Source organism: Serinus canaria, chromosome 3 (assembly GCF_022539315.1).
Source record: "Serinus canaria isolate serCan28SL12 chromosome 3, serCan2020, whole genome shotgun sequence".
NCBI classification, from domain to species: Eukaryota; Metazoa; Chordata; class Aves; order Passeriformes; family Fringillidae; genus Serinus; species Serinus canaria.
The window spans coordinates 103779657-103901552 of NC_066316.1; the positions used below are offsets into that span (position 1 = coordinate 103779657).

The window sequence follows — 121896 nt, forward strand, 5'->3', positions numbered from 1 at the left end:
TATGGCATTCAGGAGGCTGTTGCTGTGGTGTCTGAAATGCAGCTGTAAGAACACCACATCGAAATGTGTAAAACTCTTGAGAACTGATGGGCTTGTTGGCCCAGCCTTACCCATCCACTCCAGCTACTCTGCAGTTCTGGTGATGTTCAGGTCTGGGCTTGAGTCTCAGTGTGATGCAAAGCAGATGGAGCTCAGTGACAAGTCTGGCTCCCAGATAATCACACTGCTACAGAACAACCTTCTTAAAGAGCTGTTTCCTGTTTTGCTTAAAATCAGCAGCCAATCCAGATTAGGAGCTTTTACCATAAGCAACAGTATTTTGAACATACTGCAATATTTCTTGAACTTTTTAAAAATATCTTAAGAAGTTTTATTTATTCATCAGAATTTTATAGCTAATTTGTCACATAAATGCTGAGGGAGAAGCATCACAAGAAGTACTGGTGAAATATGTTCCAGCAGCTCCAGCAAGGGGCAGAACTGGCCTATATCTTGTTTCCTTACATGGATTTGAATCTGTATCAGGTCAACCTTCCCCTCCTCTCCTCAGAGCTCCAATGAACACAGAGTGCTGTAGTTGAGTCCATACATGCAAGGCTCAGAGCCTGGGCAGTACTGACAACCCAGCCCACCACTGGGCTCCTGCTGGCCAGGTTTGCCCTTCCAGCCCATCTCTGGAGCAGAGACTGCTGGAGTACCTTTCAGCCAACAGCTGAAAAGTGACTGATCTTAGACCTCAATAAAAGAAATTTACACTGTGTTGCACATGAAGATTCTGCAGATGAGTGCATGAGCTTCACTGGCATCAGCTGATGGATGGTAATTCACTGAGCTGCCACAACTCAGCTATGTGTCCTAGCACTGAGAGGTTGCACATATGTATATAAATACATAAATATAAATATAAATGCATAAATATGAATATAAATACATAAATATAAATATAAATACATAAATATAAATATAAATATAGATATAAATATATATATGATGCAAATATATGTGTGTGGAAGTGTGTATCACAAAGTCACTGAGAAGCTGAGGTTGGAAGGGATGTCTGGAGATGATCGAGTCCAAACCCCTGCTCAAGTCAAGGCCAGCTACAGCAGGTGATTCAGGGCCATCTCCTGTGAGGTTTAGAATGTCTCCTAAGGCTGAAGCTCCCCAGCTTCTCTGGGCATCCAGCTGTGGTGGCAAAGCATGAAGCCAGGGATTTAATGCAAGCTCCACGGCCTCTGCAACCCATTCCACCACTGTGGATGGCCAGGAAAATGTGCTGCCTCTCTGCTGTGCTCCAGTGAAAAGGGCAACTTTTGTGGTGCAAGTACACTGCTGAAGAAATCTGCACATATATGAAGATAAATGCAAGTTCTGACCTCCAAAGCTATCAAAGTATTTAGGAGTCTTTGTGCTTTTGAAATGCATCATGCCTAAAAGACCTTCATAGCTGTGGGCACTATTTGTAAGGCTCCAATCATTGTAGCCTAAATGTCCTATGTTCTTAAGAACATTTTGCCTTATAGTTGCCCAGGATATAGAAAAAGGGTTTTAAACTATTTGTCCCTGTCAGAGACACATCAGTGACAAGGACAGCAACTTGCTTCACCTGAACCCCAGACCTGGAACCTCAGTTTGCCTTCCCTTGGTTCATCCGTTCCAGTAGCACATTACAAATTGGCAGCTTTAGAGAAAGGGAAATTGGCACATGCACAGGGCTTCAAACTGCAAATATTAGAAATGGATTCAAGCTCTTGGATCTAAATAACCCTGGATCTCTATGCAAACTTTGCAGCTGATGCCTAAGAAGTGGGAAGGATTTGTAAATTGTGTCTCAGGAGACATCTCAGAGCTACTGATACTCTTAGTGGAGGATTGGAATTGCGCTGCTGATTTTGTCATCAGGTCATGACTAAATAAGAGATAAAAACTAAACTGTGCAAAGTTATGACTATTGCATGTGGGGGCTGAATGACTTGGCCAAAAGGCAAGTGTCCAAAGGAGCACTGAAACAGAGCAGCTGCTGTACTGCTGCCTTTCCTCCTCCTCCTCCTCCTCATTCACCTCCTCCTCCTCCTCTTGCTTCTCTGCAACAGTTGGAGCTTCTCCACTTCTCCCCAAATTCATGAAAAGCAGTGAGAGCACAGGAGGTACTGCGAGACACAATAACTCAGTTTTTCTGCCTTTTGACATGCAAAGGCCCTTCTCCAAGTTCTCTCACATGGATATGTATTTTGTATCCATCTGCAGGCTTTGTGTGCTGCATATAAATGGAATCATAGAATCAGAGAATAGTTTAGGTTGAAAGGGACCTTTTAACCCCTCTGCAATGAGCAGGGACTTGTTATTTTGTGGAAATACTGAGGGTAGGCCCTACACCTCTGGGCTGCCTTAGAGAGGATATACCCATGGATGTATCCACAGAGGCTGGATGAGTGACAGTCTGATTGTGCTGGACAAAGTGTAAATGTTCAGACAAGGTTTGGGAACAGCTGAGCTCTGAGGGTTAGGGATCTGGACTGCTCTGCAACAGCAACTTTCTGTCTAACAATTTTAGGGCTCCCACCACAGATTTCCTTTGCTTAATTAATTTTTGCACAACTGCTTCCCAGCAGCCCAGAAACCTTCCAGGACCTGCAGACCACACTTGAAAGCCCTGGTTTAATAAACAAAACACTACTAATAGTTGAGACAAGCAAGCATAGAAAAAGCAGAAATAAGCAAATTGGCTCTGCACAGTTATTAGTCAGAGCAATTACCCTAATTTCTTGTCTTCTGAACCATCCTCAGGCTGCAGTTCATAACACATAGTATGGAACCCCTTATTTTAATTTACATTTTTTTCCCCATGTTTTAATTTCTACCAATGTGTATGAGGCCAAGTCTCTCAGGAAGCCAAATGCTTCCACAGCAATCCAGGGAAAAGCACAGCAATTGGCACTTGTTTCCCTGAGCAGCTGTGCCTCATCTGATGTGCACAGGGCTGTGGTCAGTGTGGTCAATAAAAGAGCTCAGTGGAGGGTAGGAACTGTAAGGCTCAGCATCACTTCTGGTGGTCATTATTGCCAGACTTTCCTGTGAATTATTTAGGAAGAGAAGAAGCTGGCCTGGACGTCCTTGTGGGTCAGTGAGGCCAGTCTCTCAGGAGGCACCAGCCTCTGCTGTCACAAGCCACCCTGTCACACATATCCCCAGATGTGCAGCCATCACCTCCCAAGAGGTGATGAAACCAAGACTCACTCCTGCATCCAGTGCTCCTCCTGCTTCTCCCGTTGCATCTGAAGCACTCTCCTCCAGTGATTAGAACGACTTTTAATTTCAAGTCTAAAGTTTCCTGTGGCTGACTGATACTCATTTGTACTGGTGCCAACAGTGGCTTTAGCTTACATGGTTTTTTTCATCCTCTGGTGTGTATCTGCTTGATGTATTAATAGACAGCACAAGTTAATTGCTTCTTAGCTTTTGTTTTGTCAGACTAAACTGGCCAAATTCACTCCATTTTTTCTCACTGGACATGTTTGCTGTTCCCTCCAATATTTCTTTCTTGCATGCCATCCATTTGGGATGACTCTGGGCTAGAGGAGGCCATGATTAAACACTTTTTTTTTCCCATAAAACATTGTAAAAGAGCAAAAGGATGCTTTCAGAAGCCTCTCTCCTGATGCAAGCTGTGACTGTATTTGCTGTCGGGTGCACATTTCATGTTTGATCAGCACACTCTACAGTGAAACACTGTAATTTCTTAGGCCACATTTATGGCAAGCCAGTACAGTGAGCCAGGGCCTGATGGTGAGGCATGGCTCACATCCATGACTCTCTTAATCTCCAAACCAGAGTGACCTCATCCCTACAGCCCCTTGGAAGCTGTCCCTGGCCGCTGCTAATCCCCAAACCATGCCTGGGCATTGTCTAGCAGGGAATTGCTCAGCCCCATCAAACAGTGCCAGGAAGCACATAAACATTTATCCTCGCCATGATCACAGGGCAGTTCATAAACCTGCCCTGCCTCAGTTTAATTAATTAGTGTAGAGGGAGCCTCAGTGCATGCCAGGCACTTTGAACTCTTCTCTCCAGGTCTGCTGATGCAGCTCTCCAATGCAGTGTGTTTTTCCTTTCTGCTATTCCCAATTCACCCATGCCTCTCAAACGTGTATTGTCTGCAAATATCATTAGCTCTTTCTTATTTTTTGTTCCAGAAGAAAACTATCTAAAACTGGCTCCAAGTAATTTCACCCATTATGTCCCCCTGGTCCTATCTTTTTCCTTTCAGAAGAACCTGTTGTGTTTGTTCTTGGCTGTTTCCTGATAGACCTTCAGCTCAAATACCAGTCCCTGCTTCTTCCAACACAAACAATGATTTCCCATGTGGCTCTTTTATCAGAAGTGTTGCCGAAGTCCAGACAGATTAGATCTAAAGCATTTCCCTTGTCTAAAAAAGCCCATGGAGAACTTTGTTTGCTCTTTTTTTTTTTTTTTTTTATCAAGTCAGTCTGACTCAAGTGACCTTGGTAAACCCTGGATTTATTTTTATCATATTTTGTCTTTTACTACCATGCCTTCAGGTGTTCCTTCAAAATTAGTTTGCTTGTTATCCAAACATCCAAACATCCAGACAACCCTTTTCAGGGGGTTCAGCACTTTTTCTCTGAATTCATGTAAATTCAGTCCCTAAATACTCTGTGCCACTTAGATATCACAGCCTCAGGAGGTCCGAAATTCTCCCTGATGTCTGAGCACCTTCAAGAAATGGGGCTATTTTAAGATGATGGGCAGAAAGAAAACTCAGAGCTAGAGCTACCTCAGTGCAATGTGGGAACACCCAGCCTCACTTGTGCCAAGCTAAATATCCAGTCGTGGCAGAAAAAAATCACTTGCATAGTAATCCCCTTCATAATTAACAATTAGGCCAGTGCCCCCTTGTTTCTCCATGGGGGTTTTGCAGCTCTGTGCCTGCCCTGCTGACCAGTCTGTCAATGCTTCACTGCCCCAGTTCACTCACATCTGAGTTTGCAAAGACAGATGCACAAGGACCTGCAGGGCCAGCACTGACACTGCATAGCACAAGGCCCAGCTAGTTTGATGAACACAGTTTGGTCAGGACCTGTGGTCCCCTTTTAAGGGATTTAATTGCTATCCCTGGTGGCTGTGATAAGTGCTGCAAGTGCTCCTGCTGTATTTATTTCAAGTCTTTTTTACTCATGTTACACCTCTTTCCTGGCAAACCTGTCCCTCAATCAGTACCTTTCCACAGGCTCCTTTGTGTATGTAAATACATATAAAAATAAACTATATGAACATATGTGTATATCTATCTATGCATATGAATTCAATGTATTTCCATCTATCATTCCCTGCCTCTTCTTTTGCCCAGTCTAATGCACACACAGCAATAATGCAGGAGAGTCCCAGCAGCTGCAGACAAGCTCCTTCCCCAGTCTCCATCAGGCTCTGATCCAAAAGTCTGCTGGTCTTAATCTGGGACAAAGGAGCTCTTTCCCTATTTAGCTGGAGGGTAGCTATGGCAACATGGCACAAAGACATCTCAATAGCTGGCTAAGGCCAGACCAGCCCCCTGTCTAGCAGACAGACACTGCTTGCTGGCACTTTAATTCTGCTTTTTTTTTTTTTTTTTTTTTTTTTGACAAAGGGAATGTTTATTACCAAAAAACTGGGCCCCTAGCTCAGAATGTCCAGTAGCTGGAAGTGGAAGCAAGCACTGCAATTCCCTCGACAAATGGGACGTTTCAGGGGATGTCCATGAATAGGTCTTGTAGTGGGTAATGAAAGAAGCAGTGAAGAGGGAGGGGAGGAAATGAATGAGCAGAGTCTGCAGCAGCTAAAGAGAAGCTCGATGCAGGAGACGGGAAAGGGCGCTCTGATTTATGGCTTGTCTGTCTGGGAAAGTTGCACTGATAGAGCTTTTCCTTTTTTGTCTCAAATGTGCTGCCTGTGGCCACACACAAATTGTCTCGAGTCCTTTGGTCCCACCTTTCAATGGAAATGCTGTGTTCTTTTCCTGCAAGGGCTGTTTCCTCCTTTGTGTTGTAAAGACAAGGGTGCAGCCACAGCAAATCCCTGTCTGTACCCACCAGCCTGCAGGTGTGGCCATCACTGGCCTTGGGGCTTACCAGAGGCATGTTTGGGAAAGCTTTGAGAAAAAATGGCCTCTAAACACCTCACATTTAGCAGTGTACCTGGCTCCTTTTGGGGAGCACCAGCACAGCCACAAAGGAGCTGCACTTCCATGTCCCCACATAAAGCTCCACTCCAGCACTAATCTCCCATGACATTTTATCTTTTCTACTATTTCTAACTTCTACATTTTACCCTGGGAAAATCAGACACTGTTGCAGCCTCTAGGCAGTGGCAGCTGAGAGGTCCATAGAGCCCTCTCTGCTTTGGCCAGAGTGATCCCAAACACACCAGTTCTGAAGACGCAGGGCAAAGGGCAGTGCAGAAGCCTAAATTGGTAAGCATCTCCTTCTTTCTTCTTCTAGGCGTTGGCAGCATTCCTCCCTCCAAAATCCTGCTGTGTCCTGGGATACAAAGATGCCCAGGCATCCATGGGCCTGGCTGTGCAGAGAGGGGGCACAGCCATGATACGTGGGCCCTGTGGCCCTGATCTCACCCAGCATGTGCCTCAAGCAATCCCACACATTTATTAAGGAAAGCTTGGGGAATCTCCTGCTCCATCCTGCCCCACAGTGTTTCTGGCATAGGCAGGGCCAGCAGGTGCTGTCCCTTTGAGCACTCCCCCACCCAGGAAGGCTCATGTCAGCAGCCATCGGTGCTGGCTGATGGCTTCAGGGTTGTGGTGTCACTGCTGGCACACACAGGCACATTTATCACCAGTTAGTTTCCTTAAAAGCACCACGGAGGCCGCAGAGCCACCAGCCCCAGCACAAGGCCCTCTGTCTGGCATTCCTGTCTCTGTCACCTCCTGATGACAAGTAGCTGGAGAGTGGCACAGCAGCTGGTGCTCGGCAGTCACCGCTGCCAGTGGGACCTTCTGGCGCTCTGTGTGCTCCCAGCTCCACCTGCTCTCCTGTCACACGTGTTCATCTGAGCCCCGAGGGTGGCAGGGACTTGGCTGTGCTGCTGGATCAGCCTCACCTGCCTGAGCCCAGCCCAGCCAGAGGCTGGAGGCAGCAGGCAGGGAGTCCAGGAGCTGCCCCGTGGCCCTCTGTGCCCTGCCGAGGCAGGCAGCACCAGCTGGCAGCCAGCCTGTGCTGGGTATGTCCTGCACTGACACATCCAGGGTGTGCAGAATCCTCTCTGCTCACTTGCAGGACAGCTGGAGGCATTCAGAGGATGGCTGTCACCTCACAAGACCACCAGCTCAACTCAGCCTCGTGCAGGTGTGGAGGTGATCCATGGCTTGCTTCTGATCATGAGTGCAGGAGGCTTGGAAAAACCTGAACATGATGTTAGCAAACGGCTCATGTTTTATGTTTGCTGCTGAGGAAGGTAGCAGCAAGCTGTTTGCAAGGCAATGAATGATCAGTCATCACTCAAAAATATGCTAATTTATTAGACTGGGTAATTAATATTTCATCTATGCTCCTCTGTATTTCCATAAGTAACCTCCCTCCCACTATTGAGCCCAGCAGACTGTACTTACCTGAAGCGAGGAATTGATTAAACTCATTTAAAGGGGAGAGTTGGCTGCTGCCAAAAGTCTAACACTTTTTTGGTTCCTCTTGGCAAGCAGCACTGGTTTTGGGACCAGTGGGGATGCTTGTGTGTGCATCCATGAGAGAGCTGCTGGCACTTTGGGTACCCTCCTGCTTCTCACAGTTGCTGTGGTGCTCCCTAACCCTTTAATTACCAGTTCTCTGGGCCTGCCCTCTGCTCTGCCTCAATAACTCAGCACCATCTGCTCCTGTAGAGTCACACTCCAGCTTTCACCACAGTCTGCTTGAGCCATTTTGGAGTGCTAATGCCATTGAAAGCCCTCATTTGCTTTTCTGGATGAGGGTGCTGAGAATTCCAATGTACCCCAAAGCTGGGGTGAAGGGAGGTAGAGGAAAGGGAGGAGGACCCTCATGACCTGTGTGTCAGCATTGACGTGACCTCCTCTGGCTCCTCAGCTTGCTGCTCTGCCCCAGACATGTTACTGTGTGCCATACAGGTCAGGGTATTTTTTCCTGGGCAGCATCAATATACCTGTTATTATTTTTCTCTTTCTTCCTGTGGGACCAGGACCTACATTTTCTGAGACCTTTGCCCAGCAGCTTCAGCCAAATTTGATGCAGAGGCACTGAAGGTGCTGACTTCTGACAAATTCCATGACTCCAAACCAGCAGGAGAGAGAGAGAGCAACCCTCTGGAGAGGGAGAATCAATGGGTGTTTCAGGTTGCAGGCACAGCAGGAGGGAGGCTGGGGTCTGGGGCACAGGCACCCACAGTAGGGGTGTATGTATGTGTGCCTCTTGGCATCCAGCAGGGTCCTACAGCCATGCTCTGTCCAGTAGGGGACCTGTCATCACTCCAGGGTCTGGTCCCTGGGAAAGCCAGGAAGAACATCCACAAGGATTGTCCTAGGTGCCTGTGGGAATGGCAGAGAGACACTGAGATGCTGCTTTTTGGGTGGCGAGAGATGTTTTCCCCCACTCCTGGCAGATAGGAGTGTTTCCAGCAGCCTGGGACACCTCAGCTGAGCCTCCTGGGGCACCAGGGACAGCAGACACATTTTTTTAGCTTTATACATCAGACATCCAAGGAATGACATCAGTATGACTTTGTCCAGACAGGGTGGAGGCTGGATCCCACCCTCCACAGCCCTGCTGGTGAAGAAGCCCAGCACACATGGAAAGGGAAGCTGGAAGCTGCAGCTTGCTCCCAGTTTGGGCATGTTTTGCGCGCAGACCTTTTCCTTTCCGCTGGCCTGAAGCAGGGAAGACTGCTCTTATCTAAAGGTCAGCAAGGAGACAGCTGACAAATACCTCTGTCTTCAGCCTGTCACTGTGCACATCACACAGATGCTGAAATAATCTGCCTGGGGGTCTGCTGGGGGGGTGGTTGGAGGGTTTCTGATTAGTTCTAGAGAGAGATGCATTACCTTGTGCAAAATGCTGTGCTAAAGGCTGTGTTACAGCCTTTTCCTCTGCTGGTTAGATGAAAGGGGAGGGGAGAAGGAGGTCTGGAACTTGTAGTCCCAAATAACTTAATGGACATGATCTGTACTTTGAAGCAAGGTAATAAAAGACGTCTTTTTATGCTATTCATTTCAGGAGCCTTTACTCTTCAGCCAGGATTTTTCTGCCTGCTGGGAATGGTCTGATGGAAAAAGTTTTAAACTTTCAGAAATCCCATCTGAGACGTTTACTTTGTTCTTTACCTCTGAAGCTTATGTAGTATTTCTATGGCCTTATACATCAGACAGGACAATAAACATCAAGACACTCCAGGTCCCACAGGGACCAAATTGCCAACTCAAGCTCAGCTGATCTCTTATAAGTACCAGATGCTGCTCCAGAGCAGTTTAAACACCAGAGAGCTCTGGAAAACCATGGAGAACTTATCTCTCAGGCTCTGCCTAACTCCTGAAAGTGCTAAAACCCAGCAGGAATGACCAAATTGAGCATCCAACAACAGGCCTCGATGATGGTTTGTTCATCACTGCTGGCATTTGCTGCAACATCTGACTTTGAGTTCTGGAAGAGATTTAAGGAATTTACACATACATGTGAGAGCTGAGCCTTAAACTGGGGCTTGAAATGCTCCAAGAGACACTGAAATGAGGCATTGCCAAGAATTTTCTTTTAGGTATCAAAGATGGGAGTGAGATGATGAGGCAAAAGTCAGCTACAGCAGCAACCCCCAGCACCCTGAGACAGCCAGGGAGGGCAGGGTCACACGAGCAGGTTTGGCTGTAAGGTGGACTGAACCCAGCTAAACTGATGGATCCAGGCACTACAGGAAGAAGTTCTGGTTCTTCACAAAATTCCTGGTAAAATCCTGAGTTGCCCATGCAATGCAGGAACCTCCACAGACAGGCAGCAGCTGTGGAGATATCTGCAGAGCTGGAGGTCAAAGCTAGACTAGGTCTGAAACTCCAAGTCTGGTCTTGTACACATTTTGTCATGGTTCCCCCCTATTTCTCTAGGCAGTTGGAGGTTAATGCAGACCATCTTAGCTCTCTTCCAGACATATCACTCTAATGAGCAGTTCAATTTTTAATGAAGCCAAGAGACTGCTTTTCTAAAGACCTTCTGAAAATCAATAGTGCTCTTTACAGTGATACTACTTTACAATGGTAGGTCAATAAGGAAGGAAAATGCAAGGCCTCTGTGGGCAAGGCTGCCTTCTTACCTGAAATGATGAATTTTATGTGACAAAGTTCAGTTAGACATATGAATGATTGGAGGATGTATCACCATCACGTCACTTGTTCTTTAGAGTTTTTAAATCGGTTGTTGGCAACAATTATTTATTCAGAGGGGGTTTAGTATCTTAGAATTTTAGTACAAGATCATTAATTAATGCTTTCTTATAGCACTTCCTTTACCATTGGGGGGAGGGGTTATTATTATTATTAATTTATTCTTATTATTATTTTGCAAAAAGCAGTTGGCAAACAGGAACACTAAGGCATCCTCTAGGTAACCTGTTACTAAACCTGACCATCTGTATTCAGACTTGTCATGTCAGGATAAGTAATGATCTGGAAAAAAAAAGTGAAACTGTGTGCTAAATTCTCATTGGTAATAAATGTCTTTGTTGATTTGTTCAGAAATGCTTTGTTTGATTAAAAAGTCAACAACCAAATTAATCTGGATCCAATATAGGAATTCATATAAAATTCTTACTATATGTGTTTTCTTTGACTTCAGTGAGATTGAAAGAAATGCCTGAGGTTTTTCCTGAATTTGGAAATTTCCCAAGCTGAAGTGTATACTTGTGAGCTCAGACTCACACTGACCAAAGCACATTCACACTGCCAACCTTTGGACATCGCTGCTAGAAGTGATTTACTGGTGTTCCTTACACCTTTAATGGGGAGAGCTGGGAGCTGCTGAGCAAGGGTGCAGAAAGCCTGGATCTGCCTTGTAGCAACCAGCCTCCCTTCTCCAGCCCTTCCCAACACCCTGCAAACTTTGGGATTTTCTCCCCTGCTGCTATTGAACGGTCTTGGCAGCTGCTGGCGCCTTTGACTCATCTGTGTTTACTTGGTCTGCCCCCAGTGTGGGGAATATATGACCTTGGGAAAAAAATCTGCTGGACTTGTCTCCATCCCACCCCCACTTCCCTTTGCACCCTTGGGCGGATGTTGTCTGCACTTAATGCCTTGTCAATACCAAGAGGCTCGAGGCCTTCACAAGCTATTTTAAGGTTTATCTTACAGACTTCCTGATTTTCCTGCATTTCTCTAAATATCTTATCACCATTTTAGGTAAAAGTCTGTCCTTCTGAGCTTTGAAAACAATGGCCCAATAACTCTGTTATTACATTTTTTTTCAGTTTATATTTTTCCCTATATCATTTCTGCAAAGAAAGATCACTTCTCCTCTCCTAGTGACATTAATCATAAGTTTTCATATATTTTTGGTAAATCCTACTCTCCAGAGACACTGGGTCTTGTTTTTTGTCATTTTTCTTATTCTGTATTTTGTAACTTTGTTGAAGTTTTATTCCCCTTTCACCTTTCTCCAAAGTTTTAGGTGAGAAAACGTATCACACATTCATGGGTCACCCTGGAAACTGAAATGACAAGGCATTAGAAGTTGAATTGAAGGATAACATTGGATTTGGGTGCTTTGGATTTTAACGGAGTTCTGGCAGAGTGGGATCAATAGCCAGGAGCAAATCACTCAATAAATCCATCTAGTTCCAGCTTTCTTTGAAATGGGAAGAATTTTTGCCAGTCTCTTGTTGCAGCTCATTTCAAACATAACACCTTGGTCAATCTTTGTTGAAGGGCACTGGAGAGGTCTCAGATAAAAATGTAGCTGGCCCAGGTAAAACACTGTACAGGGCAGAGACAGTGAGATAGGAAATTCTCTGCTAGTACAGCTCATGGACACCAATGTGGCAGATGCACCACAAGTGTTCACAGGGGAAATAATATGAAGAATGAAAACAAAGTAAAATAAAACTTCTGCAATGCATTTGTTTTACATCACCAGGTCTTTCCTTGGTGACATTAACATGGGATTTCCTTACTTTAGCACAAAACCCAGTTTCAATACCAAAATAGCTGACAATTCAGCTGTTATCTGCATCCACACCGGACTTCAAAAAAGCAATGTTTTCTTTACAAAGAACCTTGTTGTTTTTTGGGGTTTTTTCACTGAGCTTCAGATGAGGTTCCTGGAGATGAAATACTCACAGTGGATGTGCAGCCATATCTGAGAAAGGGATTAAGCATTGCAAGCCTTCCCACAGCACCACGGTAGGGCATAAAGATAAAGGATTCTATATCCAGGAGATATCATATTTATCTTGCAGTGACAAGCAGGAGTGAGAACAATGCTCTTTATTTTATCCAGCATCAACCCCTTTTCATCTCCTTTGCAAAATGCTTTCAGTGGCCAACTGGGTTGTGTCCTGGAAAACCATATTAGAGGTTAATTAGTAATGGATTTTTAACAATAGTGGAGAAGATATGCACAGGAGAGAAAGATCAGGCAGTTCAATTGAATTATTATATTTCCATAGGTTTTAAGATTGACTACTTTATGCTTTTGATTAAATTATTATAATTTATGTGCTTTTCAAGTAGCAATCTTCTCTGAGAGATTATTTTCTCTTGACCCATCTCCATATAGAATTATTTCCATGGTAACAGTTTGAGTGATTTGCGAAACAAAATTATGAACTTCCATTACTATTGCGATAAAACCCTAAAATTTTAAAACCAAAATACAGCAGATTTTGGCTATATAAATGATAAAGAGTAGCATCTGAAGGAGTCACATTTATTTAAAGAGGAAATTGAAACTTGATCTTTCATAATCTCTTTGCAACAAAAATGTTATCTTCTAAACAGAGTTATAAATTGCTAGCATTACACTCAATAAATCTCATGTTTATCTGCATTTGAAAGTATCTTTGAAAGTATGGGGGTTAAAATACCCAATATTTCTCCTGAGTCAGCAGACTGATAAATCAATGCATAATAACTCTTATTTGGCACTTCCCTGGAAATTTCCTCAGTGCTGAAATGTTTAAATCAGTTAAAGGTTTTAAATGTAAGGCATAAATTAGAGAAATTAGATAAGTCATGAGAGGCAGATGACAATCACCCAAGGGTAAGGGAGAAATCAGCTGAAGTGCTCCTTGAAACATTAACAATCATCTTTGAGTGCAAAATGAGGGTGGAAGGGGAGATCCCAACAGGCCAGAGAAGAGCAAGCAACAGAAGGAAAGGGAGAAGGTTGTGGATGGAGAGAAGCCAGACCAGTCAGACTTCCTTTGGTACCAATCAGGATTCCGTGAATTATTTACAACTTTATAAGCACCAGCAGGATAAAATGGAAATAGAAGTAGATTTTTCAGGAGCAAGTCACATGAGTCCAGCCTGACTCCTTTCTTTGGCAGGATAACAGGTCCCAAAAACAGGGGAAAAGTAGCTGCTGTGTTGCATCATGACTTCAGAAATGCTTTTGTCCTGGCTGGATGATATTCTTATATACTATCTAACAGAATGTGAAAGAGATTAAATCACAGCCAGGTGGGTACTGAACTGCTTGGCAAATGGCACTGAAGAACAAGCTGTGAATAGTTTGATCTCTAAAAAAATTGCTGTGTTTTTTGTAAATTTTTTTCACTTTGAGTTCATGGTGGAGTAAAGGATGCACTTTCATTTGTTGAGGGGTGAAGAGTCTCAAGGGAAGTTTTCAAATCTACTTGAGGTATGCAGCAGGGCTCAGAGCAATCTGCAAGGTGGGGAAAAGCACAACCAGTGAAGGTGAATGAAATAAAATGTTGAATTTGGGAAGGGGGGTTCAAATGTGCAAATACCAAGGAGGCAGCAAAACAACATGGCCTCCAAAAAACCAACCAACCAACCAACCAACCAACCAACCAACCAACCAACCAACCAACCAACCAACCAACCAACCTACCAAGCAAAAAACAAATGCCACTCCAAACATTCCCAAGCACAGGTTTTTATTGGATAGAAGATGAAATGTGAAATACAAGGGAAAATGCACTAAATAAAAGGGGAAATGCATTCTGGGTTGTATTGGTATCACGAGCTGTGGTTTTGCTCTGCTCTTTGTTAATGAGTCTTGGGTTTACACACGAAATCCAGTTTAAGAAAGGTTGGCTGCTGTCCAGGATGGGCAGCTGTGACAGAGGTTTAAGAACTATGAGTCAGGAGGATTGGCAGACAAGTTCCTCTGGAGAAGAGAGGAGTGCAGGGAGAAGAGCATGCAGCAGTCTCTGAGTGTGGGATGGAGGACAGCAAGGGACTTTTTCTGTCTGGCTGGTAGCACTAGGTAAAACATATTTGATGGAACTGCCACAAACAATTTCTGTATGAGATACCAAGAAAATATTTTTAACTATAGAGTGCTGAAGCTGTGGATTGAGGGTCCTAGAGAGTTCCTGAACCTCCTGGGGATCATACAGACCAGGTTAGGCAAGTCTTCACCAAGGAGGGTCTAAATATGTTTGTTCGTCCCTTAAAAGAGGGCTAAGAGGAGGTAAGTGCTGTCACCTGTGTTGGATGGTGCCTGCATGGGAAGTCACCATGGGAAGATGCAGCTGGATGATGTTCTTCCCTTCTGTTTGAAAGTTTTCCTCATGCCTAATGGAAGCTTTCTTTTCCAACACTCAGATGTCAGCAGAAGAGATCTGGAAGCAGGAGAGGTACCAGGAGCATGTTTTAAATCCCAAGTTCACAGTCCTGGCCTGGTGAAATCCTCTTGATGCAAACTTCCTGACGACACTATCAAAGAGTGTAGTCTATCCCAAGGCACTTGCAGGATTTACCTGGAGTTTCATTAACAAAAACACCTCCTTCACCTAGGCAGGCTCTAAGCCTCTATTCTGATCCCATCAATAAACTACTATCAAGAATCCTGTATCACAATGCTGCAATTGCTTATTCTTAAGCATTTTTAACTGCACTGTGCCCCCTGGGCAGACTGCTGGGGTGAGCAGGCTTTCCTGCTGAAAAGTAATCAGGGCTTATGCCAAGGGCTCTGCTGGGAGCATGCACACTGGCTAATCCCTGATGTTAAGCAACAGAAAACAGAATTTCCTGCCCAGCCCACTTAATCCAGAAGATGAAATTCATTTTGGATGGTTTCTCTTTCTCAAATCATAATGGATAAAGGAAGAAGTGTCTTATCAGATTGTGTTGAACATCACTCTCTTCTACAATTTTTAGAAACAGATGTTGCCACATTCACAATGGATATTACCTTCTTTTTCTTCTTCTTCTTCTTCTTCTTCTTCTTCTTCTTCTTCTTCTAATATGTTCCTATGTTTCTTCCCTTTTTTTTGTAAATTTTCAGGCTTGTCTAGGGATTCTTTTTAAACTCTAATACTCTAATCTCTCTTAAAAGCTAGCATTGGAAATGCTCTTAAAAGTTGCTTGGAATGCACACAAGCTTTCACAAGAAAAAAAAAAAACTCATGCTTATGTCTTCTTGCTAATTTAGATCATGTTCTCTGTGCAAGGAGGCTTCAGCCAGGATAGCTAAAAATGAAGCAGGGAAGTTTATTCTAACCACTGCTAAACTTTCCTTTCTTGTGGTAATTGGAAATTAAATATTTCTGGGGGGCAAAAAAGTTGGCTGTGTGGAAGAAATAGACCAGATTGGTTTTAATAAGAAGATCTTGTGTTCATACATTATTTTGCACTTTTCAGGGTGCAGAAAATCCATTAATAGTTTAATTTGTATTTCCAGCAGATGCACTTTTCGTCCCATTAAATTTTGGTTTAAAATTTTTAGCTGAGTTCAACCAAAGCTCAATGGCTTTGAAAACACTAAAATAATTTTCTCCAGGGATAGTGCTGTCCTGGCTGCTGCCTGCTCTGGGTCAGCATGTCCTACTCCTTCCCACAGGGAGTCATTAGGGACAATGCTCTCTGCTAGCATCTTGGGGAACAGGACACCTCCCACTCCAGGCTGCTCAAACACATAACTTCTTACCCAGCTGTCTTCCTGGCTGAGGAGATTAGGTATGTTCAAAAGGCAGATTCTGGGAAGCAGTGGCTGCAGGTCTGGGACACACTGGCACTGGGATGTTTGCTGGGGGGTCCAGGCATTGCTCACAGACCAGAGGGGTCAGTGGGCTTTGGTGCCAGGGCCAGGCTTTTCCCATCTGGCAGGGCACTTGCCAGCCCAGCCTGCCACTGGGGGTTGATCATCTCATGAAAAGCCATTTTTCATTAAATAAAAAGAGCCTACTTCAGTTCAGGCTCATTTTTTGATTCTCAGCAATGGTTTTATCCTCATTTTATTTATGTCACAGCACAAAGCCTTGGATCTAGTCTTGATAAATGAACACTTTCACTGGTCAGAAGATCAAGTTCAAGGTGAAGCAGCCTCTCCTGAGCCTACAACTGAAGGACCAGAGAGAAAACCAGAGAGCACCTATGCCTCTAGATCCTTCCACAGTATTTTTAAAAGTCATCTGGCTGCCCAGGTATGAGGTACAACTGCAAATAAGCAGGCATGTGCCATTCCCTAATATCAGCCTCTGGGCCATCACTGGGACTTGCTCCTGCCCAGGGTGGCAAAGGCAGGTGAGAGCCTGGTGCTCTTCCTGTCCCAGCCATCCCCTGTGTCCCTGTCCCTGCAAGCACAGGTGCCTTGGGGAGGCTGTAAATCACAACTGCTCCCAGCACTGGCAGCAGCAACACCCCTGCATCTCTGCTCCAACCACATTGGGCAAGGCTTGTCCAGTTTCTACTGCCCTTTTGTTCTCTCTTACTTTTGTTCTCTCTTACAGGCTTGATCTGTTCAAGGGCCAAAGGATCTACAGGCCTTTCTCTCCCTTAGGCATTTTTAGGCTTTGAAGTTCAGTGGTGATCCTTACCTCCTCCTCATATCTGAGTTCTGTTCTGTTGAGATATGAGGGAGAGCCTGTCCTTCCTTCAACTTCAGTCATCACCTCCTCATTTTAGAGGATAACAGTCTCATAAACAACATAGACACTTATGTTTCAATTTCACAGGGAAGCTTAATTTTTGTGCTGCAACAGCTGAAGATTGAAAGCAGAAAAGGTCCACAATCAATTCATCAATTTGGAAGTGCCTTCACCTGTCTTCCCTTTGTTTGCAATACTTAGTTGGGCATATTAATAAGTGAATAGAAATCAAACTGGCTGGGCCATCAGTTCAATAAGAACAAAGTATTTCACTAAAAAGAGCTCAGTAAGATGTTCTCAAAGAGAACACTTTAAGATCAATTTAGAAGAAAAAGGGCAACAAACCACTATCCATGCCAATTGCAAACCAAAACCAATCAGAGTTTGCAGAGATACTGGTTTAATCACAAACTGAAAGGACTATTGTTCTGCAAATCTCGAGGCAGGACCTGTGTTGCTGTTATGGGATCCACTCCAGTGCCACCACCACAGGTCCCACTCCCGGCATGCTGTCTGTGAGCAAGGGGGGCACAGGGCTTCTTCTTGGCATGAAAAGTGTCACACCTTCCTTCTGTGCCTCCCTGAGCCCAGAAAGTAAAATACTCATCTTCACGGGCAATTTAGCAGGGTGAGAGGCAGCTCTGCCATCTGCATTCATTAGCACTCTGGTCAGTGCACCCCATTCTGGGGACAAGCAGCTTTCTGTGTGCTGCTTTTTGGGAGGATGCTGTGAGTTGTGAGGCCCTTTCCATAAATAGTCATGTCCAATTCAGCCCTGCCAGACCATTTCTGGTAAATGGGACACTGGGTTTCCCATATTCTGAGGGGGGAACTGGGGCATCACATGGGAAAATGCCAGGCACCCGTGTGTCTTTGTGCCACTTGTGTTGGTTTCAGCAGCATCTGTCTGGATTTAAATAAGAGCCTTTCAAGGCCAGAATTTAAATGGAGCATTTATGGCTGCTTTGTCCCAGCATAGTAAATGTTGGGAGCTGTAGGTCTGTTGCAGCAGCCTGGCTCAGCTGACAGGTTTTTTTTGTGCAGCCCAGATTTATGTGACCTTGTGTCCTGAGATCTTCTATCTGTGGCCAATGTTTGTGTGTCCCCTGGGACATGGAAAGGCAATACTGCAATGACTCTGCATCCAGTGGTGGCAGCTGGCTCCTGGAAAGCTCTGACAGTTCGAGTCTGGTCACTGATTTTGCTTTGATGCTGTACAAAACCACCTGTTGTGAGAGACACAGAGCTGCCTGAAGCACGTCCCTGTGCACTAATTAAATGGGTAGGCAAGGCTGTGCCCTCTTGGGACACATTTTATTTTTGCCTGAGATAACTAAAGATAAACTGCAAATTGCCTTACCAGAAAAGAGATCCCTGTTTTTGGCCTCTCCATCCTTGTCCCCATGGATCACAGGGGGACAGCACAACCTCCTACTAAGGTGACAGGGAAAGGGTCTCACCCCCCAGCCCTGACAAGGCCAATGTTTTCTCATTTCCCTCCTTCCAAAGTCAGCAGTTTGAAGATATCCATCACTCACAAGCCTAAAGCCTTGTCTCCCAGCCTTATAACCCCATGGGAGTCATGGGGAGGTTTTTCACCTGGAATAACCTCATACTGTTGAGGTTTAGAGCATTCCTGCATACAGATGCTGCAGGTGCAAGTTTTGTGGAGTAAGGAAAAAGGAACTAGAGAAAATAGGACTTTTCCCCAAGCAAAAGCTATGACTACTCTCCTGCAGAGGATGAATATCAGCTTGGTTTGTCAGCTCCTGAGCACAGACATGGCACTATGATGAACAATGCTGACAGCTACACACTTGTGCCAGGCATGCATGTGTGGCTGCTGTTGAGGCCTTGGATGCAGGGGGACATGGAGCAGTGTCAGCAGCCTAGTATCATGTGTCACCTCCAAAAGTAGTCTGGGTCCCACAACTGCTTATTCTATGAATTTAAGCCCAAAACTCAGTGCAAAGTGCACTTTAGTTGCATCAATGACATTTTCCTTATTCCACTTCCTAAAGATTTCACTTTTCCAAACTGGAAATTATATTTCCAGATATTAAAACATCTGTTGACATGCTTTCCCTTGGTGTAAATTACCTGTGAAATGAGGTTATTTAACTGGTGTAAGATAATGCTGGCTGTGTGCTTACATCTCAGGAGACAAGAAGTCTGCAACAGCAAGGATAACAGTGGTTTTTTCATCAGGTGTTGGCACTTCTGAAAATGGTTGGCAGTGTTTGCTCAGAAATTGGGAAGGGATCAAACGATCCAGAACTAATCCAATTTGCATGGATATTTTACCTTAAATGCCACCTTGAACAAAATTACAATTCTGCAGAAATTTTTAGGAAGGCAGATAAGACTGAGAAAATGAAGACAAACAGAAAACAATACATATCTTAAGAAGGTTGAATTATCCTCTGGAAGTTCTGGTCTCTCCCTCTACAGGGAGCTTGGCAGTACTCAGGTGGGTACTATGGCTGCACAATTTTTAGCACCCAGTGTGTCACTGCTGCTTTCTGAGCATGAATGGCAATGGCTCCTCACTCTCTTGAATCCAATGTCTGACGGTGCTGCACTGATATCAAGGCTGTCCCTTAGTTCTGTGCTGTTTGATGTTAAGAAGGCTTGGCTTAATAAATCCATATTGAAAGTTCAAACAGTTAAAGAAGAGGAAATGAGGCCCATTTGAAGGCAGGTAGCATATTTGAAAAGTCATGACAACAGCAGAAAACTTACAGGAGGCGAGAAGGAAACAAAACAGAGGAAAAAGCATGTTGAAGTAGAGGGTTAGTCAAGGTGAAGGCAGTCAAACTGCAGTCTGCCTGATTCAGCCCCTCTTAGAAAAGAAGGATTAGAGAAGAGTTAATCCTCTCCCTGCTTTTTGAGTTACAAAATAAGTTCTTATTTGCTTTCAGGTATTCCTGAGGAGAAGCAGAAGGGATGGAGCTTTACTGAACCACTCAGGGCTACCAGGCATAAGAGTGACTGCAGATGCATGTGTCTCCTGCATGTCTGCTGCACATTGCCTTCAGAGAGCTGATGCCTCAGTGTTGCAGGATGTTGTGTTTCAAAAACATCAGCTCAGCTATCTCTGATCATCCCCAGAGATGCTAAAAAATTAAACTTCAGTTTTAAAAGAAAGAATCTGCCTATGAGGAAGAGGGTTCAATGTACAAATTACTTTATATTATACTGCCAAAGTCTCTTTATCTGAGGAAAAATGAATGACCTCACAAACATCTGCAATTGCAGATCATGAAGTAAACATCTCAGGATATGATATCCTTAAAGGAAAAGTTTGGCAATTGCCCCATGGGAATGTCTGGTCATTTGGGCCCACAAAACCCCCATATAGTAAATTTTCTGGGGAAAAAAAGAGAAAAAAAATCTATTAAAAAATTATCTAGTTTTGCCTGCTTCTGCTGTGACTAATATCAAGCAGTCACCATTCCTCCTGCAGACAAAGAAAGGGTAAATGAATTAATTAAGAATTTAGAACAAAGGGGAATATATTTAGGACACATTCCCCATAAAATAATCCTGTTTGGCTGCTAAGAGAACCAGATGGGAGCTGGCACTTAACAACTGATCATCAACAACTTAATGCTAACACAGAACCACTCACTGCAGCTGTCCCAAATACTGCAAATCTCACTGCTGCCCTGCAAGCAGCTGCACATACATGGATGGCATTTTTTAATATAAAAGACATGTTCTTCATGGTTCTGCCTCAGGAAGGAGACAAACCCAGATTTGCATTCACTTGTGAGGGAACACAATACACCTTTAATTGCCTGCCCCAAGGGTATAAGTATTCACCTACCACAGCACACAATGCTTTAGTTGAACTTCTTCAACAAATGAAAATCCTGGAAGGAGTACAAATCTATCAATACACTGATGATGTGTTGACAGAAGGTGAAGAGGGAGATGCAGTAAAAACAACAGCACGGGATATATTAAATAAATTAAATGACAAGGGGATAGAAATGCTCCTACTAAAAGACAATGCCCTTCTAAAGAGGTAAAATTCCTAGGAACCTGGTGGGTTGCTGGTCAGGCTGCAATCCCAGATGGAACAATTACAAAATTGGAAGCCATAGCCACCCCTGCTACTAAAAAGGAACTTCAAAAGATTGTGGGTACTTTAGGATACTGGAGAAATGTTTCCAGATTTTTTCTAATAGAAAGACCACTTCACACATTAATGAGGAAAAAAGAGACCTGGGAGTGGCCTGATAGTCACAAACAGGCTTTGCAAACACTGATAGAAGAGTTAAAAACACATCAAGCACTAGGTCCTGTTCATTCCAGTGATTCTATAATAGTTAAATGGGGTTTTTCTGAATATGGGACTTACTGTAATATGTTCCAGAAAAGTCCACATGTACCCAAACAACCATTAAGGTTGAGTTCCACAGGAGTGAAGGATACTGATATGAGACACACTGATTGGGAAAAGGGATTATTATCTCTGATCTGAGCTCTTAACAAGTAGAAAAATTCAACAGCATCAACCTGTGAAGTCCAAGGACCTTTTAACCTGTCAGTCAGTATTAAGAAGGGCAGTGCTTCACCAGATGGGATTGCACAAAGACCAACAGTACACAGATGGTTTCCATTCTCAGGACCCAAGGATCAGATGGATATAACTGAAGGGACAACAAAACCTGCAAAGTTACACAGCTGTGACCCCAGATATGCTGGCTTTGCAACAGCCATATAAACCTAGTCCTGTACTTGATGCTCCTGCATTTACATCAGACTCTGAAGTTAAAGATGTCTGGTTTGTTGGTGTGCCAGCCAAACACATTGATGGTAAATGGAAGTACAGACAGGTTGCTTTTAACATTCAGATAGGAATAGAAGCAATAGAAGAAAGAATGGGAAGTGCACAGGTGGGAATGTAAAAAGCTGTATTGCTGGCAGTAAGAGAGAAAGCAAAGACAATATATGTTGAATCTTATGCAATCTGGGCTGGTGCCAGTGATTGTGTCACTGGAAAACAATATTTTGGCAGGCAAATGGAAAAGAGGTGTGGCAGAAGGAAGATTGGAAGTGATGTTTTTACAGGCTCAAACCCAACCAAACCACATAGAATGGATCAAAGCTCATGCCAAAGGTCAAGCCTTCCAGGACAACCTAAAGGTGTTCCAACCTGTCAAGGTCAAACTCCCCCAGCTGGGATTGTACCTGTGACTCTAATGGACACTTGAAGACCATTAGCCTGGGTGGCTACAGACTCTAATGGCCACCAACACAGAATCAGTTCATGGATAATTCCCACGTTCTGAACTAAGGAAATTAACCTATCCTATCCAGCACAGCTGCTGACATATATATTGTTTTATTTTACAGACCAATGGCTGCTTCTGGTCATCATCCTGATGGTAACACCTGGAACACTCCAGTGGATAATATCCTTCAAACAGCCTGGAGGCTGCTGAAGTGTGGACTTGCAAACACAACAGATCTCATGGGCCAGCAGGTACCTGCCTACAAGGGTCCCTCTACAACTTGGAGGTGATGTTGTCATGCAGCAGCACCTCTGGGGATGAACATTACCCTGGTTAAAAACTGTTGAAACACCCTGATCTACACCAACCTGTACAACTGAAAAAGGATAATTTAAAATCATTAATCACTCTTCATCACGATGTGGAAAAATACACTGTTGTCCTAGAGAGAGTGAAAAGGATACAGAATGTCACTGTATGATGACTTGTTTGGATGATCCCCAACCACAATGGGCATTCTGAATTTATTGTTACACCCTGTTATTATAATATTATTAATCAGAATCTGGTTTCTATAAGTAATAATTTTTTATATATTTTATATGTAAGAGTGTGGTACTTAATCCAACAAATGAGGATACTAATGATTCCAGAAGTACATAAATTAAAATAATAACAGTGTTTCTTGCCAGAATCAATAGCTAATTCTACAGTATGTTCCATTTAATATTATTAACTAAATTCTACCTGATTTTTATAACAACTTTGTATATAGAAGTATAAGGTATGATTATAATATAGCTAACTATTTCAAACGATCTACAGATAAAATAGTAAAAACTAGAAGACTGATGTAACTCAACATATTTAACAACACTTGGGTTTTGGGTATGCCCAACAAGTATTCTCTTTGAGGTTAAGAGAAAGAGGCCTGCCCATGAACATTGATATTGGTGAGTTATATCAGACTCTACTTAAAAGTAGTTTCTTATCGTCAGCATTAATATAATTGCTTTAATATGGTCCATCTATTATACTACACACTACAAGTACTTTTAGCTTTTATACTATGTTGTAAATAATCCCAGTTAAGATATTTTTTCTAATAATTTTTCATAATAAATAATTCATTTTATGTAAATGTATCTGATTGGACATCTTTCAGTTGTTGGGGGGCGGGGAGTTACTTAAGCTGTTGACAAAGGGAGAGGCTGAGATTGGCTCCAGTTGACCGCAGGCTCCTCTCTGAGAAGGGGTTAAGAAGGCAGGGGAGTCCTCTCTGCACCTTGTAGCTCAGCAGTGGTGTTGTGGTGAGAGCAGCACAGTCCCTCAAACTGGTTGCAGGTGGGTATCAAGATGGGCCTTTTGGGTGGCCTGGGCTCAGGGTTTTCCCATTCATACAACACCAAACATCACTTCTGGCTCACAGCTGACTCAGGGCTGCAATGTGGGCACAGTGTGAGGAGCCAGAGGATGGTTGTGCATTTGTTCAAATTGCAGTGGGGATCCTGCTGCTGAATAGCAGCTAGCATTTAAACTGCAGGTCTCAGTATTTCAGAAAGAGTTCATTGTTGTGCTTCTTCCTTTTCCTAATTTAGATGGCTGAAGGGTGCTAAAGAGCAGCTCATTTGTGTCTCTGCAGCTCACCAGCTCCAGCCTGCCCAGCATCCTCAGCTTTTGAGCTTCAGGCACTGGCATGGGTGCAAGATCTATCAATCACCACAGTGCTGCAGAGAACAATGGAGATCTCAGCACAGCAGGAGCTAAAGATGCCTGGAAAACAGTTGCTCCTTGTTCAAACATGCAGGCTGCATCCATGCAAGAAGTCAGACCAGCCAAGAGAGTTTTGAGCAAGGGAGAGGATTGGCATTAACCTTTATCTGATAGTGAGGCTTCCTGCTTTCTTATGAGCTCAAATTCGGCATTAATTAAATTGCTCACCTTTCTCCACAGAAATAAGTACACTGATATGATATACAGCATGGGATTTGAGTGCAAGCTGACAGGCCATGGTGGCTTGGGTGGAAGGTGGAGAGACCTGTGATGACAAACAGCCCAGCCTTTGCATGCAGGACAAAAATCTGGGTAACACTGGGGATTTTTTTCTCGGGAGCCACAATGGCCAAAATGATATGTAAAACCCCAGGTTCCATCCTGCCCTCAGTCCTCTTGGTTTCCACAGAAATATTCCAGTATTGGTGGGCACCAAGTAAGGTGGGAATTCACTGCTCTTCCTCCAGCCCTTTGTGAAGCTGGGTTGATAAGAAATTGCCTTCAACAGAGGCCATCACAATACCTCAATATGTGACTGTTCCACCACTGCGGGCTAAGAGTGCAGACACCACAACCTCCCTGGGCAAACTGTGCCAATGCTCAGTCAACCTCGCAGTAAAAAAGGGTTTCCTAATATTCAGAGGGAACCTTCTGTGTTTGTTTGTCCCCATTGCCTCTTGTCCTGTCACTGGAAACCACCAAAAAGAGCCTGGCTCTAACTTCTTTGCAGCTTCCCTTCAGGTATTTAAGTGTTTTGATAAAATTCCCTTTGAACTTTCTCTCCACACTGAAAAGTCCCAGCCCTTCCTCACAGGAAGGATTCTCCAACCCTCAATCTTTTTCAACAGCTTTTTCCAGAGTCTTTCTAGTATGTCTCTCTTGTATTGGGAAGCCCACACCTGGACCCAACACTCCAGCTGTGACCTCACAAGTGCTTGTGAGGAAGGAGATTGACCTACTGACAATTCTTTGTCTAAGGCAGCCCATGGTACCATTTGCCTTCTTTCTCACAAAGGCACACTCCTGGCTCGTGTTCAACTCGGTGCCCAGCAGGACCCCCAGATCCTTTCATAACAAGGTGCTTTCCAGTGGGGTGCCCCCAGCATATTCTGGGCTGTCCCTCCTCAGGTGCAGGACTTCACATTTGCCCTTGTTGAACCTCATGAGATTCCTGTTAGTCCATTTCTCCCCCCTGTTGAGGTCTCTGGATGGCAGTGTGGCCCTGTGGTATCAGCCTCTCCTCACAGTTCTGTATCATCTGCAGATTTGCTGAGTACGCACTTCCCCCTCATCCAGACCACCACTGAAGATGTCAAACAGGACTGGACCAGTATAGACCCCAAACTCCCAATCACTGGCATCCACCTAAACTGTGTCACCACCTTCTGGACCCAGCCATTCAGCTTTCAATCCCCCTGTCTGCTCAACTCACCCACACATCAAGAGCTTGTCTATGGGCATCTAACGTGAGACAGCATTGAAGTCCTTGGAGACATCCAGGTAGAAACTATCCGCTTCTCCTCCATGTCCAGGCCAGTCATTTCTTCACAGGAGTTTGTAAAGTTGGTCAAGCACGGATTCCCCTTAGTGAAACTGTGCTGACTGCTCCTAGAGGCTTTCTTGTCATTTATGTACCTGGAAATGGTTTCCAAGGATGAAGTTAGGCTCATCAGCTTGTAGTTCTTTGGGTTATCCATCTTGTCCTTCCTGAAGATAGGAGCAACATTTGCTTCCTCCAGCTTTGGGCGTTTACTCCTATTTTATGGGAAAATGTGTCAGTCCTTAAAAGATGTGGTGAAACAGCATAATCACTGAAAAGACTGCATGTGAGAGAGACTTTTCCTGGCCTGGCTGTGCTGGTAAATGCTTCAGAGATAAAGGGTGCCTTGGAAACCAGAGGATTATTTTTGATGCTAACCTGTGTTTCAGCTCCATCCATGGATTCACAAATAACCTCTGGCATGCCTCTGCTTGGGTCATCTCGTGGGCTATTACAAGTTTGTGAGCGTAAAGACAGGGAAAAAGAAGTTCAAGTCCCTGTGGGCATCTCTCCAAATGATTCACTCCTGGCATGACATGGAGCTTGCAGCACTCTCCATGACTGGTCTGTGCTCAAGAGTCCCAGCTCTGCAGTGAACTGTGTCAACCATTCCCTAAATGGCAGAGGAAACGCCTTAATACTCATCCATATGGTAAAGGAAATAAGAACATCAGCAAAAAAAAGATAATTAGGGAAAGATACCCAATAGAGATGCAAATTAACCTCCCTCCACAAAGCCCTTTATAAATCCTGGGATTTTGTGCATTTATTACTTCTATTAAATGTGACATATTTAAAGCTTCCCTTTGCCAAAAGTGCTCTTTCACTCTTTCTCTCTGACCTCACTTAGCTAGTTCATGAACAAAAAGGCAGATTAAAGGGGAGATAAATACAATTTATTAAACACTTAGGACCACTGGAAAAAATGCCATTTATAAAGCCTTCATGAAACATACAGCATTTTTAAACATTTTATTTTGCTGAAGGTTTTGAACTATGTTAATTATTAGTAACATTCCAAAATTCAATGTTTCTCCATCAACCATTCCCTTGCCTGCTAGGAGCTTAACCGGCTCCCTCCTCACCATCCCTGCTGTTTCTCTTGCTTCCTCTTTGCATCCAAGCTTGTAGCAACCACTTTTTGATCTAGGTGGAAAAAAAGCACTAAATATACCTTGGCTCTACGTTACAGCTCAACAAAAAAGGGCTTTTTGCTTTTTTTTTTTTTTTTAATTGGATGAGGTGTTTGCCTGGCAGGAAGGTCCCTGGCAGGCCAGCACATAGACAGTGCAGTGTTTTGGTATCCAACACCAACATGGAAGGTGAAGCTCTGGGTGGAGGTCGTTTGGGGCTGGGTCAGCCCACTGGGAAGCAAGTTTTGCAGAGTCGGAGTGGTGGGCTGAGTCCGTAGCAGCTGATTTCTGTCTGACTTCAGGGGTGGAAACTCTCCCCTTCTTCTGCCCCTCTGTGGCTTTTCCTCATTTCCAAAAGCTGTCATTTGCTGCTGCAGGGCACCTGGGATTTAGCAGGAACATCCTGTCCTTATTTGCAGCTGGAGCTGAGTGAGGATTTTGGTGGTGGAGATCTTTGGGGAGGCAGTGCCACCACACGGTGCACGTCCAGCTGGTGCACAGCAATCCCACCTGCCACCCTTGTGTCAAACAGCTCTAGTGGCTGCAGGCCAACATCCTCAGCAGGTGTGGAGTTACTGACACAGCTGAATGGCAGGAGACCTTGGTGGTCACTGGCCAGCACAAGGCTCCAGCACTTGGTGTTTCCATGGCAGGACACAGAGCTTGGCTGGATCCAGCACTGCTGTATGTAAGTGGAGACAACACTAAAATAGCCTGGGGCAATCATGGAAAGCATATTCTGCATGGAAGACAGTCAGACACATTTCCTCCCACGTGCAGTGGGAGTTGTCATGGCTGTCTGGACCAACATTTGAGCCTTCAGGAGATATGAGGCAATCTGGGGCAGCTGTATCCTCTTTCACTGTGAGCTACATGATGTCATACCCAGCCTCTGCTGCCAGAGCCTCACATCACACTTGGGCACTTGCTGCTGCTGAGGAGCTGTGTGATAACCTGCCAATCTGCAGTCATGTGTCAGAGCATCTTAATGGGTGCAAATTGGGAGCAACTCCATAAAAGTTAATTACACTGGTGGAAAACATGGGCAGTGAGCCTTCTGTGCACTTATCAGTGAGGCTGGGCCTATTAGTCATGATTTACTCAAAACTGAACAGAGAAAAACAAATGTCTGGCTGGCACTATTGAAGTAACTGCTTCAAGTTAACATTTATGGGAAATGGTCTGTGTAATGGGAAACAGCTCTTTCCTTCTGAGCTCATGTGCTGCTTAAGAGTTTACTTTTTTCTGCATGTCCTTGCCAGTCATCTTTTGTTATGTTGAGAACATATTGATTTTATTAACATCCTTTGGGAAGTTAAGGCTACTTTGGGAATTAATTTATTTCAAAAGCATCCTCCTTGAGACTGAATATGTGTAAAGAACTCATGTAGCATAGCAAGAAAAGAGGGAGTTCTGAGAACTGCCATGCTCGTCCCTCACGTTGTGACTTCCAGCAAAGCTGCAGTCCCCAAGCTTGGCTCAGACCTTTGGGGAAAGTCAGCCTGCACTGGCCCGGGATGCCAGCCATCAGAAGGACTTTTTCTGTGATGCTACAATGGTCCTTTTTGGTAGACCCCTTGGGATGGATTAGATTGAAATGACACTGAATGACTGGTATATACGTATCTTTTTTTTTTTAGGTTTATTTTAGAACAATTTGGTTGCAATGAAAAGGAGGTGTGTAGCCATTTTTGTTATTCTCTGTAGAAATATAACAATACAAAAGTATAAAAGCATCACTTAAGAAAATATATAAAGAAAAGTAAGACAGAGGAAAAAAAAATAAGAGTAGAGAGTACAGAGGAAAGCTATCATCACCCGTGGATCAGCAATGAGACTTGATTGTTGCAAAGTGATGGCTGCAGTCTTGATCCATCAAGGGGTGGATCTGCTTCTTATCAGCCTTTTCTCTTATTTGGCTCAAAAATCAGGGCGTTGCCAAACAAAGGTTGGTTTGTCATGGTCATCCTCCAGTGGTGGGAGTGAATCCCTCTGCACATGAACGAGCTTGTGCACATCAGAGGTTTCAGCACCACACACCCAACAGGTCTCCTTCTCCCCTCCAGATGAGGGTGCAAAGCTGGGCTCAGCAAAGCACACCCTGCTGCTTTTACAAATGGTCAATTATTTGAGTCATTAACCCTTAACATTTCAGTCTCTCACAGACACCAAGGTGGTTGGTGGCCCTGATGGTGTCCCCTGGTCTGGGGGCCAGCTCACACCATGGACCACTCCTACAGCAGTGAGATCCCCCTGTGCCAACTGGTGTCAGTGCTGGAGCTCCTGCAGGGAACCAGCTACCAGTTGTCAGTGCTTTTTAATGAACACCTGAGCATGTCCTGGGCCAGCAGAGAAAGGATGTGAGTAGGCTGTGGCAAGAAGAGGTTGGGCAGCACTGCTGGGGGCCAAGAGGGATAATTCCTGCCATGGCAGGAGGAGTGCCATGGAATGCTGTGTGTGACCTCCCACACCACGTCTCAGCCTCACAGCACTGTGTCAGGCTTTCCTAGACCAAGACTTAGATTTCACCATCCCAGGTGGGAGTTCTAGAGAATGTAGTGTTGGATTGATGTTCCCCAGGAGAAGGCAATTAGACCTGCTGAAGAATGTGGCCATGAAAAGGGGGCAGGAAGCAGGAGTCACAGCAGGGTTGTTGAAGGAGAACACGTTATTAGGTAGTGATTAGGCGGTGCCAGCACCACCTGGGGACACCAATTGCCATGGTCCCCAGGACACAGCAGCAGTGGCATTTGCTATCCCAGGGATGTGATGATGCACCCTAGCTGTTCAGTGCTCCCCAGCTCTGAGCTGATGTGTGGGCCCAGACCAGCCATGGAGCTGAGTGTTTTGTTAGCATCAGGAGAGAGCACGTTCATCTCAGCCTGACCTTTTGTCTTTTAAATCCCAGTGGTGGAGGAGTTACTCAGATTAGGAACTTAATTGGCCAATTGAAGCAAAGGTTTCTGCAAGGTTTCATTATCAACAGAAATTTTAGCTTATTGAAGCAATTTCTTGAGTCTTTTAACCTAACTCTAAACCCAGCAGTTTTACCCTGAAGAGCAGGGAAACATTTGGAAACCTATTAGACTCTCTCCTGTTAGCTATTCCTATGGGAAAATGGAAGTTGGCTGTAGGAGCAAATGAACAATAATAATACCCAGCAAGTCACCCCCTGCCATTGTTACTGCACAACAGTGCAGATCACACAAGTATTGTGTCTGTCTACATGAAACTCAGCACCTGGACTCTGGGGTTACCCCAGCTTCTGTAATGAGAAATATCTCAACACTCCCAAATACTTCAATTAAATGCCAATCCTTCCTACAGGACATGAAGGCAATGTCAAATAATCACTTGAGGTACAAAAGCCCCAGGGCAGTAATCCCTTTAAGATCAAAATATCCGTGGAATTTTTTTTTAAATCAGGCACACATTTCAGGTTCTCTTGATTCTTTTGCTCCCATTTGCTGAATTTATTTCACTGGGGTGTCAGAAGGGCGGTAGTCAAGTATCATGTGTGCTGAACTAGAGAGGGCAAGAAGCTCCTGCTGCCCACAGCCCAGCCCAGCACCACATGGCCTCTCAAGCAGCTGCTTATTGCTGGTCAGTGGAACAAACTGTGTTAAACACATGTCTGGGGAGAATGTGTCCAGGGCTGTGTTTTATGTTCCAGGTCAGCACTCAGGCTGCTGCTGGGGGAAATGTGCACACTTGTGCCTCCCTCTTAGCGGGTAGATGCTCTAAGTGTCCACCCCAACACTTCTATAGCCCTCCCAGGGTTAACATTTATGAAGCAATTTTTAAGATCAGGCACTTCCAGAGGCCATGTCAGCTCACCCTGGGTCAGATGAAGGTCAGCTGAAGCAGCCTGGAAACACCAGTTGTTTCATAGACTATAAAAGGGTTCTCAGCTGCCAGCTCTGGGATGGGATGCACCATCCTTGAGGTTTGGTTCCTTTGCCTAAGCACAGATGTCCAATATCTGCTTGGCCTGCAGCTGCTACCCCCAGGTCTGTCTTGTCCCCAGATCCAGGCAGATCACCAAGTGCCACAGCCCCTCCAGAGCAGGACACTGGTGGCCAAGTGTTGCAGAGGTTTTGCTCAGCATCCTCCTGCACTGGGCTATTGGAGGAGAGGTGATGTGCCCAGTGACCAGCTGCAGATGGGCACTGACAGGGGAGACCATGTTCGTGGCAAAATGTACAGAATTGCCCACGATATTTCAGTACTGGCAGTTTATACATTGGGCTTTTACTCTTTTTTTTTTCTTTTTTCTTCTCTTATCATACACACAAATTTCAGAAGATGTGGGTTTTGTCTGTTTCTGATTAATAAACCAAAAGGAACAACTCTGACATCCAAGTGATTTCTATGCTGATTTCCAAACCATTCTTTCAAGCTTTGAGACCATAAAGCCTTCTCACCCACAGTTTAAAAAATATATATATATATAAGTAGAAGAACTTCCTACAACTACTTCATATGAAGACTCATGAACTGTTTGAGTTGAAGCATTCTTATTATCTCCAGTGGAACCAAATAATGGGGCATGTGAAATGTTATCCTGAACAAATAAAAACCTGGCAAAGATAAAGGAACTGAAAACAGGAAAGAAAAACATAAAGGAAATGGCTAGATATATTTATCTGCATCAGGAATAATTTACCACTTAATATTAATAAGGATCATGTTCATATTGGTTTAGCCAGGTGCTAAATGGGATTATTGTCTCATTTGTGACATGCAGTCAATAGGGAAATAATAGCAGGAAGCATCCTGTGATTAGAAACAGCTCAGATCCCAGGAAAGTACGCTTCTACTCCTACTCCACCACCTCACTTCTCGCTCTGCCTGCCAGTCCCCCGTCCCTCCCACACACGGAACGCGGGGCGCTGACGGCGCCCGCCGCCACCAGTGACCCGGCAGGCTCGGGGTTCAGTCCCTGACCTTGCTTTCCCTTTCGGAGGAGTGCACAGTCACAGTGCCAGGCGGTGCCCGGTTAGTCAGCATTCCCTCACGCTGCAAGCATTCCCGCAGCCGTGGTTCCAAGGAGCGGGGCTGCCGCTGTCGCTGCGGGGCTTTGGGGCCGCAGCGGGAGCGCTGCCCCGGCTGGGCCGCTCCCCGCCCGCGCCGCGGGACGGCGGCTCCGCTCGGCTCCGCTCGGCTCCGCTCGGCTCCGCTCGGCTCCGCTCACGGGACAGCGGCTCCGCTCGGCTCCGCTCGGCTCCGCTCACGGGACAGCGGCTCCGCTCGGCTCCGCTCACGGGGCAGCGGCTCGGCTCGGCTCGGCTCGGCTCTCAAGGGCAGCCGCCCCTGCAACACTGCAAAGCTGCAGGGAGAGGGGCCTATTCCATATCCATAGCCAGTACCTGTTTGTCGGAATTCAGGACATCCCTCTGGCTGTCCTGGATTGCCAGCATCCCTGTCAGGGGGCTCAGAGACCCTGGCACAGAGCCCAAGACGCCTGTGACTTTGATGATGATCCATGGAGCAAGTTACCAACCTTATATGAGGATCTGCAAGCCATGAAAGTATAAGTAGAATAATAATTAGTTTGTCACCAGGTGAAAAAGTAGATTTTCGGGTTTTTAGAATGGGGGCTCAGATGGAGGAATCTGGGCCTGTCCAGCCTTTCTCCTTCTTCTTCTTGGCCTCCATCTTCTGCTGTGATGTTGGCACTTTTAGACTGGTTCAGAGTAGAAGCTCACTGTCTGACATAGGTGATAGGTATTGGAAAGTAATTGTAAATATTGTACATGCAGTTTTTAGTATAAAAAGATAACACCACCCCGAGGGCGGCCAGAGTTGCCTCAGACTGTCCTGCTGAGCGGGCCTGGGCAGGTCAGGAGAAAGAATTTTATAGCTAAGATACAATAAACAGCCTTGAGACCGAGAACTGAAGAGCTCTGACTCCTTCGATTGCTGGGCTGGGAAAAGAGACTTTTTAACGGGTCTCGGGGTCATTGTCAGCAGCGAGAGTCCTGAGACCTGTTCTTTTAAGAAACCACAAAGTGTGCAGTGATTCATCCTGGGGACAGCCACACAAGCAGCTTTCTGGTGTCTGTGCCTCTCTAGGCATCTCTGGGCTTTGCTGTCTCAAGCAGTTTATGAGTTCAGGGAAAAGTTTCACTAAGAAGTTTTGTCTTACGGTGTTCTGACACCAGTCCAGTAGAAGTTTCATTTGTCCTGGTTCTGGGCAGGCTGTGGTGACTGAACAGTGACTGGTTCAGTGACTTGAGACTGATGGGGAAAAGATAATTTAAAGTAATTTAAAGTTATTAAATTTATAAAGCTATAAATAAAGTAAATTTAAAGTAATTTAGAGTTTGGACCTGTTTTTCAGACATAATAAAGAAAACACTTAAGCTTTTCCTCTTCCATTTTTAAAGGTCAGTCATTTCCTTTATATATTTTATTGGGGAAAAATAGGAGGAAACCCAGATTCTCACACCCTTAGTGTTGGGAAAATTCTTTAGCAATCCTAACAAACATTGTTTTTCTCACAAATATTGTTACATATTTTTTAATGAAATAGAAAATCAACTGGAAAAGAAATTAAAACCTGTAATACCAAAAGAGACAGTTGTCCCTTCTTTCATCTGTCTCAATGGGACCAGTTCACTGTCTGTCCAGCAGACAAAACATATCCCCAGATTTCTAACAAAACAGAGAAAAGGCAGGCAATTTTTTTTTTTCAGAGGGTGAATATTTCAGGTCATCCTTAAGCACATCACAAAAATGTGAAAACAAATCAGAAAATCCCTTAACTCACAGGATTGTTTGGTTTATATTTTTAGTTTAGCCTTGAGTTTCATGGCCAGATATGAAACCAGACAAATCTTTTGCTGGCTCTGCTACAGAGTCCCTCTTTAACTGTGGGAAGGTTAAAGAGCCTCTCTGATTTTTCCATGTTCTCATATGTACTAGATATTTACATATTGTCAGACAGAGAGGAACACAGGGTCTATAAATGACTCCTGAGCCTTAAATCCCAGTCTCTACTGAAGTGTCGAAAATAACTGAGTTGTTTTCATGTTATTAAAATAGCCCCAGGAAAAGGAAGGGGCAGCAGGTCTCTGACAGTCACATGGATGAATACTCCAACCCCAGGGCAGGGGCACGGTGCTGTCACCCTTCCCCAGCACCTTTTGGAGTGTCACTGCCAAGGAGCAGAGTGTTCCCAGCCAGGTGAGGCAGCACTGGTACCTGCCATTTCCTGGGATCTCTTACTGGATTCTGATGCTGCCCTGTGTAACTCCCCGTGTGGATCTCTGCTAGAATTACATGGAATTCGTTATTCAGATATGGCTCTAGGGAAACTTCTCTTTTTTCCCACTAAATTCCACATTTTTTCCTTCTCTTCTTACCCTCTGGCTGAACAAAAGAAACTGCGTGATTTTCTCTTACAAAGCTGGAAAATCTGCAGGTCAAGTGGGAAAAAAAAAAAAAAAAGAAGAAAAGGAAAATAAAGAAATAGCAACAGAAATGAGGGGGGAAAAAAAACTGTGGTAAATAAAGACATTACAGATTTCACCTGCAGTAATTTATGGGAGGAGCCACTGCAGGTCAGTACCTGGGAGGGGAAGGCAGTGAACCTGCTAATTACTGCATTAATTGGAAATGGGTCAGCTCATGGCTGCTCTACAAAACCCAGTCGTCATGCACACACTTGGAAATATGGGCAAACTGGAGCTGGCACACGAGGAAATGCAGCACTATTCAGAACAGCCTTTGCTTGTCAGCCTTAGCTGAAGGCACACCTCAGGGTGGCAGGGAGCTGGCACACACAGCCCATCCAGCCTGTGTGGTGCCAGCTTGGAAATGGGAGAAAGCAACAGCATCTCATAGTGACCCCCAGTGACTGGTTTTTAAGCCAGGCTTGGGACTTGGAACTCCTCTCTTGGTGAATAAGAAGGAAATTTTTATTTCTTCTGACCTTCCCTGGTGCACTGCCTGCTCACCCAGGAGGGCAGACATGAAGGCCTTTTGCCCTTCTGAGCCGCAGGGACTTTCATTTCCCTTTCTCCAAAAAACCAAGAAACAAGGCAGTGCCAAAATCATGCATTATCTTCCCAGGTGAAACTGGAAAGAAACAGGATTCCTAGAAGAAAAACCAGAGACTTTACTGCAAGTAGGATATCTACTTGAGAGCAGGAGATGCAGGAGCTTGTTTTCTCTCCTGCCATCCCCACACAATACATTTTTTTCCTTTAGCTGAGCCAATGTTTGCTTAATGCAAAACTCACAAACAGCCTGGACAGCAGAGACAGATGAACAGAGACCAAGCTGTTACTGAAGGGGACCTGGCTGGGTATTGTGAGATCCACTCCAGCACCTGCAGACCATGGAACACCTGAACCTCCCTAAGATTTTGTCCCTCCCTCCCTTTGCTCCCTCAGTTCAATCCCTCAGTGCAGAGCTGGAAGGGAACTGGCTGTGTTCAGGGGGATTTGGGGCTCAAGTTATCACCAGGTGCAGAGTGGAAGAGCTGGTGGTGAGCCCCCACTGCCCACACCTGGGGGAGGTTATTTCTACTTTTGGGTGGGTCCTCTGGACCCAAGTGTCTGGTTTGCTGCCACGGCAGCTTTGTGATGAGAACCAGAGTAGGGTTAGGTGAGCCAGCCAGATGGGCTGTGAAAACGCTCCCTTGAGCTAAACTAAACCACGGATGAAGACAGCCTCAGATTTCTTCTCTCATTCCTCATGAAAAAGATGAATTTTCCACACACTCCTATGTAAATTAGTTTTGTTTGTTGGTTTGGGTTTGATTTTTTCTAGGTAGACATTGCAACTATAATTAGAGTGTAGTTCTGGACATAAAAAATTCCTTTTGGGGACTGTACACAAGATTAAATAAGCAAATTATAAAAAGTTGGGATGGGGAAGGCCTAAACAGGAAAACAAATCATAGTAGCCTGCAGATTTGATTGCTTAAGACAGGAGGGAAGCACTAGGTAGTTTTGGTTCTCAGCATCCTATGTAAATAAATAATTGGTTTTTTCACAGTAAGAACTTGTTAACATACCCAGACATTACCAAATTGACTGTTTCATTAAGCTCTTCTGGAGTACAATCAGTATCATTAAATCTTTATTGCAAAAAAAAAAAAAAAATCTGAGAAATTTGTGATTGTTAGGCAAAATCTTTGGGAAGACTTAAAAGGCAGTTAGATTACCAGAGAAATAAGAGAAGTGCTCTGTAAACACCCCAGGAATGTTATAATTTTGTTTTCTTTTACGTTCATTTGAAAAACTGTGGAGCTCCTCTCAGCACAGAATCACTAAACTAATTGCTGATTCCAGCCCTACAGCTGTGATATTTCAGGGGAATTGAATGGCTCTGGAGCTGTGTGTATAAATCAGGCAGATGCCTTCTTTCATTTTGCCCTGTCTCTCCTGTTTCTCAGTGGTGCCCTCCAAGCTTGTCAGTGGTGTCACATCCTATTCCTTTACCTCCTCTCTCCAGCATCAGCACGACCAGGCTTCCAGTGATCTGCACGAGGTTTTGACAGCTTAGATTGAGAGCATGACCCTCACAGCAGTCACAGGAAGCAACATTTTGATGACATCAGAAACAGTGCCTTTGGTAGAAAATAGCTAAATTGCATTCTGAGAGTATTTAATGAGTTCAAGGAGAGACTGGTTTGCATTTCTTTTACCAAACCCCAACAAAATGATAGGTTTTCATACATTGTTAGGATTTTTGGTGACTGGAGGACCACAAGGAAGATGTCACACTGACCATAATGCTTCCCCATGGCTTTAACAGCTCCACATCTCCAATTTAATATTGTGATTCCTTGGTACTTGATAATAAAAACAATATATCTGAGGGTAAGAAACCATGGTAGCTGTTAATGCAGCAGGGGGCAGTGGGCTGTGAGGTCTTTTTGTTTTTGCTGATGACTTCAGACTCTGAGGTTCCTGAGCCCCTCACTGAAAAAGATCATAACATCAGCTGCTCTGTTGAGGGGCTGTTCCACTGCCATTTGATGGTGTTGTGATGATGCCCATTTATTGCCAGGTTACTCTGGTAAACCTCTTGTATGTGACATCCTAAGCAAACTGCAGTGTATCCTAACCTTCCCATCCAGGGTGGCATCAGAGTCATAGAGCAGTTTGGGTGGAAGGGACCTTAAAGATCATCCAGTTCCAACCCCCCTGCCATGGGCAGGGATGCCTTCCACTAGACCAGGTTGCTCAGAGCTCGATCCAGCTTGGTCCTGAACACTTCCAGGGACATCCACAGCTTTGCTGGGGAACCTGTTCCAGTGTCTGGGCACCACTACAGTAAATAATATCTTCCTAATAACTAATCTAACCCTGCCTCTCTCTGCTTTGAAGCCCCTTCCCCTGTCCTATCAACTACAGTTCCTGAAGAAGATTCCCTCTCCATCTTCCCTGTAGTCCCTTTCAGGCATTGGAAGGCTGCTATGAGGCCTGAACACAACCTTCTCTTCTCTGGGCTGAACAACCCCAACTCTCTCAGCCTGTCTTCACACAGGAGGTGTTCCAGTGCCCTCACCAACTTCATGGCATCCTCTGGACTTGCTCCAACAGCTCCATGTCTTTTTTATATCAGGGGCACCAGAACTGTGTCATATTCCAGTTGGGGAATCCTCACTAGAGCAGAGGATCTGGATCTGGAAGGGCATTCAAGAATTGTTGGGATCTTCCTCTGATAACAACTGGACTTTTACTGCTCACTAAATGTCAAAAAACAACTTTTGAAAAAGTATAGATTGGAAACCAAAATTTTCACTGACTCCAGGACTTTCTCCTGAGTAAACAGGAGAACCTGCTTTGTTGTTGTAAGGCCAGTGGAGGGATCTTATGGAGGGTGCTGGGAAGCAGGGTGATAAAGCACTGCATATGTTCTGCCCCCTCAGTCATCAGATCCTCCCTGAGTGACTCATTCCATGTGAGTTTTGGGTTAGCCCAGAACAGTATTCCTTACAACAGCCAAAACCAAATCACTCTAGGGAAATATGGCAATGTTTGGCTGCTGAGTATTCTCCTTGTTTCCAGTAACTTGTAGCTGAAAGACTTTCCACGCTCTGAGTGGCATAACCATCAACTGATTTCCCTTCCATTAATCTAACTGGTTTCTCCTTGACCCCATTTAAATTTTAGGCATCTATAACATCTTGGTGTGACTAAAACTTAGTCCCCAAATATCTAGAACTAATCAATTCTTCAAGCAGCTTTATTGACTTCTGAACTCTCACAGCAGCACTTAATTTGACAATTAATTTAATTTACCACCTTGCAGTGCTAGTATCTTTACTCAAAGCAGTGCACAAAGATTTTCCCATCACTTGAATTCTTCATTAGGTTCAATGCATGACATGAAATAACAATATGCAGGATACTTTAAAAGAAAATCAGTGATATGGTGAGGGCTGAAAAAAATTGGATCAGGAGGGTTTAAAGATAAATTAATGAAGAAATGGGCACAATACAGAAAGCAAGTGAATTAATTTACTCCAGTTTTTGATGTTGAGATGAAAAGTAAGAATACAGATAAAAAATACAGATAAAACTTCACAGTAAAAGGCTTCTATCTTCTTGACCCACAGACATTTAAACTGTCACAAATGTGTGATCACTTCAATTGAGATGAAATGTGGTTGATGCATGCACACACAAAGATTCAAGACTCCTTGGTGAATTAGTGACAGTCACATTTTTAAGTGAAACATCAGTGCTTTCTGGTGGTACTCAGTATTAAATCTAACAACCTCAGGGATTGCTCATTTACAGTGGGTAATGCCCTTGAGCATGCTGGATTTTCATGACCTTAAATCAGAGGTTGACTTGTGTATTCTGCTGTACCCAGCTCAGCTTCTTTGCAGAAGCTCACATCTGGACAAAAATTAGCAGAAATATCGGTTTCAATTAATATTTTGTTTTACAACTCAACCCAAATTGTCACTGACAGAACTAGGCCTTAAGTGCTACATGGGAATTAGCTTTCCTAAAAATTCAGCAACTGAAGAGACCTGAGCAGATGACCCGCAACTCATCTGTGAAATACGCAGCTTGGGGAAATAATTTGTTTAACTGTGACCCAAATAATGAAGAAAACAGTGTTAGTTGTCAATTAGTGCTGTACCACAGAGCAAGCAGAATGTTATGCAAAACAAGAAGCTGCTTATAAGGCAATAGAGGTATCTATTATGAGTTCTAACTAACCTCCCCATCTTTGAAGGATTTAAATATAACTCTTGTCAAATCTTTTGATGAACTCTATTACTGATGTTGGAAGGTGATGACTGACAGCCAAGAACTACATTAGAGTCCATAATTGAATTTCAAGACTTGTCAAGAGCAGGCTAATCAAATAGCTGCTACTAGAAGTAAAATATTAAAGAAAGAAAAAAATTAAAGTTCTCTTCTGGCAGGATGCAAAGTATGTTGTATAGCTTCCCTATGTCATTTCTAATAGTATGTTCAATTTTTCTCAGCTACCTTTGTCTGACATTCTTCTCTTGTATAATAATGATTCATTATATATAATGTATTCAATGACTGTAACTCACCTCTTAGTGCCCAAAAATATGACTGCAGCTAGACATTTGCATTGTAAAACAAAAGCATAACACCAGGGTTTATGAAGGATCCTTTTATATTAGTTTCTTGACAGGAATGCTAGATTTTTTTTTCTGAAGTAAAATACTGACCTCAAAATAATCTTAAAAATCTAGCACAGGAAACAATTAACAGCTCTTCCTTCCCTGTGCTGAGGTAATTTGACAATTTTAGGGAGAGCTGGGGGGCAAAATATTCCTTGGCCATTTAAGGAGGGTGAAGAACTGCATTCACTGTCCTGATCATTAAATCCATGGCCCGCAGTTGGGAAGTTTTAGCAGTGTTCAGGCTATGTGATGGGTGGGCTGTGGTCCAAAAATACAGAAATGCAGGCAGTGTTCCCAAACAGTGCTGAGTAAAATGGAGATGATGCTCCCTGAGCCCTCAGTTAAATATAGTGGTTGTTCATGACAGCAGGGAGTGCAACAGGAAAGTTGCCCTGAATTAATTTTTCCTACCTGCTATTCCCTGCCTGTTCTTGGGCAAGGGATTTATTTTCTCCTCACTGCTTTTATTCACCTTTTTTATTCCTAATTGCACCAGGACACTGGGGGACAGACAGGACCAGGTAGTACCTTTGGTTCTGCCTTTAGCTGCTCTCAAAGGAAATATGAGCACAGCTACATTTTCAGTTTCATAGTTATTTACACTTTAACACCACACAGCACTCCTGAGCTAAATGGAATCGATTCTTTGCTGCTACTGTACAACTCAGAGAACACAGCAACAACAGTAACACCTGCAGGTTAGCAAAATATTTTATTATAGTAAAACATACCATACACAGAGGAGAACAAATGGTTATATTTTATCTGTCCCATCAAAGCAAAATACCTTTATAATATTTCCCACTGGCTTAAAAAAGAAATGCTAATAGAAATAATTTCATTATTAAAAATAGATAGTGTTTTCTATTTATTTTATTCTATATTAGAAAGGCAAATATTGAGATGATGATATGGCTTAAATATATTAAAATTTTCCCTCTGGGGAGCTAGTCTTCATCTCTAGCTAGACCACACATGGAATGAGTTCAGGAAACTGCATGACAGCAGGTATAAACCCACATTAGGTGTAAATTTAATATCTTCAACCAGAGTGCCTGAGTTTGACAAGAAGAGGGAGTCTTGGATACCTATTCTACAATGTTTTTCTTCTCTTGCATATTAAAATTTCTCCAGTATATTCTCTTCCCATTTTTTTTTTCCTCTAGATAATGCCAAGTTTGTCCTCCCTTATTTTAACCATCATATGGTAAAGAACAGACCTCCATCTTATCACACACACTCATTTTACTTAGTGGAATTAATCACCATGGCTGGTTCTTAAAAATTCTGGGAGAAGCGAAGGAACAGGAGAGAAAGAGTGACTCCAGAGAGCAATTCAGATTTCCTCCATTAACACACCTGCACTGAATGATCTGGAGAAGCTCTTCTTTCTCTCCACTAACTACAGTGGAAACCCAGGAAGACTTGGCTGGAAAAAATTAGCCCTTGTGAATCTGGAGTTCACAGGAGTCCTACAGCATCCAAACCTCCTAGGCACTGCACCCTCCATCTATGTCTGGAGAGTGTTCTTTGCCACCCCCAGTCATCTGATATTCTCCCTGGGAATCAGAGATGTATAGCATGGTCTTTGCAGGCCTAAAGTTCTCTTACAAATTGGTATTTGTGCAGCAATTAAGGCAGCAGATTGTCAGGGTTAGCTGGGATTTCAATGTTCCATGGAAAGACAGAGGAACTGTTAACTATATTTAGCAGTTCCTGTTAAAAATTACCAAAATACAAGTCAGGGAGGAAAAGGCTGCTACAAGAACACACAGGATAAAAGGAAAATGGCCTTTCCACTGAGCTGAAAAACACTATCTAAAAATTACAGGAACAGCATCCTATCATGCCTGAGACCATTTGTTGGACGTTACTCACAGTTGCCATGTGTACAACATCCTCACCATTTTCAATCAACTGGCCAAAACTGTACAATGTTGATACTAAAATAGCAGTAGACAACCTGTGGTGCTACATCCTTGTTCAGGTTCCCTGTGAAACCCTGAAAATCTAAGGCAACATTAGATCACAGCTCCACTGTTTTGCAAACCTCACAGGGAGGTTCTGCTACTCAAACCTGCTGCTCTCTGTATCCTGGTACACAAATGAGCACTGTGACAGCAGAAGAACCTGGTCAGTTCTTGCTGCTGTCACTGGAGCTCACTGGGAGGTGGGGACAAGAAGCCATCAGGACATTTTAAAAATACATCTGTTCAAAAAAGACTGGTATCCTGGTTGTTGATGGATTCATTTTCCTGGATATACTGGAGAATGTCCACTTCATTCATCGTCTGAATCCTGTTTTCCTTTTGCTTTGCCAGTGAAGGTGAATTAGTGCTCCTGGGGGCAACTGCTGGCTTCTGAGGCAGAGGTGGTTTTGGTGGGACCTTAGGTTTTGGTTTGGAGGTAACCTCTAAGAGTTTCTCAAAATCATCTTCAACTCTGGAATGAAAAGAAAACATCAGTAACATCCTGAGAATTTCTGAACTGCTTTTTGTTCTGTAAGAAAATGCAATCTTTCAAAACAAAACTTTCTGCAGGAAAGGATCTACTCTGATAAATTTCTCTCTCCATAGAAGTTTCCATAAGAACCATATTTTTTATAATGTGGTTGTGCAAGTAAATTTTACAGCATGTTTTCAAATGTCTAAATTAAAGGCAATTAGTGATTACTAAAACCACCAAACTTTATTTTAGTTTGGGAAAAAAAATGTATTTGTGACAGGATGCTTTGCTTCCCCATAAATTTTCATGGGAAAGTAAAAGTATCCACATTCAACTCTGTTTCCTCTTCATCCCCATCACCCAAAACTGAGATTGAGCATCCCCATGATCAATCATGAGAAACTGCAAACACTAATGGATTTAAAAATTCCATGTTCATATTTAGTTCTGGGACACTGAAGAATTTTTGCAATCTGTGACCACATACAACAACTCTTTTTGATGATAATTTGCTGCTGATTCCTACTGTAATAACCCAGAATACATCAAATAGTTCAGGGTATTTTCTATCTGCATTGTTTGACCCTATTAGATATGCAGCAGGCTGTGCATGCCCAACTCTATTCCCACATGAGCTGTTAGAAGATTTTAGGAGAGTCCTTATCATAGATTATCTGGTGACTCCAAGAACTGTGTGTCTTTGGAAAGCCAAATATGGAGTAAAGTAAAAGAAGGATTCTCTTCAGCAGCTCCACTCATTGGAACAGGATATGGTACTAAAGTCTAAGTTTTAGTTTCTTCTTCTCCATTACCCATAGGTAGGCATTCCTTATGGCATGAATAAATCATTTCAAGTCATGTATTTTTTGGTTCTTCCTCTCATTTGCCTTTTGTAGTTAGAATCATGGGACCAATAAATATCCTGATCTGGAAGGGACCCATCAGGATCATCAAGTCCAACTCCTGGACCTGCACAGGACATCCTAAGGGTCACCATGTGCCTGAGAGAGTTGTCCAAATGCTCCTTGAGCTCTATCAGGCTGGTGCTGTGTCCAGTGCCCTGGGGAGCTGTTCCAGTGCCCAGCCACCCTCTGGGTCAAAAACCTTTTCCTAATATCCAGTTTATAGCTTCCTCACTGCCAGGCAATGAGGCATCTTGGGGGGTTACCCAGATGCCTGTGAAACCCTTGGGATAATTTATGTTTCCTAAATGGGACAGTGATTCCTCCCTTTCTCTCTCTGTTCACTAGTTGCCTCAGGAGAGGTACTGTAAATGCCTCTACCACACAGCAGTACAACTGGTGGGGCTTTCTGCAGACAGTTTAAAGTAAAGCTCAGCTTTTCCATAATTTGGGAAGCAACTGATGAGTTGCCTAACTGTCCAGGATGACCAGGAACATGATCAAAGAACCAGCATCTCTGAGACACTTTATTCCTCCATCCCCAGTGAATAGTGTTTGAATGTCAAAACCATAGGTATTTCAAGAGCTACAGCCCCCTCAAGCTAAGGCTCCCACTACTAAGATACACTGCATGATTTCAGGTGTTTCTTTTTCGTGTTCACCTTCATTAAAACCTGAGAGGAACTTACAACACTACTGCCCAGGCTGAGACAAACTACACCCACCATAAACCAGCCATGAAGTCAATAAGGATTAGCCTTAATTTTCTGGTGTAGAGACAGTCAGAAATCTTTAAGGTGAAACCATTCCTCAAGTCAGACAGATCTTCTTGTGACTCCCAAAGGGAAACTTAAAAGAATCACTTTTAACGAAGGCTGCTCTTGTAAAACCAAGAGCATGAACACTGATATCTAAAACTAAACAGACCAGCTGATAGAGCCATTCACTGCCCCAGAGTTCTGCGCCTTGAACTCTACCTCTGGTATTACAAGCAACCAGCACCTCAAATTTCATCCTCTAAGTAACTCTGGAGATTATATTCTCTTTTATTTATATAAGATTTCTGATGTCTTTTATTTTCCATGATTCTTTGTGGGTGACATATCCTACTTAACTTACAAAACACACTCTCTGTATTTCTGAATTCCTCATCTACAAAGAAATTAATTTCATTTAACCCAGGCCTTTCTGTTTGTTGCAAACTCTGATATCCAAGAGGTATCACACCTGTGATCATATTGCCAAGACATGTTCTTGTTCTCTTTGCTCTGTAATAAACAAAACTTGTTAAGGCTGGTATTTCTGAAGCCTCCCTTCTTGGCATAAACAAATAGTGAATGAATCAGCATCCAAGTCATAAAGTTTTGGTCTTAAATAACAGAAAAGATAATAAGCAGAGGAACAAAGCACAATACATAGAGACCATATGGAGGAAGCAGGATTTTGAACTAGGCGCACTACCCAGAAAAAGCAGCAAGCTCACTAACCTGATGATAAAACTTCTGAGTTCTCTACTCCAGTTTCTGTGCTAATCACAGCAAAAAACCCACTCAGCACAAAAACATACCCCCAAAAGATCTAGTCCAGCAGGTTGTGGGGGTCTTTAGGGGTGGGGGTTCAGTGTTCTGCTTTTAAACCCAAGATTCTGCAGAAGAAAGTCTGGAAGCTGATGATGTAATTTCCTTTTTCTGTCCTGGATTTTTTCAAGACCTTGGTTAGACAGAAGTCTCTTAGAGAGAACACAGCAGATAATATGAGGTCTTTGTCTCAAAACCTGCTTTTCAGTACTGCAGTGCTAGGCAAGCTGTTTGATCCACTGCTGTTTGATCATGTGAGACACAACTGTCTTTGCAAAACTAAAGAGGTAAAATGCAAAGTGCCTCAGGCAGAGATAGAAACAAGGACTTCTATTTCTTGAAAGCAAATGAATTGTTACAGTGCATAACTGCCACCATATTTAACTCCAGGCCAGGAGGAGGAAGAAAAAAATCAAGCAATTATTCTGAAACAAGATTAAAGGAAGAACCTTCCCACCCCATCTTTTTTATAGACAATCAGACAGAGAGTCCATGTAATTAATCATTCTTTAATTAGTCTCTTTCTATTTCTGTAAAAGAAAAGCAGCACCACATTGTTTAAAATTCTTGCCATATTGTTGTGCTGATTCACTGACTCTATTGGTGGAAATTCTCTCAGAATTCCAAAAGAAAGCAATCAAAGCCTTTACTGAAGAAAGGCTGTCACAAAGCCCTTCATGACTGCTGGCATGTGGACTTCCAGACAGTAAATGAGTTCTGACTTGGAGACAGATGCAGCTGCCACAAGAACATCAACATTTTAGATGCCATTTCTCTGGACTTTGTCCCTTCTCTCTGGACCAGAATTTTGGGACAGGAATGACTGTCTGCACGTACAACATGATGGGGATAGTGACCTCTGCTTGCTGGGAATGCTTTAATGAGGAGAATCTGTAATGAAAGCAAGAGACAAAGACCCCCATAATTTGTTAAGAATACAAAAGGCTCATGCTTGAAGCTCAGTTGTGTAACTAACTGCAGTTCTTGCAGAACAGACTTCAATATTTTGCCATCTTATGTTCTTTATTTTGTCTGGTGTTCAAAGTACGAGAGATTCCTTGGTGAAGCCTTGGGAAGTGCTGTGACATCACATCTACAACTTGGGAAAAGACTTGTGCCCAAAAATAGGCAGGAGACTTCAAAGTATCTGATGCCCATCACACTGCTATGGTCAGGAGGGACAACGTGATGTCCAGCAAGACCCTGGGAAAAGATACAGGCTGGAGTTACTCCCAGGAATGCCAAGCACTGGGGGCTGTGAAGGAGATCTCTCTCCTCCTGCTTCAGCTTTCCCAGGCAATCCATTACAGGTAAATTCACAATGGTATTTTAAGCAGGGCCAGGAAATATGTCTGGACACTGGAATGTGACAGTCTGTATTGTTTAAATGCTACAAGAACCACTGGCATGGCTTTGGGCTGGGAGAGATTAGCCATCCTCCAAAAACCTCTTCAGCACAGCTTGAAGCTGGAGCAGGACAGTGACCATTCCTTGGAAGCAGCTGCACACAGTGCCCTTGTCCTGCAGCTGCAGAGTCCAACAGCAGGATGCAGGCAGCCTGTGCTGCTGCCTGGCTGAGTGCCAGAGAACAGGCTCACTAGTGCAGGTAAGTCCCACAAGAAGCCCTCTGAGGAAATCAGCCTGCTGGTTACATCACTCACCTTGTAAATGAGAAAAGTCAATTTTTCCAGCCTAAAAAAGTTTAAACCTCTCTCTCCTGCCTCTCTAGAAAGTTCCCCAATCACCACCCAAAGGCACAGCTGGGGCAGGGGAAAGCAGGCAGCTTTTGCCCCTTGAGCTGATGATGTCTGTCAAAAATGCAAACAACCTGGGGCAAGACGGTTTAAATCTGGTGGGTCTCAAGCCCAGCAAAAGCATCTCTTGCTGCACTAGGACCCCACATTGCCTCTGTACATTATTCTACACAACCTGTACATTTTCCTTGGGGTGGGGAAAGGATTAATGTTTCTGGTCTAGCAAAAAACTATTTGTTCTCTTGGCAAGTTTTCTTTATAGCTTTTCTAATGCTTGCAAGTAGCATCCTGATACATCACAGGAATGAAATAAATATATTCTCAAAAACCATCACAGAAGAATTTGTTTTTCTGTAACCTACTACAGCCAAATCAAGGACCTTTCCCCACAGTTCTGTCATAGCAAGCAAGAGAAACTGCCCTGGAGTGGTCAGGAAATTTCTGACTCAGTTATTGCAACCTTCTCTTCCACCTGTACATTGCCCAAATAATCTCCCCAAAGGATCTACATATAAACCCTCTGGAGTTTCTCAAAGCTTTTTTCCCAACTATAGTGTTGTTCTCATACTGTCAAGTCAGTGAGCATTGGTGCTGGAAATGCTGCTCCACGCGACTCCTGGATAGGTTGAAGATGTGTTAGTCTCTGAATTCAGCATCTGCTAATGCCTGCTGAAAGAAAAACACACAAACATTTTCTGCTTCAAGGGTGGCAGCGGTTCCTTGGCAAACCTGAAGCTGATGAACCTGCTCAATGGGCTGAACAGTGTCTGGGGTGCAGTTTCACAATCAGCCTCAGCTTTAAAAAGTATAGTGCTCCTGAAAGGGTTATCACTGTAATCCTAAGAAGGAACACACCAGATCTGCCATCACAGGGCAGTAAAACTGGGATCCTGCTGCTGACACTTTTTTTCAGCACTGGAAAAAGACAAATGTGCTCACAGCTGCTTCCTTCCATCTCAGCTTCCTATTCATTATCAAAGGTGAAGCTAATTAAATCTCTCCTGAAAGGCTGCTCAGACAGCTGTGATAATTATTTCAGGCTAGGATGTGTGATAATTTATGTAATTCTGTGGGCACACAGAGCTGCTGCAGCATTCACAGGATCAATTCCAGCATTGGTTTTCCACAAAAACCTGATCCATCACACCAGGCAGGCATGATTGAGATTAATGAGGCAGAAGAGTGCATGCCTGCAGGGCTATGATCTCACTGGCATCATGGAGACATGGTGGGACAGGTCTTGGGACTGGAGTGCTGGAATGGAAGGATACAGGCTCTTCAGGAAGGACAGGCAGGGGACATTAAGGACTGTCACCCTCTGTGCCAATGAGCAGCTGGAGTGCACAGAGCTCAGCCATGAGCCTCGGCTGAGGAGCCATCCAAGAACTCAAGGGTCAGGATCAAAGGGAAGGCAGGGACAGGGGACATTATTGTGGGGGTTTGCTACAGGCCACCAGACCAGGAAGAGTGAGTGGATAAGGTACTCCTCTGACAGAAGCAGCTTCACGTTTACAAACCTTGGTCCCCATAGAGGACTTCAACCACTCCATTATCTGCTGGAAGGACAGCCAGCAAGGCTTAAGCAATGTAGGAGGTCCCTCAAATGCATTGAGACCAATTTACTTCTCCAAGTAACAAAGGAGGCAACAAGGAGAAGTGTTAGGCTGGACCTCATTCTTACCAATGAGTAGGGGCTGGTGGGGAATGTAAAGCTCCAGGGCAGCTGGGCTGCAGAGACCATGAAATGGTGGAGTTTGAATATCTCATGGCAGTGAAATGGGTGCTCAGCAAACCCTGGATTTCAGGAGAGCAAACTTTGGCCTCTTCAGGGATCTGCTTTGTAGAGTCCCATGGGATAAAGCCCATGAAATCTCTCACTGCACTTAGAATGCAATTGGTTCTTCTCAATGCTCAGCACTTCTTAATGTCAAGTTGGTGACTCTATTTAAAACAGTAATTCTCATTTCATATGAGCAAGTATCCACAGAGAGCACAGTCTTCAGTTTGCAGTGAGAACGTTCATCAGATTCTCTTCTCCCTCATGTTGTGACAAGCCCAGCCCACGCACATTTTGCAGACTCATTTGTCTCCCTAACAGCCTCTGCCTCATGAGTTACAGCCACTGCTGAGGATTCACTGCTGTGCTGACACTGCTCTGGGCTACTGCTACTAAACCACTCAGGTACCATAAAGATCACAAAGGATTTGGTTTCTCCTGTGTTCTGCTCTGGACCTTATCTTCTTCTCATCCCCCTCTGGAAGAAGGTTCTGCCCTCTGCCTTAGGCAGCTCTCTTCTAACTCTGCCCATGATTCAGAGTGAGTCAGCCACTTCTCAGATCTACCACACACATGAGAGCAGACCCTGAGGTACATGTGAATGTTAACTGCACCAGTGGAGAGCTCACACATCTGCATTATTCATCTACTCCACTGGAGTGCAGTGTACATGTCCAGCTTTCTGGACCTACCACAGACCTGCTGGTGCATCATAGCTCAGGACAGCCCAAGATCTCAACAAAATGTGTCCACATGAACTTTTGGTATGATAGAACTGACTATATCCAAGAGACCAAGAGGTTTCCATTTCCATTTCTAGTAGCATATCCAGCTCTAGCCTGCTAAAGGAATGGGCTGTCACAGCTCCTACTCTGACCTCAGGGCTGCAGAGAGATTTCTTCAGTCCCTTTTGGGAAAGCAGAGTAATTGTCAACACATACAGGGCAAAGGCAAGACTTATTCTTAGACCTCAAAATAAGCTCAAGCTCCCATGCAGGGAGATAGCAGAGTGCAGCTTATGTTCTACATCTCACCACAAAGGGTCACTGCCTTGAAAACAGCCTGTGGTTCTGCCCTGCAGGAACATTCAGCACCAGTTTGTGGGAAGGGGAGGTGGGAGAGGATTCAAATGCTGCCTCTACATTCTGAGACCTGACTGTTCTGCTGAGGCTTCCAGCTGAACAGAAAACAAAGTGCATTTTGCCCTACCACTGGATTTCAGGTGGCTGCAGTGAACTTGCACAGAGGGGAGGTGAAGTGTTGCACTAGGTTAAAACAGTACTGCCACTCCTCCTCTCCTCTTGGACAACAGCTTCTCCTTTACCCTCAACTGTCTTGCACTGAGTTCACCAGCCCACTCTGATGTGCAGATAACACCATGAACTGGGTTTACCAGGGGGTTTCAGAGGGTGTTAGGCACCTGAACAGGTCAACAGATTCTGACCTATCTGCCTATACCTCATGCACGGAGTTGCCTCTGGATTCCCATAGCAACTTTCCCATTGGACCACTTGCATGATTTTCTGCTTCATTACAGGTAATCATTTCCACTTGGACCTGGATGACTGATCAACTATTGGAAGCACTGAGACAAATCAGGAATAAACAAAAACTACTGGAATTTAAAAGAAATTGATCTTTTCCCATGGGTTCCCATAACCATCTGTGTGTGCTGCTGCTGTTGATGATCCCAAACTGATCTGAAAGCATGGTCTGTTGGTCTCAGAGCACACTTCAGAGACCTTTCCCTGAACATATATAATCCAAAGACAGTAACACAACAGATGGAGAAGTTCTCTCTAGTGGATAAAAATGCAAGGACTGCAGGGTAACAGGCCCTTCTCCTCTAGTCATATGAACACTCTGGATGAAATGCTGTATGCTGAGATCCCTAGCAGACAAGAAAATATTGCAAGAACACGTGTGTTTGCTCTCAGTATACCACAGCATGAAATCAGGTCATGTCCTGCCTCATCAGCTTCTACAAACATCAGGTGGGCTGTCAGGGTCTAATGCAAGATGGCACCCAGACCAATTTAACCTTTGTTTAAAGTCAGCCAGGTATTACTGCTGAGATAGCCAGCACTTTCCCATGAGTAGAAAGCAATAGCTGCAGAATTACCTGCTTCAGGAGAGGTTTGAAACCACACACAGAGTCTCTCTCCTGGGTTTAGTACCTGCTGTGGAAATCATACATCCTAACAGGAGCTGGTTGACACAAATTAGCACTGGAAGCAGGCAGGCCTCATCATTCAGATGCCAGCTTGAGACCCAGAAGGAATGAATGTGACTCATTACTGCAGCACAGATTCCCTGTGTCTCTCCAAGCACTGGTTCCCTGCTCGATCTCTGGAGGATTATCAGTGCAGGCAAACCCGCCCTGGGAGGGAGGTGTCAGGGGTAAATCCATGGTGTGCTGATGTGTTCCAGTGCTACACTACCAAGGGAGAAGCAATATATTATACCCTCCTGCAACTCTGAGCTCCAGCCCTCCTTCCCACTAGATTAAAAATTAAACACAGGGCGATAAAGAATCCTTTATGGCTGTGGAGGTATGCACAGGATCCCTCCTGGAAACATGCATGGAAGTCTGTGAGCCATCAGCATGAAAATCATTCCTCCTGTGGCATGAGCCCCTGGTTTCAGGGCCCTGAAGCTGAACTGCTCTTTATCTCTGGGCTTTGTTCCCCACTTTTCACAGTGGAGGTCAGTTTCCCTGTGGATCATTTGCAGAAGGCAAAAGTGTCATGTTAGAAAACAAGAATAAGATAGCACACCTTGGGCGTTCAAGGCTCTTCCTTTGGAGTCACAGGACAATTCCTTGCACTCCACCTTTCTCAAAGGGTCTTCCTAATTTCCTTTTTAATGTGTTTGATGTCCAAGCTCCATGACACACATCTTACTTTTTACTTGTTGATACAAGTATTGATTCACAATTTGCATTGAGTATTTAAGCTTTGTCCCCAAATTAATCTCTTTCAAGATCTAAATAGATCAGAATAGATCAGACCACCTTCATCCCACATGACAGATTTGAGATGAGTACCTCAGCAGCTCCTCAGTGTCCTCCTCAGGATCCCTGCTCAGCACATACTTGCTGTGCTCACAGGCAGCTGGCAGCAGGAGTGAGTCACCCAGTCTCACCACCCCACCGAGGTCTGGGTCTTCAAATAACTTCAGATCTAGAAAGGGGAATCAGAAGCTGCTGTATTTAAATCACAATATGTAACACAAGGCCTGCACTACCTAGTAAATCTGGCTAGGTGGGTTGGAAAAACAGATTATGTAGACAATTCTTTTCTTCCAAAGACTTCCAGTCCACAAAGTGGACTCCAAGGTAGAGTCCACTTTGTGGAGTCCACTTTGGACTTCCAGTGGAAGGACTTCCACTGGACTTCCACTTCCAGTCCAAAGTGGACTCCACAAAGTGGACTCCAATACTCTGCACTCCAAGGACTTGATAAATCTGCTTTTTCCTTGCACTCAAAAGTAGGTCACATTACTCCTCTTAGTGTGGCATGAGTGACTGTGGGACAGCCAGCTCCCACAGACCTTAATATCCCAGTTCAAAATGTTTACAGAGAACAGCTATGAAAGCTACAGGTTTCACTCGTTCTTTCTGACTGATTCTAGATGATTCTGCTCAGCTGAAGATTTGCCTTAACATTTCCAAGACATTATTTAGCCTGTATACTATGCATCACTGCAATTCAAAGGCTCAGTTATACACATGCTTTAGATAAAACAATCCATGTATATACAAATATAGAACAGATTTACTCTCTTTAATCTTTCTTCTGGGACCAATTGATGAGAAATCTTTTTCTGGGCCAAAGAGTCCTTCATTTGGATCCACCTCCTCTTCAAAAATGGTTAATTTGGGCTTCTCTTCCTTGGCTGGAGGAGCAGGTGTCTTCTTTGCTTTTTTAGTTCTAAAACATAAGAGAAAAGAAAGTTAGCTGCAACTCTTCCTTTAACAAGCAAGATTTATGGCTAGAAAGTCTCATAAGCTGAAAATAGATGGTGGGAGGCTAGGAAAGGTTTAGGCAAAGGTACACAGGCATCTGTTAATTGCTGGCAGGAACGGGATACTGACCTGGAGGGACAGTTGGTCTGGCATTCTCTAGCTGGACCCATGCTGTGTATTCATAATATATGTCAAGGAGTCCAAGGGGAATGGGAAAAGCAGAGCTAACAATGCTGCACTGTGCAAACTACTACTCAGAAACATTTAAGCAGTTTTACTGCTCCCACACAGAAGCTTAAAATAAGAAAGATCAGTTCCATCAACACAGTTTGACACAGACAGAAAAGGATGGTTTGAAATACAAAGTGCAAGTTGGTCCATTGCACTGATGCCTGTGGACAGATTTTAAAAAAACCCTTTGGCTCCATTTCCTTGCCAGCTCCTGCTGCTGTTTATGATTGCTGCACACTCCTTTCACAAAGGTATTAGACACTCCCCTCATTTGCACATGGCTTAAACAAAGAGACTTGACTCCCTTTCCAAGAGCAAAGTGAAAAGCACCTGCCTCTTGCTCTCATACCCAGGACTCACATTCCATCAGCTGAAGCTACAAGGCAGCTCTCACAATAATTGAGCTTGAGTTATGAGGCAAACCAGATGGCACAGAAAAGAAAATTTAGAGGACAATAACCTTTGGGTGAAAAGTCCAATTCAAACTAGGCTGGAAGAGAAGCAGTTCCTAGGACAACATGCCCTTCCAAAGTAATTGCCATATTTCAGAGATCTTCACTCTCAGCAGCTCTGGCACTGCAATTTCTAAGGTAGCCCCTTTGAGTGCCCCTTCCAATAGAAGATCTGATCTTCTCTGCAGAGAGCAGGTCAGGTTTCAGCCTAGAGCAAACCCAATTATCAGCACTTAACATGCCATACTCATCAAAAACTAAGAACAAGGTCAAAAGATTACACACACATTCCAACTACATTAAAGAGTCTTGTAAAATCCTCTTCCAATTACAGCTGCACACGAAAGCAGAGTCCAGTTACTTCCAGATATTTTCACAAGTTTATTATCAACAAACTGGAACTCACAGATGGTATTACCTTGCTACCATGACTTTGTGGCAAATGCAGCCTAAGAGCAAGTGCCATGCAGAACCTAAATATTGCTTTATTTGGAAATATATACCCTATGTGATATTCTAAAGGGATCTGTAGGTGACAACAACTACTATTCATGACAAAATTTTAAAGCAGCAGGAACTTTAATGATTTTTTTTTTTTGCATGCATATTCATTATGGATATGCCTTGAGTAACTTCTGAATTTGAGCAACTTTTGAAAGCACAGCTCCAAGGAACTGCTTCAATCTGAAGCATTTGCAGAAGACCCTTCTTCCAAAACCTGTCAAAATCTAAAGTTATAATATGTACAGGCAGCTTTCACCCAGGATACCTTCACAAACTCAGATTCATTGCTTTATTAACTGTAGTAAGGGATCTATCACTCAAATGACCCTAAGTATTAAAGGTAAAGGTAAACCAAACAACAACAAAACTGGAAGAACAGCAGGACTGAGTCATTCAGAGCTGAAAACCCCATTAAAAAAGATTTAGCAAACACAAATAAAACTGGATCTACTATGGAAGAAGCTACCTTTATTTGCATAATTCACACCTCACAAAGTATTCTTTGAGAAGTGAATAACAATAGAGGTGAGGATTTGCCAACCTACAGAATGCCAAAAGTCTTTGACAAGACCTCTTGTCCATTCAGAGTTACAACAGCTCTCCTGATGCATAAGAGCCCATCATGGCACACGTAATTATATACAGGAACCGCCAGTACATTGCCAAGCAACAGGTCTCCACCCCAGTGAAGTTAGCAAGGAATTTACTGTCAGCTCAAGTTTTTGCAGTAAACAATACCAGAGTAGTGGGAAACACCAAAGAAAGGGAAGAGAATTATAAAGAGCATCATACAGAACAGCATGTAAAACAGAAATAATGGAACTGCGATGTCCTGGTAATGACCTGTTGTGTAGTCTGGCCACCAAACCAGCCCACTGACACAGGCTCACTTTCTTTTTGGCCAGGGGACTCCCCTGGCAGCTACAGGGCCCAGGGCCAGACCTGCTAGGCTTGACTGGTACTGGTAGGAACAGGAGGAAATTGTTTTTCTGCCTTCAAGTTGTTTCCCCTCACTGCCCTTCTAAGGAAGCCACTGTTGGACTGCCAAGTAATTCCAGCGTATCCATACAGGGACACTGTTGAGGTCAGTCCCTAAGTGGGAAACAGGATTCCCACGGTTCTGTATTTAGCTGTGCCAGTCCAGACTGCACTGCTGAGCAGAGGTTAATAGATGAGAAGGGGGTGTGGGAAGTTTAAGAGACTGTCTGAGGTTCTGCAGCTGGCCTGAGGCTGCATCTGCCTGCCCACCCATCCCCTCTCTGTATATTGGTGCTACCTCCCCATAAGCATGGCCCAGGGACTGTGCTGGAGCCAAGCTGATTGTGAAGCACCAGGCTGGCAGGCATGCAGAGGAGAGGCTGCAAGGACAGATAATTCGATGATCGTGATGTATCAGGGTGCAATCGACTTGTGCAGGAATGCAGAGTCTTTGGAGAAGACAAAAATGAAGGAACATTAAGTCTTCATTAGCACCTTCTTCATACATCATGCTCACAATCTTGGCAGCTGACATTTTGAAATACCAGCATCCAGCTGGCAGAAGATGACCCGTGTTATTGCTATTTCTTCATCTATGAAACAAGTGAACTTTTGGAGCATCACTCTAGTGACTTTTAAAACCTTAACAAAAACCAAACCAGCCCTAAAGATGACATAATCCTTTGTTCAGCAGAAACTATTTACCCAGTTGAGCCTACTGATGTCTTCACTGTGAGAATAACAAAAATAACACTCCTGTCTCCTGTTCTGGCTAAAAAAGAGCCTCCTAAGTGACTGTACATAAAGACTGGACTTCTAACTGACATGGACCAAAACTGGATGATCAAAAATTAGAGTATATGAATCCACCTAGTCATGCTGCTGGAACACTTGAAAGTGCAGCTGAGACTCCTGGCTCCCATATGATCCTCAAATCACCCATGAAAATGTCAACAAAACCCTGTATGCAGACTTTCAAACCTCACTCACTTTGTGAGCACAGTCCTCCTGTTACTGCTTACTGACACAATGTAGGTCACTCATCTGGCAGCCTCCAGGTCTCACTGCCACAGCAGCAATGCACAAGAGCTTTCTGGTCAGCTGTGGAAAACAGCAACAAGGATGACTAAGGCACTTCAAAGTCAGAAGATTTCCAGACCTGTGTGTGACAGGTATTTGTGAAACACTGGAACTACAGATCCAATGCTGGGTGACACTGGTTTAAATCACAGTGTCTACTGTCTCTTTACAGAGAGGAGTCCCTGCCCCATGCTCACTGCTGGGTAAAAACAGTGAGTGCTGTAATCAAGAGCAATGTAATCTCAGCACACAGGCAGAAGTCTTCAGGTGTTACTCTGAAAATATGACCATCTCTTTTTTACAGAAGTAAAATTATGCTTCAGAAAAGGAGTGCTACAGTAATATTAAAAAAAAAAAGACTTATTCAGAATATATATACTTGTATATTAGGTATCCATGGAATTTTACAAGGGAAGAGCTCACTTATATAAATGGACATCCCCACTCCCACAGATCTACGTTCAGGCTTGAACAAAAGAGCTACAGATAGAATAGCAGCAATATTTGCACATCTTCTTGAAAACCACATCTGGAAAACAAAGATCCTATACACTAGTTTGTGCAGAAAACAAAATGTCATCTGCTGCTTTCTTTTCACTCAACAGTGCTCGTTTTCCAGAGCTGCCTGATAATAACAGGCAGGACAAAAGGGGTCATTTTCAATTGCTCTGGCCAAGGGATGCCCAATAGAAATTCAAAGCCCATCAGCTCACACAGCCTCAATCCTAAGCATTCAGCTGCCACCACAAGTGCTGGCTGCAGGGATACTGTACCTCACACAGCAATCTTTTTCTTGTGGACATCATGCTAATTTACAGTATTTTAAATGGCTTTGGCATGTCCCAAAGTAAGATAATATATAATTGATGGAATAAATCTCCAGTTAGAAATCATTTGGAACGAGAGTATCCAGTTGCAAAGGTTGTCTGCTGCTGCTCTGAGATTAGTTCAGCCTTGGATTATTGTTCCAGCAGAGCAACAGATGGAAAGAAAGCCTGAAGGAACAGATTTTCAAGAGTTCAGCTCCCATCCAGGGACCTGCTTTTGTGGAGAGATTTTTCTGAAGGGCTCAGAACTGAAGAGTACCTGTTCTTCCTAAACAAAGTCCTCAAGTTTTCTGATTATATCCTTTTCCAATGTAATTTGAAAGCAGATGAGAAGACCACAGATGGACAACTTTTGTTTAGTACACAGCTCATTAGAAATAATCATACTAGAGAAACATTTCCTAAAATGTTTTCAACTAAATAACTAATAAAACACTCAAGCACTCATAAGCCTGGCAAGGGAACGAGGGTTAGAGACTAGATTGCAAAGAAGGAAAATTAACATAAAGGAAATTTCTTTATAATTTTCCTCTGATTTTCTGGACTAAGCCAGAGTGTAAGACTTGCTGAAACAAGTTAAGGAACAACAAAAGACAAGTTTCAAAACATAATCATGACTAAATTAAACCACAGTAGTCCAGAACAAGAGAAGCATAATAAAGTTGTCAATAATGATGTGAGAAAGTCAAAAATACTCATTAGTATTTTGAGTTTCATCTGCAAAGCAGCAAAATGGTACTTTCAGGGTTTCTGACAACAATGAAATTTTTCTTATCCTAATACTTATGCTAATGATGAACATTTTCAGATATGCAATACCAGATAACATGAACTAAGATGTTTTGGAAAAAATTGGCCAGGCATTTTCTGCACCCTGGATGTAACTACTCAACACAGTTTAGAACTCCATGGAAGTTACAGAGGGCTAAAAGTAAAGCTACTTTAGAAATCAGAAAAGTTGAAAAAGTAGAACATAAGCATGGGGCAGTGAGCATTGCCTTGATGCTCAGTAAAATTATAGAAAGGCAGATTATCAGATATAACCAGTTAGTAATTAAAAGAGCATTCATTACTAAAATCTGTCCAGAGTCATGCTAACTTCTTTCCATGAACCTACAGCCTTGATTAATAATGGTATCTTACCCAAGGTGTGACATAGCAATCCTGAAAGTTCCCACCATTTCTTTCTAAAGCAGGAGCAGGACAATGGAAGTTTCTCTCCTCTGGGTCCTGCAGACAATGATCTCACTGCACCATTGCAGGAACCTCTTCTCTGTGGAGATCCTGAGCCATCTCTGCATTACCTTGGACACTCAGATGCCACAAGCAACAGAGGATAAAACCACAACACTCTTTTGGTAGGACAAGGACACGAGAATATTATGTCTGTCTATGAATTAGTAAAAGAGCTACAAGGCAAAAATGATGATGGCAGCATCAGGGCTTGATGCATATCAGCTTTTATTATGCCCTTAATTCTCTTTCTCTATCTGTATGTCTGGCAGGACTTGATTTCAAATTGATAAAAGGAGAGAAGCATCGATTTTTGCTCTGCTTCCCCCTTCTGGTGCACCTTTTCTTTCTTTATGTCCAGCCTTTACAATTTCTGCCCAATTCCATCCTTTTTCCCCTTTTCATCCTTCCTCCTCATTTCCCCAATGTTTCTGGCCAGTATCAGACATTTTCTTGCTCCATCTCCAGAATCTGCAATGCTGCCTTACCCTCCAGACTGACAATAAGGCTTCCTTGTCATCTTGAACTCCCTTCTTCACATCATGTACCTCTTTAATCTCCAGACTTCTGTTCTGGTCTCTTCTTTTTCTGCTTTAACCCTAAAGATTATTATCATTGGTCAAATTACACTTTTGAAAAAGACCCCAGGCAGTAACTGAAGGAGAAACAGGAAACTTCCCTGGGAAAGTGGGAAAATGCAGATGAGAAAAGGTAAGGGACAAAAAAGAACAGAACTAAGCAGAGGTAACAGAAGGCAAAACAAGAGAAAGGGGAGAGGTTGAAGCTGATCACAAATGAAAACTAGCTGTAAGTGCTAGTCCCTAAAAATAAACATTTACTAGTCAGTTTTCAATAAAAGGCAAAATTCATGTCAAATCTTAAATAAATGCAAAATCTTTCTGAAGAAACAAAGTTTTATCAGGAAATAAAATGAGGGAGAACAGTTTGCACTTAAAAAATTCTGCAAGACATTATCCCTTGGTTTATTTCCTTTACAGTAAAATTCAAGCTGAAGGAGTTACTTTCAGGAACAGTTACATTTCAGGAGTTACTTCTCAGGAAACCTTCTTTCAACCCTATAAAAATTACGCTCTAAGAAAAAAAATCAATTCTTTTACATTAATTAATGATTGCTGCAGGTCTGTGGCTCCAAAACGAACAAATTCTTGAGTAAGTACTATGTTGCCTGTAAAGTGATGTCTATATGCAGTATACCTCAGCAATAAAATGTGCCACAAGAATTTAAATTTGACCACTATAATGAAATCAACCTCCCAACATCATCCCTTTATGAGACATTCTTCACAAACATCCTGAGAAGCTTCACAATCCAAGTCACTCAAGCTGAAACTGCGTGTGAAAAAAAAGTGCTAGTAAGCATGTTTTCTGCCACACTCTCAACAGATTTGGGAGCAAACACTTAAAAAGAAGGCCTCACAAGGAGGGAATAAAAGGTACTAAAAGTATGCAATGTCATGCTGAGAATTCTTACAAGTAGCAGCTATAAGTGACAAATGCAAATAGCAACCATTTGAGAAGTGATGTTTCTTCAACACTGAAATGGTGAAACCTACTCCCCTCCTGACAGGAGCACACTACTGTAGCTTCTTGTTAGATCTGTTTTTTGAAAAAGCAGAAAACATGTGAAGAGCTGATACCTCATTTTCAGATGTGCTGGGTACACACACCTCATGGAACAGTCGAGTCACAAAATGGTTTGGGTTGGAAGGGACATTAACATCACCTATTCCAACCCCCTGTTGTGTACATGGACACCTGCCATTAGGCTGCTCAGAGCCCCATCCAACCTGGCCTTGCACACTTCCAGGGGTGGGGCATCCACAGCTTCTTTGGGCTAGTGTCTCAACACCTTTATTGTGCTTATGTCTCATCTAAACCTACCCTTTTTCAGTAACACCTGAAGTTTTATAAAGTGTTGTCTCACTACAGGCCTTGGCAAGGTCTAATCAGCAACTGTTTGGTGCCTCCTTCCAAGGACAGGCAGCCTGCTTGCAACTGCTACCTCTACTTAATAAAGTTTTAATTTTGGGTTATTTAATCTTTACCTCCTCACAACAGAATGCAGTCCAGCCCCCTGGAGTCACACTGTGCTCCTCACGAAATAATTTCCACTTTGCTGCTGCCTCACCTGAATTCCCTCCTCACCCCATCCTACAGCAGAAGGGGTACAAGAGCCCAGACTGCAGACTCAACTCTAATTTTTCTGTCTGTGAACAGAAAAGCTTCAAATAGGATAGAGGATGTTTGCATAAAAAACTTCTGGCCTCTCTAATCCCTGATGCTCCATATAAAACTCAGTCTGAAGGGTACCTTACCTTTTCTTTGCCTGGTACCTGCACAGACCAACCCCCAGCCTGCAGAAAACCTTGAGTCTAACATTTTGTCTGACATACCTGCCACAGCACATCTAAAGAGCTTATGAGAAGCTCGAGTTACCAAGACAGTGAGCAGATTCCAGTAGTAGCTGAGCAGGATTTGCATCAACTCCAGGAGGGATGATGGGGCTGAGCCTGGTTCCCCACTGCCTTCCCTTCCCCACATCTTGCTGTTCACAGAGGTCACTTTTTCCTCTTGGCTGTGCCATAGGTAAAGCAGACCTCTCACCACAACTCAGAGATGGCTCCACAGGAGCTACAAGAGAGAAGGACACAGTGAGACATTCTCAGAGCTAAATGGCACTGCTGTTGCAGACACAGTGCCGTGCTCTGGCTGCTGCCTCTCCTGCTGATCATGACATCAAAACAGCTTCCATGAAAAGAGAACACAGAACGCTGCTTTTCTGCCTACAGGTTTCTTGTGATGATTTTTATTTTTTTTTAAACAGAGGTAAGATAAAATTGCTCTGGGTGAAATATTGCCTAGGCCATGGATGTACCCACTGCATGAAGCAATTCCACTTGTGATGTTGCAGACACTGCTGGAGGTCAGACTGTAGGAACAGTCATACCAGGGAACACCCCAAATACAATCTCTCCCTCCTAAGCCTGATACTGAGGCTCTGCAGAGGCAGCTGCCCAGGGGCTGCTTTCTGCTGTAAGCAAAAAACAGCTGACAAAATTCTGCATTTTTTAAATTGGATTCCTATTTATGATTTTATTGCTAACTTGCTTGATTTCTCAGCAGTGAAGCTTTTGCAAGGTCAGTAATTCCAGGGGCTGGCACTGAACTGCTGTCAGGCTGCCTGTCAGGCTGGATGGGGGTGCAGTGGGGAAGCACCACAAACCCCTTGGGGAGCACAGTGGGGCCAGCACCAAAACACTGGAACCTGCTAAGTGCCAGCAAGCCACCATATGTGACTAAAGAAGAAATGAGCAGTCTTCACAAGTGCTCTGGCTTATGCATGTGATCCAACTCACTGCTGGTGTTATTTGGCAGCCAGGACAATATTCCAAAATCTTAACAAAATTCACTCCCCTCCTATTGGCAAAAAATCTCTGAGCTCAGCCCAGCCAGAGGACACTTGCTATTCCCACAGCACTCTTCAGAGCTGGCAGATAGATGATCTCAGGCCTCCAGCTAGCATCTCACATCCCCAGAGGATTATGACTTGACATAAACATGAGCCTGCAGATCCACACAAGTGACTCCTTGCAGACCCCACTCCTTGCTCCTGCTCAGCCACCTGATGATCTGCTCCTGCCCACCAGCCCCTTGAGATGGCTGTATTAAAGCCTGAAGATTCCTGTGCTGCAAGGGTGCAGCAGGGAAAATGGATCAGGGAACATTTCTACCCACAGACTGGGCAGAAATGCTGGTCAACATCTCAGGCTCTCATGCCCCAGATGACATGAGATATCAGGCTTGTGTGGGGACAAAAAGCAACAAACAGAGCTCCAACAGCCAAGGAGAGCTCTTTCCAGGCTTAGCTACTGATCACTCAAAGTGTGAGCCAGGTTTAGCTACTGGTCACTCACCTGTGAGCTAACTTGATCCTTTGGGTCAGTTTGCTGGCTCACAAATCCTAAATTCATTCAAAGAACATTAAAGCTCTATGCTGTGAAGAATCTTGTATCATCTAGTCAGTTGGATACGTGAGAAATTACCCTAGGATTGGTAAAGGAGGATCTTTGGTTGAACACAGAGTGGGAACACAAATTGTATCACTGATCTCTGTCAGTAAAATGGATGACTGGAAAAGTGCTGAAATGATGCTGATGAGAGCAGGGGAGTAGCAATTACAAATAACTGCACAATGTTTTGAGCTTTTACTCCCTCGTGTTACAGTGGCTATGGCAATGTTGGAGGAAGAATGATCACTACGGACAGAAAACACAGCCCCAGGGCACTTCAGGATTTGGATCCATAAGCAGAAATGCTACAGCAGACCCTTCACATGCCACACAGCAAGGACAGAGAACAAACACCACAGGGTGAGCCTGGTTGTAAACATACAATACAGCAGATACAGTCAAAATGCTGACTCACAGGGCTGACTTCTTTCTGTAGCCAACCCCTTCATGCTGCCCACCCAGCTCCTGGCCCCACTCCTGTCCCTCTTCATCCTCCTTTGCTCTTCCAAGAAGGGACATTGGTACCTGTACTGGGTTTGCATGGCAAGGTTTTGGTAGTGGGCAGGGGCTACAGGAGTGGCTCCTGTGAAAAACTGCTGGAAGCTTACCCATGTCTGACAGAGTCAATGCCAGCCAGCTCCTAGAGGGACTCCTCAGTGGCCAAGGCCAAGCCCATCAGCCATGGTGGTAGTGCCTCTGTGATAGCATAGGTAAGGGGGAAAAACTATTCTGCAGCTGCAGCCAGGAGAGAATGAGAATGTGAGAGAAACAGTGCTGCAGATGCCCAGGGCAGTGAAGAAGAAAGAGAAGATGCTCCAGGTGCCAGAGCTGCCCTGCAGCCCCTGGTGAGGCAGCTGTGCCCCTGCAGCCTATGGGGGAGCAGAGATCCACCTGCAGCCTGTGGAGGATCCCAACCCAGATCAGAGGGATGCTTGAAGGAGGCTGTGACCTTGTGGAGACCCCACACTAGAGCAGGCTCCTGGCAGGACCTGTGGCCCCTGGACAGAGGAGCCCATGCTGGAGCAGGCTTGCTGGCAGGACTTGTAACCCCAAGGGAGAAGGATGTGAGGAGTCTGCCCCTGGGGAGAAAGAACAGCAGAGACAACGTGTGATGAAGTGACCCCAGCCTCCATTCCCCATACCCCTGCACTGCTGGTGGGAAGGTAGAGAAAAGCAGGAGCGAAGCTGAGTTCCGGATGGGAGGGGTGGGGGAAAGGCATTTTATAATTCAATTTCATTTCTCATTGTCCTGCTCTGATTTGACTGGTAATAAATTCAGTTCATTTCCCCAAGTAGAGCCTGTTTTGCCTGTGACAGTCACTGGTGAATAATCTCACCCTGTCCTTACCTCACCTCATGAGTCTGTCAATTATTATTTCTCTCCCATGTGCAGCTGAGGGGAGCAGTGATGGAGTGGCTTTGGAAAGATTTTAATACTGAATTCCACAGCAGAAGTGCCATGAGCACAGGAGGCAGCACACACCTACCCTGCTGAACAAGAGAGCTGGTGCAGGACTGTACCCACACTTTGAAACACTTGGCCTTAGTCTTCCCTTGCTCTCTGTGGAATTCTGGAATTAATGTTTGTTCTGCAACTGTTTTTACATTCAAAGTGCTTGAAATGACATGAGGGTTGTGCTAGAGCTCTGCAAAGTCATAGCCTGAACTGGTGCTAATGACATGCTTTGGGCACAGAACAAAGGCACACAGGGGTGTTTGAAGGGGCAAAGGCTGGCGTGATACTGCCAGAGGACTGTATATGGAGGGAAGCTTGATGTCCATGTCACCTTCCAGAAAGGGTCCTTGTGAGGGCTCCTGGACACCAGTCCCTTCCAGGAAGATGTGATAAGCAGGGAGCAGAAAGGAGACTGCTGTCCTTTGCCATGGTGTTCATTTGGTTGTAGGGCTTAAGGACACCTCAGCATCTTTCATAATGCACACAACAGCACCATGGCAGCATCCCTCCTGTGAGCAATGGTGCTGTGCTGCCAACAGCTGGAAAAGGACTGGCAGACCAAGGAAGTTCCTCCATCAGAGTAAGGGATACAACGGGCTGGCTAACATCTCCAGCACCAATACTTACTGAGAACAAACCACAATGTTTGGATAGCCCCAAAACACCTCACAGCCTTTCAGAATTCAGTGTCTTTGCACTTCTGCATGTCAGGGCATGCCAGCATTGTTTCTTTATAGATCAGGAATGAAATCTGGTCCTGTAAACCAGAAGTGAGCTATCTGTAGCCTAAACAGGATGTCTTTGAAATGAAAAATTGAAACAAATTTTCCTGAGACTTTGGTGCACAGTTCTAGACCATGTGCTTCTCCTTCCTGTTCCAGCATCCTGCACTGTGTGGCACTGCCCTTGTCTCTTGGCAGCATCACTGAACAAATAAAAACAACTCCAGTGAGGTCAGAGTTAGGTATAACAGCCCCTGAGGGACGAAGTAAGGGTTAACCCTCAGGAGTCTCTTGAGAACACATTTGCTTTTTTCCATATTACACTTGGGGCCACGGCTCTGCCACTCATAGCCAAGATGAGAAAGACGGATGATTCAGGAATAAGTTTCCAGGACAAGACTGTTAACACACAACGACAGCCAGTGCTGGCAGATAACCCATCACACAATTGAAAAACGAGATGTCTGCTGCAAACAGGTCTGGAGAACGTAGTGAGTTCTCATTAGCCACACGGCTTTTCTCCAGCCAGTGGCACGGTGACTGAAAGAGGGCTCTGCACAGGCAGGGCTGCAGGTTTCCTCCTGATAGTGGGGTTTTCAGTTTGTTGTTTATTGTGGTTTTGTTGGTTAGTTGTTTTTGAGGTTTTTTTGTTAGTAATGGTTTTTACACGATCAAAAACTGCACTTAGTACAAGTCTATGTAGCCAAACAGAACCCTCCAAAAAGGATACGTCTGTCCAGACCCCGTCCTGTGCAGAGTGTTTAAGCTTATCAGTGGTACCAAGGTGTATTGCAGAAGAAGCCTGCCTGCAGTGGGAACAGGTGAACAATCTACTTTTGCTGGTGGCCAAGCTTAGGGAGGAAGTTGAAAGACTAAGGAGTACTAGGGAAAGTGAAAGAGAAATAGATTGCTGGAGTTCTGCCCTTCCATCCTTGAGGGAGGCCCACCAGGAGTCAGAGGACTCCCATGCTTCCCACTGTCAGGCAATAGGAGGACACCTGGTGAAGGAAGGTGAGTGCAAATGGGTCCCTACTCAGGGAGGTGATAAAAATTCCTCCCAGACCCCCATCACTTATCCAGGAGTCACTTCAGAATAGGTATGAGGGCCTGGATCTGGTGGGTCAGACAGATTATGTAGAAGAAAATGATCTGCACAGTGAGGCCCCCAACTACACTTCATCTGTCAGACAGATCACCCCCTCTAACACCAAAAGAAAAGAAGGGTAATCATGGTGGGTGACTCCCTTCTGAGGGGAACAGAGGGCCTCATGACCCATTGACTGGACCAGTCCCACAGGGGGGTCTGCTGCCTCTCTGGGGCCCAGGTATGGGATATCACCAAGAGATTCCCTGGGCTGATTCAGCCCTCTGACTATTACCCCCTGCTGATACTCCAGGCTGGCAGTGATGAGACTGAAAAGAAGAGTGTCAGGGCAATTAAAATGGACTTTAGGGCACTGGGTTAAGTGGTTGATGGGGCAGGAGCACAGATAGTGTTCTGCTCAGTCCCTGTGGTGGCAGAGTGTCGTGGTTTGAAAGGAAATGAAGTTTTTTGTGATGGTGTGGGCAAGCCAATCAGTGTTCAGATTTAATATTAGCACCTGGTTTGTCCACTGAGGGCAGGATACGCCTCTGAGAACACAGGGGTTAAAAGCTGTGATCGCCAAGGGGAACTTCCTCTTGGAGTCCCGCTCGAGAGTGAGCAGACCCCCCCCTGCCCAGATTTGGATGGGCGGGGGGGGAGGGGAGCCATGTGGCCAGAGAGAGAGGTAGGACAGGCCTGGGCCCAAGGGTGGAGGAGAACATTGCAAGGGCTTCGGGCAGCCATCCTCCATTCCCCCACCCCCCCCCCCCCTTCGGAGAGAGAGAGAGAGAGAGAGAGAGACAGAGCCGGCACCTGTGATAGCGCGGCCGGTGTGAAGGAGAAGGGGGGGGTGCCCAGCAGGACAGCCAGGCGTGGGAGTTGACGAAGTAAACCGGCAGAGAGAGAGAGCTCGAGACTTTTAACCCCTCTGAGGAAGATGAGAACCTTGCAAATGCTGAGTCCTCCTGAAGTTGATGAGATTGAGAAGCTGTTGAGATTGAGAAGATGTTGAGAAAATTCTAGGTGGAAGGAGATGATGGAGTGGCTTTGGGCTAGACTTGTCTTGTGTAGCCACGGCAGAACCACTGGTGTTTCTGTGCCACAGAGACTGCATTCTAGGGGGAGGCGATGGCTCAGAGCCAAGAGAGTGCAGTGATGTGGAGGAGTGAACAGAGACCACGGGTGAGGAGGGTGGTGGTGGTGCCCTCCGCCTCGAAGAAGAGAAGAAGAAGAAGACGATCTCTGTTCAAGAGACCCCTCGGCCCCAGGGGGTGAAATTTGGGGGGACAGGTGTCCCAAAAGGAGAAGGACTGTGCTCCCTTTAGAACTGGTCAAAGTATCCTTAAAATGAAAAACCCTAGAAGCAGCTCTAATCCATGTGCAGTGGTGAGAGCACTAGACATGGAAGGCGTGTGGCGCAAGAGGGACTCCTCTCTTCTCGAGAGACTGAGAATCGATTGTCTGAAGGGTGGCAATGAAATTGGAAATTTGGTGGGGGGAGGAGGAAGAATTTTGGAAGATTTTCATCTTATGTTCTATTGTGTTTTGTGTGTCTTTCTTTGTAGTTGTAGGTTAATAAATGTCTTTTTTCTTTTAACCTTAAGTTAGAGCCTGCTTTGCTCTGTCTCTGATCATATCTCACAGTAAGTGCCAGAGAAGTAGGTGTTCTCCTGAGAGCACTGGCATTGTATTAGGCTTAAACCATGACACAGAGAAAAATGATGAAAGGAATAGGAGAGGCCACATTCTCAACAAGTGGCCCAAGGGTTGGTGTCATCAGCAGAATTTTGGGTTCTTTGATCATGGGACAACTTTTACAGCACCTGGCCTGCTGGAACTGGATGGGCCCCTTCTCTCCGTTAAGGGCAGAAGGATTTTAGCTCATGAACTGGTGGAGCTCATTCAGAGGGCTTTGAACTAAGTTTGAAGGGGGAAGGGCATGCAGCTGGGCTGTCTGGAAGCAGGCCCATGGGCTGTCAGCCTGAGTCAGGAGTGGTATCAGCAGCCCAGCTGAGGTGCATGTATACCAATGTCTGCAGCATGGGCAACAAACAAGAAGAGCTGGAGGCCATGGTGCAGCAGCAGAGCTGTGATGTAACTGCCATCACAGAAACGTGGTGGGATGACTCACATGGCTGGAGCACTGCACTGGATGGCTACAAGCTCTTCAGGAGAGACAGGAAAGGGAGAAGAGGTGGAGGAGTGGCCCTTTATATTAGGGAGGCTTTTGATGCCATGGGTATTGAAACTAATGTTGAATGCCTGTGGGTAAGAACTGAGGGAAAGGCCAGCAAGGCTGACATCCTGCTGGAAGCCTATTAGCATCCACCCAAACAGGAAGAAGAGGTGGACAACTTATTCTACAAGCAGCTGGAGCACGTTTCAAGATCACCAGCCCTTGTTCTTGTAGGTGACTTTAACCTACCAGATATCTGCTAGGAACTTAATACAGCAGAAAAGAGGCAGACTAGTAAGTTGTTAGAGTGTGTGGAGGACAACTTTTTGTCACAGTTGGTGAGGGAGCCCACCAGGGGAGGGACTATGTTAGATCTGTTGTTTGCAAATAGAGATGGGCTGGTGGGAGATGTGGTGGTTGGAGGCCACTTGGGGCACAGTGATCATGAAATTAAAGAGTTCTTGATATTTGGTGAAATCAGGAGGAACATCAATAAGACTTTTACATTTGCTTTCTGGAGGGCTGACTTTGGCCTATTTAGGAGACTTATCAGAGAGTTCCTTGGGAAGCAGCCCTTAAAAACAAAGAAGTTCAGGAAAAGTGAATGTGCTTCAAAACAGAGATCCTGAGGGCACAGGAACAGACTGTCCCTATGTGCTGAAAGATGAGCCGACGAGGCAAATGTCCAGTCTGGATGGGCAGTGAAGTTTTGGAGGAACTTAGGAATAAAAAGAAGGTGTATCATCTTTGGAAGGAGGGTCAGGTCTCTCAGGAAGTATTTAAGGGAGCATGTAGGAAAAAAAATAGGGAGGCCAAAGCTTAGTTTGAACTTAATTTGGCAACTTTTGTAAAGGATAATAAAAGATGTTTTTACAAATATATTAATGGCAAAAGGAAGGGTGAGACCAACCTTTGTCAGATGAAAAGAAGGTGGAAGTGCTTAATGCCTTCTTTGCCTCAGTTTTTAGTGGGAAGACAGCTTGTCCTCAGGACAGCTGTCCTTCTGTTATCCAGGAGCAGGCAGACAGAGAACTGCTGAGTTGCTTGGATGTTGATAAATCTATGGGATCAGATGGGATCCATCCCAGGGTGATGAGGGAGCTGGCAGATGAGCTTGTGAAGCCGCTCTCCATCATTTCCCAGCAGTCCTGGCTCACTGGTGAAGTTCCAGATGACTGGAAGATGGTCAGTGTGATGCCCGTTCACAAAAAGGGTGGGAAGGAGGATCCTGGTGATTATAGGGCTTGTAGCCTGACCTCAGTACCCAGTAAGATGGAACAGTTTATATTGAGTGTTATCACACAGCACTTACAGGATGGCCAGACTATCAGACCCAGCCAGCCAGGGTTTAGGAGGGGCAGGTTGTGTTTGCCCATCTTGGTCTCTTTTTATGACCGTCAGACCTGCCTGGTGGATATGGGAAGGGCTGTGGATGTTGTGTACCTGGACTTCAGCAGGGCCTTTGACACTGTCTCCCACAGCACACTCCTGGAAAAGCTGCAGCCCATGGCTTGGACAGGAGCACTCTGTGCGGGGTTAGGAACTGGCTGGATGGTCGGGCCCAGAGGGTGGTGGTGAACAGTGCTGCATCCAGCTGGTGGCCTGTCACCAGTGGTGTCCCTCAGGGGTCTGTGCTGGGGCCAGCTCTCTTCAATACCTTTATTGACAGCATGGATGAGGGGATTGAGTCTTTCATTAGAAAATTTGCAGAAGACACTAAGCTGGGATCATGTGTCCATCTGTTGGAAGGTAGGAGGGCTCTGGAGAGAGACCTAGAATGGTTGGATGGATGGGCAGAGTCCAATAAGATGAAGTTTCGTAAATCCAAGTGCCAAGTCCTGAATTTTGGCCACAATAACCCCTGCAATGTTATAGGCTGGGGATGGTGTGGCTGGACAGTGCCCAGGCAGAAAGGGACCTGGGGGTGCTGGTCTACATCTGGCTGAACTTGAGCCAGCAGAGTGCCCTGGCGGCCAAGAACATCCAGGCCTGGATCAGGAATAGTGTGGCCAGCAGGATCAGGGAGGTCATTCTGCCCCTGTGCTTGGCACTGGTGAGGCCACACCTTGAGTGCTGTGTCCAGTTCTGGCCCCTCAGTTTGGGAAGGACCTTGAGACTCTTGAGCGCATCCAGAGAAGGCAACGAGGCTGGTGAGGGGCTGGGAACACAAACCCTGTGAGGAATGGCTGAGGGAGCTGGGGGTGTTTAGCCTGGACAAAAGGAGACTCAGAGGTGACCTTATCACTCTCTACAACTTCCTGAAAGGTGCCTGTAGTCGGGGTGGGGGGGGGGGGGGGGGTTGGTCTCTTTCTTCAGGCAGCAACTGACAGAACCAGAGGACACAGTTTTAAGCTGCATTAAGGGAAATATAGGTTGGATATTAGGAAAAAGTTTTTTACTGAAAGAGTGATAAAGTTCTGGAATGGTCTGCCCAGGGAGGTGGTACAGTCACTATCCCTGGATGTGTTTAAAAAAAGACTGGATGTGGCACTCAGTGCCATGGCTTAGTTGAAGTGTAAGGGCATGGGCTGAACCTGATGATCTGGAAGGTCTCTCTGAACCCAGTGATTCTGTAAGATGGTTTTGAGGGCATGACACTGTGTTTTGTGTTTAATGATGCCATTAAGTATGCCTCAGATGCTATTACAGACAAAAAACAATAAAGCAAGGAAGAGAGAAACTTAGAAGTCTTCCATTCAAGCCACTGCAATGCATTTGTGTATCATGACAAATAAAGAGTGGTTATTACAGAAAATTGTGGTTCAGAGAGCAGAACTCAGAAAGTAACCTGTATTAGTGAAAATCAAGACCTTTTCCAAGCCATGTTATACACCACAGCTCACATCAATAGGGCTGAACTCTGTAACAGCCTAAAAGAGGCAGGCTGCACCTATCCAGCTCCAGGCTAGTTCCTGAGCTGTACCACCACCCAACAGAGTGCCAGCTGAGAGGAGCCAACAGTCACCCTTGCTGCACAATGCCCCTGGGAGTTTACGGCCACAGAGCATCCTCAGGTGCCAGGCATACACTCAGTAGTGCCTGCACCTCCTTACAGGGCCCCAACAGCTCCAATCCTCATTCCTAAAAATGCACATTCCTCAGGCTGCCCTGAGAGCAACAAAAGGCCAACAACAGCAAATTAATGTGGTGAGTGCATGGGCTGGGATAATGGTGCACAGTAACTGCCTTGTAAGTTTTTAGCACGCCCCCCCAGCATGAATTTGGACCAGGCCAATTATTGTTTTACCAAATAATGCCTGGACAAAGTTTAGGGATCAGTACAAGCTTAGGACCCTTCCTGTTTTGGACACGGACAGTTTGCTCTGGGGAGTGGAAGGATTCAACTGTTGGACAGAAGCTACTTTATTCTAGTTGGCAAAAGCAACACTACAGTTCCTGCCTGCTTTTATTTACTAGTTTAGCCACAGTCAAACCACCTACCACAGCTGTATATTTCACTTTCATATCGAATCTTACTCCCTCTATGATTTGGACATGACTGAGCATATCAGGCAATATTGAAAAAAAGGGTTTGACTCTTAACCAAAATGTACAGAAGGTAATGAAAAACATTTCTTTTGTTTCAATGACAATGTCATTAACAACTATCTATCTGAATGCCATATTTCTCTGCAAAGGAAAACTTTTCCCTAGGCAGATCTATAAAATCAGTTTTATTCCTTTTACTAAAGGGATAATGGAGAAATCTAACTTTTAAGTACTGTGATATGACCCAAGAAATTCAAGTGAAGAATGAAGAGATGCTGCGTCCCAGATGCATCTGTCCTTAGGGCCATTCCTTTTTAATTGACACTTCAGATGATTCCAGACCTGGCCAAATGCTGCAAGGGGTAGCAGTAAAAGATGTGATCCCCAGGTGTGTTAATTAGTACCAACCTATAGTTATCCAGCTAAATCATGCATTTTTGGCAAACTTTTCAGATTGCTTTCAAAAACGGTTTTCCAAAAGCTGATTCTTTGATCCTTTGAAATGAAGACAGAAATGTCTGCAGCAGGTCTGTGGGGAAAATGAACAACGGTTTTATTAAGTCTGCTGAATTAGGAACCTGACAGCATCAGATGAAAAGAAAAACAAGTCTCCCATCTCGACTTAAACTGAGCCCACAGTCACCCTACAGACAGCTTCAGTGCACAGGAAAGCAATAGGGCAGCTCTGAATCCAGCCCTCATTAGCAGTCTGTCTCATCTATGAGCAGTTCCCTGCATCTGCCGATTAAAGATTTCCCTGCCTTGGTGAAAGGAGAAGGCTCATCGATGAGGTAATGCTTTTTTATTCTAATTAAGGACTTGAGTCATCCTATTATTGTAAAGTCCATGAAACAAAACATGTTTAAATCTGCCCAATTACATCATGTTCAATCCTCTTCCAAAGGAGAAGTTAAAAAAAAAAAAAAAAAAAAAAAGACGCTTTTGATTCTATGCATTCATAAATTTATGCTGTAGTCTCTCTAAAGGATCTCCTGCCTCCTGCTCCTCTCTTTCTCAGTTAAGTAAGGACTTGCTGGATATGCCTGCAGAGCAGCTCACAGCAGCTCCTCCACACCTTCAGTGCTGCCTAGCTCTGCTACCAATGCCTGCACGTCCTGCCAAACAGGAGGGGGAAACCAAATGCCATGAGTTCACTTAGAGGAGTATGGGAATTATTTGAATTATTTGAAAGCTGGTACCAGCTAGTGGCAAAGGCATTTCATTCCAGTTCCCTGATATTACTTGGTTCTACAGTTCTGTATACAGAAAAGTGCATGATAAGTTTTATTCCTTTAGTACACTGTAAACAATGAACCAGGTCTGTTAAAAATCCTGTGACATCTTTATTAAAAGGAGACAATATACTTTGGAATCTGGTCAAATGCCAAGCTGGGTATTTGCATTTACATGGGTGTAATTCTCTCTGCATTTCCAGTTGAATTAAATGTTCTTCATTTATGGTGCTGCAATGCAGTGTTGCATGAAGCAATTAAGTTCTTGCTGCATTTCACCCCAGGTGAAGTTACATTTGTGTTCTGCTTGGAAACACCTCTGGATGGTGCACAGCTGTAACACTACACAGACTAGAGAGCTATTTTCAGCCCTTTGGGCTTAGGATGATGGCATAAACACAAATTAACTATTTATAAAACCCATTAAAGTATATTCAGTGTTCTAATCAGAAAGAAAATGAAGCACATTAAAATAATTACTTAAACTCTTTCCCAGAGGATTCTCATGTTCCAGCTGTGGATGTACTGGAATCACTCAAGCCAGTCATGACAGAAACTCATCACTGAACTTTAAGCCAGGCAATTGCTTAAAAACCTGAGGAAATAATGACTGAATAATCTCATGGGACCAAAAATCCAACACCAGACAGGGAAATATGAATGCAGATAAGGACAATGCTGGCACAGGGAGGACTCACACAAGTTTTCCTTAGGTCAGGGAAATGACTATTTCCAAAAGAAAAGAAAACACAGAGCAGCCAAGTTGAGAGCTGTGACTTGTGTATCCACTCCAAACCTCTCTGACAGTGTGAGTGCCCTAGCTCTGATCCCAAAGTGCAGCTCTTTCTGATTGCCAGGTGCAGACACAGCAGCAACCACCTGTGCAATGCACTCTCCTGAATGACAGAATATATATGGATAGAATATATGTCAACTACAAGTCCAGGAGTACACAAAAATCTCAGTTTTCCTGAGCATAATTCCATTCAGTCTGCCCTCCCAAAGAAAAGCCATGAGAAAAGAGGGTCAAGTTCTTCACACATACAACTCGATTTCCCTGGCTGGGAAGTACAGCTAGGAAAGGGTCTCAGTTCCACCACTTGGAGCCACACAAGCCTTGGTAGAGTTACCTCAAAAGAACAGGTTTCTGCCACTCAGAAGACTTTAAACAGAATGAATATGGATGATTCTGTAAGATACAGCAGCTAAATGTGGTTTCATTTTCCATTGTTTTCTTTCCATCATCCTCAGCTTCCCATTTGTGAGGGCAAAGCAAGATTTTCAGTAAGGAAACACATTGGAGGCTGTTCTCAGGAGATGGGATTGGTGGCAGAAAAGAAAGGAAAGCCCTCTGCATAGGAAACACCACTCACAAAGCCCCTATAAAAACAAAAAAATTCAGGAGATAAACTGAAGGGACAGAATTTCTGCAAGGAGAGCAGCCCTGCCAACCTGCTTTACTCCCTAGACACTCAGTTAAAACAATCCAAGGAGAGGCTACAAGGTTACCCCTAAAAAAGGTTGAGACCAGAAAAATTATTAAAAGTGAGGCAGGCTTATCTTCTAACTGGGTAGGTAATACAGAATTTTGGCTCCCTTTTCTCCTTCTCTCTTTGATGGAGAAGAACACTATACCAGACTATTAGCGTTGGTTTTCAGAAAAATTTCATCTGTCAGTAGAAGACCAACGGGGTTGTTTACTGGGATGCTGTGAGTTGCCAATCTGACAGCAGCTGCATGGGAATTGTGACAAATACTTGAGTCACTTGGCAAAGTGATGGTCAAACATGCCTTGCAACCTAAGCTTGTGACTCAACAACTGACAGAAAATAGAGATTTGCCTGTTTAAATCTCTGAAGGCCTCACAGCTGTGAGCACACACTGCTAGGAAAACAAAGCTCTATTTTCCCATTCATTGTTTTGACTATCTGAATTTTGTTAAAGAAAAAATAACCATTATCTTCACTCTTCTTTGATGCTTTGACACCTTCACTCTCTTTTAGCTGACCAGGACAGACAGACAAGTTGTTTTTATGCTGTGTATAAATCATAATGGATTCAGAGGGGAAGCAGACACATACCTGGCTGGACCCAAAGGCAGCTGTGAATTTGTGTAAGTGGCTGAGAAGCAGGATGCCTGAGGAGTGGCAGGAATACAACCCTGCCAGCCAAGGACCAGAAGGCACAGCAGATGAACACACATTTTGACAAGTTTGCTCCAGACCATCTGTCCAGCAGACAGCAGCTGTGCTACAACACCACTCCAGCCTGCAGAAATTTTCTTCCTTGGAGGGGAAAATCCATGAGCAAGTACACTGCCCTCACCTATTGCAGCTCTGGGCACTCCATCTATAAAACCACTTGGAAAGATGCTGAATGCAGGATTCCCTTTAAGCTGATTTCTGCCTCTCCATCAGCCACTCTCAGCTGTCCAAGGTTTCTGGCAGAGGAAGCACGATCAAATTAATTTCTTCCCCAAAGGCAGAAGGCTGAGGCCATTATAGGCTCTTCTGCCACAACAGAGAAGAGGAAAGGAAAGGGAGCACTGGGATCAACAACTCAGGAGTCAAGCTCTAGCCTGACTGCCACTAAGGGGCTGGGAAACACAAAGGTGTGGGATGCAACCCAGAAACAACTGCTGGCTTGTGTGCCAGCCTACCTCCTCCTGCAGCCTGCCTGGCTCTACAGGTTCTGGCAAGGCCAGGGCTGGCTTGGGGCTGCTCATTCCCTGTCAATCTGCTGCTCCAAGCCATCACCTACTTCATCTGCAGCCAGGAAAAGCACTGAGTGCCTTAATAATCCCCTTACCAACTAAATCCAGCAAGAGCAAACCTTTGGCACTGGACGTGCTTAAGCTTGACCCCAGCAACAACCAGCTACAAAGACTTAAAAAAACCCTGGCAGAAGACACCCAAAACAACAGCCCTCACCAGCCCCATCCCTTCCTGACTATTGTCAGGACTCAGCTGTATCTGTGTCTAAACACAACAGATGCAAAGCTTCCACCTACCCACGTGTCTGTGTTCCTCAGGAGAGGCACAAATTTGGATGAGGAGAGGTCATAAGGAAATCCTCTGAAACAATAGTAAAAGCACAGAGTCAAGACAGAAACTCTCCAAGACCCATGATGAAATAGAAGAACTCCTGCCTAGGGAATACTCACCTCTGTGCAGTTTGCCAGGAAAAACCTATGCCTGGGGAAATGCATGCTGTCACTAAAAGATTTAGGGAGGCAAAGGAAAAAGGACGGAAGGGAGGAACCCTGTGTGGAGGAGAGGCTCCTATGAGAGCTGATGAAGACAGGAAAAAAAAAGCTCAGGAAAAGGTGGGTTCTGCCAAAGTGGTGAACAAATATTACCTCAGAAGATTACTGCAGATGAAGAAATGCATGCACTGAAAGGGCTGCTGCATGTTTTAACCCATGAGGCAGCCACACTCCTTTTGCAGAATTGCTGCTGCTTTGTTCAGAGGAGTTGGTTCACAGTCATTTTAATCAGCTGCTGAGGTTTTTTGGAATGAACTGAATACAAGTACTAAATTCAGTTGTTGTGACTACAGAGTGGGAGGAGAGGGATGCTAAAGCTCTTGGCTTCAAAACATAAACATTAGAACTCTGTACTTCACCCACAGAGGAAGAAGACAAAACCCCATTCAGTCACTGTGTGGTGTTTTTAACTTGCTTTAAGAAGAATACCTGGAAATGTGAAGTTGATCTTGCTTGGATTAAGCATGCAAACTGGATGCCTGACCTGTCTACAAAAAGCCAAGCCCTAGGGTAGCTTGAGGGCAGAGTGGAGCAAAGATGGCAGCAGGCAGAAAGCTCTGTGGGTAGAAGAACAGGGGCCATACTGATTTTTTTGTGTAATTCCTTCACAGCATGGGCCTAAGCACAGGAGCTCGGTTCAACAGTTCAAGCTGTTAGAACAGCTCCTGGTACCCCCTGGCATGGGACAACCTGCCTTCTCCCAAAGCATCCCAATCACAGCCCAGGAGGCAGCCCAGGCCAGCAGGCACTTGCAGAGGACATTCTGGATACAGCCAACCTCACTGAGAGGACAGGAGAATGTCATGGTACAGCCATGGCCAGACACTGCCCAGTCAGCCCCAGCTGAGCACTGCTGCTGCTCTGGATCCCTGCTGCACACAGCTCCCCTCACTCCCTGCCAACCTCCCCTCAAACCCCTGGCAAATCACACCTTTTTCCATTGCAGAATTTTCAACAGTACCATCAAGTTCAGGTGAATAGCTCATCCAACTTGTGCTTCTCTTCCAGGCCTTGTCCTTCAGAGGTATTAGCCTCTTTCGGATCCATTGCTCTTGTTTCTTTCATTCCTGAATGCATACCAGTTGGAGAACTCCCTGCAACTGGGACTATTTTGCAACTTATGAGGAAAATGCTTTAAAACACTGTTAAAAAATGCTGCACCTTTACAAACTCCAACATCAAAGCACCATGGTAGCCTACTAAGATTTTAAAAATATGTATCTGCAAATGGTGAGCTCTATGGATTTAAAGAAGAGTGATAAAGAGTGCTGACAAAGCTAAGTCAATATACCTAATATTGTCCCTACAATGGGGAGTTAATTACATATCTGATTTCCGACTTATCAGGGAATTAAAACACTTTAACAAAGGAATATTACAATGATTGTGGCTAAAGAGAAAAAAAAAAAAAAACAAATCCAAGAGATGAACCTTTAAAAAAATGCTGTGAGAACCTTACAGTGATTTAGAAGTCACTGTATACTTAAAGTACTTAGAAAAGTGAAATAGAGCTAAAAGTGTGCCACTGCTACAAAAGTGAGTATACTATAATTCATTCCCTTATGCACAGCTGATATCAAAGGATCATCTTACTCTGTATTAGGAGTGATTTTTCTTACAGGACCTGCATATTCTGTCCAAAGCTGAAAAGATTTCTACAAATGTCCAGGAAAACTTGCAGAGTAATTGGTGACAATACACTGAAATACCAATACTCCAAATCACCAAGAAAGGCAGAGGGTGAAGAGAAGAAAACATATTTCAGTGAATTTCAACACTTATATTTGTGCATCCCATAAATATAAGTTAATTCTTTTACTCTAGGAAGAACCAGGCTTCTGGCGTAAAAAAATATAAAGGAGGAGGCATGTTAAAAGATGAAAACTTAATCAGAAATATGTATTGTTTTTGACATGTTCCTGGTTTGGACAGCAAAACCTCAAGTCTTTCTGTTGTTAAGAATCCCTGAATCACCCTGCTAATATACAGAGAAAGCTTTGAGGCATAAGAATCATACAACAGAGAAACACAAAGTTTGTAGATCACCATTAATACCCACAAAAGATGAGGAGCTGGACAGGCAAGTGAGTTTGCCCACCTGACATCAAAGAGCAACTCAGCCCTGAAAGAGAGGCAGACAATCAGCACCACTGGGTGTACAACAACTGGGATGTCTCTTCCAGGCAATAGGCACCAGCCCATTATGAGCTTCCACCCGGGTGACCACCAGCGATACAAAAACAGGAAAAAAGGCCCCTAGCTTAGCATTTTACCCCTAAGGCCTGATATTTAACTGGATATTGGGTGGTTCAGCAGCACAGCAGCAGTGCTGGGCCAAATCCAATCCACAGCCTTCTGGCCCAGGAGGAGAAGTTGTTACCAAATGAAGCATGCTGACAGCATATGGAGGCCTGTGCTACTGGAGCAGTCTCATCCTCATCCAGAAAGCAAAAAACCTGTAAGATTATGCCAAACACATGATTCAATTTAGGTTGGAGCTCTGCTGCTCAAAGCACTCTGGACACCACTACTTCACAAAATGGACTGGCTTGTTTCAGTGCTGACTCTACAGCTTTCCAAAGGTTTTTCAGAGGGGAAAGGAGCATGGATTTTTTTTTTTCCTTTTAAACCTGAATTTACTAGGCACTAGGGGACAATTTACTACTAAACACATTTATCTATCTGCTTCACCTCCTGTTTATTCATTCCCATGCCAAAGTAACTTCAAGCACATGTGAAGCACTAAACCTGTGGGGCTTCAGCTCCCTCTTCAAAGCATGCAAGGACCAAACATTTTAACAGGCATAGAAGACACCCTAAAATGTCCCCTGAGAACTGCCTATCCACTGACCATTAAGCTTCTGCCTTTGGCCTCTCACCTAGACACTTCCTACTAGATGGCACAGAGCTGGGATACAGTGCTGATGTACAATCTGATCTCCATTGATGTGAGCTGAAAATAACTCCCATGGAAGCAGGATGAGTTACAGGAGAACAGAGACAATGAAAAAACCACTTCAGAATTCTTGTCTCCACTTTCATGTTTCTGTCCCAACACTGTGCAAGTGAGAGTCACAAAAACAATAATAAATAGATATGGAGATGTCTTTTATAGATAGCCAGCCACTGCTTTAGAGTGAAAAACATCTGACTGTGTAACTGCTGCTGCAGAGCTGCAGCTCTGTCCCAGTGAAGACTATACTTCTTATATAAATGAAGTAAGAATTCTGTACTTGGAAGGAACTGAAGCAATAAACTAAATGAGGATTAAATACCAGACCTTGTCATCCTTCAGTGCATTAGAAGACCAAAATAATCAAGATTTTCAAATGCTATATCAAGCTGGGCAGAGAGAAAAGCAAACTTCTTGCTTGTTTTGGCATAGCAAGCTTTTTATAGCTTCTATTTGTTGTAAGCTGGAAAATATAGCATTGCATTTGATAACCCAATAGATCATTTTCCTATCCATAAAAGGACTATTGCTTTTATTAAAATACAAACTAAGGACCATTTTGTGGGAAGTATTGCTTTATCTAACTTCGCACTGTAGTAATTTAAATTTTTAAACTCTCCTAAAACAAAAGAATAATTGTGATGCTGAGTAATTCAGCATATTTTGTCAAAAGAGTAATAGTAAATGTTTTCTGGTGATCTTTTTATGGTGAATCTTTTCTGATTTAAAGGATTAAAAACTTCAGGTAAAAAGGACAATATCTGGGCATCCACAATTACATGATTATAATAGCAGGAGGAAAGTCCAAATAATGCTTCCAGTATTATCCATCTTATTTGACCAAACCTAGTGTAGGAGACTCCAGCTTAGACCTAGAGTGAATGATCCCTTAGCAATGATTTAATGCCACTGGGAAACACCAAGAGAGGGGCCTGGCTTGTTACTCTCAGTTACGGCCTATCGCTATGCAGAAGCATTTTGAAAGCACAGTCTAGATCCAGGACGACACTCACTGGTGGCTGAAACCATCCACTTGGGTCAGTCAGTGCTTACTGAAGATCAAGAACAGCTACACCTTCTTCACTTGGACATCTAAAGCCTGAGACACCCTAAAGAGTAGTTGATACTCATGATCCCAGCACAAAAAAAACCCTTTATTTTCTTCCAGACTTTAGCAGTTAGAAATCAGTTTGGAATTCAGTGAGAAATTCCATCTTGAAATGAAAAAAGTAACTGACTGAAAATTACTGGACAGGTAAACACACTCAGATACCAATGTCAGGAAGCTTTGACCCAATTACTGTTTCTCAAGCTGTTACTGCATATGCCTTAGTGGCATTTAGCATGTAACCCCTTCAAACAAAGGAAAAAGGAAAGAAAAGCCACAGCGATCTCAAAAGCAGTTCCAGACACCGTAATCAGAGTGTCATGTGTACTCCAGAAGGCACATCCACTGGATGCTGGAGGGCTGATGCTCTGTGGTGGAACCCTGCAAAGTACCTCCTATAGCTGGGACTGTTACCAAGGCACTCATGATGTCCCTGTCACTTCAAGGTCCTGAGGAATGCACTGAAAATGCACTACAAAGTCTCTTCCCTCTACCAAAGCACCTCATTCATGAACTGCAGAGGCCTTTCCTCCTCTGTGAAACTTAACAATGTGGGGACAGTGACATACAACAGCCTTATTCAGAAAGGCTGAAGTCTAAATACCTAATTTAGAGGATTTTCGCCATACCTGATTATACCTAGAGGGTCTAAAATTTCCTCTTCTTCCTCCTCTCCTCCTTCTTTTTCCTCCCCTTTTTTGACATCTTCCACTGATAAAAGCTGCGAGATTAGGTCAGGTGTCTTCTCCTCTTTGAAAAAATCCAATGCCTCATTTTCTTCATATTCTTCCTCCCTGTTATCAGGCATGTTTTTACCCTTGAAGTCAATGGCACCGGAAGATTTTGTTCCTGCAAAACACAGTAATGGAGGCAGAACTGAGTATACAAGATAAAAACTGCAGGTTTTTTATAACTTGCACTTGTTCCTGAGAGTTTTGTTTAAGGAATGAAGGACATGATCAGTTTTTGTGAAACTCTTTCAAAACACTCCCACTGTTCCCTTTATTCACTATGTGTCATGATGTGTCTGATCTGTTTACCGATTCAAAATAGCTAAGTAGAGAAAGATAGAGGAAATGAACTTTATCTGAGACACAGCAGCACATGTCAAATCTGCTTATTTATGTTCCTTCTACAGTCAACAGAAACAATAGAATTTCCACGTGGTGATTCATCCCATCCAAATGAAGTCATGTGAGTTTCTCTTTGAAGTGCATATTTCTCTTCTACTGGCTACAGAGACACTGTAAATACTCTGCATAGATGTAGGCAGCTAACTTTCACATAGCTAGCAGAGATAAAAATCCTCTTTTTGATACAATTTAACTAACTTGGGTTAAAATTAGAGCATTGGACAGCATGTTTCTACAGAAGCTCTTCAGTTTACAGTGAAAAATTGAAGCCTGAAGTTCTAACACCCTTCAGTATGCAAGATGCATCCAGCTCAGCAAGTTCAGCCAACTGAAAAATAAAACTAAGTCTTCTCACCACACTTGCTCATGCAAAGGGCAGCAGAATGAGGAGAGAATGGCTCCTTGTTGGCAAGTTTCTGGATGTCCAGGGAAGCAATTTAAAATCATGAGACCAGCTAAAAAAAATGCTGCTGAAAGCTGTGCTGACTAAAATTCATGGTTACACCATTTTGACTATAGAAGTAACATGGCATGGGAGACTTATCTCACCCAGCTTTTCATGTCTGCATCTGCCAAATCAGACAATCTGACATTATTCTAAGGCAAATTCTGATTTCACATTACTTGTACCCAATCTGCCCACAGAATGCAGTCCAGCCTAGTTTAGCTGCAGATGTGCACCATGGTTAGGTTAACCAGCAAGCAAAGATCAATCAACATGAATTCTGAATTCTCTGTGCAAGGGATCTGCTTTCAAGAGAATACTGCCCAGGGAAAAAAATCCCAAACAAAATCTTACTACCTGGATTTTGCCATGCATTAAGCAGCTTTGCCCCCGTTGACTTTAGGAAGCTCCCAGTGGCACAGAACTAATCTGGCTACACCTGACACTTCTGCAAAATGGACTGTTAGCTGTTGCTAACAGTCTGCTTACACTTGTCAGCTTCTTGCAACTTCCCCTACTTAAAAGTACCCCTCCACTAAGAATCCTACACAGCACCAGGCTGGAGTACTTCCTCCTCAGCAGCCCTCAGCTGAATTAAAAGCAGAGAACTCATATATTCCACTCATTCAGTAACTCCCTGCTATGCCCAAGAGACATAAAAAAAGAACAATATGAATTACTAGACAAGACAAAAGCTGGACATAAGGCTAAGGAAAGCTAAGAAAAAAAATTAAAATAAACTAAAAAGAAAACAAAGCTAGCCAGAGAATGTGTTTAACTAATAAAGAATCTGTCTTCCATTAAAATCTTTCTGAGAGTCAATAATTTGCAGGAAAACCAGACAAAACATGGAAGAGCTGCTCACTAAGGGAAACCCTGCACTGTCCCTTTAGGGTCCATCTCCTCACTGACAACATATGACTATTTAGCCTTCTAAACTTACACATTCTGAAGTACAGTAGGAAATCAGGGACAGGCTAGCACAATGCTTGCTTTGAAGGTACCTATCAACATCTCTGAATGAGGCAGGTGTCCACTGAGAGGAGGAAGAAGCTCTAGCAAACATGACTGTGCAGCACTGTAAATGCACATGAGGATATTTTCAGTGACAGCCTTTATTCTGGCACTCTCTAGTTTTTGGCTGCCCAAGTCAAGAACTTAACATTTCCATAAAGCACATTCCTGGGAGAGGGGACACTCACATCTTCTAGTTACCTAAAAATTCCAGTAACTCAGGACTCGTTGCTAGATCCTCGTCTTTGGAGATGAATTTCATGATGTCATTGAACATAGCTCTTCGCTCAGAGATGTCAGATTCCCCCACAAAGAGAACCTTTCTAGGCAGGAGTGGCAGAGACACCTGGGGATACCGTGCTGTCAGTCTCTGGTAGAGCTCCTCGATCTCGCTGTACTTCTTGGAAACCTGCAATGAAAATGTGTTGCCTGGGTTCATTTCTTTACAGGTGAGACAGAAGCAGCAAAGCAGCAGTGAAGTGCAGTGAAACATTAACTGTGGAAGTGGAAAACCATGTATGAGCAAGGAGCTTTACACATGGCCTAGCAAAAGCCTGTTATGTACCCAGTGAATCCTTAAGCACTGTTGCTAGTCTTCTAATTCTGTTATTAAAAATCCACTGCTTAATGGAATTAAAGTTCATTGCCAGAATCCATTTGTCTGACTCATTAGCTAATGAAATACTGGGAAGGTCACTGCTGCAGATACTTTTCTGACAGCAGTAATCCTTGTCCACTAAAAGTGATGCCCAGTCCTGAAAGTCAGGAGGGAAGAAAAGCCCTGCCTGGTAGGTACATGGTGAAGAAAGCTGCATATGCCTTTGCACCACTGTCCCACTCCTCACTCCTGGTGGCTTAAGTGCTCTTTGGGTGCTTAGGCCTAAAAATTGTCACATTTTCTGCCCAGAACAGCACATAACAGAAAAACCTAAGGGCAAAGACCTCAGCTGACCCCTGACTATTCAGATCATCCATGAGAAAATAAAAATCAACAACTTGGCCATGGCCTAAAAGGTTCTCATACAGGGAGAAGATGCCAAGAGTGAATGGAGTCATTCCTTCTGCGGACAAAGACAGGAAGCCTGAGGAGAAATAAGGCTCAAGATATTACAAGGAAAGCAATAGCTATGGGAATGCTGGTGTGACTCTTATGCCACATTAAGTATTGAATTCAGTACCTTAAACCAATACACAAAACCCACACACAAACAAAACACTATCCCTAAGTGACATTACAGATGCAATGAGGGTGACTTCCCTGCTCTGTGGTGTTATACAGATAATGTATTTGTCAAGGCCCTCCATGGATCCATAATCTACCAAACTGTTTCAATTAATACAGAGATTAAAAAACTACCCCAAAAACAGTGCTAGTGGAGTGCATAGGGCACAGATACTCTTTAGGGTCCAGCTCTCATCCTCCTGTAACATGTTTTGCTGAACTCTAGAGGAGTGAATCATAATTAGCACTGCAATATGTGCAGTATTGCACATACTGAGATGGATATAGAAGATGGAGAGACTCAAGCACCACATCTTGGAATGGAGTAATGCAGAGTTCTCCTACCAACACAGGGATAAAGAAAGTCAACTTAACAAAAAGCACAGAAGGGAAATTAGTTATAGATCAATGCAGAATCCCTACACTGCATCTATACAAGCAAACTAAACAGCATCAGGCTGTTATATTCCCAGCCACTGGAAACTGAGAGCACCTACTAGAAACCTCATTTACAATGTCTACTGGAACCTGACAATGTCGGCACAGTTCCTACACTCTGGGCAGTCATCATGCCCCCAGATAATTCTTCAGTCCAAGATTTGGCCCAGTGGAGAGACCCCAGAGTAGCCAGTTTGGGGCACTGATGCCCATTGCAGATGGTAAGGAAGTTTAATGCTGTGCATGCAGCCAAACTGTGTGAACTGCCCTCCAGGCCAGGGAACAGGCCCTGGCAGTAACAGGCACACCTCAGCCAGTTCACTGATTCAGATGTGGGCACAAAGAGCAATAACCACCTCAGCTTCACGCTTCCCTGCCTTTCGCAGTAATTATCAACCTAGCCAGATGATTTGGAAAAGCATTTGCATTTCAGCTGTACAATGTTCACTGTGGGTTCAGTGCCCAGGCACAAAAGGCAAGCAGGTTTGTAACAAAGATCTGAAACACAACACCCAACCTGAGTCGACAGGGGAATGAAAACCAAGAATTTTAGACTTGTCTTGTAAAAGCAACAAAGGTAAAGTGTGAGTAACGCTGTACTCCACATGCCAGATCTGAAATGCCATTCAGCAAGCAGGCACTAAAGAGAGGGGAACACAGATGATCCAGAACATCACAATCTTCCCTCTGAAAGACCCCCCAGAAAGAGAGGGGAAAGCAATTCCAGAGCTTCTGAACTGCTGTACATTTTTAGTTTGCTAGCTCCCAGGAGCACTCTGAGCAGGGTAGGATGCCCGAGCCCCTCCCAAAAATACTATGTAAGCACAAATGTAAGGGCAGTAAGGAATTCACTGGTGCTCTTTCGAAAGAGTAAACATCATTACCTTTCACCCAGGAAAAAAAAAATTAAGTCTGATTTGTGAAAAACATTTAACATTTAATTAATTTCAATAACAACTACCAAATTAATTTCTGAAAGCATTACAAGACAGCAGCCAATCAAGATTATGCCAAAACGGTTTTTTAAAAATACCCTAACACTGAACTGAGATACACAAACTTATTTCTTTCCCCACTTAATTTTCATTCCTCCTCTATCAAAGTCTGTAAATTATTCATAAATCTCAATTTATGTCTAATTACACCACTGAACCTAAAGCAAACGCACAGCCTCGCATCCCATCGCTAATTGCGCCTTTGTGGATCTGCGTGGGCTTTGAACAACAACGCCGGGAACGCACAGGCGACACGGAATACCAAGTGTGACAGCACCGTCCCCAAAGCATACTAATGTGCTTCCCAGAGCCCGCAGCACAGCGCACAGGGCGATATCCTGCAGTGCCGGGATGCCCTCTGCTGGAACACCCTGCTGCTGTACCAGAGAGGTGTCAGCCCTCTGCTGGAACACCGTGCTGTACCAAAGAGGTGTCAGCCCTCCAGAACACCCAGCTCTACCAGTGATGTGTCATCCCTCCAGAACAGAGGTGTCAGCCCTCTGCTGAACACCCCACTGTACCAGCGAGGTGTCAGTCCTCCAGCCAAAACCATTCCCCACTTACCCAAGCCCAGTGCTGGCCCCTGCCAGCCGAGCTCCTCACCCACTGTCCCTGTGCCTCAAGCCCAGGCAGCCATGGGCTCCTTGACAGCCTCGCTCAGCTCTGCTGCCAGCTTTACCTGGGGTTTGGTGCTGGAAATGCAGTGGTAAGTCTGGCTGAGCCCAGCAGCCCCAGACTGGTGTGCTGAGAATCACCAAACCGTTCGGGTTAGAAGGGACCCCAGAGATCATCCTTTTCAATATGGGAGGGACACTTTCTCTGGGACCAGGCTGCTCAGAGCCCCACCCAACCCAGCCTTGAACAGTTCCAGGGATGGGGCAGCCACAGCTTCTTTGGGCAACCTACGCCAGTGGCTCAGCACCCTCATAGTCAAGAATTGTTTCCTTACTTTAATCTACACCTTCCCTTCTTCAGCCATCCCACCTTCTCAATTCCAGGCCCTTGTAACCAATCCCTCTCCTTTCTCACAGCCTCTGCAGGTACTGGAAGGGGTCTAGTGTCACCCTGGAGCCTTCTCCAGGCTGAACAGGCTCTCTCAGTGTCCTCACAGGAGAGCTGTCCCAGCTTTATGACCACTTCTGTACCATTCCTCTGGATCTGCTCCAACAGGTCCATGTCTTTGCTGTACTTGGGACCCCAGAGCTGGATGCAGCAGCACAGAGCCTTACGCAAGTGACAGACAGGTTCCACAGAGTGTATTTTTTCATGCAAATCCCAGACATGACGCAGAGCATTCTCACACCTTTCTATCCAGCAAGCACTGCTCTGCTGCAACAATTCTGGACTCTTTCAATTTGACATCCTCTGTCAGTCTTCCAGGAGCAAGGCGCATCAGCATGTAACAAAATTACATCTTGCCTTTCCTGGTTATTCCTTGTAGCCCTTTGAAAATCCTTGATGGATCCTATGGCCCAAAATGTCAGGATAGAAAATAAGCACTGCTCTAAACCCCATTTTATCAATCCTATTAGGAAAACAAAGTTTGATCTGATTAATATTCAAATATTTTTCTTCAGCTGCCTGTAATTCCTCCAGGTCTTGATCCCGCAGTTATCCTCTCCCCCTCCATGCCTCTGACTGAACTCTGTGGAGCTAAACCCCACCACCTGTAAGTCAGCCTGAGTGCACACACTTCAAGGAGTTCTGTCAAGTCACAATATCAAAGGCTCAATCTGCTTCACTTCAAAAGAGTTAATCATGCAAATACAGCAAAGCATGTGCACATTTGCCAGGTCAAGACCTTATTTGCCTGTAATAATTAACAACCAACACAGAACTTAAAAGACAGACAGGGATGGGTTGAATGTTTTTTTTCTTTCCCCACTGGGAACAAATAAATAAGTTGAATGTGATCAAGTATAGCTAGAAGGTTAAGAAAACCACCATGAAGTTCAAAGTGAAAGTCTGAAGTTTGCTACTAATCCCTCAAATCTCATGCATGTGCCTTGCCCCCCTCTTCCCAAGGGCCTCACACACCGGAATGGCTGCAGGATACAAGCCTGGCACTTGCAGTTGTGTGCAGAATTTGATCCCACTCAGTATTAAGGCTATTTAATGCCTCCTTTCCATTCAAAGCTCCTTTTACTGCCCCATTTGTGACCTCTAACTTGTCTTCATATGTTTTTTATCTACTGCAAGGATTTCAACAAAATGGAGATCTCTGAGCTAACTCGAGCCCTTTGCCAGTCAGAGCACACCAACAAAGAGCACGCTTGATTTTACAGTATTTCCTGAAAACCAGGGCTACTGTGACTTTCTTCTTATTAAGCCCACTTCTTAACACTGTCAGAAAAGGGAGATCCAGCATCTGTGTCCTTTTAAACAAGCACTAGCTTTGGGTACAGGACTCAAAAGCACCCCTTCTCCCAGAGAGCACAACCCAAGCTTTCACTTGGAAGCTCCCAATTCAAGCCCTACCAGAATTAATGTTTCTTGGTGACCCAGTGGGTGTGCATTATGGTAGATTTTAATTACATGATCACATGCTGTTCTCCTCATCTGTTTTGCCCAGCAGAAGAGCAAGAACTCTAATATTTCTTTTTAATCAGCATGAATCCTTAGTGGCTTCTAAACCTATTGCTACACTGAGCATGATTTTTTCCCCTCCTCTCACATCACAGAAGCCACAAGGTGAAGGAATTTATCTTCACAACACACCTGTACAGTCAGAAAAACCCAACTCCAATGCACATATTTTGAGGCCCAAACAAAAAAAAAAGGCCAACATATGCAAAAGGCAATGATGAAAACATAAATGAATACACACCCACGTACTCATACACTCCCTCATTTTAAGAGAGGAAGACAGTTCTATAGTAAATGCCTCCCTAAATTGTGTTATGCCTGTCAAACACCAGTAGTTATTTGTTCAGCTTTGAAAAAGAAAAAACTTGACTAACAAATAACTTGTACAGAAGAATCAAACTGGATGCAGATCCAAAGAGAAGGCACTAAAGGCTGGGTGGATTTTTAATAAAGCTGGGAAGGGAGAAGTTAATTGCTAAAAAAGCTAAGGTGTGGCTAGAAGAAATGCCTTAAAGAAAAGCAAAGCCTTTTCTTTTTATCACAGAAAATGGCAAATCTACAGGCAATAATTAAATATCATCTTGGTAGCAGTACCAAAGAGAAAAGCAATTTCCCTCTTTCGATAGTACGAGAGTATTCTGACCTTTGAAAGAAATGCAACTGACTTTTCCTTTAATTACCAAATATAATCTTAAGGTTATGCAGTTTTAAAACCCATCTGTCCTATTTCACAATTAACATTTTTTTAAATTAAAAAATCCCTCCACTTTCTAAAAATTTAGAATGTCATCACAGAAGTGAATTTCTTATTCTGTTAATTCTTCACAAACATTTTAATTAGAGATGCTGTGAAGCTGATTTTGCATAGTCCTGTTAAGCTGGGGAATAGGGCACTCTGGATTCTTTGGCCCCACAGCAAAGGCTTCACAGGTCAGATCTGAAATCTCTTTTTGATATTAATCTGGTTTTTGTCATAGGGTTTAACACATCTCTTGATCTTGACAGGACAACAGGGCAGAACCTCAAGCTGCACCAGGGGAGGTTCAGGTTGGACGTCAGAAATAATTTTTTCATGGCAATGGTTGTTAAACATTGGAATGGACTACCCAGGGAAGCGCTGGAGTTACCATTCCTGGAGGTCTTCAAGAAATGTCTGGACACGGCACTTGGTGCTCTAGCGTTGATGGTGATGATCTGTCAAAAGCTGGGTCAAGGATCTTAAAGGCCATTTCCCACCCAAATGATCCTATGATTCAATCCTGGAAACCACAGCTAGCTTAGACAACCCTTCTGCCTTGCTCACCAGGCTTTCCCAGGGAGAAGAGGAGCTGCTGGAGCTGCTGGTTCTGCTGCCTGGCTGCCAGGGCAGGAGCAGCTGCTCCTCTGAGGCCTCAGGGACAGCGACAGGGCAAGGAGGAGCCACAAAACACAGACCTGGCTCTCCAGCTGGCCAAAACAGAGATAATCCAAAAATCAGCATCCAAAGACAAGGAAAATCCTGCCAGCCACACCTGCCTGCCTTCTCTAACCTACATGTCACCTCAGTGCTGTGACATTGGCTCCTTCCTCCAATTTGGCAGTTTCAAAAAAAGCAAAAAAAGATGCCCCTCTCCCATTCTGCCCATTCTGCTCCAAAACAGGCACATAGTAGTCTCCTCTTCCTCCTTCAGATGTCTCATCTCATTCTGCTTTGTGATACAAATTTGATGTGTTAGACCTGCAGCCCATTGCAGCCTCGTTCTCTGCTGTTCCTCAGGTACCTCTCTTACACTTCAGTGCAAACTCTGGGGAAGGGTCACAGCTCTTGTTCGTGCTGCTCCAGCATCCAGCAGCACAGGGCACTGCACAGACACTCTGGGGGCAACCTGCCTTCCCAGCAGCCACAGGACCGGCGCTCCTCCCCAGGTTAAGCCATCTGCCTACACACAGGATGTGTCAGCTCCCATAACAGTCACTGGTGAAATGAGATTTTGGTGAATGATGCTCAACTCGCCTGAACACAGGCAGCCAGTGGCACCTTGTGTGGCATCGTGTGTTTTTAGAATTGGTTATTCCCTTTGTAAGTTAACAAAATGGTTTGGTCCTTGGTTCCCCCCATGTACTTCCCTCACAATGGTTTCTCCCTCCAATTTCCTCCCTTCTGGAGCAGCCCTCCCACCCCGTCTGTCACGGTAACCACCCCCCTTATCTGGAGAATTCTCTGTGCCAACCATCCCTTATTCGATGGATGATTTGCCCCCGGGGTTTCTCCCCTCCCCTGTGTGATCCTCAGTGGCTTAGCTGTAACCCACGCTCCTCCCTGGGTCCTTGTTATTGGTTAGCTTTGTGTCTCCTCCCATCACACCCACTGCCTTTATCAGGGCGCTCCCGAGACCTCCTCCCTGACACCCGTCCCAGGCCTCAGCGGGAAAATTAAAGCTTCTTGGTACCTATACAGGTGTCCACTTCTCCTTCCTTTATCTCGGGATTTCGTAGCCACGATCCCGCCTGTGCCACCCACACCGCAGACGGTAACCACTACCCAGGTTCTGGAGGGGAGCCGGGAGTGGCACATCGTGTGGCCAGCTTCAGCCGTATTCCGGGAGCTCCTAGCCGGGCACCCGTCCAGCTCCCGCGGCCGCGGAGAGAGGCTACAACCTTGGATGCTGCACCGTATCTTCCTTGCTGTTTCAGGGCAGTGTCAATGCCTTTATGTCCTCTGTCACTCCTGCCAGCCCTGTGCACGCACCTACAGTAATTTAGGGTTTCTCAAATGGTGCAAGACATTTATGTTATGCAAAGTGGGCTCCCCCACCCCACCGATGCTCAGCTACATCCTTTTCAACAGCACTGCACTGACGGGGATGGTAGTTTAAAAAACCAGACACAGACATTTGCAGACTGTTCTGCTCAGAAAAAGGCATCTCATGCTATCTGAGATGCTTTGGGGCATCCAAAGGGCTTGTGTGCAGCAGGCTAATACCACACAAGATCTATAGGAAACCCACAACTTCTGAAGGCCAGGTAGAAAATCCCAGGGCACCTCCCAAGTGCACAGTGATTTGTGTGCAACTCTACTGACCCTCAAGCATTTCAACCTGGAGCTGAAGCCCCCCACTGCAGCTATCTACAATGTAGATACTTTCCCTTTATGGTCAAAGAAGAGAGACATTTCCAGAGGATGAGTCACATTATTCCCGTCCTCCCCACTGACCATATAAGCATGGACAGACTCGGATTAAAATATCCAACTCACAGAGAGATAAGTTACAACAGGTGAATCCCTCTGTTCCCTCCAGTAATACACACAGACAAGACTCATCAGAATGAATCGATGGAAAGCATCCATCCTCAAACTCCCAGCTCATGGTTTTAAATTACTCTCACACAACAAACTATATAATATAACATATTTAGTCAGCTGAAAAAAATGTAACTGATGAGATAAACGTTATTCTTGTCAGTCTCCACCAGTTTTCTTCTTCCTGAAGAATGAAATGTCAGGAGACCTCACCAGAGGAGAAATCAGGAAGGTTCATTTCACTTGAGAAGAGCACCTGAGTGCTGAAAATCCTCCCAGAGAGACATGGGAACAGACAACTGAGCAAGCAGAGGGGCTGCATTACAAAGTCTGTTTCTCCTCTTTATAGACAAGCTGATTTTATCAACTTATTCTGAAATGACGCAAAATGAAGTTAGATGACAACAGCCCAGTTTAACACCTCAGGTGTAGCCAGATTATTTCTTCCACACAGAGCTGTGTGGAAAAATTACATAATATAAGCAGGCATTGCTGCATGAGAAAAAGCAACTGCACATCCCTTTATCTTATCTGCCCCTGTCTGGCCCTTCCCTGCCCAAAAAGAAACTTTAATGATGTTGTGCAAATCACAGGCTCAAGGAACAGGTGTAAATAAGTACTGAATAACAAGCCCCAAAATACCCATTTTTAGCCAGGAGCAGCTCCTTAGCTGCTGTTATGGAATAGCCACATAACACTGGCACACAAAAGGAAACACTGCAGGAGCGAGAACAAGCAGTCAGGGATGAGGAGGGTGAACAGAACAGACTCCCATGCCAGTATTGCTGCTTTTACCATAGTTATATATAGCATAAGGTGTGCAATAAATGGAGATCTCATTTGTTCTAAAGCATTTCTTTACAACACTGCCAGATATTTATCTGCAAATCAGATTGTCTAAATAGGCCTTTATCAGCTATCTTCTACGAAATGTGAGTTACACTACAGGGCCATGGTCTACCAGGTAACCACACACTCCCATCACTCTGACATTACAGTTATTGCCAAAACATCTGAAAAGAGCAGATGGTCACAGCATGCAACAAGGTATGTCCCCTTATGGTCAATGGACAGAGAAATGCACTTCTTGGGAGTGGTTCAGCAGGCAGCTAAAGAAGATCAAACAGAACACCCTAAATGCACCTTTTCCCATCAGCCTGACAGACAGTCCCAGAGGCAACAGCTTAAGTGGACGTGCACATGCCATAGATGAGTTTAATTTCACCTGTTTTAAGTCATGTGCTGTGCTTTCAAACCTTTACTCTGCAGGTATAATGAAAAATACAATCTAGCTAAATAATGTTTTATATGGACACTTCCTTGTAAACCTTTCTTACTAAGGATTTTAAATGCTGTGTCCAGGTAATAGACCCAAATAAGCTACTATATATTTATTTCATGTTTCTCTACAAAGTCTAGTACTGATACATATATTAGAGAAACTAATTTGTAGCAGAACTTAGAAAAAGTTTAATTGGTTTCTATTTGTTGAGCCAAAATGAAAAATGCCTTAAAGGCAACAACATTCATAATCACTTTTAGCTCCTGGAATAAAAAGTTTAATTACTGTGCGGATAATGAAATATGCATAATGGAGTAGGAATTGTAGAAATGGTACAGACTGTGTTGTCCTACCAAGGACCTTGACCTGGAGAGGCTGTGACTGATGATGAAGCTTCTGCTGCATCATGACAGAAATAATCAAAGCTGATTAAGAAAGTGATCACTAACACAGGTCTGCTGAAATATTTACCATAAATTGAACCACATCTTCAGGCTTGTGCTTTGCTGATTTGAAGGCAGCCAGTCGGGTAACAACGACAATGTGATACTCAACATGGCCAGACATCATCTTCCCACGGATTTCCTGGTATTCCGGCACGGACAAATCTAGCCCTGTGTGCCTATTCTGAATTTGCCTAGGGAAGAAAATACACAGAGTTCAGGCACTGGCACAAAGACTTTTAGCTCTTCTTCTCCCAGTTACAAGCCCAAGAAAATCAATGCAAAGGCTCTCACTGGAACAGGACATCACACAGACCCTGCCCCCAACACTTCCTACTCTGTAACAAGACTAACTGGGACATGTCCTGTTTCCTATATTCCATCCCAAAGCACCTGCCATTAGCCACTGCAGGCAACATGCCAGGAACACAACATTTCTGTGCAGAGATGTGGATTCATTCAGAAAGGGACTTCACTTGCAGGGGCTGAAAGTGCTCTCAGCCCAGCATGGCAGGTAAAAAGATCCAATGATCTCTCATCAGGCTTATTTAAGACAAAGGTCTCTTCATAGTGACTTGTGACGAGCCCTACCCACCTCTACTTTATCTAAGGACATTCCCAGAAATGACAGAAACAATAAGTGATAATGCCATGAAAGAAAGCTGGAGCTCCCTGAAGCACAGGGACAACTTGAGGTTTGTGAAGAGCCAACCAGGGAAGTGGATTAAAGCCAAAATACAAAGGAAGCTGCTGGACAAGACTGATGGGCCAATCGCAGTTTCCACTTGTGAAGATCCTTTAGGAAAATTAGACAAACATCAGGGCTGAGCAAGTTGAAGGAGGACATGATCCCTTGGAGCTGCCTTCTGGTTTTGACTATCTGATACACTGTCTTCTTGCCAAACAGCCTAAAGGGCACACTATCAAAACATATTGGCTTTCCCACAGAAGATCCTACTGGCAACAGAACTACCTGTCCTTTCATACCCAGTTAAATAGAATTAACCTCTGAGAGCTGCCAGCAGTCATAACCACCCATGGCTCCCCCTGGAGGAAATGGAACAGGGGAGTTGCTGCTGCAGTTTATTCAATGCGGTTTTTTTTTCCTCCTGACCACTTCAGATCCACAGAACTGTGGTGCCACCTTCCCCCTGGAGTGCCCCCTGAAAATATTTATGACATTTTTGCAAGAGGAATGCCAGGTCATACTAGAGTGCTCACACATCAAGACTAAGACCAAGCAGTTGCTGTTGGAGCATTGATCAGTACATTTAATGAAATGAACAGTCTGTTTCAGTAGCCTGAAAACTAAAACTGATCAAAGATCCCTTCTCCAAAGTTACCCTATGCCAAGCCACAGAGCACTTGCTGTCGCTGGAACCAAGGATTCTGCCAGAATCAGAAGTTCACCATCCAGAGCACTGAGTAACCTCTGAACACATCTCTGAACACACCTTCTTCCTATGTCTGAGTGAATGTTTTCTAGAGAAATCAGAAGCGACCACTTAAAAGAAAACCAAACTAGAATTATTAAATTTTTTTCTGCCTTTTTAAACCTTAACCATGAGGATTATCAAGTTCCATCTTCCCTAGATTTCCTGCGGACTGCAGAGTTCTTGTGGAATTCTTAACCTCTTCCTTCAGGAAGTTTAGAATCATTAACACAGGTGCCCTTTCACCTAAGGATGCACTATGTATAGAAGTTAATATACACTTTCAAGAGGCTTAAACAATCTAGTTTCAAACAAAGTTTCAAAAGATTCCTCTCATCATGTCAAAACTTGATCAGTTCTTATGAAACTTGAGCTTCCCCAAGAAGGCAACCTCTGGATCTCTAATTCAAAGCTTGAAAAAAAGCCTTTTAAAGATAGTATCTTGAGAGTTCCTGATAAATAGGATAACAATAAACAAAGACACAGACCCACTTTTGTACTCAATCCTCTTTGCAAGCCATGTTTATAGCATTAGGGCTTTAACAACAGTTCTACCATCTCCAGTGTTTTGATGATGCTATTCTGTCTGCTCCAATGCTGTTTTCATGCTCTGTCAGTTAAGGACTTCACTTTACACATCCAGACAAAATTGTGTTCTCAGTTACAGGTGGTTGGCTCTAAAACACAGGACCAGTAGTGCCTATGTGTGAATACACAGGTGCCTGGCTTTCACACAGCAGCCTGTGGGACCTGGGAGTAACAACCATCAGCTGGAACTCTGCCTCTTTCAGTAGCAGCCAAAATGCTGACTCTGAGGGCATCTGCCAGTAAAACCAGCTGTATCTGGACCTTTTTAGACTATACCTGCAGCAGAGGATATGCTCTAAGAAGAGGCTTACAGCTCACAATAGCCCTAAACACTATTAAGATCACCAAAGGACTTTGCCCACTCTGGCAGACTGTGTAAAGAAGCAACTCCTCATCTGCAACCACAGATACCTCCACCGCAAATCTGCCCCAAATCTGTTTCCTGGAAATATGGACAGTAAATTAAGCCACATGATGGGGACTTGAGATAAGATAAAGGGAGTACTATTGTCCAAGTTATCTCAAGCCTAGGAAGAGGTAAACAAGAGTGGGGGAGAAGAGCGTAACACTGCAAGGAGAAGGCCAGCTCAGCAGCTGTGCTGAAGGTCAGCTCTTGACTGGAGGAGACCATAGTCCACTGACTCAAAAGAAGAGACATGCTGAGCAAGGACATTCATACTCCCAATGTAGGCCTGAGGGTATTTATCCCTTCTGTGGGGCCATAACAGGCTCAACTACACAGGCATGAGAGGCAGCTGTCATGTCTTAAAAGGTGCATAAACCAGCAAAGTCACCCAAATCACCCCCAGATTAATTTCTGGGCCATTAGAAGATTGTACATGATTCAGTGTAGCAAAAGACAGTGCAAAACTCCACCCTGCAGGGGAGGTGCTTGGGCATGCCCACATATACCTGAATGCATATTAACCAATTTAACATGATATTTTGTGGGACCCTTACCACCAAAAAGGGTGAAGAAGGGCCAACTAAACACTGCTGGATCCACAAGGCTAGTGATGATCTTTCTACTTAATTGTTCTTTCTCTGCCTTTCCTCTCACCCTCTTTTCTGTGTCCTTTTGTCTCACATATTTTACTTAATAAAAATCTGCATTATTGATTTTAGCATATGATCTCATTTGCATGTTAATTTGGGTAGAAGCATCATTCTCTAATAATCACAGTAATCAGATCTTAACAGCTCCAGATGTACAGTCACTCAGGCTGTGACTGCAGCTCTGGCAGCCAAAAGGTCTGTCACTCACACTCAGGAGTGACTTACTAACCCAGGGAAGTGTGTGATTACCAGTCCTTGAAAGGATGTGTGGATGTGGCACCTGGGAACAGGGTTTAGTGTGGACATGGCAGTGCTGGGTTAATGCTTGGAGTTGATGATCTTAAAGGTCTTTTCCATCTCAAATGAGTCTGTGATTCTACTTCTGTTAACATGGAGTATAAATGACTAATTAACCTGCTTTTCACCTCTAATATAAATAAAAGGATTAATGACCAGTGAAGCATCCTCAATGGCCCTTAGCTGAAAACAGCAACCATGTACAGATGTTCTGAGATGAAACAATGACAATTTCACTGTAAGAGCTGCTGCATTAGAGTTCTCAAACTGCAAAGTAGTAAGCACCTTATATATACCCAGGGTTTTTCTTTTAAAGTTGTTGGAAGTCCGTGCTAAAATGTCATGGAAAATGATTAGAGGAGGGGGAATAGCTACATCTTTGTTTGTTTGCTTTAGGCCTTATGATCACTTTTATTATCATCTCCTACAGGAAACCCAACCCTATTATCTTCTATAGCAATAGGATTTCTTTTAAAATATAAAACTGATTCTAAACAAATAGAAATCAGCAGGCAGGCTGAAACAAACAGAACATACTATCCAAAGTGCTCCCTAGTTCTTGTAATGCCTTCAAAATAAGCAGCCTTAATGTTTTAACTAAGTAAATACTGTTATTGTTATTCAAACAGAACCAGCACCTTCAAACTCCAAGATAGAATATAGTTTCACTGAATTTTTCACATAACAACAATTATTTTTACACTTGTAGCTTAAAAAAAAAAGCAGCAAAAGGACAAAACTAGTTGTTTAACCTGGACACACAGGTTTATTGCTTCTGCTCTTTATTTGAATCTAGCTTATCTCCAGTTTACACTTCTGTCTACAAAACAGACAATTCACCAGAGACCTGGGCACATGGTTAACCTTCCTAACAGGAATCACTTCACCCAAATACAAGGAGACCATTGATACCAGCAACACTGCTGTGAATCAGAGCATTGCACAATCAGATCATGCAGGACTGGCCCAGAACAGAGGAAGTGCAGACTATGAAGGTCAGCTGAACTGAGCAACTTCCACAGTTCATGGAAGAGCTGGGTGTTCACTCCCGGTTTTTTGATTTGCATATAATAATTAAATTGTATTTTAATTAATCTGCTTTTCTGTGCTGAAAGGCCAACATGGGAGGTGGCTAAAAGGCACCTCCAGAAAGAAAGCAAAACAAGAGATGCAAGTGCTGTGACCACACAAACATTTATTCCAGCATCTGTATGGCCAGGAGGGCAGAGTCTGTGCTTCCTGCCTTGATAAACTCAGCCCTGCCAGCAGCACCCAGCTCCAAAAACCTCTCTCCAGAGGGGACCAAGCTGTCACATCCCTGGTCATAACAGAAGGAGAAAAAAATTGTACAACTAGTTTTATTTATTAAGTGAAGGCAAAGTACTCATCAAATAATTTATTTCTCTGTATAGTCTAACTACAAGCATACGAATTTTATAGGCTCCTCAGAGAAGTGATCACAGCACCAAACCTGACAAGGTTCAAGAAGTGTTTGGACAATGCTCTCAGGCACATGGTCTGATCCTTGGGTTGTCCTGAGCCAAGCCAGGAGTTGGACTCAATGACCCAACTCAGCATATTCTATGATTCCATGATTTATATATCCACAGCAACTAGGAATCCTGTTCCTGAAACAAGCATGTGGGGGAAAAAAGAGTGGAAAAGGGCACAGCTATACAGCTATTTCTCCTCAGAAGCTAGAAAGTATGTTCACTTGCTAAAGTCTTAATCCCACACATACATATAGACCAAATTTTAACACTGAAAGCATTCCAGTTTCAGTGGGACAATTTGCAAGTGGGTCTTTTTCAATCTAACAACTGTAAAATTAATCCAGGTGTTCCAATTTCAATTTCCAAGGCTAAACTTAATATAAGGTCAGTCCTACAAAACATCGGGTAGTCACATTAGATATATTTGAAGGTTCAAGGCCACTGCTTCAAGGAAGGTCCAGCCTTGATACAGCCAAATATTTAAGGATTAAAATAATGACTTTGAAGTTAAATCAACTTAAATACTCATTATTTATGTCCTAGGAGGTAAGGACCTTGCTGAATCAACACTTCTGCTTCTCATGTCTCATCTGATAGGAAACTGCTTTCATGTGGTCTCAAATATTTCATGGGGATTAAAAAAAAAAAAAAAGAGGAAGAGAGCTATTAAAAGATTGCCATAAGCATTTTCTTCTTTAAGTGTTTCTCATCAGGATTCCTTTACCATACCTAGGAAGAAACAGGGTTTAACAATTTAATGCAAAGAAGAAGAGCGTCCCTGCACTATGCAGGGGACAGCTTCGAGGAAGTGGGAAAGGAGAATAAACTCTTTCTGCCCGTCCCTAGGCTGCCAGCCAGAGGGGACACCAGGAGGGTGTCAGGGCACAGCAGCGGGCATGGGCACCAGCCGAAGCACTGCTGACACGGCCCGCACCGCAGGAGAAATCCTAATTCCTGCCCACCCACCTCGAAACACCGATACGGAAAGGATGTGTCCGGAGGGCGACAGCACCTCAGAGCGGACGGCAAACGACGCGGAGCTATCACAGGAGGAGAGGGCACACAGGACGGGCCAGGGATCCCCCCGGCTGTGGAATGCAGGAAAACTGGAGAACATCTGAAGTGCCCCGGGCAAACCCACACAGCGCCACCCGGCTTCCCCTCAGCCTCTGCCGCCCCGCGCTCCTTCCTTTCCCTTCCCCTTCCCTTTCCCTTTCTCCTTGCCCGCTCCCCTCCCGGGACGCCCCGCCGCGGCCGCGGGGCCGCTCCCCGGCCCGTGCCCTGAGGGTACCTGGTGGTGGCCAGCACGGCGGGCGCCGCGCCGCGCTGCTCCATGGCCGCGGGAGGAGGGCCCGCCTCCCTTCCCGGGGCTGGACCGCCCGCCCTGCCGGATGTCAGGCGCCGGCGGCTCCGGTGCAAAACGAGCGGGGAGAAGAAAACGTCCGGCACGGGCAGGAAAAGAGAAATACAGCTCGTAGTCGGCAGGATTCGAACCTGCGCGGGGAGACCCCAATGGATTTCTAGTCCATCGCCTTAACCACTCGGCCACGACTACACCGACGGGCGGGTTTGCCGCCGTGTGAGCCCCACTAAGTCATCCTGCAGTTCTTCTTCCTGGGTCTGAAACTTGCCCCGAGCCTCGGGGCATCCCCGGGCGCTTCTCTTCCTCCTCACGGGAAACAGCTCGCTCGCACCTCCCGCTGACACAATGGGCACGGCGCTGCTTTCCCCGCAGCCTGGACACACACCTCGGAGCGGCTATGTGTGCCGAAGTTTATTTTGGGAAAGAAGGAAGCAGCTGGTCCTTCAGCTGCCCCTCAGGCACCCGCGGCAGCGCTGGGCAGCCCTGGTTAGTTTGCGGGCTGCTGGGCGTACCCTGCCCTTGATTTTCCCGCGGCTTCTCTGCGCTGCTGGGCACAGCTCCTGCAGGGAAGTGCTTGGGAAAAGAGCTTCGCACCGGGCATAGCTTCGTGGAATCACTGAATTACGAAGTCGTTATGGTTGGAAAAGACCTAAGATCATGGGATCCAGTCGTTTACCCATCCACCATGTTCACCACTAAACCATAACCCTAAGTGCTACAGCCACATGTTTATTTGAACCCTTACAGAGACTGCAATAAATTCCACAACTTCCCTGAGCAGCCTGTCCCAATACCTGACCACCCTTTCATTGAAGAATTTTTTTTTCCTAATATCCAATTTAAACCTCTTTAGGTGCAACTCGAGGCTGTGTCTTCATCTGTCACTTGTTACTTGGGAGAAGAGATGGACCCCCACATGGCTGCACCCTCCTTTCAGGAGGTGATGAATAGAGAGTGATAAGGTTCCCCCCTGAGCCTCCTTTTCTCCAGGTTAAACTCCACCAGCTCCCTCAGCTGCTTCTTATTGCATTTGTGCTCCAGACCCTTCTCACCAGCTCTGCTGTCGTTCTCTGGACAGGCAGAAACCACAGCCAGGGAATATTATAAAAGTGATAAAAAACAGATGATGACAATGCCTCCAAACAGGCTCAGCACCTCAAGTGGGTATGCAGCAGTGTCCTCAGAGAGGAGCAGCCCTTGGAAGATGACCTAGTGAGTGGATTAAGACTTTTCACCCCAGAAAGGAACAGCTGGAGGAGTTTGGGAGTGATGGAAATGTCAAAATCAAGAGAGGTCCAAAATGGCAGACACAGAACAATCTTTTGATGCTTGTGGTGAAACAAGAAATCTGGAACATGAAACCCACGAGTCAAAACAAAAAAGGGAGACTTCATAGGTGGGGTTCCATCCTAAATCCCCATGGTTTTTTCTCCCTGCCACTACAAACCTTTTGTTAAGCAGAGTGCCAGCACCACCACCTAGCTGCAGCCTTTCTGGAACAGGAGTTGCAGTTTCCAGAAGTGCTGCAAGCCACCAGAAAGTGCTTCTGGAAAGTGAATCATTCTCATGTGGCCTCTGAAGGGTTAAAAACCCCTGGGGTGGAGCTCCTGAAAGCATATAATGAATAGTTTTATGGCTAAACAAATTGCTTCTCTAATGGCATTTTTTATTCTCATTTGACTTCCTGGATAATGCAATTTATTCAGATAGTAACAAGGAGTAAGCAGCTGGCAGTTTGCTGTCTGAGGCAGCAAAAATAGAGCAGGACTGAGCCCATGAGTTCCCACTGAAGCTTGTCATGCTCGCTGAGCAGTGTCCTTCCAGGTGTTGCCAAGTGCTTGTGAAGGTGCTTCAAAAGCTGGGGATTTTCTCCCCAAACAGAAGTGTCTGCTTGGCCCCAGTGAGCTGCCATCCTTTGTCCTGGAGAGGCTGCATGTGCTGTGTCTCATGGAGAAGTCTGAGCACTGCCTGTTTATCTGATTTCCTAACAAGCCTTATCATATATGGCATTTTGATAACTCCACAGCCCACATCATCATAACATATGAACAAAACAAGTGGTGCTAACCTCTGAAGTTATGGAGATAATCAGCTGATTTTCCCACGAGGTTAGGGCAGGGTCTTTGTTCAGATGGTGACTGTGAAGAGATTCACTCTTTAAAGGTGGACACAAATCAAGCCTGTCAGGAGAAAACTAATATGCCAATAGAGCTATCTGCAGGAGCTAAGCTTCTACTTTCCTCTTTGAGAAGCAACCTCACAGAATATTTGGAGTTTGATTCCCAGCTTGCTTTGGATGCTACACAGAAAATTTCTTCCACTGAACCAATTTTTTTACTCAATTATCCACTGGAAACCTGCAGGGGAAAGCCTATGGGAAAATGTCCAAAGAATCTGAGAACCAACACCAGTAATAGTCATCACTTATAAACTTACATTTTCCTACCTACTACTTGGGTTACCCTCAGCTGTTTCATGGTCCCCTTTGCTTCAGTTAAATTCTCTATGAGCAAAGGAAAGAGAAAGAAACTCTCTGAAGTTTCAGGACTATTTTCTTTGGGATTTATGGCTTTTTTCCCTGCCTTTTAGCTCCGCAGTACTGACTGGTATGGTATGTTGCTTGACTTACTTTTATCCATTCTTTTCCTGGTTTTTTTTCCCCTTTCTTTCCGTACTCTTGACAAACTGAATCAGCATATTCATGCAGTCTGTATTTACTAGCCTAATTTATTCATAGCCTCTGTAGGAAAACTATTAATTAGTTTGCATAGAATAACTGCCTAAATACAAATCCATGTTCTTTTACTGCAGGTATGTGTGGTACTGTACTAGACCCTCTGTGGTTTCTGCATAAATGAGGCAAGGCCAAACATGACTGCTCCAAGTGAGAGAAGATACTCAAAGAAAAGGTAAGTCTGATTTCAGTCAAAAGTTTCTAGAAAGTGAAGGAAAAGAATGAGTGGGAGACAAGTAATTAAGCTCAACAGGAGGTTGAAGGAGGTTTTTGCTGTCTTCAAGATGTCTGAGCATTGGGAAGTGTCCATGTAAGAGAAACTCATGCTGAAAATGGTATTGTCCGGGAAGGCTAAGACAAAATCCCTCCCAACACAGAGGTAATGGAGAAGCCAGGTTTTAAACAAAGAGTTTGTGGGGAGTGCATATAACCTCTTTAACTAGAAGTGTAGCTGTTTCATGAGTCAAGTGGCTGTGGTTTTACTACCACCATCATAAAAAACTTTTTAGCTGTCATTTCACAGAAGCAAAAGGAAAATGAGTTATTCTTAGAACTCCAAACTCATATACCTACTATAAATAAATCCCAACTGCAATACAATATTCTTATAAATGTCATGATTTTGGGACACCCTTTGAACATTTGGGTTCAGCAGTATGGTTCTGCTGGTCTGGGAGTACCTACTACATAACTATCTTATGGCTTGTGTCCTGAGCTGACTTCTTGATAACGTTGTTTTTACACTGACATAGTCTAGGTTTCCACTTTACCCAGTTGCTTATCACTTTGGGCTAGGAAACAAGAATATTTTCCCTCAGAGATACTTTGTCCAGCACTGGCAGGGCTCTCAGAGCAAAGGGCTCCTGGGGGCTCAGCAGCAGCTGGGAAATGAGTTAATATAATTTTTTCCCACTTCTTTCTTCCCTTCTATGACCAATGTTTCTACTCTCCTTCCACAGTACCTCTGCTCTTCTAACTGCTGACTACACACAGGAGCAGCAACTGCAGTGGTTTCCTTCAACACAAGGAAAGGCCCTGAAAAATAGTGTAAACGGGTTGAGGTGGTTCTTGTGCTTGTGTGTCAGCTCTTACCAGGTGAGGTGGGCATCCCCTGCTACCCTGCACTGCTCTCTCATCAAACCTCTGCCCTGAAATGTCACAGATCAGGGAGACCTGGCTTTGAGCATCCCTCCCAAATCCTGCTCCCAGACACTCAGCACATGCCCATGGTGTGTGGGTATTACAGACCCAATGCTCAGACACTCAGCTGAGGGTGACTTCGGCTCAGGGACAGCGCATCAGTTCTGTTTGCCTCTGATCCGTTTTCTGTCCACTAGAGAGCACTCAAATACTACCTATGGACACGGGATGGGCACTGGTGCTGACTGCAGTCCCCAGCTGTGTCATCGTGCTGGTTTTGCATGCAGTAGAGTTAATTTTCTTCATAGCATCTGCTAAACCATGACACTCACCTTTTGGGAGCCCACAGCCCAGCCCCTGTTTGGCACCATTCACTTACACACACAATCCCACCAGCTCCAAGGTAACCCTCAGCTTGTGCCCAAAACCTGACTCGGGGACCAGTTACCCTGGGATTTTCTACAGAGCTGAAGTCAGTTAGAGATGTGTTTGCAGTTAGGACTGATGTCTGTATTTACTTTTGATACACAATTTACTCCCAACAGTTAACTTTCACTGACACACATCCCAGAGGGGTTTTCTCAGCCACCAGCCTCAGCATGGGCCTAGTGGTGTGAAAAAGGGGAATAATTGCCACCTGTGCTCCAGGACTGCTCACCAGCCATCTCCAGCAGGCACTGAGGTCCCACAAAGGGTTAAAGCAAGGAAGAAAAACCTCTCAGAGCCTGTTAGAATATTGAGTGATTTGTGGCTGGGGTCTGTTCATTCTGTTCCATGCAAACGGACTGCAGCCCTACAGTTTAATCCCTCTCTGTTCTTCACAGGGGCATGGGGAGATGAAGGGTCTCCATCAGGGTCAAGGTGTGACCCCATGAACTCATCCCAGGGTCATGTCTGTCTCCTGTACACTGAGCAGGGACCAGCTCTTGCAGCACTGCATCCCTGCCTGGGTGTGATTCTTGGCAGCTCATGGATTTGCTTTTCATCTCCTCAAAGCAGCAGGAGAACAACAGTGAGTTTATAAGCCCAAAGGAAATTGTCCACCAAGTTTTGAATCCCTGGCAGAGGACTCTAGCTGTAATCATGGCAGGATGAGGGGAAATCAGAGCCCTGCTTAGGGTATAGTAAATAAAATGTAGGGGGAAAAAGCAAGGGCAAAGGAACATATTTAAAAACAAAATAAATCAGCTATGGAAACAGTTTAAAAGGTGAGCATGGAACTTTTTTCCAGCCTTGATTTGGGAGAGGTGCAATATAATTTCATTACTGAAAAAGGCTGCACTAAGAGTCTAGTGAGATGATCCCTCCTAACACTATTTGTTTTCAGATGACAATTACAAAACCCAGATGTGAACCACTAGGAGATTTTATATTAGGACTGAGCTTCTCAGTGAGTTTCAAAGGTAGCCAAAATGGTAGATTTAAAGTTCACTCTTGTTATATGATGTGGTAAGGTTGTTGATAGCCTGTCATGGCAGTCTTTTAATCTACACACCTCCTAAGCTCAGTATAGATTTATTCTGGAGAGAAGGGAGCAGAGTTATAGAGCTGTTATTCATTATGCCTCATGCTTTCCTCCCTGCTTTAAACATTTAACCTGTAATATGATGAGCCACATGTCAGGAATAATCTAGTATAAACCATAGGTAATCCCTGCTGAAAGATAAGCCTGGCTCTTGACCTGCTGCAGCCCTGTAATTAAAATTCCACCTCTCTTAAGTTTGGGGGTCCTAGGTAAATCACAGATCACTTTCATGGTAGCCAGTGAGGAAGAAAAGATGAGATTTCCTATTTTGCCTCAGTTTAATAAAACTAAACCCTAAAATGCAGAAAATTGTATTATTTAAAAATCATATCTACAGTAGAGAGATACAGTGATTTTAATTCTTTTTCCCACCAAAGAAACCATAGGTTTTGGGTAGTTAAGTCTTTACATAGCAGCAATGGAAAGTTTTTCCCCAGTCCAGGAAAAGTAAAGGAGCAGTCAATACCTGCACAAGTTTCCTCCTAAATATGTTGCCAAGGTTTTCAAGTCCTTCTTCACCACACACCCAACCGAAGCCGGTGCCCAAGGATTTTACCATCACTTCCCTCTCTCCCACCAAATAAGCTCTGGAGGTGTTTATGTTTGTGCTAAGTTATTTAGCTGGAGATGAGCAAGAGCCCAAGGCCTGCTTGGTTTTGGTGCTGGCTCCTGGTTGCTCATTACCCAGATGAAAGTGTGGAAGTGACTCCCTTTATGCAGATTCCTGACTGTAAGTGTAAAGGTTGAGAGTGATGGAGACCCAGGATTCTCTGCTGAACTACCCACCAGAGCACAGTGTGAACCATCCTGGTTAGAGCTGGCCAGGCTTTCTTCCTGGATTTCCTTTTAAAATTAGGAAACCTTTCAGGGTCATTGTTGGAGCTATTCCTCCATTTTATGAGTGATTCTGGACCTGACTGAAGTTCTCCCAAAAGGAAAAATTTCAACAAAAAGGGCTGGGAGGTGAAGGGGTGTTAGTATGTTATTCTTCAGCACCTCTTCCTAAACAGGGGTGTGCAATTGCTCTGTCTGTTGCTCCCTGTATCTGCCACTCTCTGTGGCTGCTCCCCACTGAAAAACACTGCAGTAACTCAATGACCCATTTTAACCAAGCACAACACAGGAGGAAATGGCTGGACAATTTTCAGCTTCTCCAACCACTGTAAAAACCTGGCAGCTCAGTAGGTGAGAGGCCAGGATTTGTGTCCCTCTAAGGGAAAAACTGAGGCATAAACTCAGCAGATACCTGTTTGATTTGGCTCACCAGCCACTTCTCATATACCTCCAATATGATGGAAATAAAAGGCAAGTACAATGCAGGCCTTTTGGTAAACTGAGTCACATTGCTTCTGCTGCATTTTTTTCAAGCCAAAATAACTAATTTGGCAGATGCTATGAGAGTCATTTCAATGGCCCAACCCTTTCTAGGTGACAGCAAGCCAGGATAGAGTGACCCAGTTGTCCAAGGAGCTCTGTATGATGCCTCTGTCTCATAGCACAATCAGTACAACCCATCTCATCAACCAGTCATTCATACACAGCTGGGGTAGGAAGGTGAACATCTTTCCAGGTCATTGCTGTTTCTTTCAGGAGCTGAGTTTAGCTCACAAATGTTTTACAACAAGCATTTTGAGTCAGATGCTCTGATGCTTACCTAGAAAGTGGCTAATAAATTCTGGGTTTCCCCAGGTCATGGACATGGGTATTTACATTCATGGGTTTTTATTTAAGATATTTGTGGCTGCAATTGTAAAGGTGTTATGAAGCAGTAACTACTTGCCTATCTAGTGTCACACAGGGAGATTATTCTTGCTTTAAATTAGATTTTGACCTGCACAGCATCTTGCTCTGTGCTGATCTGGTGGACTGGCTTTGTAGTCAGTGGACAAAAGGAAAAATTCTGATCCAAAGAGTGGCACAGCTGATGTGCGTCTAACAAAGCTCATGTTGTAGATCAAGTGAAATGAATCTACCCTAAATACTTCTTTATCACACTCTTCAAAAACAGTGAATACTAAAGTGGCACTATATGGGTGTTGGAGATTTTAGAGAAGTGGGTGATTGTGCTTCAGAAAGACAGTGGAAGAAAACATCCCCAGAGAGAGATGTAGCCTTTTATGGTACAGTAGTGTAGCAAACATTTTCCATATTTTTCTCATGAGTCAAGTTTTCAGCTTTGTGTAGTGCAAGAAGCAACCAGCACCTGAGAGAAGCAACCACCACACGAGAGAAACAATCAGTCTGAGGAGAATGGAAATGAATTCTCCTTGGGAGATCACATTGTTAAGCTGGTCCTACAACTAGCTGTTTTTATTCCTGGTTCATATGATGGAGCCTAAGCTGGGATCAGTCACTGGGGCATTCAAAGCTACAATTACAAAACCAGAAGGGTAATTGCTACCTGAGCATTGCACAGTCAGGGGAAGTCCGGACCGTGCTGAACTGGGAAGTAAAAAGGGAAATGCAGGAATTGAGAAGAAGCTGTTTGCATGGAAGGTGCTTTTCCTTCCTGACACTCCACCAGGAACATCCATTCCAATCCTGTGCAAGGTTGTAAACTTTAGTATTTCCTTAATCCTTTTCCCAAGCTGCCTACAAGAGCAGTCAGGGACCTGTTGCAAAAGAGAGGGAAAAACTAAGATGGGAAGGAGTGTGGCTGTCCCAGGATCCCAGCCAGCCCTTCCCAAGGCAATGTTCTTCACTGCTCTTGCTGCCAGCTTCTCAGCTCCCCACCAAATACAAGGGCACAGACCTTTCTTCCAACAAGAAAAGCCACTGTTTCTTGGCTGGCTAAGGTTCAGCCCAGCCATGCTGGAATAAGCTTTTGAAGGAGTGAAGGCTGGGCCACAGACAATCCTGCCAATGACCAAGGTTTTCTACACACAGGCCTGTCAGGTACCCCGCCCTGATCTCCAGGGTCTCCATTTACCCAGCTTTTCTCCAAGCATTTCATTTACCCAAGAAAATTAAATAGTGCCAGGGAGCCAGCTGAGCATTGTCACAGAGTTATGAGGGTCTCTGGTGTGTTTTTGCACTCAGACCCTGATGAAGAGTTCCTGGGGCAGTTCAGTTGTTAACAGAGGCCGGGGACCTTTCTCAGCTGACAACTTGTACATGACCATCAGTCTTGGAGATGAGGGGAGTTTATCCATGTGGACATGGGCTGATCCATAGCATGTGATCTTGGTACCAATGAGTGTTCCTACAAACATTTCATGTCCATGTATAGATGTGGCCCAAGTGGCTACCTCTACTTGCACAATTATGTCTGCCTGAAGAGCTCATGAGTCTTTATATTCACAACCTCTCTTATAAACATTGTGTCCACAAACCAGTACTGTACAGAGGAAAAAACTGTGGAGAAGATTCAGATCTGGGTTCACTTGCAGTTTCCACAATGGTAATTCATCAAGGCCCAGGACAACCTTTATCTGTCCTTGTGCCTTTGACTCTTATAAAAACTGTCAGCCAAGACTGAATCTGCATGCAGGGTGAGGCCCTACAGTAAGGACAGAGGCAGAATTTAACCTCCTTGTTCCACGTGTGAAGTGCTGGTTAACAGATCAGCAGCTGCCCTCCGAACAATCATTTAATTTCATTTCATTTCATACAGGACTCAGTCATATTAAGTATTTTGAGCTGCACTTTTCTTCTGGACACAGATGAAGGAGCCCAAAATGGCATATTTTGACTTACTAACTTAGTGGGATCAATGGGTGAACCACAGAACTGAGCAGAGCTCCCTGTACTCTGCTGAAATGACCTATACACAGTGCTGTGCTCTTCAAGGATTTCTTCAGAATCAGAAATTACATTTTATTTTTTTTTTCCTACTAAATTCTGATTATTTTCTCATAAGGTCACATGCTCAGGTGCTAAAATAAGTACCTGGGGTTTCTCTGCAGGATACTCAGGACACCCCTGTAGAGTCACAGAATTATTTAGGCTGGAAAAGGTCTCTAGACATTGTGCTGGTCAATGGGGCAGAAGGTTAGAAGGCCCCCCTCTTTTCTGAGGCAGCAGCTGGAAGTCTGGATGTCTCAGGTAGCACCATATATTCACATTAAAGAATCTGATATTGTCTCAGGTGTCTGAACCTGCGCATAAGTGTTCTGGTGGGTAAGGACAGACAAGTGAGCAAGGCAAAGCAAGTGTGTTGCCTGCCTTAAATATAAATCATAGAACCATAAAAAGACCTGGGTTAGAAGTGACCTAAAATATTATCTTGTTCTGCCCCCTCTTCTGTCATTTGCAGGGACACTTTCCACCAGGTCAGGTTGCTCAGGGTCCCATCCAACCTAACCTTGTAAACTTCCAGGGATAGGACATCCACAGCTTCTCTGGGCAACCTGTAGCTGTGCCTCACCACCCTCACAATAAAGAATTTCTTCTTATCATCCAATCTAAATCTCTCCTCTTGTAGTTTAAAACTATTCCCCCTTGTCCTGTCTCTGTCTACATGTATAAAAAATGGCCCTGTTTGTTTTCTGTAAGCCCCTTCAAGTACTGTAAGGCTGCAGTGAGGTCTCCCCAGAGCCTTCTCTTCTCCAGCCTAAACAGCCCCAGCTCTCTCAGCCCATCTCCATAGGAGAGGTGCTCCACCCCCGGGATCATCTTTGTGTCCTACTGTAAATAACAGGTCTGTGCCTTTCTTGTTGAGGCAGAAACAGATGCTACCCAAATACTGATGTCAGCCTACACCAGCTTGTCTGCAGAGAGCCGAGATAGGCAGTTGTGAACACACACCACTATGAAGTGTTAGGGAATCAAGGTCATACCTAATAGGGCACTTGACATTCCACACTGGTGTGTGTCAGTGGCTCCATCCATGCAACTGTCCCTGTCCAGAGGCATGCCTTTAACGTTGTGGGAGAACTAAATAAATCTGCAGGGGCTTCAGGATGTACTACATTGCATATATGTCCTTTTGTTGCATTTACCAATGGCAAGATACACAGGCAGAAAACTTGTTCTAAGTTACACCTCAAAACTTTGCAAAGGACCCTTCCTTAAGCAAGATGTGAATTGCTCTTTGTATTAACTCGATGACTCTTTGAGACAGAGTCTCAAATGTGAAATAAAATGGAACTTCACCTGACACACCCATAAGTAAAAGCTTTAATACCTAATACCTGATCCTGCAACTCACACAAGTGTGTCTAATGCACAGAGCAGAGAAAAAGAGGTGTGCACATAAAATGTGTTCCCATTTGCAGCCAATTTTCCACCTCCCTCCTTTTTACACAGGACTCACTTTTACTGGGTTGCTTTATGAGTATTTCACAGCCTACGCGGAGAGAAACCGGAGTGGGTGCCTTTCGAACTGCTAGTGCCTTCCACGTTCCATCCGCGCCTCGGAAAACACCTTCCACGGAGCCGCAGTGCTATAAATCCCTTCTCCAGGAGATGGTGCTCCTGCCCTGGGAGAGCCCTTTCCAGGGCTCGCCCGCTTCCAGAGGATGCTCGGTCCCACCGCGGCCACCGGCCCCTCTGCTGAGCTGGGACGGGGTGATGGGTCCGTGGGATGGGTTTTTTTCCGAGCTTCTCATGCTGCTCAGCAGCTGAAGGAGAAGGAGACCCACAGCATGAATTTTTGTTTACAAACCAAAAAGTTGGAACAGGCAAGATGGAAAAGGAAAGCAGAAATCGTGGGGTTCAAATGCACAACTGGGTAGGAGGCAGTGGTAAGAATTAGTTTGTGAACTGCTCAGTTTGTCCCATGGTGTGTGCTGGTGTCTGTGGGGCCTTTCAGGTGAGATTCATCTCTCCTGTGGGGCCAAACCTCCCATGTGTGTCATGGATGGACATGCTGCCCTGGCAGGGAGGTCAGGGACAATCTTTGATGGGAGTGATGCAGACCATGCAAAGCTGCAATCAAACATGACTTTGCACCACTTCTTTTCCCCCACCCACACACTCACCCACCTTCCTCCATTCCTCCTCACAGCCCAGCAGAGCAGGAGGCACAGAGGAGTGAAGGGAGGAGTGCTGGGCTGGGGCTGAGGGTTAGCAGGTCTTCTCTGGCCATCTGCACACCTCAGCTAATCCCCAGGGCTTGTTGGTGTCCCCAGAGTAACTGTTCAGGAAACCAAATTTGCCAGAATTTAGTTCCATTTGTCAGGTCTGTGGTAGAAAATAAAAGCATGGGATTAGAGTGCTGAAGAGAATGAGAGAAAGAAGGTAACAATGCTAAAGGGTAGGAAGATAACTTAAAAGGGAAAAAAACCACCAGACACCTTCCTCCCATGTTCATAGTGGTAAACATCTGCCCCCAGAAAGTCATGAGTGAGATAACTGGAGTTATTATTGGTGTTATGACCCATAACTGGAGTTGCTGGTGTGACTTTGCATTGAGATGGAAAGCAAAGAACTTGGGTTTTGTATGGAGAAATTCTGTCTCAAGTGGCAGAGAAGTGAGCCTGACACCACAGTCATGAGCAGCACTGGCTGAAAGGCATGGGGAGAGGGCAGAGAAGGAATCTTGTAGGAGGAGTTGGGAACTGGAAAGATCAGGGTGAGGTACTCTGTTCCTTTTCTGGTGTTCCCTTGGGCATCTGCTGGCAAATACTCTCCCAGCCAGGTCTCCCCTTCTCCTCCCTGATACCCCTAAATCTGAGGAGCCTTGACAAAGGGACTGGGAGCTAGAGGACAAGAAGTTGGGGAGGATGTGAATTGGGAAACTGATGAGAGGAAAAAAGACTGAGTGGAGATTAAAGGATTTAATACATAAGAATAAGGAATCATGGAGCAGAGCTTAGGAGAGCTTGAGGACAATGCTTCCCCTCATAGCATCTCACATGTTCATCCAGGGGTGGGGAGGAGACAGTTGACACCTTTCTTGACCTCTGTGACAGCTGTGTCAGCTGGGCTCTGTGTCCATGCTGTAGGAACTGCTTTCTGGAGGTACTGCTCTTCCTCCAGGAATTAGTAATGGGAAGAAGATGGTTAGTTAGATTGAAGAGGAGCCCAAAATGAAGGGAAGTGAATCCCAGGCCTTCCAACCAGATGCTGGCCTAGACTACCACCGTGAGGACACTTGGGGTGAACCATCACCATGATCCAGCAGCTGTGATTGGTGCATTGACAAATTACTTGCTGACTCTGCACTTTTCAAAAAGCAGAGTCAGCTTTTATTTTTTTTAAAATTGACTGAGTGCTCAGTTGTGTTTTGACTCACTATTTTCAGGTGGCTTATGCCAGACCCTGTCGACCAGATGCTGAATAGGACAATTTTCCCTGAGGGGATATTGGAAAGCCTTTTTCAAGAAGCTTTTTTGTTTCCAGAAGGATTGAACTCTCCGCAAAGCATTTCCTGTCCCCTAGTTAGAGCTCAGTGCTCAAATTGCTCAAATAGAAAGTGATGTGAGACAAGCACAGCTTTAGGCAGCCAGACTGAGCTGACGTCAGGTCTCTGGGCCTGAAGCAAAGCAGCCTACGGGGTCCTTGAATCCATCTGATGTTTCACGCATGGAGTTCTGTACCTTGATTTGCCTTATCTTCCCTGGCTATCCCTGAGCAGACAATCAGAAGGAATTCAGCTTGGCCTCAGTTTAAGTAAGTTTTGGAAGGAGTTGCTGGAAGATTTGGAAAGAAAACGAGGTTGTTGCTTAGCTACTTGCTGAGCTGGCCCTTCTGTCACTTGTAGCCATCTCACTAGAAGACATTTGTTAAGTGAAGCCCCAAGAGGCTTCTTGTGTGGTCACTGCATAAAAACACACTCTTCCAAGTAGCCACTGGCATCAATGGTTTGATCACTGAACTTGCTCAAGACTTGAAAATCTGGTGGAGCCCCACTGGCTCAGCTAACAGAAACAGCTGCAAACACCTCCAGTTTTGAAGGGTGGAAGGGGATTGTCAGTAGCCTATTTCTATTCCATCAGAAAGGGCTGGTGACAGGAAAGGTGAGGGGGAGATGCAGAACTCTGGGAATGTAGCTGAGACATGAGGCACATGGTTATTCCTTGAGGATTTCCCTTCTGCCTCAGTTTCCTACTTTGAGAAGTGGTCTTCCATGCGTGGTGGGGTTCTAGTTATATCAAATTCATTCCTGAGCTGAAGAGCATCAGTAGGGCAGCCCTTCTGCCAGGCTGGGACCTTGCCCACAGCTGTACAAGAGGAGGTAGCCATGGCAGGGTGATTCACCATGACCAGGACTCAACAACCTGAGCATGGAGATGATTCTGTGCTCCACACACAAAGGTCTCCAGCCTCCATGGACAATGCAGAAGGACAAGAGCAGTGCTAGGCACAAATATAGGAAGCTCAGGAAGGGGAGCTCAGAGCATTAACAGAGGGGACAAGCTCAAGTGTCAGCCAGGCAGGAATGATTCCTTCCTGACCCTGAAGCAATCACCATGCAAAAAATGTTCCCAGTAAGAAAACTGACTAAGTGAGAAGATTGTCCCTTTCTTTCCAGAAACCTGACCAGAAGGGTCTATTGGTCAAGGAAGGGACATGTAGTGGGACATGGTGCAAGCTGTCTCAGGAGTCAGGATCCCTCCTGAGAATACAGACATTGGCTTCATGTTACTTGGGACTGGTTCTTAGGGAAAAAATAGAGGCAAATGTGGCCCTTTATCTTCATCTTAGGTTTTGGCACACTTCCGATTCAATACTCTGTGAACAGGGTGTCAGGGACAGTTTCAAAACTGTGTTTTCAGGCCATGATAGAGATACCCAGAGGATTTTTAAGTGTAAAAGCAAAGAGAGATGGAGCAAGTGAGCGGGGCTGGAGCCAGGATCAGCACGTTGGTTGTGGGGCCCCACGGGCAGGAGCACATTGCTGTGCCCACAGCAGTGGGGAGTGCCCTCAGGAGGAACCAGTCTATTTACTGGTGAAGCTGAATGGACATAAAATCTCCCTCAGTTATGTGGGTGTTTTTTTCTGTATAAACTTGCTAATTGAGTTGTAAAATAAAACTGCAGCCCTTCCTCTCCAATTTCTGCTGCTGCAGCAGCGTGCTAATTTGGGTTTGGAAGGGGGCTGGTAGAAGGTGGCTTTTTGCCAGGGTGAAATTATGCACAAAAGTTTTGCAGTGGGAGAGAAGGGAGCCCATCCCCAGCACAGGGAAGGACTTGGGGCAGGAGCTGCTGTGCTGCTGTGCAGTGCTCTGGAGGCTTGGGAAGGTCCTGCAGCTGGGCTGGGCTGGGCTGATGGAAATTCAAGAAAGCCCAAAAGGGTTTAAATGAGGCTGCAATGGAGAACAGATGGGAAAGTCAGTGCTTGTGCGTCTCGATAGACGCTGTGTGGTTGGGAGGATGTGCTGCGGGATTTCATATTACCCTCTGGCTCAGCTGGGCAGGATTTGCTGCTTGGGTTGGGGTACCTGTGTGTGTGTGTGTGTGTGTGTGTGTGTGTGTGTGTGTGTGTGTTCATGTGCCTTCTGGTGCTCACAGATGTGTGCCCATGTCACTGGGGTTGTGTGGGGGTCTGTGTGCCTGTGTCTGGGTCTGCATACAGACAATGAACACAGGGATCTGCCTCTTGTCACCCAGCAGCACAAGGCTCTGTCATGGGGACAGCTGCACACAGGGACAAGGATGGTGTGGTGCAAATTGATGCACAGGAACCAATTGCTCAGCTCTGCCAGGTCGCAGCAGGCAGGGCTTTGGCCCTGGTGCCCATACTGGGGGCTGAGAAAAGGACTGGTCTGTGGGCAAAAAAAGTTGTGGGGGAAGAACAAACAGGAGGCACAGCTGTCTGTTGCATCAATGTAACTTTAATTTTTGAAACAAACAGATAAAAAAATGCAGTGACAGTGAGTTCCAGTCCCAGGGAATTTGGGGAAGCTTGGGGTTCCACATGTGTCGCAGTTACATGCACCCCGACCTGCAGGAGAATGTGCAGACTTGGGGGCTTGAGGCTGAAAGGTTGTGGGACTGGGGCTCACACTCACCATTTTTGTACCTTTCACTGTTTCCCATGAAACTGACTGTGTGAAATGGTTCTAGGCAGGATGCTCCAGAAACCATTGCAAGAAGCCTGGAGGTTTATGGATAGACTTGTCTGCCCATTCAACAGTCCTTCCCACCCCACCATCCTTCCATCCTTTTCCTGACCCTTCCTTAGGCAGAGCTGAGTGCTGCCATGTGGGAGCATCAGGAACACAGTCTGGAACCTGGGGCTTCTCTTTGAGGTGGGATAAAGTGGGACAGGACCAGACAGTGCCTTTTAGAATTCCCATCGTTGGGAACAGATGCCCTGAGCACTGAGCCCTGCTCATGTTTTGGTTCTGGGAGGGCTCCTGAGTGGAGTCTCAGCACCCTGGCCAGGGGGGAGTGAGGTCTCAGGGCTGGGAGGTCTTGTCAGATGTTTTTTTAAAAATGACCTTTAATATCTGAACAGCATCAGGCTGGATTTATTAAGGGACTGACAGAAGAATAACAGTTAATGAAGGCTTTCTCTGCGAGCCCTTCCCCTGCCTCCTGCCCCAGCTGAGTTAGGCTCCCGGGGGTCACCAACTGCTGAGGGGTAGTGTGTGCAAGGTGTGTGAGCACACTGAGTATGCAAATGCCATGCAAGCCATGCCAACCCCACGGGCAGGCTGTGCAAGCCTTGTGCAAAGGCTGTGCAAACTCTACAAGTGCTGTGCAAGGTGTGCAAATGGCTTCAGGCCTGGCCATCCAGCGCTGCATGGGACAGGAATTTGTTGGGATGGGTTTTTTTGGGGATGGTGTCCAGGGAGTGCCGTCCGTGTCTCTGCGCAGTGTGTGTGTACATACCGAGCAAAGCCGCTGGTTGGCATTAGAAACCTGCTCACAATGCTGTGACAAGACACCTGTAAAATTACAGCAAAAAGAAATCCAAGAGGCTGCAGTGACAAATGCTCGTGAGAAGTGATTGTTTCGGGGGAGAGAAGAAAAAAAAAAAAAAAAGCCGTGTTTGTTTTGGCGAAACACCTACATTCCTTCAAATAAATCATCGCAGCGCTTGTTTTTGTATTTGCGGAGAAATCGCAACAGACATAACCAGGGACTTAAGAGACTTGAAATAACATCCTAGTAAATACCCCACTTTGTTATTTTAATCGAGACCCAAGGAAACATCTGAATTTTACCAAGGAAACCCTCCGCGCGAGGGAAAACATCAGCCCGCAGCCCGGCTGGGTCTTTGTTTTGCTCCGGTGTCGGACTCCCGAGGCGGAATTACCGGGGCCGATGGAGACGCGGGGCAGCCCGGGGCACCTCGGAGCGGTGCGGGGGGAGCCCGGGGCCCCGGGGCCGCCCCACAGCGGGTCGCTCCGGCTCCCCCGGCCACTCTCGGCCCGGCCCCGCCGCCGGCATCACCCCCGCGGGTCAGTGTCGGGGAAAAGGGGTCTGCCCGAAACATGGGGTGGCGGTTCCTCCGTTCGAAACAGAGCCGGGACAGCCCCATCTCCAGTGTAGGACCGAGACCCCCATCCCAGTACGGGGTGGTGAGTGACCCGCTCCAGTACGGGGAGCAGTTTCCCATCCAGTCTTCGGTGGTCTCCCGGTCAGTCCCCGCTCCCAAATATGACCCCTGCAAACAGAGGCGGTGGTGCCCCCCATCTTCCGGCCATCCGAACTGGGGTCGCATTCCAAAGTCAAACACAACCCCATTCCACCCCACAGCCAGGCTGGGGTGACGCCTTGGCACGGGACTGTGGGACGCGGCTCCCCCCGCCAAACGAGAGGTGCGGGTGCCCTCACCGGGTGCGGGCCCGGAGCTTTGAGGGATCTCTCACCTGCCGGGGGACACGGGGCGGGATCTGATGGAGGGTGCGGGGGTTCCTCACCTGGCGGAGGAGGCGGGGCAGGTACAGAGGGGATCCGGGGGTATCTCACCTGCCGGGACAGGCGGGGCGGAGCTCGAGGGGGCTCCGGGGGGCTGTCTCATCTGCCGGGGCGGGCGGGGCGGAGCCCGAGGAGAGTCTGGGGGGGTCTCTCACCTGCCGGGGCGGGCGGGGAGGGTGCGGACGGCGCTCGGGCGGGGAGGGGCGAGCGGCCGGCAGGGGGCGCCCCCGGGCGGCGGGCGGCCGCGGCCGCGGCGGTGGCGGCGGCGGCGGCGGCGGCGGGCGAAGACGATGTTCAAAAGCGGGCGGGGAGCGGCGGCGGCAGCAGCTCCGCGCCGAGCCCCGGGCCGCCGCCATGCGCCTCCGCGCCGCCGCCGCCGCCCTCTGCCTCTGCCTGCTGGGCGCCTGCCGCCTTCGCCGCGGGCTGGAGGCCGCCGCCGTGCGCGGCCCGTCAGCGGCCGCTCCCCAGCGACCCTCGGCAGCCGCGCCTTCCTCCGCCTCCTCCTCCTCCACCGCCGCCGCCTCCCCCTTCTCCTCCCCGCCGCGGAGGGACGGGGCTCTCCGCAACGGCACGGTGGTGCCGCATCATTACATGGTGGCCCTGTACCAGCGCCTGGCCGCCCGCCGCGCCCCCGGCCGCCGCGCCGACACCGTGACGGGCTTCGCGGAGCGGGCGCGCAGCGGTGAGTGCGGGGGAGCCGCGGCCGGACGGGCGAGTGTGGACCGGCCGCCCCGCCGGGACTCCGCCGTCGGGCGGGAGAGAAGTCGGTGCTTGGGCTTCAAAATGGGCTTGGGGATGGAGACGGTGCACGGCTGTGGGGATCGGGCTCCTGTGTAGATGTGGGAATGGATAGACGGGCTTGTGCATCACTCTGAGCGTGAGTTTGGGGACATGATGGCACACGGAGAGGATGCCCGCATGTGCCCGGGATAGGATTGTGCGTCGGTTTCCGCACGGACTGGTTGCGGGGGATGGAGCTTCACGGGATAGGGGCTGCGCATCCCGCTTGTTTAACGGGAACGAAACCGTGCGCGAAACTGAGCGTGGCGGTGGGAGCGAGGACAGGGCTGCGAGTGGGGTTGTGCGTGAGCGTACGGTTAGGAGGGCTGACGATGGGGACAGCAAAAGGTTTGTGCCTGGCACCGGTGAAGGGATTTGCCGGCGGAGATGAGCGTGGCGCAGAGCGAGAGGCTGGGGCGGCGATGGGGTTGCGTACGTAGTCGGTATCAAGGATGGCGCTTGATGCTGAGGATGCAGTTCGGGACAGGGTGCGAGGTGCAGCCGGACACGACGGGGTGAGCGGCGGTCCGGGGCTCTCGGGACCTCCAGCCACCTGATGCGGGGCCGGGGCGTGCGGCGCACTGTGAGAGCAGCTTCTCCGCGCCGCATCCCCCGTCCTGCCAGAGCCTTTGCAGCCCGAAAAAACTCCTCAGGGCACCGCGACGGGCCGGGCCGGGCCAGGGAGGGAGCGCAGCCACGGTGTCCCTGGGGGTGCTCGGCCCTGGGCTGCCGCAGCGCTCCGGAGCGACTCCCGCTAACGCCGCCGGCTGAGCTCGGAATCGCGGTCCTCTTCTCCCTCTTCGCTCTCTGTTGCCCTCTTCATACCCCCGAATCTAATAATAATAGTAACAATAATCAAATGCATATACGCACTTAATGATATACTTTTAACAAATACATGTATATATGTACTTCGCGCCCTGCCGACCAAGTTCGCTTGGCTAGGGGAAAAAAAAAATACATTCCCGATCGAATAAAATGAAAAGGCAAACTGAAAAGCAGAGCCAGCCGCACCCCGTCCCTGTCGCTGGTGGAAGAGCCCCCCCAGCCCCATTCCCACACCCAGAAGGGGCCGTATCCTGCCGGCAGCCTTTGCGGGAGGAGATTTACTGGAAGCTGATGGGGAAACGTCGGGGCAGCGAGGCGGGACCGGGAGGAGGATGCTCCGGTGGGAGGGTGGGCAGTGCTCGGCTTGTGAGAGCTGGGCGAAAACTGAGCACAGGTCCTGGGAAGTTTCAGCGCAAAACGAAACCAGATGAACTCTTCAAAGGGATCTCCTTATCTGCTCTTATCTGCTTCTCATAGGAATTTTAGATCTGCTTTTCAAATAGTAATTTTATTAACCATAATGAATAATAATAGTGCTGTTAATGATAATAATAGCAGCAGCAGCAGCAAATGACAGGGAGAAGAAGTTTCCCCCCGGCGGGCGGTGCAGGCTTCACCCAGAGGCGCTGCCGGCGGGGGTGGGCGGGTGCGGGGCGGGGGTGTCGGGCAGGGCTCTGCCGGCAGCGGGTCGGAGCGCTCCGGGCAGAGCAGAGATGTTTGCATCATGCCCAGGTCAGGTTTCTCGTTAACGAGGGAGAAAACAAAAAACAACCCTCCCAGAACTCAATTCACCTCTTCTTCCCAGCTCCACCTCCTTTGGTGCTTCTTTTTAAATTCACACTGAATATATTTATTCAGTGCCAGAAACTGCACAAGTCTGTGTCAGGTCTTTGGATCCACTAAAAATAGTGCCAAACTGAGGCTGGGATAATTTTCAGCCGCTGTGGGTGCCTCTTTTAGATCAGTGTGCCTGTGCCTATCTGCGAGGGGAAAGTGGAATTTTTAACAGCATGTGTATGTGTGTGACACTTGGGGCAGAAGAAATAGGTGACAAACCCCTGATTGGGAGTGGTAATATGCTGCACAGGTTTAGGTGTGGCTTCCGTGACAAAACAGAACAGTGGTGCATCTGGGGTCAGTGGAACACCTGTGAGGAAGCAGAGAAGCCTCCTCAGGATGTGGAGAAGAGTGCTGATGAGAACTCACTTGTTTGAATTGATTCCTCGCTCCCTCTGTACCTTCTCCTTCCCATTTGTTTTTGGTGCCCCCAGGCAGAGCGGCGTTCCTGGATGCAGGACACACAGCCTGTGTCCCGCAGGGATGCTCAGGAAGCCGTGCTGCCAGCGAGATCTGCCCCATTACCTCTGCGTCCCTCGCACCTCCCTAATGAGAGCTTGGCTTTGGCTTGCTGATATTTAAATATTTTTTTCCTTTTTTTTTTTTTTTTTTTTTTTTCCTCTGTGTTATCTCTTCCAGATGCCTCCCCGTCCGCCTCGGAGCAGCGATACCTCTTTGACATCTCCAGCCTGCCTGAGGCAGAGGAGGTGACGGGCGCAGAGCTGCGGATCCTGCGCTCCGTGCCTGAGAACCGGAGCTTGGCGCTGTCCCCCGAGGGCACCTTCCACCACCTCCTCCTCGCCACCTGCCCCGGCCGGGACGGCGAGGAGCCCCGGCTGCTGGACTCCAGGGCCGCGGACATTCTGGACGCGGGCTCCTCCAGATGGGAGGTGTTTGATGTCTGGAAGGCCTTGCGAGATCAGAGGGAGAGCTCGCTCTCGGGAAAGCCGCTGTGCTTCCTGCTGAGGATCGTGTCGGATCGCTCGGGGCAGCTGCTGCCCCCTCGGCAGCTGGGCTTCGGCAAACCCCGGCCACAGCCCCACGAGCGAGCCCTGCTCGTGGCCTTCTCCCGCACGCAGAGGAAGGAGAACCTCTTCAAGGAGATCCGGGATAAGATCAAGGCCCTGGGCAGCCCCCCGTTCCTGGAGCCCCCCGATCCCGGCCAGGAGGCGTACCTCAGGCGGAGGAAGAGGAGGACCACCATTGCCGCCCGCTCTGGGGGCAGAGGCCACGGGAAGAAGGCGAAGACTCGCTGCAGCAGGAAGCCCCTGCACGTGAACTTCAAGGAGCTGGGCTGGGATGACTGGATAATCGCCCCCCTGGATTACGAGGCCTATCACTGCGAGGGGGTCTGCGACTTCCCGCTGCGCTCCCACCTGGAGCCCACCAACCACGCCATTATCCAGACCCTGATGAACTCCATGGACCCCGAGTCCACCCCCCCGAGCTGCTGCGTGCCCTCCAAGCTCAGCCCCATCAGCATCCTCTACATAGACTCTGGGAACAATGTGGTTTACAAACAGTATGAGGACATGGTCGTGGAGACGTGTGGCTGCAGGTAGCAATTTCTGCAGCTCTCCCTATCCCTGCCCTTGCTCAGCAGCTCTGCCCATTTTATATATATATATAAATATAAATATATATATATATAAAATATATATATATAGATAGATATATACACACATACACATTTTGGTGTGTGCCTTCCCAAAAGCCAAGCTCAGAGCAGGTGTTCCCTGTCTTCCCTGGGCTGCCCTGGCCATGACCCCAAGGGGATGGGGGGTGTCCCTCTGAGACCGAGGCTGCCACCATCTCTGTGCCTCGGGAATGTCTCCTCGGCCTCTGAGCTCTGCCTGATACACTTGGTTTGCCTAAGTGGAGCTTACAACTTCTTTCCCAAAGGTTTTGGAAAATGTCTAGTCAAAATTGTCTTGGTCAGAATGATGACCTGGGGTGGGGGGAGGTGGAGTGGTGTCTGCAGCAGAGGGATCAGGTCAGCATCACCCTCTGGCTGTGGCAGTGGGATGGAGGTGAGGTAGGAATGCTCTTTTCTTTGAGTTAAAGGAGTTTTTCTGGCAGTCTTCAAATTGCTGCCCTGGGCTTCCTGGTGGAAAAATAAGGGATCCCTGGGGGAAGGCAGGGGGTGGAGAACCTGTGGCTGGCATGGGCTGTATCACTTGGTCCAGGCCTGTTTGCAATGGGGACAGGTTTGTGAGTCTGCTGGCAGAGACAGGAAAGAAGGAGAACCAGAGGCTAAAAGAGTCAGGTCTGAAGCAGAGTTTGTGCTCTTACAAAGATGGGAGTGGCCCTGGGAGGCATTAGCTGAAGATGCCTCCACTCCACATGGTCCAAAGCGCTGGCTTTGTTGTCTGTGTCTTGCAGGAGGTACTGGTGGGTGAGTCCCCTCCCTTTCCTGCACAAAACTGTGTTTCCAAGGCATACTGGGAACCCAGCATCAGGCCTGCAAGTCACACAGCCATCCTGACCATGTCTGGAGAGAAACAAAGGTCCCAGGTTCCCTAGGGAAGAGCCATTTCGCTCGGGTTCTTCTCTTTCCAAATGACTATAAAAGCACTAAGCTCCACCCTATCTTCCTTTGGCATTGATTTCCCAGGGAGCTGTGTCTCTCCCTGGAGTGCTGGCTGCTCCCTGCTCCATTAAGGGAGCTGGATCCTCCAGGAACAGACCTTTCCCATGCAGAGGGCTCAGTCCTACCCTTAGTGCTGCCCTCAGGGACTGCTGTATGAAGTGGGCTGCTTTGACATGTGCTGAAAGGGTTTTAGTAACTCAGGAGCTGAGTTAATAAATTACCTTTAAACCAGAGAAGCTCTTCTTCCATGCCAGGGTGTGCTTTGGATGCTGGGAAGCTTTTCTGCTGCACCTCAGTGGCTTTTGGTACCAAACTTTGGCTTTGGCTGGGTGGCTTGGCTTAGACCAGAGATGTATTTGCACAGATTTTGTGTTTGATGGTTTGTTTTTTTCTTGTGCCCAGGGTGTTGCTGTGTAAGCATCAGTGCTTATTAGTGATGGTAGTTTGCTTTTGGAGGAGATAAATCCCTGCTGGAAAACATGGGATTTTTCCTGCATAAATCCAGTTGTCCTCCGTGGCAGGGGTGTTCTGCTGGGAGGGCTGAGCCTGGCCAGGGCAGAGAGGGGATCACCTCAAAGAGCTCTACTGAGATCCAAATGATTTCAAAGATCAGAAAAGCCTTGGTGAGGTTCAACAGCCCCCTCCCCCCAAGTGCATCAGTAGGAAGTGAATGTGTCCATTGAAAACAGCGACAGATCCACTGGGATAACACCCCAGCCTCCCTCCATCCCCACCCATGGAGCCTGCTCTGCATCCTCAGGCTGGGCAGGTGGCAGCTCAGGAGAGCAAGTGTGGTGCCCATGAGTCTCATGTACCCCCCTGACACCTGCAGAGCTCCTCTGGCTTTACATCTGTGCATCCAAGAGGAAAACCCATCTCCCTACCTCAGCATGCATGTAAATATATGCTAATGATGTACCTGCCTCCAGGGGTCCAGGGGGATGCTCAGAGATGGAGGTGGGGGGAAGGGGAAGGATCAGGTCCATGCCATGGGTTTTCTCCCTGTCAGCATTTGGGGAGGTTCCTGAGTGGGTGAGGAGGGGTCAGCACGAAGGTTTGTGGGTTTCCTCTGCCCTTTGGCTTCAGCACAGCTGGTTGGAGCAGGTTGGCGTAGCAGTGCTCCAGCTGCCAGATTCCACATCAGTTATAAAGTTACCAAGCTTTGGAGGTACCTAATTTTTCAATTGCCTTTGGTTGTTTGATAGTTTTTCTCACTGCTGAGACCATTTTTTAAAATGTTTTTGTTTCTTTTACCCCCTCCCCTTCCTCCAGATATTTGTGGTGAAGGTTCATGAGCAGTTCAAATCCAAGCAAGATATATATAGCTCCTGGCAGCCCCTGCTGGCTGGTGGCTCTTGTGAGCCTCCACCAAAAAGGTGTCCTGAGACCTGCTCCTGTCCAAGGGGTGGTAATGCCAGTGACTCCCAGTTCTTGTGGGTATTTTTCATCCAGAGTTGCAGGGAACAGACAGATGTCACCCACCTTGGGTCTGGAGGTGGCTGATGGAGAGTAGGGTGACAGGTTGGCTCTTGCAACTCTTCACCCCAGCCCCAGTTCTGGGGCAGTGCCCACTGCTGGGGCTTTTGTCCTGAGCCCCACGATGGCTTTGCTGGTGCTGGGGACAAAAGCAGTGGCTCAGCTGCTGCAGTTCTGTGGCCTGGGTCACAAGGATAAATGAGAGGGGAAGATTTGGGGGAGCACAGGGGCTGCTGCTGCTGGCAGTGATGCTGTCCATGCTTTCACCCACTGGGAACCCAACCTGGCTCCCCTGGCTGTGGGCACTCCTGAACAGGAGTGTTTGGTGGGGGAGCAAACCTCATCCCCCCGAGGGGAGCCCAGAGCTGCTGGGGCCTGTGCCAAGTGCCTCCTGTTCCTTTCCTGGGCAAACAACCTCTGGAGGACAAAGGGATGGCAAAGGATGGAGTTGGATCCTCTTTCTGCTTCTCTGAGGAGTCAGGGGAGGCACTCCCTGCCTGGGGCTGCTCCAGGGGCATGTGGATGGGCAGGGCAGGGCTGGAGGAG

The 121896-nt window shown here is 45.5% G+C and overlaps 2 protein-coding genes and 1 non-coding gene across 3 annotated transcripts; 1 reads left to right on the forward strand and 2 right to left on the reverse strand.

The window, feature by feature from the left end:
• Positions 1 to 40068: 40068 nt before the first annotated feature.
• HS1BP3 (HCLS1 binding protein 3) lies at positions 40069 to 97710 on the reverse strand. The gene is made up of 7 exons (XM_009095628.4): positions 97615 to 97710; positions 91485 to 91650; positions 81412 to 81619; positions 79248 to 79467; positions 51611 to 51762; positions 50877 to 51012; positions 40069 to 41817 (listed from the first exon to the last, which is right to left on the reverse strand). Exons 1-7 carry the CDS (start codon positions 97656 to 97658, stop codon positions 41589 to 41591), a joined length of 1155 nt encoding a protein of 384 aa, XP_009093876.1. The 5' UTR covers positions 97659 to 97710; the 3' UTR covers positions 40069 to 41588.
• An 86-nt stretch (positions 97711 to 97796) lies between these two features.
• On the reverse strand, positions 97797 to 97878 carry TRNAS-AGA (transfer RNA serine (anticodon AGA)). Its single transcript has one exon. It is a non-coding gene; the product is annotated as a tRNA-Ser (tRNA).
• A 17315-nt stretch (positions 97879 to 115193) lies between these two features.
• On the forward strand, positions 115194 to 118846 carry GDF7 (growth differentiation factor 7). The gene is made up of 2 exons (XM_030236319.2): positions 115194 to 115521; positions 117924 to 118846. Exons 1-2 carry the CDS (start codon positions 115194 to 115196, stop codon positions 118844 to 118846), a joined length of 1251 nt encoding a protein of 416 aa, XP_030092179.2.
• Positions 118847 to 121896: the final 3050 nt, after the last annotated feature.

Bases quoted from the DNA above. Each gene is read 5' to 3' on its own strand.
- HS1BP3 (XM_009095628.4), bottom strand. From the start codon at position 97,658: ATGGAGCAGCGCGGCGCGGCGCCCGCCGTGCTGGCCACCACCAG. The intron at 79,468-81,411 runs GTAACTAGAAGA...TGTGTTTTGCAG, and splicing joins TGAGTTACTGGAATTTTTAG to GAACAAAATCTTCCGGTGCC. The intron at 51,763-79,247 runs GTATGGCGAAAA...CTTATGTTTTAG, and splicing joins GACCCTCTAGGTATAATCAG to AACTAAAAAAGCAAAGAAGA.
- GDF7 (XM_030236319.2), top strand. From the start codon at position 115,194: ATGCGCCTCCGCGCCGCCGCCGCCGCCCTCTGCCTCTGCCTGCTGGGC. The intron at 115,522-117,923 runs GTGAGTGCGGGG...TATCTCTTCCAG, and splicing joins CGCGGAGCGGGCGCGCAGCG to ATGCCTCCCCGTCCGCCTCG.